Source organism: Marmota flaviventris, chromosome 5 (genome assembly GCF_047511675.1).
Source record: "Marmota flaviventris isolate mMarFla1 chromosome 5, mMarFla1.hap1, whole genome shotgun sequence".
NCBI lineage: Eukaryota > Metazoa > Chordata > Mammalia > Rodentia > Sciuridae > Marmota > Marmota flaviventris.
Genome location: NC_092502.1, coordinates 157,299,533 through 157,440,179, shown reverse-complemented (window position 1 = coordinate 157,440,179; position 140,647 = coordinate 157,299,533). Strand labels below are relative to the sequence as shown.

The 140,647-nt window shown below is 40.2% G+C and overlaps 2 protein-coding genes across 2 annotated transcripts; both read left to right on the top strand.

The window, feature by feature from the left end:
• The first annotated feature begins 31,972 nt into the window (after positions 1–31,972).
• Marchf6 (membrane associated ring-CH-type finger 6) lies at positions 31,973–108,114 on the top strand. Its single transcript, XM_027943885.2, has 26 exons — positions 31,973–32,205; positions 52,424–52,520; positions 53,322–53,395; positions 56,047–56,190; positions 61,951–62,023; positions 64,090–64,258; positions 66,436–66,625; positions 67,965–68,026; positions 68,766–68,798; positions 70,120–70,171; positions 72,794–72,852; positions 74,082–74,162; positions 74,395–74,463; positions 74,547–74,621; positions 75,836–75,970; positions 78,844–78,963; positions 79,754–79,854; positions 82,142–82,279; positions 82,981–83,185; positions 85,722–85,791; positions 89,429–89,610; positions 91,313–91,447; positions 97,465–97,554; positions 100,533–100,665; positions 102,943–103,078; positions 104,329–108,114. Exons 1-26 carry the CDS (start codon positions 32,187–32,189, stop codon positions 104,417–104,419), a joined length of 2,733 nt encoding a protein of 910 aa, XP_027799686.1. The 5' UTR covers positions 31,973–32,186; the 3' UTR covers positions 104,420–108,114.
• A 5,905-nt stretch (positions 108,115–114,019) lies between these two features.
• Ropn1l (rhophilin associated tail protein 1 like) lies at positions 114,020–132,000 on the top strand. Its single transcript, XM_071611892.1, has 6 exons — positions 114,020–114,082; positions 114,156–114,327; positions 119,762–119,885; positions 120,877–121,038; positions 129,977–130,152; positions 131,894–132,000. The coding sequence occupies exons 2-6, from the start codon at positions 114,197–114,199 to the stop codon at positions 131,955–131,957; spliced, it is 657 nt and encodes a 218-aa protein (XP_071467993.1). The 5' UTR covers positions 114,020–114,082; positions 114,156–114,196; the 3' UTR covers positions 131,958–132,000.
• The last annotated feature ends 8,647 nt before the right edge of the window (positions 132,001–140,647 follow it).

Sequence of the window (140,647 nt, the reverse complement as noted above, 5' to 3'; positions counted from 1 at the left end):
TCAGAAAGTTGAGTGATGCTGTTGCCTTCAGTCATGGGGAGAAGCAGACATACTGGGTGCTCCAGTGAGGTTTTGAGTCAGTGCTGCCAGTTTCCTCTAGTTGCTTCTAGTAAGATGCTAGAGGAGAGAGATCAATGAAAGTAAGGACTGTTAAAGAAAAAGGAACTAGGAGTGGATGCTTTTGAAAATTCTCAGCCTTTCCAGATGGCAAATTATGCACGATGAAGAAATGGTTTCCAAGCAAAGATGAGATGCAGAGTTCTGCCAGGAAAGCTGCCCTGCAGAGAGCCTCGGGAGTGAGGGTAACATATATTGTTTAAGATTTCAGGAAGATAAAAGGTGGTGCCTTAGAGTAGTGTCTGCCAGACAAAAGGCCCTCCATACAGATAAGGGTGCCCCTCACCAACCCTCCCCATAAAGGATGATGCTTCTAGGAAGTTCAAGAGCATTGTCCCTCAGCCATCTGCAGAACTCAAGGTCGAGAAGGAACCTCAGAGAGATTTGCGTTGTCTAATGGACCTGTTTTCATCACTGTGTTCGTCACTGTGATCCAAATACCTGAGGAGAACAACTTAGAGGTGGAAAAGTTTGTTTTGGCTCATGGTTTCAGAGGATTCAGTCCATGGTCCCCAGCTCCATTTCTCTGGGCCTGAATGAAGCAGAACATCATGGCACAGGATGTGGCAGAGGAAAGATGCTCAGCTATGACAGCTAGGAAGCAGAGAGAAAAAGAGAGGACGAGAGAGAAAGGAGCCAGGGACACGCCTTCAATGACACCAGTCCCCAAGGCCACGCCTTCAATGACACCAGTCATACCTGCCTGCCTATAATTACCACCCAGTCATCCATTCAAATTATTAATCCATAAAGTGGATTAATCCACTAATAAGGTTACAACCCCCCCATCCAATGATTGCCTAAAAGTCCCGCCTCTGATGCTTTGGGGACCATGCTTCTAAAACATGAGCTTTTGCAGGGACATTCCAGATCTAAGCCATAACAAAACCCCAATATGAGTCACAGAAAAATCCATGTTTAGAAACCATACCAGCCTGGACTGAAAAGGACAGAGATAGTACAACATGAAAAGAGGCCTTTGGTTCCCCCCAAATTCTGCACCAGGAAGCAGATTGAGGATACTGCTTAGTCACAAACACATTATCCGTTTTCCTCCCTGTCTGAATAGGAGTCTAGAGTGGATGTTCCACACATCTGCCACAGTCAGGGACAGGAGATGGGCCGATGACTTCATGCAGAATGGTACTGGGGAAACTGTATTTAAGGTAGGCACAGAGGACCTGAGTTAGATTCTGACAGCACATTGAGCAGATACTGCATTGTGAATGTGGGAAAGATATGAATTTTTGAGGACCAGAAGAGGGACTGTGGTATCCACAGGCTGGTCTATATTGATTCCCATCTCCTGGTCCACACCTCGTATGCCTCATTGTGCCACAGTTGGTCTGTGAGACCATCTGCACACAGCAGAAATAATGTCATGCCACTTATGATATTGCCTATTTTTGTAAAAATGTTTTTCATCTTGATGCTTTCCTCTCTCAGTCCCCACCACCACTAAGTCTATTTGCTTGCTCTAGAAGAGGTTAGCAGCCCTAGGAAGCAGCCCACGTGGTGAAGAACTGAGGCTGCTGGCCAAATCCTGTAATGAACCAGGGCCTCTCTTCAGCAGCCGCATGGTCGTCCATCTGAGACACAGATCATCTAGCACCAGTGAAGTTCCAGTGGTCTGCAGCTCTGGACAACATCTTGATGGGAAGTTCCTGGGAGACCCAGAGCCAGAACCGCTCAGCTAAGCCACCCTCAGCGTCTTGACCCCCAGAGACCACATGAACTACGAAATGCTTTTGTTTTGAGTCACTAAGTGAATTAACCACGTGTTCCTGATGCTTTGACAGCTGGGGCCTTGCTGGCCCTGAAGAGGCTGTGCCTCCCAGGGCTGGCCAGTAGAGAAAGTACATTCCTTTTATCTGCAACCATCCTGAGCCCAAGCCCATCCTCCTCCTTTATCAGCTCTCACTGGGCTCCCACACTGTGGGGCCCTCCACCTGCCCTAATCACTCCAGGGCCAGGTGCCAGACAACCAGAGGCAGCCTCCATGCCCAGAGTCCCCTGGAATTATTCAAACAAGCCTCCTAAACCTGCATACCCTGCCTAGCCCACTCCTTCTTTCAGAAGCCAATATAGGCTCTTTCTTGCCCACATTTCTCCTCTACCTCGACCTCCCGACAGACTCTGGCACTTCCCTGCGTGGCTGTCCATTCTGCCACATGCCTCTTGGGGTCTATGAATATAACCAACTCTCTTTACTGGCAGTCATCTCCCGACCCTTTGGCCTGGACATGCCTGAATAACAAACCTACTGAACACACTACGATTTAGGGTAATTGTCAAGCACATTACTAGAAAACTAGCATGCTTAAACACTTGTACTTTTTGCTTCATTACCACAAAGTCATGGTCACACCTGATAATATTAGCCATCATTCCTTCAAATCATCAAATGCTTTCATTTCATAAAGGTCCTGCCTCTCCCTAAAAATGTCTATATATGAGTTTATTGGAGAACAGAATCCAAATAAGGTCTGCACGTTGCATTGGATGTTATTATTTCAAGTTTCTTTTCAAAGTAGAATTTTTCAAAAAAGGCAAAATCTGAGTCTACAGTAGACATACAGCAACTAGGTACAAAATATTTAACCTATTCATGAGGGAAACAGCAGAATGGCAAGCTGGTTAAAAGAAACTGAGATATATGGTGCTGGGAAGTGATTGCTAAGTTAGATTTTTTAAAAACTGCTTAATAACCTCCAATAATAAATTGTTACCTATTTAGTTGTCTTGGCCACCAGACAGAAATCGAGTGCATCTGTACCTGATATCATATTTTTTACTAATGGAATCAAACAAGAACAATTCGGAGATTCAACTAATGAACCTGGACAAGGTTCATCTTGGCTGCCATCAGGCAGAAGTCACCAACGTCACTATCAGTTTGTCTGCGTTGTCATCTGCCCTCACAAAGTTGTGAAATATCAGGATTTATCTTTTTTTTTTTTTTGTACTGGGGTTAAACCCAGTCCTTTTTACTTTTTGTTTTGAGACAGGGTCTTGCAAAGTTGCCCAGGCAGGTCTGAAACTCGTGATCTTCCTGATTCAACCTCCCGAGCCTCTGGGATTATAGATGTGCACCACCATGCCCGGCTCGGGATTCATTTTAAGTATTCTGAGATGAATGTGCACACCGTAGGTGTGTTGGCAACAACGCGACGTGGCAGGACAGGAGTCCACATCACCTTTGTCCAATTGCAAGTTCATTTTGGTTGTTTTCCTTACCCTTCTTCTAGTCTAGAATAGTCCGCCATGCAGTTGTTATTCTTTTTTAATTGTATTTTATTTAATTTATTTTTTAAAAATAGATTTTTTATTTTTAATTGTTGATAGACATTTATTTCATGTATTTATATGCAGTGCTGAAAATCGAATCCAGTGCCTCACACATGCCAGGCAAGTGCACTACCACTGAGCCACAATCCCAACAATCCCTGGAGTTGTTATTCTTTAGAATAGAATGTACCACATTCTGGATTTATCTGTTCACTTCCCTCATGTATTTGAATCAAATGTGGTTTTTAAGTCAATAGTTGCTAAAAAAATAAAAATAAAAAATGCCGCAGGTTATTAGTGATGAGGTTTTTTGGTCAGATTCATTAAATCATTATAGGGTGTTGGAATAATGTTTTATTAACTTATTCATTTTAATCATTCACCTCAAATTATAATATTTAAGATTCCCATTGGGGTCTCTAAGGCAGAAGCTTTGTGCTTGGTTCCTAGCATGCAGTCTCCCCCCTCCTCCCAGGACCCTCAGGAGTCGGGTTCTTTGGGAATATTGGGTGGGAGGGGGATGGGAACTCTCTGTCCCCACCTACATACCCTCCCCACCCCCCTTCCTTCGCAGACTTTCTCTGAAGGTTTTGGAACTTGTACCTTTTCTAGGACACTAGCTTTTCTCTTTGACATGAATCTCTGATTTGTTCTGCTTCTCCATGTCCCAGTGTCTTCAGGGTGGCTCTTTGCCTGGTTGGGCAGGGGCAGCGCCACGTGGGCACCAGGTCCTTCTTCCGCTGCCTCCTGCAGGAAGAGCTTGCCTGGAGGTCCAACTGGTACCACTGACAGCAACTTAAAAGTTCTTCTCATTTTTCTTATGGGCAAACCAAGGATAGCAACTTGATTCCTCAGGCTTGAATTTGAGAACCCCACCCCAAATTTCAGCCCAAATTATATTAATCTAGTCTACTATGTTGAAAAATTCTAGAAGTATAAAAAAGTAGAAAGTTATTACAATAAACATCCATTTACTCTTCACCGACATTCAAGTGTTAGTATTTTGACTTCTTTGCTTTCTTTCTCCTTTTTTTTGACTTGTTCAAAAATAAATTGTAGGCGTGAATTTTACTCTGAATACTCTGTGTCCTCCAAAAACCAGGGCACTGTTCTTCCACCTCACCACAAGGCCCTAGCATAGCCATGAGAATCATCACTAATTCCCCAAGGTCATCTAATATTTACTACTTAGTCAGATTTCCCCAATTGTTCCAAAAAATGTTTTTTGGCTTTTTTTTTTCTAACCAAGATTGAATCAGGTTTCACTTATCCCTTTTGGTTGTTTTTATCCCCATAGCTGACCCCAGGGGTGATTTTAAAATATGCCCAGAAATGCTCCAGTTCAAAAGATGGACCTTCCTGATGGATGGACCATTCTATTCCTGTAGGATGAGGCAGAAGTGACAGCTTATGCTTTCTGAGTCTGGCTCATTAAAAGCTCGGTGGCTTTCTCTGGCTGTCCCTTGGAGAAAGGACATGATTTGCTGTTGTTTTACATTTTGGAGTGCAGATGCTCCACGCCCATGATGAGGGTACACCCTGGTAAACCTGGTAAGTCGGAAGTATGAAGTCGGAATACACCTGCCTGCAGAACACCAAGTGAGGCCTCGCAGTGCGCTGCAGAGAGCCTGCTGCTGCCCCTCCAATGGCAGGGCTGACTGGGAGCTGCAGCTCACAGCTGCTGTCCAGCATGGCCAGAGTATTGCATTGTGTGTCTCTAGCTTGGGGAGAGAGCTAAATTCAAAGTCCAGTTCCCAGTGCACACATGCTGCTTTAGCACCATTGCAGAGTCAAAAAATCAGATGTCGGTGGTGCCATCATCCATTGGAGACTGCCTGCAGCTTGTTACTCCACGACAGATAATTAACACAGCACCATTAGGTTGTTCCTCTACCACCCCTTCTCTTTACTGTGGACTAGAAGGTTAGTCTCCAGGCTTGCTTAAACCCATTCTGTTCCATTCTCCCATATATAGGACACCTAGAAAAGCTTAAATTGAATAATTTCATAGGTGTCCTATTTATAAGAGAATGGTACATAATGGAACTTTGGGTGAAGCATTTTTAGCCAGCGTTTTTATAGCTTGTTTTATGAACTTCTTGGTACATTATGTTAGATGCCCTACCATAGTGGTGTTAAGTTTGCTCGCTTGGTTCCATCACTAAAGATCTGACTCCACACAGTGGAGCGTTGCTCAGATACCCTCTCCCATCAACCCCATTCCCACAGGAGGAGTATTTTTCTCACACCACTGCTACTGGGTCCAACCATGAGACTCGCTTCGGCCAACTGATGTCAGTAGTGTGCTCGTGTGTTCACTCTTGCCTCCCTGTACTGCCACCGTCACCCAGAGAAGAGCTTCTCCCCAAGAGCTGCCCTCTCCTCCTGACCCTGAGCCTCAGCTGGAGTCATCCCTCAAAGCAGGGCCATGCACCAAGTCCTAGATCAGCTGGCCTGTAGGCCCATTAAGATTAATCATTGCTAGGGGCTGGGGATATAGCTCAGTTGGAGAGTGCTTGCCTTGCATGCACAAGGCCCTGGGTTCTATCCCCAGCACCGCCCAAAATAAATAAATAAATAAATACTATTTTTCCAACCCATTCTGGGTTGTTTTGTAGGCAGCATTTTTTGTGGGGACACTAACTGAATGACAGAGCCAAGCAAGATTGCTGCTACAGACATCACAAACAATCTTCTTTACTCAGAATTAGCCTCCCAACCCACAGGCATGGCCACCTGGCAGATTTAGGTTGTAAGATTCTGCCCCCAGGTTCCTGATGGACCAAACCAGGTTGGGTGCCTGCCCCAAGCTAGGCCTTTGGTTTGGGGGAGAGAGAAAACTAGCTACTTCGCCAGAATATGGCTGGGAAAGCAATGCATAGATGCAGGCCCTATGGGGTGGCCATATAGTGTGATAGAAGCAGGTCTGAGGTGAGAAACTGAAGCAGACACAAAGGCAAGAAGAGTGTCCCCCCTGTACCAGGGCCTGCCTTCACCCCTTTCTGAGACCCAGAATCTTTCCTGACCTTCAGTTCTAGAAAACTAGTATCCTTAAAACAAGTGCCTCTTTTGTGCTGAAGAAGGTGTCACTGGGTTTCCATATTGGCAACTCAAGAGTCTCCATGCCCCTACCTGGCCCTACCTCATTGGATGGCAGCACTGAACATACCTGTAGGAGCTTCCTGTGGCTTCCATAGCAAATTATCCCAACCTGGAAGCTGGAGGCAACAGAAATGTGTTCTCTCTCGGTTCTGAAGACCAAAAGTCTGGCAGGGTGTGCTCCCTCTGACAGTCCTAGGGGAGGACCCCTCCTTGCCTCTTCCAGTTTCCCAAGGCTGCAGCTTTCCGTGGCTTGTGGCAGCCGTGCTGCAGTGTCCGCCACCATCTCATTTCACCCTGCTCCTCTGTGCCGCCGACTCCCTGCTCTCTCTTATAGGTACCTTTGCTGGATTGAAGGCCCAACCAGAGAGATTTCATCTCAAGGTCCTTAATTTAATTGCATCCACAAAGCCCTTTTTCCAAATAAGGTCACATTCACAGATTCTAGGTATTAGGACATGGACCACATACTCACACAGGCTTCTGACCAGGCCTCTGCCTGTAGAATGCCTCCTATATTGGTGTCTGTGTGATACCCAGAATTAAACTGGATAGCAGTTTACACATCCTTAAAAGTTGCATGTTGTCTGAGAAAATAAAGCAAGATTCTGACAAGGTTACAATTCTTCCATGTTGAAAGGTATATGTACTTACATGTTTTAGGATCCCTGCTAAAGCAAAAGGAACTTGGATTAAGCGAGGTGTATAGCTGAAGTATAGGAATGTGAGCAAGCGACATGCCTTCTTGAGATCATGGTGGCCTCAAGAGTGTAGAAAGGACTCCCTGTGATTGTCAGGCAGGGAGAAAATCTATTCTGGATTTCTGCAGCATCAGGTCTCAGGTTTGCCCAAAGTCTCTGGCCCCAGTAACCTCAGTTACCTGGCATGGTAAATATCCTCTTCTCTGGGCAGGTATTTTTCAGTCAGGGTGGACTTATAATTAAGTACTGAGAACTTTATAAGAAATTTTAAACCACAGTGTTAATGTGAAATTTGTTTCATAGATTATATGCATGTTTAATATTTTATATTCTTGAAATAGTTAAGAAAATTGACCTATTACATGCCAAGATCAGGCATGTAATACCATTTAAAATGTGTAATTAAATAGTTGGTTGCACTTGTGATTTAAGGATGAAGTCTCACTATGTTTATTTAACATATGGAAACATTTAAAATAGGACTTGGGTTTTGCTTTCTTGGCCAATTCAACTTACTGGATCTCCTATAATTGTTTGGCATTCAGAAATGTTTTTTGTTGTTATTAATTCAGACAATGAAAATACTTTAAAAGGAAATCAGTTATATTAAATTTAGTATGTAGTTTAAAATATTTGAAGATGATTAATTAACTAAGTTAGTGAATGGAACCAAGTATGAACCCAAAACCCACTTAAATCTGATTCCTGATTTTTCTAGATGTATAAAAGGAATGAGATTTGTAAACCAAATTTTAATAAGCAGCGAAGGAACAAGCATTTAGAATTTATAAATTTCACACATTGGAAATTAATATGTGAAGCCAAAATAAATATCTGTGTCAATCTTTCTGTACCCAAAAAAACTACACTCAAGGATGCCAAAAGTCCTACAAATAACATGCTGTCTCTGTCCTGTCTGCCTGCCAACATACAGAAAACTTTCTAAGGTTCAATTAAACTACATCAAGTAAAAGTTGATTAAATTTCCATCTTCAGATCATCTATAAAATTGCCCTGTTCCAATCCACCATTTTACTTTATTGGTACCTATTGTGTGGACAGCCTCTCTTTGTCCTAAGTTGCTGGTTTGTGAAATCGTGTTGAGCCGTGGGAGGTAAGTGGCAGAACTCTTTGGAGCTGGACTGCCGGGTGCAAGCCATAGTTCCACCTCTGTGTTTAGCTCCCAGCCTCCCTGGCTTATCTGCAAGGGGTGTAAACCGTCCCTACCCCAGCTGCTTTTTCAAGGATTAGTCATGTGATATCAAGTGCTTAGAACTGTGCCTCATACCTGATAAACGCTTAGTAAATGAACAGTGTGTGCCTAGTAGTATGTGCAGTTTGTGAACTTCTCACCACCTCACAAACCACAAGCTCCTTGTGCGAACAGCTCAATCCTTCTGTGAGAGCTGGGGGTGTCGTCCTCTACAGCAAGGTGGCCAAGTTCAAAGAAATGGATTCTGGCCCCCAAGTTCATTCAGACAGTAACCTTGGTGGACCAGCCGGAACGACAGTGCCCTTCCTTATCAACTAATTTCCGTCTATGTGTGTGCAGCAAGGTGACAAAGGGCAGCAATGTGGGGCAAGCTCTTACTGCATTCCCAATGAGATCACTCCTAAAATCTGACAATCACTAAAATTCGGCAATCGGTGTCATGGTTGATTTTATGTCAGCTTAGGCTACAGTGCCTAGTGGTTTGTCCAAGCATTAGTCTAGATGTTGATGTGAGGTTGTGATAACATTTAAATCAGTTGCTTTTATTGGTTGATTAATTGCTTGACTGTTGAGCCAGAGTCCTGCTATATTGTCCAAGCTGGCCTTGAACTCCTGGGCTCAAGCAATCCTCCTGCCTCAGTTTCATAAATGGCTGGGACTGCAGAGATCACCACTGCATCAGCTTTACATAAGTTGACTTTAAATAAAGAAACTTCCCTTTCGGCTGGGGATATAGCTCAGTTGATAGAGTGCTTGCCTTGCAAGGCAACTGGGTTAAATCCCCATCACCACACACACACACAAAAAGGAACTTCCTCTGGATAATATGGGAGGCCCTAGTCTATCAGTTGAAGGTCTTTAGAGCAAAAACTGAAGTTCCTCAGAGATAAGCAATTCTCCCTCAAGAGAGTGACATAAAAATCCTGTCTGCTGAAGAGTGAAGCAGGTGGCATCACTATACTTAAACTATAGTTTATGGACCTTAAACTATACTACAGAACAATAGTAACAAAAACAGCATGGTATTGGCACCAAAAAAGACTGGTAGACCAGTGGTACAGAATAGAAGACACAGAGACTAATCCACAAAATTACAATTATCTTATATTAGACAAAGATGCCAAAAAACGTGCATTGGAGAAAAGATAGCCTCTTCAACAAATGGTTTTGGGAAAACTGGAAATTCATATGCCACAAAATGAAATTAAACACCTGTCTCTTACCATGCACGAAACTCAACTCAAAGTAGATCAAGGACCTAGGAATTAAACCAGAGACCCTGCATCTAACAGAAGAAAAAATAGGCCCTAATCTTCATCATGTGGGATTAGGCCCCAACTTCCTTAATAAGACTCCTTTGGTGCAAGAATTAAAATCAAGAATCAATAAATGGGATGGACTCAAACTAAAAAGTTTCTTCTCAGCAAAAGAAACAATCTGTGAGGTGAACAGAGAGCCTACATCTTGGGAGCAAATTTTTACCCCTCACACCTCAGATAGAGCACTAATCTCTAGGGTATATAAAGCACTCAAAAAGCTAAGCACCAAAAAAAAAAAAAAAAAACAAACAAACAACCCAATCAATAGGGCCAAGGACCTGAACAGACACTTCTCAGAAGATGATATACAATCAATCAACAAATATATGAAAAAAGTTCATCATCGCTAGCAATTAGAGAAATGCAAATCTAAGATTTCATCTCACTCCAGTCAGAATGGCAGCTATTATGAATACAAACAACAATAAGTGTTGGCGAGGATGTGGGGGAAAAGGTACACTCATACACTGCTTATGGGACTGCAAATTGGTGCAGCCAATATGGAAAGCAGTATGAAGATTTCTTGGAAAATTGGGAATGGAACCACTATTTAACTCAGCTATCCCTCTCCTCAGTCTATACCCAAAGGTCTTAAAAACAGTGTACTACAGGGACACAGCCACATCAATGTTTATAGCAGCACAATTCACAATAGCTAAACTGTGGAACCAACCTAGATGCCCTTCAATAGATAAATGGATAAAAAAAAATGTGGCATATATACACAATGGACTATTACTCAGCAATAAAAAAGATTAAAATTATGTCATTTGCAGGTAAATGGATGGAGTTAGAGAAGATAATGCTAAGTGAAGTTAGCCAATCCCAAAAAAAAAAACAAATGCTGAACATTTTCTCTGATATAAGGAGGCTGATTCATAGTGGGGTAGGGAGGGGGAACGTGGGAGGAATAGACAAACTCTAGATAGGACAGAGGGGTGGAAGGGGAAGGGGTGGATATGGGGTTAGAAATGATGGTGGAATGTGATGGATATTGTTATCCAAAGTACATGTATGAAGACATGAATTGGTGTGAATATACTTCATATACAACCAGAGATATGAAAAATTGTGCTCTATCTGTGTAACAAGATTTGTAATGCATTCTGTTGTCATATATAAATTTTTAAAAAATCCTGTCTGCATTTTTAGCCTGCTAGTCTGCATTACAGATTTCAACTTGCCAACCCCTGCAACTGCATGAACCAATTTGTTTAAACGAATCCCAATTTATCTATGTAAATACCTGTCTCAGTCTGCTGAGGCTGCCACAACTAGGTACCACAGACTGAACAACTTCAGCAATGGAAGTTCAAGATCAAGACACAGTCAGGGTTGGTGTCTGGTGAGGCCTCTCTTCCTGGCTTGCAGACAGCTGCCTCTCTGTCCTCATATGGACTTTCTTCTGTGAACCTGTGAAGAAAGAGACACACCCTCTTCCTCCTCTCCTAAAGACTGTAAGGTCAGGCAATGGTGGCAATCAAGATGAGACAGATTTAAAAGGGCCGCTGGACGAGGCTCTATTGAGACTCACCCCTGGGCAGAACTCTATCAGACCGACCGAGTGGATAGGAAGAGGGTCTGAGAAACCATGTGGGGGCTTGAGCAGACTAAAATTTTATGGGGCTTATGGCAGGAAGGGAAGGGCTTGGGACAGGAAAAGGGGTTTTTAGAGTCCCTTATCCCATGGGTGTGCCGCCCCCTCTATTCCGATTGCTGTAGTAGGTGACTAGCTCCGCAGACACCTCTGCCTTCAGCTCTATGGGATTCTAGATTAGCAAGTGTTGCTGCTGTTTAATTCAGTGACTTGATCTTTTAAATGTTCAAAATCTATTTTTTATTCATCTTTAACAAATGTGCTAAATGACTCTCCTTTTATTTTTTGGCCAAAGGCTTAGTTATAAACACATACTTATAATTTTTAAATCATACATACATTGGCCAGGAGACCCTGCTGATTGACAGGCGGTTCCATAGGTGCCTGATTGATGTTTCTTTCACGCATGGGCTGCTTGGTGCTTTGTCCCTAAGTCACCGACCTGACAAAGACCACAGTCTTATTGTATTAGGACCCCATCCTTATGTCCTCAGTAGCCTTCACTGCCTCCAGAAATGCCCTGCCTCCAGATACAGTCACACTGGGGGTTAGAACTTCAACATGTGCATTCATAGGGGACATGACCCAGTCCACAAATCTATCTACTGATCCACCTATCTTATTGATTCTGTTTTTCTGGAAAGCTCCTGATACAAAAAGAATGGAATTTGAAACTTTATCAGTCAACCCCAGTACTGAGCTTTACAATCCATCATTAACCTATAGATTGCTTAATTTAAGTGCTTATATCTAGATATAATGAAGAGGAAATGCTTATTTAATCCCCCCAATATAAATCTTATAGAGACACAGGTTTGTATCAAAGTTCCTTTTCTCCATGATAAGGTCTTTGCAAGGCCCTACCTTGTTAATGAGGTAGATGTTGCAACCCAGTTATCCATAGAGTTAAATTCATAGAGACAGAGTAGTAAAGTCAATCCTTGAAATAAAAATTAAAGCATGATAAGCCACTGTTTAATATTTCGGATCACAAAGTAGTTTCAAAATAAACACTACAGTTCTACAAATTAAATGAGAGAGGTTTATAACAGCTCTATTTACAATGGCCCCCAAACTGGAAACAACCTAAACATCTCATGAGAGGATAAATAAACGACAATACAGCTGCATAATGAACTACCACTTGAATATCAAAAGGAACTAATTATTCATACATCCTAAAGCGTGAATGAATGAGGGAAAGAAGTCAGTCTCAAATGGTTTTAACTGACCTGATTCCACTGACTGTGACATTCGGAAAAATAAAACTGTAGGAAGAGGGGCTGGGTGTCACTCAGCCCCAGAGCATCCGTCCAGCATGTGCAAGGCCCTAAGATTGACCCCAGCCTTGCAAAAACAAAAACAGCCACAGCTGTCGGAAGGGATAGACCTGTAGTTGTGAGGGACTAGAGACAGGGGAGGATGTAACAACAAAGGGAGACGACACAGGGGTTTTTTGGTGGGTGATAGAATTGTTCTGTGACTGTGGTGGTGGATACACATGTTAGATCCGTTAAAACTCACAAAAGAATATGCCAAAATCAAAAGCCAAATTCACAGTATAAAAAATAGTTTCAAATATAGAAAGGGACAATATCCAAAAGCATTACCAACAGTTCCTTAACCTTTTCTTTTCTTTTCTTTTCTAGGTATTTTTTACTTAAGAGTTTTGGAAAACAGGAATATGTTCTGCTTCCAAGGTTCTTAATTTCATGAGAATAGCATGAGAGTGCCGGCTCATCCTGTCTCTGCCAGCAGGGACCCCACCAGTACCCAGCCAGTTCAAAGGTGCATTTTAAAGGTCCCTGATGGGTCACGAGAACCCTCTTCCATTTTCAGAGTCCAGGCCTGATGGCCCTACACCCATCTTTTCCACCACAGCCAATAAAGCCTGTGGCTGGGCCCACCTCCTCAGGGGTACCCCTACGCAGGAGATCCACAGTATGGCTGGCAGGATGGGCTGTAGGAGCCCTCCTAGACCACAATGTATGTGGAGGAAAACCAAAGAGGAGATGACCTGGGCCCTTCCACCTGCCTCACAGCCTGCTGCGTTGCTCTCTGTTGCTGCTGCTTCTGGGACATGCTTACCCCATCAGCCCAGCCCTTCTGTCCAACACCTCCCATGGGTGTGCCGCTCTCTCTATTCTGATTGCTGTAGTAGGTGACACCTCTACCTTCAGCACTATGGGATTCTAGATTAGCAGGGTTGCTGCTGTTTAATTCAGTGACTTGATCTTTTAAATGTTCAAAATATATTTTTTATTCATCTTTAACAAATGTGCTAAATGACTCTCCTTTTATTTATTTATATATTTTTTTTTGGCCAAAGGCTTGGTTATAAATACATATTTATAATTTTTAAATCATACATGCAAGGTTGTGATGAGAGGCATTTAACATCACTGAATGATTTCTCTGCTAACACCCTGTATAGTTCAATAAATCTGTCCAAACCTTAAAGAAAAGGAGAAGAAGAAGAAGAAGAAGACCACCATAATGAAAGGAATATTGTTGCCAGATGCAGTAGCACATGCCTGTGATTCCAGTGGCTTGGGAGGCTGAGGCAGAAGGATGGCAAGTTCAAAGCCAGCCTCAGCAACTTAGTGAGCCCTAAACAACTCAGAGAGACCCATCTTTAAATTAAAAAAAAAAAAAAAAAAAAAAAAAAAAAAAAATATATATATATATATATATATATATATATATATATATAGTGGTTAAGGATGTGGTTCAGTGGTCAGGCATCCTTGAGTTCGATCCCTGGTACCAAAAATAAATAAATAAAAGGAGTATTATGCAATCATGTCTTTCTTTTCGAAGTGCAGAGGAGGGCAGAGTTAAACCCCTGTGAGTTGCAATTAGGTGAAGCAGTGTTAAGGGTAAAATGAGGCGCTGTCATGGAGTCCATTTCTCTTACTTTTGGTGATACAATTTAAGTGGCTACACATTATTATATTTTGGTGTTCCAATCTAAATTTAGAGGCTTTCTTGAACACCTTTCCCTTCTCAGTTCAAAGGTGGAAACTCTGCCCTATTGTTCTGGATAAATGGGAAACATCCTATTTCTTCTCAGAAATGAGGTCTATTTTTATGGGAAAAGGACTCCGTCCTGTCACTGCCTGAGACACTAACTGTATTAGGGATCTACTGCTTTAGTACAAATGCCCCCACAACTTAGTGGCCTAAAAGAGCAGTGCATGGTTTCTCCAGTTTCTGCTGCACTCCCCTGGGCTCAGGCTGCTGGGGATGGCTGAGGCTGGAGGTCTACATGGTCTTATTCCTATGTCTGGGGTCTTGGTTTGGCTGTTGGCCAAGCTTCTCTCTCCATGAAGTCCCTGCCTATTCCTGGAGATTGAAAATGGAATTTACAATGTCTCTTAAGACCTAGTCTCAGAGTCTGTATAATGTCACTTCTGCTGCATTTTATTTAAAGAAAGTCACAGGCCAGCCTATGATCAAGAAGTAGAGCAATAGGTCTCTTGATGTAGCAACTGAGTGAAGACACAGGAACACTACTCACGATGACCATGGCTGTAATCACCTACACACTATCATAATAACATTTGAAGTTTACATAAGAATTAATTAAGGGGCTGCAGTTGTGGCTCAGTGGTAGAGCACTTGCCTAGCATGTGTGAGGCACTGGGTTCAATTCTCAGCACCACATAAAAATAAATAAAATAAAGATGTTGTGTCCATCTACAACTAAAAAAAAAAAAATTTTTTTTAAAGAATTAAGTTAGCTCTTGGCTCTGAACCTGTGAACTTGCATGAAATTAGGCTAAAGATATATTTCGGATCAGAAGCTCACATTCAGTCCAGCTTTAATGGAGTTCGTCCTTTGTCAGGGACTAGAAGGAAATTCTCCTTCAAAGATTAGCCTGACAGCCCCCTGGGAGACATCCTGCCTGGGAGGCATCCTGCAGCCACCTATCTCCCTGGAACATCCTGCGGTTATCAGGATCATCAGACATCTTGCACCTGGCAGTTTTACCACCCACATCCAGCAATTGTTGATTAGACAGCTTCCCCATCCCCAGCATATAAATACCCCTGTGTGAACAATAAAAGTTTGCAGCTTGATCAGAACTTTTGTCTTGCTGTCACCTTTCGTGTCTCTTGTCCCTTCATTCCTCCCCATCTAGGTTCGCTGCCCACGTTGATGTGTCCTGCCGGACGGGACAGTCCTTATTTTCAAACTATTGGAAATCAGCTATAGATGAGCAAGAGAAATCTGATTCCCTAATCTTTTATAGGGTTTTAACCATCAATTAAGAGAAAAATACTGAAGAATCCACTCACTATTTTTAAATGCACTATTATTATCTAATTGTATGTCAACTCTCTTTGGTTTCCTAATGTTTAAACATTTCACAATATTGTAGAATTATGAAAGAATCCCGTTTCCAAGAGGACGTAGGCAAACTCTAACATAATTGTTCTCTGGAGCTTCATTAGCGTTAGGTCCCTGGGACAGAAGACATAAAGAAAGACCAGAATAATCTTTACACATGTAGCACAGACTTGACCCCTGTCACCACAGGCTGCCAAACTTGCTGTACTCTGGCAACAAGGAGCAATGTTTGGCTGTGGACCAGGCCCACACTGACATCTGATCACCTCCGCAGTCTGGGCTAATTCTAAGAAATCCCTGGGAAGAAAGTGGCATGCAGAACTATCAAGGCTGCGAAGCTGACGGCATACCTGCCCCAATTATTCACTTCGCCAAATTCTTCATGCTCTTTCCCACTTCACAGTCTTTGCACTGGCCATTCTCCTTGACCATGAATTTGACCTTTAGGTAAGTAATGAAACATAGGAACATAAGCAAGGGCTTTGGGGTCCTGAAAATACTCTGACCTGACACTCTGTAGCTTGCAGCTCGTAATTTCAGCTTCCTCTGAATCTTTAAATTAGAAGCCCTTTCTGTAATCCCCAACCTGCGCCTGAGCCCAGGGCCTTAAAGCTGGGGAGACAGAAGGCCACGCTGGGGAGAGTAGGTCCTGCATGGACACAGGGCAGTTGGAGGGTTCCAGGCACTTAGTCACAAACAGGGACAAGAAACACAGAAACTGAAATGAGGAAAGGAGGAGGAAAAAAGGATGTTTTCAGGAGACAAAGGTGTCCTTTTCTGCAGTCTGCCTATGCTGGGAAGGGCCTTCCATGGTCAGTGAGGAGCCTGAAGGGGAGTGCAAATGTGTTGCTGGGCATGGGCTTAGGACAGGGTGCACACCATGGAAGGCAGCCCTCCTGGGTATCCTGCAAGGCAAACAGCACAGCCTTTTGCGCAGAGCAAAAGAATCTGCAAATCTCCCTCCAACGCTCTGAGTTTTCTTCTGAAGGTGACTTCTTAGAAGTCAAGTAGATGAAGCAACTGTGCAGTCAAGGCAGCTAGGAGCTGCATGTACCCTGGCTGCTGTCAACATAGACAAGGCTATTCCTCCTCCCCAGAAAAAGCAATTGAAAGCTTTCTGGGTCAAGGTAGTGCTCTCCTCTCCTTTGCTACCCTCCAATGTTAATGCAATCTTCCTTCTCACCTCCCATCCTTGTTCCTAGGTCTACTCCCAGAATTCCTGGTCTTTCTCTCTTGACAGAAGCCTCTAGCTAGATCCTTATCCTCAAACCTCCCTCCTTCCCCACCTCCAAGACCTTGACTCCAGGATATGAGCTGACCATCCTGCCCTTCCCCAGGTCCTATAAATTCAAGTCCAAATGCCCTAGTGTGGAACTGACATCGTGCCTCAGTTTACCTTCCCAAGCCTCTCTCTTCTCCTGTCCTCCTCCCCTCACCACTGCAAAATCCATCAAGCACTTGCACAGGGCTGGGCTTTAACTCAAGCTGTTCTCTCTTCCCAGAAGACTCTTCCCTGACTCGCTGCCAAAACGCAGCCTCTTGGAGGTGGAGGCAAATATTATTTCAGCTGTAAAACTCCTCCCCACATCCTCAGCAGAGCCCCTACTCCAACAAGCCTCTGCTGGGTGCTCCTGTGGATTTGAGCAATGTTAAAACATCTGTAACCAGTTATAGCTGGGAGGTGGAGTGTCTGCCTCCCTCCCCACCAGGAGGAGAAGGTCCTCACAAGATTCAGCCTTTCCAAGCTCTGCCTTTGCTTCCATGTAGTAAGCAGGTCTCTGTGTACCAAGCAGTCTGAATGGAAGACTCTTTAAACACCCGGAGGAAATTTATTAGAGCTGTTTCAAATCTATGCAGTTGTCTTTTGAATTGAGCTGACCTTCCTCTTCTCAAAATATCTAAAATTAGGTCTTTAATTTAAAGACCTTAAATGTTAAGAGTCACCATATGACCCAACAATGCCATTCTAACATACATAACCAAAATGTTAGAGTCAGCCAAAAGAACTGAAAACACTCAGCCAACCAACAATTACACAGAAATGTCCACAGCCGAGGTATTCATAATAGCAAAAATGTTGAAACAACAAACCACATGTTCATTGACGGAGGAAGAGATAAATAAAGTGTAATATATCCATGTAATAAAATTTGGCAACAAAAAGGAATGAAGTATTGATCCATCCTCCAACACAGATGGACCTAGAAAACACACTTACTGAAAGAGGCCAAACAAAAGAGATCAGTATTATCTGATTTCATTTATATGCAGAAATAGTCCAATCTATATAGCAGATTAGCAGGTGTCACCGGCTGAGGGCAGAGGGAGAATGGAGAATCATCACTAGTAGGTATGTTTTTCTTTGTAGAGAGGAAATTGTTCTAACATGGATTGTGATCGGGTTGCACAACTTCGAGAATATGCTAAACCACTGAGCTGTACACTTGGGTGAATGGTGTAGTATATGAATGATAAATAATCAGGCCTTTGAGCACGGTCAGTGTTCTGGTCTTTAAAGGCTGTGCGTCCCTTCTGTTCTAAGCACAAGAATATCACCTGGGGAACAGCTCCAGGCTCTCCTCCCCACCCCCTTCTCTTCACCCACCTTTCCTCTTTTCTTGTCTTCTGCTCTGGAAAGAGGGGTGGCATGGGTGTTAGAGAGGCCAAAGGTTCCTGAAGAGCCTCTAGGCACACGCAGGAGGAAAGCTGGCCCTGAGGCTGCCCTGCAGGCCTTTGATGTTCTTTGGGAACAAAGCTCTGGAAGACCTAGTCTCAGGGAGACCTGCACCCCTCCCCAGTTCGCCAGGGGCTGGCCCCGCTACACTAAAGGGGCAGTTTTCGGCCTCCTTTGAGGGCTTGGCGCCCAGAAGTCCTGTAAGACCCTCAGCCATCGGACTGCCTGCACCTGGATTCTGTCCTTCCAGGGGCAGTTGCTGAGGTCCCGCTGCGGGAGGAGAAATGAAAGCGGCAGGAGCGACCCAGGGCCGGAAGGACGTGCAGCACCGCGTCCTTGGTGGGCACGACGCCTACGGAGGGAGATGGAAGGGGAGGAGGGACAGGGAAGGGGTCGCGGGAACTCGGGTGCTGACTCTGACCGAGCGGGGCGCTGGAGGTTTGGGAAAGGTAATATTTTCTCTGGGGAGAAAAGACTGTCAGGGAGACAGACGAGGAGGCTCGGGAGGCGCGGGACACGGGGAGAAGGCTGCACCAGCCGTGGATCCGGGCGGGAAGCGGGGCACGCGGGGACAAAGGGGACCCCCGCAGCCGTGAGCACGCTGCGCCGCCCGCGGGGCTGGGTTTTGCTCCTCCCCAGCAGTGCGCGGCAGGGATCGCGGGGCCGGGACCGAGCACGTGCGTCCCGGGAACCGGAGGTCGCAGGGACTCCGCCCTCTTCTCGGCCGCTCGCCTGGGCGGCGACCCCGGAGCTCGGCCTCGCTCGGGCTGCCTGGTCCCAGGTCGCTCCCTCTGCTGTCCCGCCGCCAGAGTGGCCCCAAGCTTCCCGAGCTGGGGGCGCGCGCCAGCAAGAGTGCGTTGTCCTTTTGGCTCTTCTTTCTTATCGCCGTTCTTGTCATCGTTAGACTGCCAAAGGAATCCGTTATCTAGTTTAAAAAATATAAAATATGTTGTGATGGGCAATGGTCTCCACCTAACGAATCCAGAAACCCTGAAAGTCTGTCATGTGGCTCGCGCTCACTCGCACACCCAAAAGGTGGGAATCTACAGATACAATTAAGTCGTTTTAGGCAGGAAGATCATCGTGTATTTTTCCATGGACACTTGTCGTCTCAGCCCAGGGAGTTTTATAAGAGGGAGGCAGGGAGCCGGGCGTGGTGGCACATACCTGTAATTCCAGCGACTCTGGAGGCTGAGACAGGAGGATCACAAGTCCAAAGCCAGCCTCAGCAATGGGGAGGCGTTAAACAACTCAGTGAGACCCTGCCTCTAAAGAAAATATAAAATAGGGCTGGGGCGTGGCTCAATGGTTGGTTTTTGGGATCCAACCCCAGTATCAAAAATTTAAAAATAAAAACTGATCTAAAAAAAGAACACACACACATGACCTCGATTGTCAAAAGAGAACAAACACCAAACAATAAAAAATGAGGGCTATTTTACAAAACAAGTGGCTTACACCTTATAAAAATGTACGTGTAATGAACAACAAGAACTAAGAAGCTCTTCCTTCTTGAAGGGGAATAAAGGGACTTGACAACTAAATGTGACATGGACTCTGGTCACTGAACAGGAAAAAATCAACATCAATGTTTTTTCCTTCCGTTATAAGTGATGTTAGTTGCACTGACATGAATGGACTCTGAGGACTGTCATGGTTTAGACATGAGGTGTCCATTGAAAGCTCATGTGTTAGACAATGCATGCACTTTGCAGGTGAAAGGTTTGGGTTTTGAGAGCCTTAACTGACCTAGTGGGTTAACTGAGTGGTAACTGTAGGCATGTAGGGTGCGGCTGGAGGAGGCAGATGGGGGTGTGAGTGTTTTATCTCTAGTAAGCAGCACTCTCTCTGCTTCCTGGTTCCATGTCCTGAGCTGCTTTCCTCTGCCATGCCTCCCAACGCCATGCTCAGCCTCCTCTTGGGCCCAGGACAATGGATTTGGCCATCTATGGACTGAGCCCCCTGAAACCGTGAGCCCCAAATAAACTTTTCCTCCTCACTAATTGTTCTTGTCAGGTCTTTTGATCACAGTGGCAAAAAAGTTGACCAAAACAAGGACATTAGGCAAATTGAAGTAATTGAGTCATGAAAGGGCAAATATTGGGTGATTCCACTTATCTGAGGTATCAAGAATACTCACATTTGGAGAGAAGGTGGGTGTAATGAGCGGGGAGGAGGGGAGATGGGCGTGATTGCTAAGGGGCACAGAGTTTCAGATTGGGATGAGGAGAAAGTGCAGGAGATGAAAGGGTGATGGTTGCATAGCATTGTGGGTGTATTTAACGCCATGAATTGTACACTTACAAGTGGCTAAGCCAGGCATGGTGGCGCATGTCTGCTAACCCAGCAGTTCCAGAGGCTGAGGCAGGAGGATGGAGAGTTTAAAGCCAGCCTCAGCAACAGCCAGGCGCTAAGCAGCTCATGAGACCTTGTCTCTAAATAAAATTCAAGTTAGGGCTGGGGATGTGGCTCAGTGGTTGAGTGCCTCTGAGTTATATCCCTGGTAACTCCCCCCACCAAAAAAGTGGCTAAAACTATGAATCTTGGACTGGGGTTGTAGCTCAGTGGTAGAGCATTTGCCTAGCATGTGTGAGGCATTGAATTCAATCCTCAGCACCACATACAAATAAATAAATAAAATAAAGGTATTGTGTCCAACTACAACATATATATATATATATATATATATATATATATATATATATATGTCTTATTATATTGCATATATTTTACCACTATAAAAATATTTTTTAAAAATTGAAACTTCAAAAAGTAGACATTTGTCAATGATTGACAAAATTGTCATAAGTTCTGTAAATTGTATAACAACAGTGTGCCAAGGCTAATTCTTTCATTTTGATGAATATGCTATGGTTTGCTGAGAGCCATAGCCAAGTAGGAATGACACATGGCATTTTTGGTTGAAAGGTGACGCCAGCAAGCCATTGAGATGATAATGATTATGTTAAGATGTGCATTCAATTGGAGATTAGACCCCTGCTGTCCGCCTCGGCCTGCTACTTTGGAGCTCTCCCTGGACTCCCGGAGAGTTCCCATTGGTTGGGGAGTGCGGAAGGAGGGAATTCCGGAGGAGGGATTTCCTGTTGGTGTAGTGTGTCCCTGGAGAACGCTGTGTGCGTGGTTCGTGGGAGAATTCCCGGGGAGCGTGTGTGGAGTGTGCTGGTGGAGTTCAGAAATAAAGTTTGTTCCTGCTTCAGTGGCTCGTGATTTGTGCCCAGCCAGACTGCAGCAATGGTTATATAAGAGAATTGCTTAAAAAACAAAAAAGAAATATACTGAAGTATTTAGGGGCAAGAAGACATCATATCTAGAATCCACTCTCAGATGGTTTAGAAAAATTAATTTATACAAATTATTTTTTAAAATATTTTTAGTTGTAGATGGACACAAAACCTTTTTTTTTTTGTTTATTTTTATGTAGTGCTGGGGATCGAACCTAGCACCACATGCTAGGCGAGGGCTCTACTATGGAACTATAACCCCAGCCATTAATTAATTAATCAATTAATTTTAAAATATCTTTATTTTATTTTTAAGTGGTGCTGAGGATCGAACCCAGGGCCTCTCATGTGCCAGGCGAGCTCTCTACTGCTGAGCCACAATCCCAGCCCTCCAGCCCCCAATTTATACAAATTCTATATGTAGGGAAAAGATGGTAATGAGAATGTAGCAGATTAATAACATTTAGGAACTGTGGTGAAATGTATATGGGAATTTTTACTATGGTGCAACTTTCCTATAAATTATTTCAAAGTAAGCAGTTAAAAAAAATCTAGAAGAGGGTCAAGGAACTGGAATGAGACCATTTCTGGAGGACACTCAATGCTAACGCCTGGAGGTCCCAGTGCAGGGAGCTGCCTGGGCCACCATGGCCCTGCCCTGAGACCTCCTAATGCAGGCTGGTTAGGGGAGTAGATTTGCCTTTCTCTAGCTGGTTCTAAATAGGAAGTAGCAGCAAAAAATTAGAGAAGCTGGTGGTTATTGATGAGATCCTGAGTGTGTTGGACAAGGGTCTCAACTACACTGAATAGTGGGGCAGAAAGAGGCTGGGAGCCCTTGGGAGGGATGTCTGGTGGTCCACTCCACTGCAGAAATGGGCCAGTTGGAGGAGGCAAGGTGAGCTTGGGTTTAGCTCAGCTGGGCCTTCATCTGAGGCGTTTCAGTGGAAAAAAGCGAAGCCGAGAAGCCAAGTGAATGTTGAAGTTCGGTCCGGTCAGTGTCACTGAGTCCTTCGGAACCATGGTCAGCAGCCTCCCTCCTCCTCCAACTGCACACACAGCACGGAGAATCTCAGTGACTCCTTCTATCTACGTGAAGTCCAGAAACAGGCAAGAGAAAAGGATGGTAATAAAAGATACCCATGGCCAGGAGGAAAGGGCATCGACTCGCAAGGACAGAGAAAACTACTAGGGGGCCTGGAAATGTTCTATATCTGGATCTGGGTGGTAGTTACAATTTATCAAGAGGTGCACATAAGCTTTGGGCACGTGTGTGTGTGAGTGTGTGTGTGTGTGTGTGTGTGTGTGAATTTTTCATTTGAAAAGGTTTAGGTGGCCCTACCCCCATCTTGGCACAGAGCACTGAGATGGCATCCACATAAATGAGGCATTCATGCAGATTCAATGGAGATTCGATTTACCTTGTTTGTTATTTCGTTGCTTAGCAACACAGTCTAAGCTGCACAACCCAGTGAAGCCAACCATTAACAAATGGGGGTGGGGAGGGAGGGGTGCTAAACCAAGGCTTTAAGGGTGATGGACATGAAGGATTCCCACTCCAGCCTGCTTCTGCTGTCCGAGGTGGAGGTGGGGGATGGGGGATTGAACAACACAGGCCCAGCAGGAGGCCTGACCCCTCCTGGAGTGGGCTGGCTGCTGTGAGCTGCTCTGCAGTGAGCCTGCCTGCTGCATCTATCACTATGGCAACTGCCTCCCTAGCACTGGGGCTAAAATGAGGCTGGTGGGTGTTGGGCAGTGATTGGAGTCTCCCCTGCCATAATGAGGAACTTGATGAGTCATTGCAGGGAAAGGCTGATTCTTGGGCACAGTCATTCCTGCTGACATGGGATTTGGGACATGAGACAGATTGGCCAGAGATTAGCGGTGGTTGTCTGAAGGCAGGACCACAACCATAAGACCTAAGGACCAGCTACTAAAATGAAGTGGAAATAAACAAAGACCACCCAAGTGAGAACAAGCAAAGGGTACTCAGAGCTTGCTATACAAAAGAATCAGCCACCATCATTTGTGTTTGGCAAAGACTCAAAGGCAGGCAGAGGAGGGGGAAAGCCCCATGGTGGAAAAAAGCCAGCCTCCAGGGGTGCCCTGATTCGAAGGAAGCTTTTGGTGTGAGATGCTGCAGATGGGGAGGCCCGTGTGTCTGGTTAGGGGAGTATATTTGCCTTTCTCTAGCTGGTTCTAAATGGGAAATAGCAGCAAAAAATTAGAGAAGCTGGTGGTTATTGATGAGGTCCTGAGTGTGTTGGGTTTATTCTGCAGAGGATGCAGTTTGGCACCCTGCACTGGTTGCAGCAGATTGTGGGATAGAGTTCCAATGCCAGACACAGTCTGGCCACTGTCTGTTCACGTATCCAGTTTCTCAGAGAAAACCTGAAAGTTGGGCAGGTCAGGAGAAGGGGCCCACGGTCTCCTTAACAAGGAAGTGGAACCTGTAGTAGTGTAGGGACACAGTTTGAGAGCTACCCTAGAAGTGGGACGTGGAGCCCAACAGGAAAGAAAGCAAAGGAGGAAATGAGGTTAAACACCTGGCTGAACTCAGAAATGCAGGAGGAGAGGGACACCTCTGTCAGTGATGACTAAGTTGCTGATGAGACCATATGCTCCTGGCACAGGCCCTGTGCCCACCAAGTGTGGGCATCTGGGCAGTATGGGCCTGGGTGCTCACTTCTCTGAGTGCTTTCTTCTTCTGTCCCTGTTACTGCTTGTGAAGTAGATAGAAGAAGTAATAACTAGGTATAAAGGAGACATAGAATAAAGACAAAGAAATATATTTTAATTTAAAGTTCTGCATACTTTATCAGGCCTGTCACACCCCCCCCCCGCCCCCCTCCCCCCGCCAGTCTCTCTCCCAGGCCTTTCACTCCCAAATTTCTAGAAAATCTGTAAATCTACCTTTTGCACTGTTAGTTAGCTCACCAACAAATAAAGTAAAAAAGAAAATGACATTTTAAGAAATTACAGGTTAGAGGACTTTCCAGTATTATCTGTTGTATATAGATAACACAAACCAAGTCAGCCTAAGCATCTTGAGAATGACCAGACCACCAAAAACCATTTTGAGATCACCGGACTGATGCGTCATCCCTACATACCTTCCCATACCCACTCCTCACCAGGAACATGTCCCCAAACTCCTCACCAAAAACACTTCTCTCAGTCTTGACATGGCCCAAATTTTCTCTTGAATGTGTATTTTTTTGCTTTCCTAAGTAAATCTCTGGGCCTCTTTTGACACATGCTGAAATTCTTTTCTGTCATGTATGCCAAGAACCCTCTGTACTTGAGTTGACCTCCCCATTTCTCTGGGACTTTCTTGGGACCCTATCCTGAAGATCTCTCTTTTCCTTAACAGTTGGACATTGTTGGTACTCAGTAAATGCTTGATAAGAATTGGATTTTCTTATCATTTTACAGCTTCTGAATAACTGGTTAGAAATTAAAATAAAAATATTGTTAGGATCAATGTCAAAATCTGTTGATGCAAGTGTGAGTTTAAAACTGGGCTCATGGTGGAATAGAGAGGGTGGTGGACAGGGAGAAGGTGCCAGGGATAGAAATGCCACTTCATGGGCACCAACGGGGTGTGCATTCTGTCAAGTTGAGACAATGCACCCTCCCCAGGGGAGAACAGGGTGGGTCTGTGGGGAGCCGGGCAGCTCCCTGTGGAACTCTGTTTCAAGTGAGGGAAGAGTAGTTCTCTAAAAGAAAGATGGATGTTATTGCTAGAGGGAAAGGGGAATTCACAGACAAAAACAATGCATATATGCACATGTACATTTTAACAATTTTGATCAAAGAAGACTTACACCTGATAGGGAATTTCTACTTAGAACCCAAAGTTATGTCTAAAAAAGTCAGAATGTTGATCATTACAGGGATTCCCCAAATTAAGTTGTAATAAAGATTCTTTCCCAGGAAAGCTAGGCAATAGCTTCTAATCCAACTGCAAACTTCTCTGAGGGCCCAAAGCAGAGCTTAGGCCTGCCTACCCTGCTTACTTTCAGGGGCTAATATAACATGTTGTGCAGAATAAGGACCCCAAAATCTTTGATAATAATTGTCCTCATTAGTTTTCAGACTGCTGTGACAGAACATTGCAGTCTGGCCCAAACAACAAGGATTTCTTTCTTACAGTTCTGAAGAAACATAGAATGTTCCAGCAAGGAGCCAGCAAGTCCAATGTCTGGTTCTGACCCTCTTACTGGTTTACAGATAGTCATCTTCTCACTGTGTCCTCATGTAGAAAAGAGGGAGAGAGAAGAGCAATCTCTCTTATGGGGACATTCCCCTCATGGAACTCATCTAAACCTAATTACCTCCTGAAGACCTCACTTCCAAATGCCATCCCATTGCAGATCAGAGGTTTAACACACAAATTTTTGGGGGACCCACTCAGTCCATAGGAATTATGACGACAACAAGAGAAACTCAGCTGCAGAATTTAGAGGTTGCCATGAGTGAAAGGGTGACAGATGCCACCTAACCTCTAAGGTTTCCTTAGGGTTCCATGCATCTAAGACAAAAGCTCTAAGGAAGAGTTTACTTGAGAGCAAAGCTAGATTCTCCTTGATTTACCATGGGGCCACATCCTGCAGCTCTGTGCAGCCCTAGAGACTGAAACTGGCTCAGAAAATTGGGTGGCCAAGCCAATGCTAGAGCCTGAACTGGCAATGAATCAGGTTGCTGCAAGAAAACTCTTCCTGACCCAATGCATTTGTTTCCTGTGGCTGCTGTAACAGGTTACCACAAACGAGGAGGCTTAAAACAGCAAAAAATCTATTCTCATAGAGTTTCCGAGTTGAGAAGTCCAAAATCAAGGCATCAGCAGGGCCACATAACCCATAAAGGTCTAAGGAGAACCCTCTGTGAATGTCAGATTGGGCTTGCCATTGCAGGACTGGGGTCAACTGCTAATAACTCTAATAACCCTGTCCCTGAGAGGCACTTGCTCACCTGCTGACATTGGCTGCACCTCAGGACTAAGCATGTTTATCTAGGAGTCACTGAACTGCTTGATGTCGCAGCAGGGAGACTGAGTCCTCAGTTGCTATCAGCTCTCCTATTCACTCCCCACATCCTGTCTCTTGTGGGTGAGCCTTTTCCTTTGCCTGGTTCCACTGAGTCATGGGATCAGCAAGGCAGATGCAACTGAACGTAGGTGAGGCTCAAGAAAGGGATTCCCTACTAGTGTTTTTCCACTTCTATCTCTTCAGAAGGAACTTCAAGGCATAGTGTGTCACCTGGGTAGATACTCTTGGTGCTGCCACTGGAAGACTTGTAGGAGCTAACCCTGATTTGTCTTTTTCTTCCCTCCAACTCCTCCTCTGACTTTTTTTTTTTTTTTTGCAAGGATTAGAAGATCAAGAGGGGTCGCTGGGCATGGTGGCACACACTTGTGATCCCAGCGGCTTGGGAGGCTGACACAGGGAGAATCAGGAGTTCAAAGCCAGCCTCAGCAAATGCAAGACACTAAAGAACTCACTGAGACCCTGTCTCTAAATAAAATACAAAATAGGGTTGGGGATGTGGCTCAGTGGTTAAGTACCCCTGAGTTCAATCCCCAGTATCAAAAAAAAAAAAAAAAGATAATGATCAAGGTTTTCTAAAATAAACTTATCTTTATGAATATTAACAACAGTGTTTTAAATGAAAACAAGCAATTTCAGATTTAATAAAAATCTTAAAATTTGACTGTCATGGAGCTAAGCATATAGCTTAGTGGTGGAGTGATTGCCTAGCATACATGGGGGAGGAGGGGCCAACAATGGAGAAGATAAATCTTTCCAAGACACTGTCTCAGTTACAGTTACCTACTTCCTCTAACTAGGTCCTCCACCCCACCCCAGTAGTCCATACAGTTATCAATGGATTAATTCATCAAGTGGATTAATCCATCGATGAGGTCAGTGTCCTCATTATTCAATCATTGCCTAAAAACCCCTCCTCTGAACCTTGCTGCACTGGGGGGACCATGCGTTCAACACATGAGCTTTTAGAGGTCAGTCCAGATCCAAACCATAACAATCATTTAGTCAAGAAGATGTTTTTTTTGGGGGGGGGGCTGGGGTAGAGTGTTCGCCTACCATGTGCGAGGATCCATCCTTAGTACCACATATAAATAAATAAATAAATAAATAAATAAGCAAACAAACCCCAATGGCATGCTGAAAGCCTGTTCCTCATCAGAACTTCAGACTTACTATCCATGGATAACTCCCATCTGAACCACTAAGATGATTGGCAAATGAGTTTCTATTTATATCATTCCTTCTGCATTGACTGGTTGGCACTGTAATGCAAATGAAGAGCTTTTCTTTTTCCCCATTTTTTTTTTTTTTTTATTGTTGGCTGTTCAAAACATTACATAGTTCTTGATATATCATATTTCACAATTTGATTCAAGTGGGTTATGAGCTCCCATTTTTACCCCATATACAGATTGCAGAATCACATCAGTTACACATCCATTGATTTACATATTGCCATACTAGTGTCTGTTTATGTCAGTATGAGCTTATGGATCACTACTTTATAGGTTACAATTTGTTACTACAAAAGCTTAGTTTTGTACTCAAAGCATCCCTAATTTGGTCATTGGGAGTCCCTTTGAGCTGGGTTCAGTGTCTATTTAACAAGTGAGTATCAGTCTGTGAGCACTTTCTCAATTTCTGGTGTAAGATATTCCAGATTCATTTTGTAGTTTTTCTGCTTCAGCCCAAAATGCTGCCATTTCTTCAAGTTGTTGTGGTTCCTTTTAATGGAGTACATAATGTTGGAAACCAAAATCTTAAGTTATTGAGCATTCTCATAGCCACTGGGGTATCATTGTTTATTGATCCTTTCAAAAGACAGTACTAGGAAATTGGTTATATAAATGTATGTGTGTGGGTATCTATATATATTCATATATTCTATATGTACAAATACACACATACATAGAGTCACATATGTTTGCATAGAAGTTTTCTTGTTACCAGGGATTGAATCCAGGTGCACTTAACCACTGAGCTACACCCACATCCCTTTTTATTAATTTTTTTTATTTTAATACAGGTTCTCACTAAGTTGCTTAGGGCCTTGCTTAGTTACTGAGGCTGGCCTCAAACATGTGATCCCCCTGCCTCAGCCTCCCAAGTCACTGGAATTGCAGGCATGAGCCACCGTGCCCAGCTGGCCATCATTATTCTTAATGAATTTACTTACTTGCTCAAAGCTGTCAATTATCTCCCCATACCAGTCTTACTCTGCCACCTGCCCTTCCTCTCTGCTCCCATGTTCTTGCCCACATCATTCCTGGCTATCACTTCAGGGAAGAGAAATGGAAAGGAAAGGTGGAAAGGGAGAAAAGACTGGAAGATAGGAAAAGGTAAGAGAAAATAGGAAGGGAAGAGATTAATATGAAGGTAATACCATAAATTGCCTTCGATACTTTGTTAATGTCAATGATATCAAGTTTATGGTAATACTTTGCTTAATTATCCCATATATATATTTTTTCAATAGCAATTCTTGACAATTGTCATAAGGTCCCAGGTTCTATAAAAACTTAAGCTCACAGTAAAAAAAAAATGTATAAAAAAGTTAATGGCCATGAGAGGCTACTAAAGTCAAACCAATGAGGCTTAAAATGTGGAGGCTCAGAGTTGGACAGACTGTGCCTGAATTCTGCTTCCTCTTCTGCTTTATGTATGGCCTAGATAGTTACTTATCATCTGAGAATCTGAAGGTTTATCTGTAAAAGGGTGTATTAACTTCAAGGGATTGCTGCACATAATACAGAGTTTGGTTAATTTCTGTTATTATTAGTTTCTTATTGTTATAGTTGGTACTTAAAAAATTATATGGTGTCCTCCTATAGTTCCCATCTAAATGAGTCAGTTTTTCATCACTGTAACAAAATATTTGACACACTACTTATAAAGAAAAAAGAGGCTTGTTAAGTTCACAGTTTTGAATTTCAAGGGCATAGCACCTGTCCTGGTGAGGACTTCATGAGGAATGGTGAATGGTGGAGTGTATGTAGGAGTAAGTGATTCCATCTCAACTCAGGAGCAGAGAGCTGGGTAGAGTCAAACCTAGGTTTTTATTATGACCTACTGGAACCACCAAGAAGTCCCGTAAGAACTATCTTCTGAGAACACACCCCCAATGACCTAAAGACCTCTTGCTAGGCCCCACCTCCCAAAGGTTCCACACTTGTCAATAGCACACCCATAGCACACCCAGGAATGGGAGGACCAAGCCTTAATCACAATGGGTCAGTAGACCAAACCATTTTCTAAGTATAACACCCTCTCTTTCAATTTATGGTTGAATGGAAAACCAGCAATAGTAGACTCTTGTATCCTTACAGAATAGTGAAAACACACACACTGGAGTTACAAGAATATGAATGTGTTCCTGTGCTTACAGATCCTAGCTCTTTAGCTCAGTCATTTGGCTCATGGATCAGAAAGTTGCTGGGTGGATTAACTGTCCTTTCCTGGGAATTTTTAATTGGAGATCAGAGGTCATCATCCTTAGCCTAATGGTGAGGCTGAAGTTATGAAACTGAGTAGCTGTCAGTGGCCTTGTTTCCAGTCATGTGGAGGAAACTGGTTGAATAGTATGAAGCCAATGTGCAGAGAGAAGCCAGCTAAGGGATGGTGGCAGATAGAGGGACTCTGATTCTAGTGGTCCTTGAGGCCCCCGACTCCTACCCTTCTCATAACATGTTCATATCAACAGTCCATTCCTCCCCCTTCCCTTATTCCTGTCAATGGCAACCAAGGTAAATCTGACTTACATAAGACCCATGGCTGGCACATAGTAAGGACTTAAATAATGTTGGCTAATTACTCTTCTATGTAACAGTCAAAATCTCAAGAGAAAAGGTAGGGGTAATTGCAGAGGTTATTATTATTTAGAAAGGAGAATTTCTTAAGAGTTTAACTTTCCTTTAAACATCACAAGGGAAAGCACCTAAACACAAAAGAAAGAAGCCTTCCAAACCCCCTACCCCTACTCCCACTATTCTTCATCTGTGGCCAGGAGGTTCACATAAATGCCTTTAGTACTACTAGTACTTTCTTTCTCAGAATCCTTCCCCCTTATGTTATGTATCTAGTGGGTCTTGATGGTATTTATCTGTGCCCCTGGGCTCAGCTAGCTAAAAGTGCTTGGGTAGATCTATTTTTGAGGGAAAGAGTTGCCATCAAATTTAGTCTCCTTAGAGGTAGTGTCAACATCTTTCTTTATAGGATAGTTGTCTGCTCAATTCTCAGGATAAGACCTTGAAATCAGTGGGTCTCCATTATTATATCAAAAGGAGTTTGAATTCTTTTCTTCCCTGAATAACATGAGTGACATTAGTCAAATTAGTGACGATAATCAAGGACTGCTTGCTTTTTGAAAGACTCCATTTCATTATTTTTATTTTAATCCTTATTCTGATTGATGATGATCAAGGGAGGGGGGCTTGCCAGTTCTTCCACTAACACAGATGAAAATGTTAGCATTCTTGAATCGATTTTCGCTAAGTCATCTGCATATTGTTTAAACAGTGAGGTTGGAAGACTTCTTTGCTTCTAATCAGACAACTTTAATGTGTGGCCCTTCTAATCTGTAATTTCTTAAGTGTTTCTTCATTTAGAGAAAAAGCTAAGGATTACTGCGAGGAAGGACATTGATTGCAGGCAGAGCTCAGCCTTTCATCATTCTTTCATCAGCAGTTTGGCTCTGGTCAGGTAGGCGCTCCAAACCCAGCCAATTTTCCCTTGGAAGCAGGTGGTTTTGACTTCTACTCGGCGCTTCAAAGAAGTGGCTTCTAGCGAAATGCAGCGGTCTCTCTGGGAGGAATTTCTGCGAAGTCAGTCTTTTTACATTTCAGTGATATTTTGTTACTTTATCAAAACGTGTAATAGATCTACCCAGGTGCTGAACAAAAATGCTTGCTCCCGGCACCAGAATTCCGGGCGAGGGCGGCAGAACCGTGTTTTCCAAGCGCCCGGGTCATTGTTAACAGTTCCCCGAAGGTGGGGCCTTTGTCCCACACGCGGGCCTGGGCGCGCGCAGGGCTCGCGGCCTCTCCACCAGGCGCTCGTTCGCGCCACTCTGATCCGCGGCGCCGCGCTTCCTTTGTCCCCGAGAACGCTGCCCCCCAGCTTGGCGTCCGCCCCACCATCCCGCACCGCCTGCACCACCAGGCCGCCCCCCGCCCCCGGCCCCCGCGTCCCTCCGCACTGAAGGGCGCGCGCGCGCGCGCGCGCGCGCGCGACCGCCGGAAGTGACGCCACCCGTCGTTGGCGCCCCGCCCCTTCCGCCGCGCGCCCCGCCCAGGCCTCGCCTCTCGGCCTCCCGCCCCTCCCCCTCCCCGTCGCTCGCTTTCTGTCAGCCTCTCTCCCTCTCCCTCTCCCCCTCTCTCCTGCCTCTGGCTTCCTCTCTCGCACCTGAGCACACGCACCTGCCGGGGCCCGGCTCCCTCTCCCTCCTCCCCTCCTTCCCCTCCCTCTTTTCCCGCCCGGCCGGAAGGCTCGGCCCGGCCGCGAGAGCCTCGCGGCTGCGTCACCGCGGTCCCCCAGACAAGATGGACACCGCCGAGGAAGGTAGGTCGGCGGCGCCGCGGCGCCCGCGCTTGCACCGGCGCCGGGGTTCGGGCTGGGCCCGCGCGGAGCCCGCGGCGCTCGAGGCGTGCGGCGGCGGCGGCGCTGGGCCGTTTGCCCGCCGGGCCGCGGTCCGGGGGCGGAGGGCGACCCCCTGCGCGCCCCCGCCGTTTCCCGCCCGCCGCGCGAGGGGGCGGGGGCCCGGGCTCGGGCGCTGCGGAGACCCCGGCCGCGGCCTCGGCTGCGGCGGCGGTCCAGCGCCCGCACCCCTCCCCCACCGCCGTCGCGGTCGCGCTGCGCCCCTGCTCTGCGGGCTCGGCCCCTCGCAACAGAACTTCTTTGTTGACTTTGAAACTTCGCGGAAAATTGGCCCGGCGACGGCCGAGCGGACCGCCTTGACCCCTGCTCGGAGACCGGGTCCTCCGCCGCCTGCCCGGGGGAACATGCGGTCCGGACCCGCCGCGGGCGCGGGGGCCGTGCCGCGCGCCGGGCTCCGGCGCTGTCTTTGTTTTGGTGTAGCTTAGGGCTCAGGTTGTGAATCCCCGACACCCCGAGAGCGTGGCTGGAGGCTCTCGTTCGTGAAGACGTGTTGGGGTCCGGCGGTGCTGGAGAGCTCACCCCTGTGAACCGAGTGCACGCGGTGTGACACCCACCCCGGGTGGACGCCGCACGCCCCGCTCACCCCCGGGTGGCAGGCCCCTCCACAGCAGTAGTGTGCTTCGTCTGCGGTAATGTAGTGAGTCTGCAGGGCCAATTATTGATCCTCCGGGTACAGTGCAGAGAGTTTTGTACTCTGAGTATTGTTTGTGGGAATAGCGGCTTTGAGTATTATGTATTGAGATTTTGGCGATTTTAAACGAAAATGGGTCATCGAGTGATGGAGTCCTATAATGAATGATAAAAGTTTGATATTGCCCATGTAATGAGTTGATAAAATGGTTTAACGTTTTCCAAAGTCTTTCTTAATAGCAACCTCACCTATAGACATGAGCAGTTTGACAGTTTACAAAGCGTACTCACGCACATTCGCATTTGATCCTTATGACAACCCTGTGGAGTGGGTAGGTGTTGATATCTTTTATATTAGATGGAAATTCAGGCTTAGTTATTTTAATAGCTTGTCCACGGTTCACCCAGGTAGTAAGAAGAGAAATTTAAATCTACGTATTCTGATTGAAAACAGCTTCCCTTTCATCATGCCACAGCTTGTTTATTATATGCAGTGAGTGAAGCTAATCGCCACTGGAGACTCTGGGAAAAAATAGTGAAGTGAAATTGCTGAAGATTAGGAGTCACGTTCTTGTTGATAGGTCGACCCTGTATGTGAATTTCCTTCTACATAGGTTTCACGTACTTTTAGACTCAAGTTTTAATGAATAAGCGTAGAAAGACATGTCTTTACCACTTGATGTGTACTGGTATATTAAATTAAACCCCCATTCTTTTGGCTGTGGCACTTAATTCTTGCATATGTTTATGGCATGACGGTAGTCATTGGTAATTCAGTAATTGAGAAACTTGGTGTCTGTGATATCATTTAAGAAACAATGTACTTCTAATGTTTTTCTCTTGAAAAATTATAATCAGGATAAGGTATAAATAATATTTTTTTTTTGACTTGAACACTGTTCCCTGTTAAACTGATATTTATTGAGGAGTCAATGTGTGGTAGTATTACATGACAGTAGAATGTATTTTGACATACATACATTGAATATAACTTCCCATTCTTATGGTTGTACATGATGTGGAGTTACACTGGTCGTGTATTCATATATGAACATCGGAAAGTTATGTCAGATTATTTCTGCTGTCTTTCCTATTCCCATTCCCTCTCCCTTCCCCATCCCATTTAATTCTGTCAGTATTTTTAGGTAGGCAATATCCCTACTTTTCAGGTGAGAGAACTGAAGTTTAGTATGATTTAGTAACTTGCTCTAGGTCACACACACAGTAAATGGCAGAGGCAAGATTCAAACTCATGTCTGCCACACTCCATCCTTAAGTTAGATATTTATAAGTGAATAACAAGTGTCTGATGTTGAAATAACTAATTTTTGTCACTCCCTTCATAGGATGAATCCTTAGAATCAGTGGATAAAGCATAACTTTGCAGTTGTTTTATAATACTATTAGTCATTGATTTTAATACTTTTCATACTTTTATAAAATTTATGAAGTCCTGAAATTTTCACAATTAATTTAAATTTAATCTGAATTAACACTGGGAGGAAAGGGAAAATTACAGTGGATTTCATGGTAAACAATTATAAAATGAAGATGCCAAAAGCTTATAAATAATTGTTCTGTTTGTTAAGTCAGTTATATTCCGACCAGGTCCTCACCTGCTGCCATCCCTCGTCCCCACCAGTGTGGGAGTGAACCATTGAACTCAGGAGCTCTTTACCATCGACCTACTTCCCCAAGTCTTTTTTTTTCATTTGAGACAGGTTTTTATTAACTTGCCAAGGCTGACCTCAAACTTGGATGGATTCCACCTGCCTCATCTCCCTGATAGCTGAGATTACAGGTGTGTGCCCCAGCATAACTGGTTTAGATTCTTCGTCGTCGTTGTCTTTTTTTTTTTTTTTTTTTAGTATTAGGGATTGAACCCAGGGGTGCCCAACCATTTGAGCCACATCCCCATCCCTTTTTCTGTTTTATTTTGAAACAGGATCTTGCTTAGGGCTTCCCTAAGTTGCTGAGGCTGGCTTTCAACTTACTTGAAGTTTCCTGCCTCAGCCTCTTGAGTTGCTGGGATTACAGGAGTGTGCCACAAGACCTGGCTAAATTATTTCTTAAATAATCTTAGGTTTTTATCTGATTTTAAACAGGTTGTTGTTTTTCCTTGTAGGAGATTTGAAAATATGTGGCTAAACAAAAGAATTAAATATTGTAAAATCTAGTTTTGTCTTCCGTTCTTGAAAACACTAATCATGTGGCTTACTTTTTCATTTAAAAAATGCTTTAATATTCTGAACAAAGAGATTAAGAATGTTTATTTAAATACCTGCCATGCACATAGAGGGTAACTCTTATAATAAAGGGGGTTAGATGACTTGTTATTTGAATGTAGTTTGTATGTGGGCAGATGTGTTATGTAAACTGCTATCATCAAATACTTAAACTTCAGAGTTGAAGAAGTCCTTAGATATGAAGTTTCATTTTATGGGTTAGAGTCTTATCCTGCAGTGCAACTGAGATTTTCCAGTTTCAAAAAACAATCTGTCTTTTGTCCAAGGGGGCACTTTTCTTTTTTTAAAGGCAAAACATTGCAGTTGGAATAGATGTTACAAACAAGTGTTGACATAGGAAGCCCTCAAAAAGATAATAAACATCTTGCCTTAGTAGAATGCTCACATTTCAGCCCAATGATACATAAAGCTGTTTTTTTTTTCATTTTGCTGAATTACTGCTTATACTGTCAGAAGATTACATAAAATCTTATCAGTAATTTTATGTGGGATTCCAAGGCAATTGTACTTTATGCTCTTTGGAAAGTATTTAAAAGATATTAAATTGAAGTGTATTGCAGTTGGTCATGTTCTTTATCCACTATGATAAAAGCTTGAATTAATTTAAATTTGGAAGAAATGAGTTAAAAGGATAGTCAGATGTCAGATTCAGTAGCTAGTCTACTTCATTCTTCTTAAAGAACCACAGATCAGCTTTTACTGCCTTGGTGTGCTTGTGACCAAGCAATATTTATGTATTTGATATGTTTATTGAACACCTGTTCAGAGCTAGGGATTATTCTATGTGCTTGGGTTAGGGAGAGAAGAAAATAGAGAAAAACCCTTTCATAGAGCTTACTATATTCCAATTAGCTTGGTAGGGGAGGAAGGGAAGACAGAAAGTAAATCTATATCAAATTGTATGATTTAACCAGAGGTTATTATATAAATGCTGTTGAAAACAGCAAATTAAAAGGGAATAAGGAGTGCTGGGATATGAGGACAGGAGTCGCAGTTTTAAATATGACAGTTCACTAAGTCTTCACTGAGAAAAGGTAGAATGGGATGAATTAGTCTTGCAGAGGCTTTGTGGGTACAGCTTTCTAGGCAGAAGAAATAGCCATACCTAGAATGTTCAAGAAATCACCAGGAGAGCAGTGTAGCTGCAATAGATTGAATGACTTGAAGAGAATAAGTATAATACCAGGTCAGAGAGATCACAGAACCAGAGAGGTGTTTGGAGTGGGTGTGAACACATAGGACTTTGACTTTTACGTCAGTGAAATAGGGAGCAATGGAATGGTTTTCAGCAGAGGTGAGAAATTGTCTTGCTGCTTTCTCAGTGGCTACTTGTTTGTTATCAGTTGTTAAACCCACATTTCTGGGAGCTGCAATCTGATTGCCCATCTTAATCCAAGAAGCTGGGGGGCAGTGGGAGAGGTAACATAATAATAAAAATCATGACTATGTCCCTTCTTGAGCTGGGCAAACATCCCAAAAGTTGCCTTCTTCTTTGTTGAACTAGAGTACTGCTTAGGATGTTAGGGTTTAACAATTGATAACAAACAAATGACCAGTGACAGATGGGCAAGACAATTTATTTCTTACCTCTGCTCAAAACCATCCCAGAGCTCCTAAGTGATTGATACTAGGCTAACTGAATATTCTTATCCAGATACCGACTTCCCCTTTCTTCCAGGCTGGGCTTATTTTAGTGGGTTGTATTTCTCTTCTCTAAAGAAATTAAGATCATTTATTCACTTACATTTAGTATAATATAGGGAAAATGGCAAGAGTTCTTTTTTTAAAAAAATATTTATTTTTTTAGTTGTAGTTGGACACAATAGCTTTATTTATTTTTATGTGGTGCTGAGGATCGAACCCAGGGCCTCGCACATGCTAGGTGAATGCTCTACCACTGAGCCACATCCTCAGACCAGCAAGAGTTCTTAAGAAGGGAATAGGAAGTAAGACAATAAGGGAAAACATTAATCCATTGTATTTTAGATGGTTGTTGTAAGCTAGGCAAGGTATTATAGAAGTTTAAGGCAGTGGAAATGAAAAGAATGTGAATGAAGAAACAAACTAGGATAGGATTAATAGAACATAGTAATTGATTAGATGGTGTAAAGAGGAGTAGTTAAAAATGATCCGTATCTGGAGTAATTTCATCAACCAGGAATGGGAAAAGTTCGGTTTTGAACATTGCTTTAGTTTTTAAGGACTGCCATGACAAAGTACCATAGGCTGGGTGCTTAAATGAGAGAAATTTGTTTTCTCTTTGTTCTGGAGGCTAGAAGTTTGAGATCAAGCCTTTCTCTTTGACTTCCGAATGTTTGCCTCTCCCTGTGTCTTTGCACTGTCTTTCCTCTGTGTATTTTTACTAGTCTTATAAGGAAATCATGTTGGATTAGGGCCTACACTTAAAACAAAAACAAAAAACATTTTAACTTAATCACCCCTCCAAATACAGTCACATTCTGAGGTACTGTTGGTTAGGGCTGTAGTGTAGAGTTTTTTTTTGGTGGGTGAGCAGGGGCATGCACATTTCAGCCTATAGCAGGCATAAGTTCTTGAAGGCTTGGAAGGCACTGAAGCATTTCCTTTACCCTTATTTCTTATAACTTCATTATAATATTCTTTTGACTTTTCTGTCTCTTTCCCTGCTCCTGCCTAATGGCATATTATGTGAAAATGGGACCAGATTAATAAGGTATAATATATATGCAATAAAGTTATTATTCTTTTAATGTGCAGGTGTATTGTAACACTTTTGACATAAAAATTTTGGAGATTCCATGTCTTTTTTGTTTTTTCATTAACTAAATATTGAATACCTATTCTGTACCTAGGACCTTTGTTAGCAATGTTTCCTGCATAAATTTTGTTTTCCCTCTTCCTCAGACATAGCAAAGTTCCTAGAGGCACTTGAATTGAATGTAGTGGTCAGAAGCACCCTTGATATAGAATAGTCATTCTCAGAGATTGGATCTCAGGGCTCCTTTACATACTTAAAATTGAGGACCCAGAGGACTTTTTTGTTTACGGGGGCTATATTTACCACATTAGAAGTAAAAAATGAACTTTATTTATTTATTTATTTTTGGTATTAGGGATTGCACCCAGGGGTACTTAACCACATCCCCATCCCTTTTTGTTTTTTTATTTAGAGACAGAGTCTTAACTGAGTTGCTTAAGGCCTTGCTAAAATGCTGAGGCTGGTTTGAACTTGCAATTCTCCTGTCTCAGCGTTCCAAGCCACTGGGATTAGAGTCGAGCGTCACTGTACCTGGCGAAAAATGAACTTTAAAAATTATTTAGACTATTTAAAAGTAACAGAATCAACACTGTTAATAAAAAATCATACATGTTCACAAAAATAACTATTAACTATAATGAGTAAGTGTGTTTTCCAAGGGATTTTCAGTGACAGTGCTAGCTTTGTTTTAGTTTAATTTTAATTTTGTGGTGCTGGGGATTGAACCTAGGGCCTTGTGCATGCGAGGCAAGCTCTTTACCAACTAGCTATATCTTCAGCCCCTTAATTTTATTTTTTTGAAATGAGAGATTGAACCCAGGAGTGCTTTACTACTGAGGTACATCCCCAGTCCTTTTTTTTTTTTTTCAAAACAATACCTTTATTTCACTTATTCATTCCTATGTGGTACTGAGGATCGAACCCAGGGTCTTACACGTGCGAGGCGAGCGCTCCATCTCTGAGCCACAGCCTCAGCCCCTTTTTCTTAGTTTTTGACTACTTAAATTTTTTGTTTTTTTTTTTTGGTGGTGTTAGGGATTAAACCCTGGGCCTTGTGCATGATAGGCAGGCACTCTACCAACTGAGCCACATCCCTAGCCTACTTATTTTTTATTTTAAGACAGGATCTCACTTTGTGGTTGGAGCTGGCCTTGAACTTATGGTCCTCCTGACTCAGCCTCCTGAGTCACTAGGATTACAGGTGTGTACCACTTCACTGGCTGGCTCTGTGTTATCAATCTCTTATGTCTAGATTATCAGGAGATAATTGGATTCTCATTCTGCCTAGTCTTATAAGGACATAGTCATATTGGATTAGGGTCTACACTGAAAGCTAAAACTAAAAATATGTATGTAATCAAGGATTTAGAGTGTACCCCCCCCAAAAAAAAAAAATGAAAATTCCATAATAAGAAAGCAACCCATCTTAAAAAATGGCCCAAAGATCTGGAAAGAAACTTCACAAAAAAATATGCATATGAGTGTTGAGCACCTAGCATCATTAGTCAATAGGTAAATGGAAGTGAAAACCATGCAGAAGTATCACTTTACACCCTCTAGGATGTCAGTAATCAAAAGAGACAGTAATAAGTTTGTGAACAGATTGTGGAAAAATTAGAACTTTCATTCCTTGTTGGTGTGAATATAAAAAGGTTCAAATGATTTTGGTAGTTCTCAAAAAATTAAACTGAAAAATTATGTGACCCAAGCAATTTCATTTCTAGGTGTGTACTCAAGAGATTACAAAATATGCATTCATACAAAAATCTGTACATAAGGACTGGGAATATAGCTCAGTTGGTAGAGTGCTTGCACAAGGCCCTGAGTTCAGTCCCCAGCACCACAAAACAAGCAAACAAAAACCTGTACATGAATGTTCATAGCATTATTTATGATAGCCATATAGTGGGAACAATCCTGTGCCCATCAGTTATTGGGTAAATGTGGTCTATATAGAGTGGAGTTCAGCAGTACAGAGGAATGAAATACTGCTAATATGCTACAACTTGGATGAATCTCATAAATATTGTATTGAGTAAAAGAAGCCAGTCACAGAAGACCATATTTATGTGATCTAAATTGTGTGAAATGTCCAGACTAGGCAAATCTACATATAGAGAAAGTAAATTAGTGTTTACCTGGGACTGTAGAGGGCAGATATAACTACTGTTAGTTACAAGGTCCCTTTGTGGGATGATGATTATTTTAGAAGTGGAGTATTAGTGATTATGGTGTATGATTCTGTAAATATAGTAAAAACTGTTGAGTTGCACACTGTTAGTTAATTTGTGGTATATAAAGTATATCTCAAAGGTGTTAAACTGCGATGAACTATCACTATACACCTAATAGAGTGGGTAAAGTGATAATATAAAGACTAACCATACCAAATATTGGTGAGGATGTGGAGCAACTGGAAATTTTGTGTATTGCTGGTAAGAATGTAAAGTGGTGAACTTTTTCTAGGGAGCAGAAAGCAACCCTCCAGGGTGGAGCCCCAAATTTTATGGGTAGGCACAAAGAGGGACTTGGGATACTTGTACAAGGCTTGAAGGGTTGTAGATCCTCATCAATAGTTCTGTGGGAAGGTGGTCATTACAACAAGCCTACTGATGGGACAACAGAAGAAACTGCCTCCTTCTTGGATGTCTCTCTAGCACCCTCTACTGATAAAATGTAACTGCAAAAAACAAAAATAAAAAGTTTAGTGCCTTCTTACTGAAGAGGGAATGTGAAACTGAGATGAGATATACTGATCTGGCTTCCTCTGACTGAAACTATTGGAGCCGTTTCCTGTGCTGCTGAAGTCATCTACTGCTGCTGACAGAATTGCCACCATCACTTCTGTAGCCACTTTAGGATTGCTAGTACCTGCAATTAACTGCTACTGCTTGTTTTTAGATGTAGAAGATAGTTTTGCCACTTCTCTCCTTCATCTGATCTCCTTCTTCCTGTCCTGACAGAGTAACACAAGGCTAATTAGCAAGGAGACCAGAACATGTAGTTTTCAGACTTTCAGGAGCAACGGAAAAAATGACTTGTTAATTTAGTAATGATAGTAATCTGGAGAGAGAAAGAGAACAACTAAATTCCACTATACAAAGAATTGGGATTTTTAAACTTTGCAAGGCCTAATCTCAAAATCCACCTTTTAAAAAAATAGATACATTTTCACAGTCAAAAGGAATTTTTTTCCTATGAAATTTGAGTAGTTAAAATTTTTTTAATTTATTATTGGAAAAGTAGAAATGAAACATAATACTTTTGGAAAAGAGGTGAAACATCATCCATGTTCTTATCTAGCTATTTTTTGCATTTTCTCATTTAAGCTATTGTGTTTTTACCTAGTTGGAACTAGAATGTAGTTTTATTTTAAACATTTTTTTAGTTGTAGATGGACACATATCTTTATTGATTTGTTTATTTAATTTTTTTTAATGTGGTGCTGAGGATCGAACCCAGTGCCTCATGCATGTGAGGCAAGCACTCTGCCACTGAGTCACAACCCCAGTCCGAGAGTATAGTTTTTAATGTCATTTTTTATGCTTTTATTTATTTATCTATCTATTTATGTATTTATTTATATGCAGTGCTGAGGATTGAACCCAGTGCCTCATACATGCCAAGCAAGTGCTCTGCCACTGAGCTACGATCCCATCCCCTAGAGTGTATTTTTTAAAAGGTCTTCTTTGTTTACTTAACATTATGCATTTTCTCATTGTCATATAGTTATTAAATTTGTTATTTTAAAGGGACTGTATATATTTCAGGTAGTGAATATATAAATTTATATATGTTTTTGTTATGTCAGTTAACCATAGATATCTTGAGTAATATTTTTTCAATAATATATTTTAATACTTGTCTGATTGTAGCTAGTAATTGTCAAAAATTTGTTTATAATTGAATAGTAAAAATGTTTACTTAATCTAAATGAAATAAGGTCAAACTTTGATAAATCATGTTTATTTGATGAAAATGGCAGTGTGCCAATGTGAATTCCCACCCAAAAAAAAAAAAATCCCATATCCCCAAGCTAATGAATCAGTCACTTTCCAAAATAGGGAAGTTCAATTAATATACCCAATCAGAACTCTTTAAACAGTGAAGGTCATCAAAACCGAGGAAAATCTGAGAGAACATCAGAATCCAGAGAAGGCCAAGGAGACATGATAGCTAATTTTATGTGGCTCGTGGAACAGAAAAGGGATACTAACAGGTAAAGGAATTCTGAATATACTGTGGACTTTAATGATAATATATCAATATTGGTTCATTAAGTGTTAAGTCCAGCAAATCCTACTAAGATGTTAATAATAGGGGATGTGTGCTGGGTTTTTGGGAACTCTGCATCTTTTCATATTTTCCATAACTCTTAAGTCGGTTCTAAAAAATAAAGTCTCATAGTAACTAAAAAAAAAACCCAAAGAGGCTTTGTTAAATTCTTTCCAGTTTACCACCAGAAGGATCATGGCGAGATTTTGGATTTTTTGGTACTGGGATTGAACCCAGAGGTGCTCTACCACTGAGCTACATCTCCAGCCCTTTTTATTTTTCCTTTTGAGACAGGGTCTCACTAAGTTGCTTAGGGCCTTGCTCATTTGCTGAGGCTGTCCTGGAATTTGTGATCTTCCTGCCTCAACCTCCCGAGTTGCTGGATTATAGACCTGTGCCACCATGCCCAGTTGAGGTCTGAGTACAAATTTCCAAGATAGATAAAGGCTTAAGAGTAATAACATGTACCTACAGCTTTTAGAGTTTCCCTTTTCTTCATAGTAGGCACTTAAAATACATTGTTGAATAGGGTTATTGGCTAGAAAAACTAATGGGATGGGCCAATAAATAAGCGGGCAAGTGAAATAAACAGCTGTTTCTTAAAAGAAGAAATATAAATGGCTAACAAATACATGAAAAAAAATGTTCAACATCCTTAGCAGTCAGGAAAATACAGATCAAAACTACACTGAGATTTCACTCCCCTTAGAATGACAATTAGCAAGAATATGAATAGTAGATACCAGATGCCCTGGGGCACATATATAATCCTAGCATTTGGGGAGGCTGAAGCAGGATAATGGCAAGTTCTCCATGTCAGCCTTGGCAATTGAGACCCTTTCTCAAAAGAAAAAGAGGCCTTGGAATGTAGCTCAGTTATAAAGCATCCCTGGGTTCAATCTCCTGTACAAATAAAACCCAAACCAATAATGTTATGGCTTAGATGTGGTGTTCCTCAAAATCTCATGTGTTAAGACAATGCAAGAAGGTTCAGAGGAGAAATGATTGGGTTGTAAGAGTCTTAACCCAATCAGTGATTTTATCCCAATAGGGATTAACTGAGTGGTAACTAAAGTGGTGGGGTGTGGCTAGAGGAGGTGGGAATTGCAGCCTGGCTTTGGGTATATATTTGTCCTTCTCTCTGCTGCCTGATCACCTTGTGAGCTGCTCTGCTCTGTCCTCCTCTCCCTCAGCCTCACCTGCCCTGGAGGAATGGAGCAGGCCTTCTATAGACTAAAGATCTCTGAAACTGTGAGCCCTCAAATAAACTTTTCCTACTTTAAAATTGTTCTGGTCAGATCTTTTTTAGTCACAGCAGTGAAAAAGGTGACTAAAATAATTAACTGAAGAGGAAAAAGGAACAATTAAACTTTGTCAATAAGGAGGGAAAAGGGAAATACTGGGAAATTAATACAATCACTATGAAAATCAGAATGGACATTTCTCAAGAGACTAGGAATGGATCTACCATATGAGCCAGCTATTTTAGTCATTGGCATTTATAAAAAAATTTAAAAGTCAGCATTACTGTAACAATATATGCATACCAGTATTCATAGCCGTGCAGTTCATAATAGCCAAGTTATAGAAGTAGCTTGCTCTCCATCAGCAGATGAATGGATAAAGGAAATATGGTGTGTATATACAATGGAGTTCTATTTGTAAAGATGAATGAAATTATGTCATTTGCTGGTAAATGGATGAAACTGAAGAAAAAACACCATGCTAAGTGAAATAAATGTTTTCTCTCATATTGGAAACCAGAGAGAAGAAAAAAGTAAAAAAGGGACTTCAGGGAAAAAAGAAGGGAGAACAGTAAATAAAAGGAGAGAGAAAGGAGAACAATAGGATGGGGGGTGGGGAGAGGAAAGGAAAGGCAGGTACTACAGAATGAAGTTGATCAAATTGTGCCATGTTCATATGCAAATATATTGCTACTAATCCTACTTTTAGGTATAATTATAAAACAGCAATTAAAAAGAAGCAAGACTAGCAGAGCAGAGGAATAGGATGAAGGGGGAAAAGAAAGTACTAGGGAATGAAATTTATCAAATTATGTATTATGCATGTACCAAATATATCCTAATCCCACTATTAGGCATAATTGTAGTACATGAATAAAAACATATATTTAAAAAAGGTACACTTAGATGAAACAATTTACCTAGCCCATCCAGCAGAACTGGACCATCGTCAGGGAAACAAAATCTAGAAAGGAAAAAACTCTTTACACTTATTGATTTGAATGAGTTCCCACACTTGAGAAGTTGTAAAGGTTAAAGCAAGGGCTAGAATTCATTTGGATAATACATTACATCATATTCTAAAAAGGAAAAAAAAAAAGTAGGTGCTGATTTCCATGACAGGTCCCAATTTGATAATCCCCATTCACTGGTGGTGTTTTTCTGCTCTCTCCATACTAGACCATCTCCATACTTACTTACTAAGGATTTGAAGTTTTTCACTTAAAAAAGTAGTATGTTAGGGACTTTAAAAGATACTTGTATTCTAAGCCGTGCGTGTGGGTGTACAGTTGTAATCCCAGAGGCTTGGGAGGCTGAGGAAGGAGGATTCAAAACCAGTCTGAGAAACCTAGTGAGATCCTGTCTCTAAATAAAATATAAAAGGGCTTGAGATGTGGCTCAGTGATTAAGTGTCCCTGAGTTCAATTCCTGGTATCAGAAAAATAAAAGATGCTTGTTTTCTGACATTAGGTATTGAAATAAAATAACAAAATTCCCATAGGATAAAATATAAGAATATTGCCTTTGAAAACCAGGAAGAGAAAAGAAAATCATTGAGCATGATTTGTGGTTTTATTACACATATATAATCTGATGAGAACTTTAATCTGCCACAGAATGTACTTCATGATTTAGATTTTAATAAGAGACCTCAGGATGAACCTTTTGTTGATTTTACTCTTCTTGAAGCCTCATCTTGTTACTCTGTTGAGGTTTTGGGTGGTGGGATTGGTCCTTGTATAAAAACAGGTTATCTTTCTTGGCTTTCTATGTTGGTAGTATTTATATTTGCTTCATGTTTTCCCAGAAATACCAAAATCCTGTAAAAGAAAGGAGAAGCTAAGTTACATTGTTTAGGGGGTAGTTACAAGCTTCCTCTAAACCTCAGCAGTTTAAAGCAGCAGCAGGTTAGTTTCTCATTGACACATATTTCATGCTTTTGCTAACTGTAGTCACCTGGAGAAATGGCTTGATCCCTTACCAAATGCTTCCATAGCCATTGAGGCAGGAAAGTACAAAAGAACAGTATGATGAATTGTATTCATTGCCTCCACTTATACACATCACTGTAGTTCATGTTTTATGGACCAAAGCAAATCAGTTTTTATGCCTGATTTCAGAGGTGGCAGTGAAGTGCATTTCCACCATATACCCAGAGAGGAAAAACCCCAGAAATACTGGGGGAACAATGCTTTTGATATTCATGGTATCTGACAAAATAATTCTTACCAGGTGGATAAATGTGCTCATTGGGTACATTTTAATCCACAGCTTCACTGGACCACATTTTAGAGAGGGAATGGTAATTCATTTCATTCTCTCTTATTATTTGCTCTTTTTTCCCACAAGTCTATTTAGACACTACTGTAGAAAGTCTTTTCATTTTAAAAATTAAAAGCTTAAATACAGTAAAATTTACCTTTATTTAATGTCTCTGTAGACAAATGCATGCAGTCCTGTGTCCAGCACAATCAAGGATAAAGTAGTTCCATCACTTCCCCTCACCAAATATTCTTGTATCCTTTTACGCTATTCCCACCCCTCACTCCCAGTTGCTGACAGCCACTAATATGTTTATTATTATTTTTTTAGTTGTAGATAGGCAAATACCTTTATTTGTTTATTTATGTGGTGCTTAGAATCGAACCCAGTGCCTCACACGTGCTAGGCAAGTGCTCTTAACACTAAGCTACAACCCCAGCCCCCACTTAATCTGTTTTTGTTCCTAAGAATCCTTATTGTGGATGTTCCTAAGAATCCTTATTGTGGATGTTTCCAGAATGTCATGAATGGAATCATACAACATGTACCCTTTTGAATCTGGCTTCTTTCACTTAATACAGTGCATTTGGTATTTATCAACATTGTTGCATACTCTCAGTAGTTCATGCCTTCTTGTTGCTTAGTATTGTGTTGTTGGGATGACCCCTGTTTATTCAGTACAGTTGTGTAATTCACAGTTGTGGTTGGTTGTTCCAGTTTTAGGGACTGGATTCATTATACATATACACATAGTTTTTGTGTGAACATGAGTTTTTATTTTACTGGATTAAATCTTTAGGAATAGGATTGCTAGGTAGTGTGGTAAGAGGTTTTTGGTGTTTTTTTTTTTTTTGCCATTTTAATAGTATGCAGTGATAATTTACTGTTATTTTTTTAAAGAGTTTTTATGGCTAAAATATAAATAAGAAAATTTGATATTTTTTTAAATGTAAAATTCATTGATATTAAGTATACATTGTTGTGCAGCCATCACCATATCGTGATTAAAATTTGCATTTTCATAATGACTTTTGAACTTTTTTCCCATCTGTGCCTCCTTTGAAGAAATATGTGTTCAAATTCTTTGCTAATTCAAAATAAAAATTTTTCTTATTAAGAGCCCCCTAGACTGGGTGCAGCGGCTCATAGCTATTATCTTAGTGACTCGGAGGCTGAGGGAGGATTATCGTTTAGTCATAAGCTTGAGGCCAGCTTTAAGCTTGGAGATTTTGTTTCAAGAAAAAAAAAATAATAATAAGACTGGGGATGTGGCTCAGTGGTTGAGTGCCTATGGGTTCTAGCCCCAGTAGCAAAAGAAAGAAAAACTCCAATTAGTAAAGTGGACAGAAAATTTGGACAAATAATTTGCAAAGAAAGAGAACTTGGTAAATGTTTGGAAATGTTCAACTTGACTAGTGACAAAACTTCTTTTTAAATAGCTGCTGTACTGCCTAGTTATTTTTTAATACTTATTTCAATAATATATGTTTTACTATAGGGAGCAGTCTGCTGTGCAGATGGGAAAATATTTAATAAAGCTGAAAGAGTCTGAAGTAAACATAGAATGTTGGTATTGTAAAAAAAAGATTCAGTAATATAACTTGATTGCATGATGATTGATAATTGGGGAGGAAGTGTATTAAAGTCAAAGGGAGTGCTTTTTAAAATTGGGACTCTATTTTAATCCTTATTTCTTCACTTAGTTAATAATTTACTTAGGTTTCAACTGAATAGAGTTAGTTAAAATAAGGTTTCCAGCCAGTTTTCTGATAGTATGACAGTCTTGTAATATGCCATATCTCTTGCATACTGTTTTCTACTTAGTCCGATGTGCCTTGGATGCATTACCTTACCCTACTATATTTACCCTCAGTTTCCCAAACTATAAGATTGGTATTATGAGGATTAAAGGAAATAATGCATTCTCATTGCTCAGAAGTCTGTCTGAACATGGTAAGAATTAAATACCATGATGAAGCAGAAAATTTTCTTTTATTTTTTCATTTTCTCCTGGGAGCTAATTGAGAGAGGAAAAACCCAACAATAACTTAAAGATATTTATTCATGTCTGTGTAATATTTTAATATTTTGATGGAAATAATGCTTTGTGAAATAACTGGACATTTTAATATTTTGACAGGATATATACATATGTTTTTAAAAAAAATATTTCTTAATTGTCAGTGGACCTTTATTTTATTTATTTATATGCGGTGCTGAGAATAGAACCCAGTGCCTCACATATGCTAGGCAAGTGCTTTACAACTGAGCCACAACCCCAGCTCCTTGACAGGATATATTTTGACAGTATATTCTGTAAAGTATTTACACTGTTTAAAGTATTTCCATGTATTATAATTTGAGGAAAAGCTTATTGATATGTTTATTCTTTCCATTCTTGTCCACATAGTACATGGGTAAGTTACAGAGTCAGCAGTAATTCCTAGATTGAATAGAATTTAAGGAATAAGTATTTCCTTGTGATTTTTTTTTTTTTTAATGTTCATGGAGAATGATCATTAAACTGTCATTAGGATTTTTTGTACTTCATTATAATTTACTACTGATGAACATAGATAAACGGATGATTTTAGGAGTTATTAATTACTGCTTGGAAATAGTTATATGATAGAATTCCACTAGGGGTGATTTTTTTTCCCCAATTGAGACCAAGTTGTCGTTATTGTCATGTAATGAGACTACATAAAATAACAGATGGATTGATGCACTTGTTTTTCCTCTTGCAGAACTCCTGGCCCAGAATATGAATCATCCTTTTGTTCAGTGTATCTTAGCTGTATGCTCTACCCACATGTTAGTCATTTAGAAGCAGTCTTGGTTATTAGTTTGATTCTCATGGTATCGCAATGCTTATGTTTGAGTATCCCTTACTTAAGATGACCCCAAAATATGAGAGTAGTGACGTTGGTAATCTCATTACAGTGTATTACTAAAATTGTTCTATTTTATTACAAATTATTGTTATTTTTTACTTTGCCTAATTATGAAGTAAACTTTATCACAGGTATATATGTATAGGAAAAATAGGGTTTGGTACTATCCTCAGTTTCAGATATCTCCTGGATTTCTTGGATTGTATTATCCTGTGGATAAGGAGAGAGTACTGGATTTCTTTGAATACTTTGTTTAGCTCTACTTTTTTTTCTTTTCTGACTGACATAAATGTTAGATTATAGTTATAGAGGTCTCCAAGGATGTGTTTTTTTTAAAAAATATTTTTCATTGTATGGACACAATACCTTTATTTTATTTATTTATTCTTATGTGGTGCTGAGGATTGAACTCAGTGCCTCACTCATACTAGGCAAGTGCTCTACCACTGAGTTACAGCCCTAGCCCTATTTTTTAAATATATTTTCTTTCTGTTGTTCGATTATTTTCTTCTGTTGCATTTTCAAATTCACTGATTCTTTCCTCTTACCTTTTTGTTCGGCTCTTAAGTCTATTTATTTATATTTTACTTATTGTACTTTTGAGTTCTAAAATTTCTGCTTGGTTCTTTTTTATATCTCATTTCTTTGCTGAAGCATTCAGTTTCATTTCTTTCAAAATGTGTTTGTAATTGCTCATTAAAATATTTTTATGATGGATGCTTTAAAATACTTGTCAGATAATCCTAACATTTCAGTGTTGACAATTGTTGTTTGCCTTCTCTCATTTAGGTTGAGATTTTACTAGGAAACTAGCTTTGACCTTGCGGTCTGATTAAGAAGCTCCACTTCCAGGGATCCAAGTTCTTATTCTAGACCAGCGTTAAACAGAGCTTGAGGCTTGATTTTAGATTTGTTGTGTTTGCTTAGTATTATGTTTGTTATTTTGTCATTCAAAAGGATGGGGGTCTTTTAAAAGTTAATGTCCTAATTTTTGGGTCTTCCTAATTGGATATTCTGTCACCCCATCCCTGTCCTCACCCAGTGGGTATTCCCTTGGAGTGAACAGTGTCTCTGTAGATGAGCACCCTTGGAGCTTGCCACTTCCTTGATTCTACCACAACTTTACATTAGGACATGCAGGACTGAGGCACCTTGTTGGGATTCATATTGTGTAATGTAATGAGCCTACCACATAATCAATCCTATGTGTATATTATTATCCTGTTGTTTTTGCCCTTTTTTGGTGGCAGTTTGCCAACAAGGTCTATGCTTGCCTTTCCCTAGTCCATATTAGGTAGCCAATCAGTTACCCTGTCCCCAGTGGCAGTCTTCATCCATGTTACCCCTGGCTGTGTCCCCACTGCCTTCCTCTACACTATATCCCATGAGACATGCCTGAGGCCTGGCTGGGGGGATGGCATCCCATATCTGGTGTTGCCCACAAGTACTTGTTCTTGCACTCACCCTGCCTAGTTAGTTGATCCTTGCTCAAACACATGCCTGTATCAAAAATTAGTCTGGAGGTATCTAAGTACTTAATATGGTGATATGTTGGCATTCAGCTCCTACCTGGATAACTGGTAATTTTTTAGTTAATTTACATCTGTGGTGCCATTGGCTCTGGTGATTGTAGATAACATAGATCAGTTGCACAACCCCATCACCCTGTCACATTTAGGTGGTGTTGCAGTGCCTTCTGTGGCCATGGAATGTGACTTGGAATATAATTCATTCTGCAGAGGGAGCCTAATAAACTAATAACTCTATCCAAGGAAGGTAAAGTGGAGTGAAATTCTCTACTCTCAACCCTAGAAGGCAGTGACAAAGATAACACAGGACTCTGGAGATCTTGGAATAGATACTTTTTTTGAGGAGTTCCAGGAATTGAATTGAGGCGCTTTACCACTGAGGTACATCTCAGCCCTTTTTATGTTTTATTTTGAGACAGAGTCTTCTAAGTTGCTTAGGGCCTTGCTAAATTGCGAAGGTTGTCTTTGAATTTGCAGTCCTCCTGCCTTAGCCTCCCGAGCCACTGGGATTACAGGTCTGCACTACTGTACCAGGCAGGGTACTCTAAATCTTTTAAGGAGGGTAATGTAATGAGCCTATCACATAATCATTGAGCCAATGATTACAGGGTAAGTCTGGTGCTGACAGCCAGTTTCAGTGCCCTACATTGAATTTACTGTAGTTAAACGGCTTGTAATTGATCCTGGCACAGGGAAGGGTTTGTTGTGAGAGAGCTCCTGTCTGTCTCTTGGGGCCCTCTTTGTTTTCAGCTGTTTCATTGGGGCTGAAGTATACATATGGAGAAATTGTAGCATCCAGAGCAGCTATAGGCTGCCTGGATACCGTTGCTAGGAACTGTGGAATGGGAATGTGGTTCTGTTTTCTTTTGGAACTTGGTGGAGAATGATTAAGGATAAGGTGGAGGTATTAGTGTTGCACCTCTAGAGCTCTTAAACCAGTGTAAATCTTAAACCAGTGTAAGACCAACTGAAGTGAAAACTTTTGCCAAGGATGTTTTCATTACTCAAGGATGAAGGTGAAATGGGGAGGTTTAAAAAGGGTTAGGTCCCATGTAGTTTTGACCATAAAGGTTGGAAATGTCTTCTATAGGCTCTGCCTGCACTTAATTTGAATCAATACTGGCAACTTCACCAGACTGTGCTATGGATGGAGTTGACTTACTGATAGCTTTCTTTGGATGGGATGTGTGACTTTTCTCTTTTGGTGGAGAGATTTGTCTGGTTAATTGATTAATAGCATGATAACCAGTTAACTGATCCTTAGCACTTGGTATCTCTCCGCTTTATCATGTGGCATCTGTCACCAAAGATTTAAGCAGCCCAAGTCTCTGACTCTTGTGCACATGGTCCTAGGTATCAGCATTTGGCCCTGAGGGATAACTGAGGAGGTCTACATAAAAGTAATAACCAGATTTCAATATGTGGACCTGTGGAGGAGCTTTCCGAAGCAGGCTAGCGAGTGAGCGCGTGCCAAGGATCAGTTGTGGTTTTCTTCTGAGTTGTGTTGTTGGCCACCTCAGGCTAAAGAGCAGACAAATGTTTTTCTAAAGCTGCTTGGTGTGGGTGGTGGGGAAAACTGTCATTCTTTACATAGCTATAGATCCTGGATTCCCACGGCTTCTGCTTATGGTGGCCTCTGGTTTACCTCTTTCTGACGTGGCATCTTTGTGGTCTAGTTCTCTCAACTCTAAATATGTGTAATTTTTTTTTTAAGATGTTGATGGACCTTTATTTATTCATATATGGTGCTGAGAATTGAACCCAATGCCTCACACATGCTAGGCAAGCTAGGCAAGCGCTGTACCACTGACCCATAACCCCGGCGCCTAATTTTCTTGTTCTTGTGGAAGAGGTTAGGATAGGGATTTCTATTCTTTGTTGCCACCTGCCCTCCGCTGTTATTGATTTGAGTCCTCAGGTGTATTTTTGTGGAGCTTAAATTGTTAGGACTGTTTAAATTGCTAAACTATCAGGATTAGAGTTTAAAGTTGTTAGAGTACTAATGGTGATTTGTTTTTGCATATATTTTTTCAATACTTATAGGAGAGTTTAGTTTTAAAGAAAATCAACAGTTTCTGTTATTTTCAACTTTATTTATGGAGCCAAGGAACAACTACCTTTGAATCCATTTTCAGAAAACTTAGTTTCAGATACACATTTGCATATCATCTTAATCATGATTGTCAGTTCTCCATGCTATTTTGCCAAGTGACAGATTATTGTTTTGACAAAAAATATTTTTGTATTGGTGGTCTTTAAAAAAATATATAACCAAGAGTAATTCTATTTTTCTTTTTGTTAACAGACATATGTAGAGTGTGTCGGTCAGAAGGAACACCTGAAAAACCTCTTTATCATCCTTGTGTATGTACTGGCAGTATTAAGTTTATCCATCAAGAATGGTAAGTCATAATTTTAGAAAATTGTATAACTCTGAATTTCAGTTTTGTCATCTACACAAGAAGAATGATCATTTCAGTGAACTTGCTCTATAATTATTTTTAAAATTTTTGTTGTAAAAATTTGAAAAATTGGAAAAGAAATTCCCATAGTTCTTTAAGCCATGCTTGTTATTTTGGTATAATTGTGAGTACCCTCTTGTTTATTTCTAGCATAGAGAAGTTATTTTGTCTTTGGGAAATATTTTCTTTTTTAAGTTTTCAGTGGCATAATAATAGCTTACATGTATGAAATACTTTGTGTCAAGAACTATTTTCATGCTTTACACATCCTAACTAATCTTTACATGAGAATTGTGAGGTAGAGTATTATTGTTATATAGACAAAGAAATGAAAGTATAGACAGGTTAAATAACTTTTCTTAGGCCATGTAGTCAGCCAATTAGTGACAGAACTAGGATTCAGACCTAGTTACTAGGTACTAGTATTATCAACCAGTATTAAAACTGATGATGATGCTTGGGATTTTCTTATTCATTTAACTCTGAAGAGATTTTAATTTAGGTTGAATGAACCTTTTTAAGAGAAATAATATATGTATATATATTTTTTTGTCTTTAGCAGTTGTAAATTCTGTAATCTTAGAAGGCAGATAAAGGTTTAAGAATGTTATAAATTTGAAATTGTCAAAATTGTTAAAAGCTCTATAATATGTTAAGTTTTAATAAAAACAGAACATTAGTTTTCAGTGAAACTTCAGTTTGTTGTAAATATTGTATTTATGAATGTATTTGTAATTACAGCTTAGTTCAGTGGCTGAAACACAGTCGAAAAGAATACTGTGAATTATGCAAACACAGATTTGCTTTTACACCAAGTAAGTTCTTTAGATGTTTTCACATTTGATTATTACTGGCAGCAAAAGGTGTTTTAAATAATTGTAAAGCATCAATTTTTAATTTCATTGTCTTTGATAGTAATAGGAAAAAATGCTTTTTCATTTAGGAAAATATTTTTTAAAATGGTCATCTAACACACATGTTTTATAGGACTCTTTCCTTTTAATTATAGACAAGTTCAAGCATATACAAAGGTATAATGAATTCACATGATGTACCCATCACTCGGTGTCACCTGCATCTCAACCCATGGCCTATTTTACTTTGTCTATGCTTCTTTATCTCCCCATCTTTTTTATTTATTATTTTTATCTGACCTTTTAAAAATAATCCTATCGTTTATATTTTCATTTGTAAATTTTTTTCAGAATGTGGCTCTAAAAATGTAAGGATTCTGTTTTAAAAAATACATATTACCATTATCCACTTAGAAAAGATAATGATGCCTTGAGTTCATCAAATATTAAGTTTGGACAATCTTTTGAGCTAACATTATGTGTATATTAGAATAATAGTAATAAAGACAAAGTTTTAACTCTCCTTTTTTTCCTTGAGCCTGGATTTTTTTGGGGGGTGTTGGGTGGGAGGTGATTTGAACCCAAGGGCACTTAACCACTGAGCCATATTTGTACACCATTTTGTTTTTATTTAGAGTTAGCATTTTGCTAAGTTGCTCACAGCCTCACTATGTGCTGAGGCTGGTTTCGAAAGTGCTATCCTCTTGCCTCAGCCTCCTGAGCTGCTTGGATTACAAGAATATGTCACCATGCCCAGCATAAGACTGACTTTTTAAGCTCATATTTTGTAAGCCTTTTGTAAATATTCTGCAGATTTAAAAACTTTTAAGTAATTCCTATGCCTATTGATAAAAATCTAATATTACTCATCTTAAATGGAAGACTATACTGACAAATAATTAAAATTTGAAGTATAATTTTTCATTTTGGAATCTCAGTGTGTTGCCCTTTTCTCCCAAACATCTCTTATGTTATTTTTTTTTTTAAAAAGCCTTTTGTGCTGCTCAGTATAGATACTGTAAATTCATGTTAGTTTTACTTTGTATTTGACAAGTATAAATAATTAAAAATCCACATTTTCACTCTTGGAGCTTTATATTCATTGCCATCAAAAATGTCAACTATTTTGTGGTCTTTTATTTTTTTGTAGTGTATACTAGTTCTATAACTTTAAGATTTTTAGCAAACTAGTTGAATGTATTCATGAAGTTTAATAGGAAAATCTTTGGTGGGCTTCTTTTGAGTCCAAGAAATGCTGCTTTTGTATATTTTAGTTTTTATTTGATCTTTTTATGAGGTTTCCTTTATCTTTCACAAAACTCTATTATTACTGGCTGAGTGACTTGCTCTTTTATACCAAATATCCTGTTGAAGTCAGTGATTAATGTTTGTATATTGTAAAAAGTTAATTACCAGAAATTGAACCCGGGCCCACTGGACCAGTGAGCCACATCCCCAGCCCATTTTTTGTATTTTATTTAGAGACAGGGTCTCACTAAGTTTCTTATGACTTCGCTAAGTTGCTGAGGCTGGTTTTGAACTCAGGATCCTCTTGCCTCAGCCTCCTAAGCTGCTGGGATTACAGGTGTGCATCACTATGCCTGGACAAAATTTACCATTTATTTTTTTTTCCTTGAATGTTTGTGCTGCTGGGATTACAGGTGTGCACCACTGTGCCTGCCAAAATTTACCATTTATTTATTTTTTTTCCTGAATATTTGTTTGTACTGTCTGTTTTTCTGAGTTACCTGTAGTGGAACTTTTGAATAAGCAGTTGTTTTTATTGGAAACATTTAAAAATGCTATTTTTCTAAAATCTGACAATTTTCTTTTTCCGAGTATGTTGAACCACATTTTGCAGAGAAGGGGGAAGATATGAATTTATCATTTAAAATTTTAAGTACTATGTTGAAATTAGGGGAAGGGTTGGCTTAATATAAGACTGTGGCTACCACATGAAATGGCTTCACTACAGTTGTGCTTTTTGAGTTCTGTGTCCTCATGCTTGTGTTTGGGGGAAGTTCTTTCATGATAACATGATATCAACTTCCCTTTTGTTCTTTCTTTTACCTGATATATCTATATCTCTATCCATCCATCCATCCATCCATCCATCTATCTATATTGGTGGTATTGGGGATTACACCAGCTCTTGGATTACATATTCTAGGCAAATACTCTACCACTGAGCTACATCCCCAGCTCTTTGTATTTTATTTTGAGACAGGTTCTCACCAAGTTTCCCAGGCTGGCTTTAACTTCCTGAGTAACTGGGATTATAGGTGTGCCATTATACTGGGCTCTTGACCTGATATTTTATGGCTTAGGAAACCAGATAATTATATTGTTTGAATGCTTAATCTTTTCTTCCTGGTTAGGCATTTTTTTCTTGTTGATTTCCATATTTTACATGTGATTTGTCTCCTAAGCAGCTTCTTGGGTAAATGTAGTATTGTTGTAACTATTTGATTAACTTTATTTTCATTGGAAAAATATTTAAACACAGTACGTATATTGAACATTAAGATATTACAGTGTTTATTTTCTGTGTGTATGAATTAAGCCATTTTAAAATCCTCATGAAATCCTGTGTATGTTTTTCCCTCTTAAAGTTTATTCTCCAGATATGCCTTCGCGGCTTCCAATCCAGGACATATTTGCTGGACTGGTTACAAGTATTGGCACTGCAATACGATATTGGTTTCATTATACACTTGTGGCCTTTGCATGGTTGGGAGTTGTTCCTCTTACAGCATGTGAGTATTCCTGCCTATGTCAAAGTTACTTAAACATTGTATAACTACTTAATATTATAAGAAATGTTGCCCCAGGCTATTGTTTGAATGACGTTTAATTAGTTGGTATTTAATGTCATATTGATTAGGAAGTCTTGTTTAGGAAATATTCATCTGAACTCAGCATGAGTTTGATTTTCATTTGGTCCTGGGGATTGAACCCAGGACCTTGTCTCAGCTAAACATGTTCTAGCATTGAGATACAACCAAGAATGAATTTTTAAACAGGTCTGTTTCTTAAATGAATGTGAGAAAGAAGAATACAGTATACAGAGGTTAATAATGAAAGTTCATGAAAGAATTTAGAAAGTAAAAATGAAACCATAATTAAAAGAAACTCAAATTTTATTCCTTGACTTATACAGGAGCTTTTAAGGTCTCTAGTAGGTGGATTCTTTTGGGGTCTCCCCACCTCCTTTTAAAGATATAAGATCTAATGGTCCTGAGTAATTGGGAAGCTTATCTTTCAGATATAAGAAGCTCTCTGGATCTTGTATACTAACCAGTCCTCTTAGGTGATTATTGTTCTTCTTCCTTAAAGACATTGAAAATAGTATATGAATGGCAGAATATATAGATATGATTTCTTGGAATTAAAAATAAGCAAGATTTTTAAACAAGTATGTAATTAATATTCTTATGTCTGCTAAAATAAAATTAACGCGATTTTCTGTGGAAATGAAAATATTGAAAGATATACCAAATAGCAAAATAGGTTTGTTGAATAGTGGATTAGTGAGACAGAAGACTTAGTCAAGGAGTTCTCTTAGGTTGCAATTAAAGAGACAAATGTTCCAGGTATGAGAAAAACATATTGAGAGATGAAGGCTAGATCTAGTTGTTTCAGCAACTGCTAGTAAATAGTTCTATTAAGGCAAAAGAGATAATGGAGGTGAGAAAATGGTATCTTTTTTTTTTTTTTTTGGCAAGAAAATGACAATAAATGAAAAAGGAAAAAGTCTCATTCCTGAACAATCTCAAATTTTCTAGAGCTAGGGAGTATGGTAAAGGTATAGCAATGATGTGCTTCCACTTCTGGATTGTCCTACAAAGTAGAGAAAATCAGACTGCCATCAGACTTAAAATCATGTGTAATGCTAAAGGAAAGTCCACTTAAAAACTTAAAATTTGGCAATATTTTTGAACTTAAAATTTCTCACCTGAAAAGACAACATAGAGAAACATTTCATTAGATGTCAGGGTTTGGGAAGTTTACCGTTTCAAACTTTTTAATGAAAAAAAATAGTTTTAGAATATACTTTAAATGAGCAAGGAATCAGAAAGATGTGAGACTCAAACAGGGGTGGGCTGGGGCTGTAGCTCAGTGGTAAAGTGCTTGCCTCACATGTGTGAGGCACTGGATTTAATCCTTAGCACCACATAAAAATAGAGATACTGTGTGTTTATCTACAACTAAAAAATTAAAATAAAAAAGAAGTTCTTCTTATAATTAAGCTCATTTATTGCTAATCTGTGATAATTAATAGTTCTTAATAGCTTGGTACTAAAATTCCAGGTAACCTTAACATGGAAGCAGTTGTAGGGAGAGCTTTTTAAAGTTGCTTGACTTATTTGTGAGATTATAAATTCTCTACATATAGATAGAAAGATGATGAATAACTGTGAATTAAGATGTAGGGGTATGCTGGGTGTGATGGTTCACATCTGTGATCCCAGAGGCTCAGGATGCTCTGGCAGAAGAATTACAAATTCAAGGCTAGCCTCAGCAACTTAGTGAGACTCTGTCTTAAAATAAAAAAAAAAAAATTATAAGGGCTGGGGATGTGACTCAGTGGTTATGCACCTTTTGATTCACTACACTGTATCCAAATGTAAGAGTAACCAAACAATCCGTAACTAGACCCACACCTACACTGTGTCCTGATTAACCACAAAAGCATCCCAGTTCAGTGAAGGAAAGATGATTTTTTCAGTAAACAGGATAGCATCAACCGGATCGCTCTATGGGAAACACGAAACGTATCATTACCTCAGTATGGCACAAAAATTAATTTGAGATCAATTAAAAGGCTGAGTTTGAATGTTAAAAAACAAAAAAAATCGGGCTGGGGATGTGGCTCAAGCGGTAGCGCGCTCGCCTGGCATGCGTGAGGCCCGGGTTCGATCCTCAGCACCACATACCAACAAAGATGTTGTGTCCACCAAAAACTAAAAAATAAATATTAAAATTTAAAAAAAAAAAATCTTAGAAAATGTAGACTACCCATAAAAGAAAATATTGATAAAGTCAACTTAGAATTAAGAACTTCACCTTCAGATGCCTTTAAGAGTAAAAAAGAAGCTACAGAGTAAGCGAAGATGTTTGCAATACATATATTCAACAGAGGACTTATATTATGAGTATATATAAAGAGTCGTAAATACGCCAGAAAGAAAAAGGCTAGATAACCCAATTAAAAAGCTGAACAGGTGTTTCTGGAAAGAAGATATCTAAGTAGACAGTAAACACATGAAAAAGTGCTCACCATCATTAGTCATCAGGGAAATGCTCAAGAAGATAGTCACTAGAAAAGCTAAAATTCAAATGATTGACAGTCTTAAGTTGCTGCTTAGGAAGGTGGGACAACTGAAATATGTGTACATTGATGGGGGCAGTGTATACGTTATAACTGCTTTGGAAAACTGACAGTATCTACTAATGTTGGCTATTACAAATACCTTATGATGTAGTAGTTTCATTCCTGGGACTATAGATAATAGAAAAAAAAAATAAGAGCCTTGTGTCCACTAAAGTATATACAAATAAATACAAGTACAACAGCTTTGCTAATAAATTGGTACCAGTCAAATCCTTTGAACAGTACAAATACATTGTGATATATCCATACACAGAATATTACATAGCAGTGTAAAAGAGCTAACTGTTGTGACTGGAATAACATGAATGGATTTTGCTTCTTTGAGAAAAAGAAGCCTGACACACTAAAGAGTATGGATTATATGATTGCATGTACATGAAATTTAAAAATAGGTCAATTTCATATATGGTGATATTATATGATTGCATGTACATGAAATTTAAAAATAGGTCAATTTCATATATGGTGATAAAAATCAGAATAGTATTACCTTTTGCAGGTACTGTTGACTGGAAAAGGGCTTAAGGGAACCTTCTGGGGAGCTAGAAATGTTGAACACCTTGCTTTGGATGGTATTTACCTGGATACATACATATGTAAGAATTCACGCAGCTGTTCACTTAAGATTTATGTAAAAATGTGTATCAGTTAAAAAGTAGCAAAACTGTATATAGAGTAACTGCTATAAGAATAGAAACAGGATTATCAGTTAGGGAAACAGCAAATGAAAATTGGATAGATCAGCCAAAGGTAGAAAAGAAAGGAAGAGAAAAACAGAAAGGGAAGTAGAAGAATAACAGATAAATTTAAATGTCTGTAATCATAAGGGTTTACACTTTTTTTTTAATAATAAAGAGTGTCAGTTTGTGTACATATTATACTGCTCTACAAGAAGGAAATATAAGGTTAATGATGTAGAAAAATAATTTTGTTAACAAATACTAACGAATAGCAGGAACCATGTTAGCTGGCCAGATATTATTCAAGATTAAAAGTATAATATCATTAAGTGGGACAAAGCATCATATTTTATATTAATAAAAGATGTAGTCCACTAAGAAAATAAAATTAAAGAACTTTTAAATACTAGAAAACAGAACTGTGATATATGTAAAGCATTTACAGTCATGATGGAAGACCAGCATACCTCTCTGAAATCTGTAGATCAAATAGTAAGAACAAATAAGTCCTTAGAGGATTCTGGTAACATTTAACATGTTTGATTTCTATCTAACTTGTTTATATACACACTATGTAAAATTTAAATTACATCACACAGTATACTTATTCTATAACTTTTAAACTTAGTGATGTACCTTGGCTCTCTTTCCATGTAGTACATGATCTGCTGCCTTATGGTTTTTCTTTTTGTTTGTTTGTTTTGGTACTGGAGATTTAACCCAGGGGCGCTTTACCACTGAGCTACATTCCTAGCCCTGTGTATTTTTTATTTTGAGACAGGGTCTCACTAAGTTGCTTAGGGCCTCACTAAGTTGCTGAGTCTGTTCTTGAATTTTCGATCCTCCTGCCTCGCTACCTTATGTTTTTAAGGGATCCACAGCACTCTGTAGTAAAGAATCCTGTTATATATGAACTCATTTTCCTTTCTATTGACATTTGGTGTGTTGTCAGTTTTACTTTGTTACAAGCATATCTGCTTTGGATATCTTATATACATATTAAGTAATTCCTATAATAGAAACTTTTCCTAACCTTCCATTTTGACTTTTTTTTTAAATATTTATTTTTTAGGTTTAGGTGGACACAATATCTTTATTTTACATTTATGTGGTGCTGAGGATCTAACCCAGTGCTTTGTGCATGCTAGGCAAGCATTCTACCACCGAGCCACGACCCCAGCCCTTGACTTGTTTTTTAAAAGTCACCATTGATGTCACTAAAAATTTCTTGTGTAAGACTGGGGGTGGGGGGGGCAAAAACAAAAAGACTCTAGGGAATTTTTAAACTAATATGCAAGTACTGGTTTGAAAGATAATCTGAGTATGGCAATATGTAAATCAATGGATGTGTAACTGATGTGATTCTGCAATCTGTATATGGGGTAAAAATGGGAGTTCATAACCCACTTGAATCAAAGTGTGAAATATGATATATCAAGAAATATGTAATGTTTTGAACAACCAACAATAAAAAATTAAAAAAAAAAATAAAGAAAGATAATCTCAGCATTTTCCTTAAGCCCATTTCCAAAGCTGTAGTCACTCATTATGTCTAACATTCTACCTTTCTGAATAAAGACATTCTTTCTTTTCTGACTAAGAGGATAAAGGGATGATAAAGCATTCACTCAGACTTCATCTTTTCCCTTCATGGGCTGGATTTAGTATATTCTCTATTTAAGGACACATGAATCTGTGCTTTTAAAAATTTGGCTGCCAGTTTGCTGTTTGTAGCATTGGAGCATGTATTGTAGTGAAGTATCTTCTTAATTCAAAGATGTGTAATTCTAAGGCTGAAATATTTTATTCTTATGAATAGACTTAATACACTTTGGAATTCTAGATTTTAAAAAATTCTCCACATTATAACTTTGAAAACATTTATTTTTAATTTTTTAGTTGTAGATGGACACAATACCTTTATTTTATTTATTTTTATGTGGTGCTGAGGATCAACCCCAGTGCCTCACATATGCCTCAGCTCTACCACTGAGCTACATACAGCCTTAGCCCTCCATATTATAATTTTAAAGATCTTTAATTTAGACTCCCCCCCTTTTCAAGCATCTAAGCTCATTCAATAAAGACAGTTTAGAGAGAATCTAAACACTGAAAAATATTGTATAGCATTTATTTTTTTTTAAATATTTATTAGTAGATGGACCTTTATTTTATTCATATGTGGTACTGAGAATGGAACCCAGTGCCTCACACATGTGAGGCAAGCTCTACCATTGAGCCACGATCCCAGCCCATAACATATTCTTTAGTCACTATTTTTATGCTTGCATGACCATCTTTTTTTTTTAAAAATGTAGGATTTTGAGACTCACACAAAACTATTTCAGTGCCTTTCACAGTGTTCCATTGTAACTCTTGATCTACTGTGATGAGTTTGTGATGCCGGTTGTGACTGTATGCCATCATGCCCTTTTTTGTAGGCCGCATCTACAAGTGCTTGTTTACTGGCTCCGTGAGCTCACTACTGACACTGCCGCTAGACATGCTCTCAACGTGAGTATTAAATCCGTGTGACAATGAAAGTTGTGCAAAATAACTTGTACTGTTTTTTTTTTTTCTTAATTTTTATTAGTAATTTGAAAATAATTGTTTTTGAAAGTAATTTATTCTTTTGTTCCAAGGACAGTTATTCATACTTCTTATGCTAACAGTTATAACTGCGGAAGTAGCTAAAATATATAAATGATTCTTTTAAAACATAACCCCTTTTATATTTTAATGGCTCTCACACAGTTTGAGGTATTTACTATTTTTATAGGTTGAGAATAATTTAAATATGTTCTTGAGATTATTAGAATATACATGCTAAAAACTTGTCATTATGGCTGTCTCATTGTATCATAATTTGGTATTAAGCATTGTTGCTTGCCTTATGTTGGCAGGCTCCATATTTTCCCTGTCCTGATAGGCTTGTGTGCATCTCAGTGCACCTTTGTTACACCACTGAATGCTAGAGGCCTGGTGGGGATGGACAAAAGAAATTGTTATCACAGCTTTTTTTCTGTACCCCGAATAGTGCTTTTTTTTTCTTCTTTATAGAGTATAGAGTAGATCTATTTTTCCTGAAAATTTACTTTAAATTTCCTTAATATCTTAGCGGTTGCTGTGTATTCCATAACTCAGTTCTTGGGGCTATCTCAAGGCATACCATTTCAGTTTTCTTTTACGGAAGAACAAACTCTCTGAAACTTGGTGGTTTCAAAGAACCACCATTTTATTTGCTCAGAGGTCTCAGAAATTGGGTTTGGCTCATCCAAGTTTACCTGTGGAGCTTGCCTGAGCTGTTCATGTATTTTATTGGGGCTTGATTATCTAAGATGGTCCTGGCTGAGATGACTTGGTTCTCCTTTACATGACTTCTCATCTTCCAGAAGGCTGGTTGGGGGGAGTCTTTACACAGTGGGCTCAGGACAGCATTAAAAGGGTGAATGAAAGTAGACTCCCAAGCTGCCTTCTTGGTTCTAGAACTTGGGCAACATCCAGGCAATAAACAAAACCAGTCTAGATTTGTTAGTTTGTTATCATTTAAAACCTGCAGGAGCCATTCATATTCTCATTGCTGATGGCAAAGAAGAAGTAGAAGATATTTTGGTCTCAACACATTAGAATTTTAATGGTCTACAAAGTTCCTTAGCAATAAGTGATTAAGATTCCCCCTTTTGATTTATGAGCTATTGCAGACAATAACCCTTAGGAGACACACCAGTGCAATTATAGTTTGGAGCTACTAGGTCATGCTCCCAGGTTGACCCTTGTTCAGATTTTCAATGGAGGAAAAAATCATTTATTCCATTAAAATAGTGGATTTTCTAAAGACTGCCAAGATAATTTTGAGTTATCTTTATTTTGAAATTATGGGTGTAGGTAAGGAAGGATAAGCTCTTCAGAGAGGAGAACCAAGGAACCAGAACCAAGGGATCTTCAGTATTATATAGCATTTCATGTATTTTTATGTATTAAACTAAAAATACTTTGCCTATTTGGACTTATTGAGGAACTAATATACTTTGTTATATTTGCAGTTAGTATCAAATCTTGATTTGTTTTCTAAGTGAAAATTTTCTATAAAGTGTATCATAGACTTCTTTTGTCTTATACATGGCATACAGGAAACCTGTCTGGAGAAGCTTCATTCTTTTTCTGATTTCATGATTCTGTTAGTTTGTATGGATTTAGGTAAATGCTAGGTTTTTGAAGTTATAAGTAAAAGAAGAACAAGGAAATTCTTTGTAAGGGTTTGAGAAGGTTGTTCACTTTTGGTAAATTCAGTGCTTAACCTTTGTCAAGTGTTTGCTGTTTACTTTCTGTCTTCTGTTTCTTGACCAAGTTAAAGGATAGGCTGTGAATAGTTAATTGCTATGTAGTTCTGATGTTATGTCTACTATGTTACAAAAATAGATACAATATAAATATATATTAGCTTTTAAAATAGGTTGAATTTCACCATCATTTCAAATAATTCTTTTGGAGAAACTGCTTTTCACCCCCCAAAGTTAGATTTTTCTGACTGTTTTTACAAGTATTCTTTGGAGTAATTATATATAATTTTTTTTAAATAGGGAAAATTTGTTGGCGGATTGTTTGCAGGGTTGTTTTGTGGTGACGTGCACATTGTGTGCGTTCATCAGCCTGGTGTGGTTGCGAGAGCAGATAGTCCACGGGGGAGCCCCGATTTGGTTGGAACATGCTGCTCCACCCTTCAATGCTGCTGGACACCACCAAAATGAGGTAACCTCCCATCCCTGAACTTGACTTCACTTGAGTAGGACATGAAAATTATGGTTGCCCGTAAGATTCAAACCCTTGACTCCCATGTGCCTCATAAATGTTCTTTTGCCATTTCAAAGGAGTATATCAGAAAGGTTTGGAAGAAGATTAAGAGAAATAAGAAAAACCAATAGAATGCTTTCATGATTTTTGCCTCTTAATTTTCTTGCTAGATTGGCCAAAAAAAAAAAAAAAAATGGATGTCACACTAAAATGTTCTTCCTCTTTTTTTAAAAACCAGGGATTGAACCCAGGGGCGCTTAAACACTGAGACACATCCCCAGCCCTTTTTTATGTTTTATTTTGAGACAGCCTTGGCTGTGTTACTTACGGCTTTGCTAAGTGGCTGAGGCTGGCTTTGATCTTGGGATCCTCCTGCCTCAGCCTCCCGAGCTGCTGGGCTAACAGACATGCGCCACTGTACCTGGCTGTTGTTCCATTTTCTTTCCTTGGGTGAATTGTTCAATTCACGCCTAGAAGTTAAGATACGACTTACTGGATATGTTTCTTACATGCTGTGTAACATTAAGGAGGCCTCCCCACTTCTTCGCTTATATGTTCTTCATATGAAAAATGCCTTGCCTTTCCTGTCTTGTAGAAACATTATCAAAAGTAGAAAAATTGGAATATTGTTGATAATCTAGTGCAGTTACATTTTTTTCTTTATGGGTTATGACATGCTTAGATACAAGAGTGTTTGTTAGTGGTATTAAGAAGAGGGCAAAGCCAAGTTCATTGGCATGAACCTATAGTTCTAACTGCTCAGGAGGCAGAGGTAGGAGGATTTTCTGTTTGAGGCCACTGTGGACAGCATAGACTCTTATCTTTTTTTTTTTTTTTTTTTTTAAAGGAAGATGTAAAAAATAATTTTTAGTGTCTTGCTTGCTGAGAAATTATGGGTCTGAAAATGTTATATAGATTAGCTGTTTGCTTGGAAAGGGAATAATTTATACTTTATAAAATTTTATTATGAAAAAGCTATATAGTAAATTAATAGCTTAATGTTTGCTTTTAGGACCTGCTTTTTTCAGTGTGTAGATTGATTTCATCAAAGTCTACCGTTTCGTTTTTCTTTTTAAAGTGTAACTTTGAAAAGCATAACAGAAAATAAGACTATAAACTCACGCTGTTCTTATGTAAGATTAACATGTTTATATTGGACCTCTTTAAAAAAAAATTTTTGTGTGTGTGTGGTTGTAGATGAACAGAATGGCTTTATTTGCTTTTATGTGGTGCTAAAGATTGAACCCAGTGCCTCACACATGCTAGGCAAGCTCTCTGCTACTGAGCTACAACCCCAGCCCTGTACCTTACATATTGAAGCATTTTATACTGCTTAGTTTTAGGATCCTCATTAAATCATGGGAGTTGTGGGGGTTTTCTTGTTTGTTTTGTTTTTTGCATTACTGAAGACTGAACCCAGTGCCTCACATAAGCTAGGCAAGTATACCAGTGCTGAGTTAAATCTTCAAATTGCCTCAGCTTCCTGAGTAGCTAGAAATATAGGTGTGCATTATCACACCTGGCTGGGAGTTGTATTTTAACTTAACTGTCATTAGCTACACTTATATCTTCACATTTGATAAGTACCAGAACTTAAAAAGAGTCAGAGAAGGATGTATTTAGTAAAAGTCCATATGTGCATTCTTACCCTTACTGACTGAGAAGAAATTAGAAACCATTTCCTTTAGTTTTTAAAGTGAAAATGGAATTAAGTTTTACATATGTATGTGTAAATTTTTAAAAAAGGTGTTTTCGTCTCTGAGAAATAGTAAAAACAGGAGATAGATAGATGTCTTATAAAAAAGGATTACAGAATGTGTTCGAGATACCCAGATTTGTAAACTTACTTTCTATAATGCTTTGTGAAATGTTAATCCTTAAGTTAAACTAAGTGAATATGTGTACTGTAAAGTGAGTTTTTTAAAAATATATATACCAAGTTGATCCAAAATCAGATACATTTAGAAAAGGTGACTCTGAAGGAAAAAAAATTAAAAGGTGACTCTGAAGGTTTTTATTTTTTAATGTTAGTTGGGTTTGTGTTTGCTAATTTTGTTTTTTTAAGGGAGAACACAATTTGGAAATGAAGCCAACTGATGAGTTAGCTAAACTTCTGGGCTCTTCTGTCACTTTAGGCTCCAGCAGGAGGAAATGGTGCAGAAAATGTTGCTCCTGAGCAACCTGCTAACCCACCAGCTGAGAATGCAGTGGTGGGAGAAAACCCTGATGCGCAGGATGATCAGGCGGAAGAGGAAGAGGAAGACAACGAGGAGGAAGATGATGCAGGCGTGGAAGATGCAGCCGATGCTAATAATGGAGCCCAGGGTAATGGTGCTTTTGCGCCCTTACTCTTTCTTCAAGACCATATATCCATTGGGTTGAAGAGAAAAGGACTAGAGTTTTCAAATTTTAATATCATAAAGTTATCTTTCTAACCTATTTTTACTCTGACAGACCGTCACTTATGGCTACGCATATGCATAAATATGTTTTTTTTCCTATGCAGTACGGAACATTTTGTGTTTTATATACTTATACAGAATTTTTTTTTTTAAAAGAATATGATACATGTTTACCTCATTTCTCTTTCCATTTCCATTGATTTAGTACAGCTTGTAAAATTGGAAAAGATCTTGAAGTTTATGTTGCAGGCCAGGTGCCATCATTTTTACCTATTTTTAATTTTCTAGCAGATTAAATTCTGGAATGTAAAAAGTAAGATCCAAGACTGGATCTGCCAATCATCTGTTAGTGGCTCACTGTCTCTTCTCTCTTCTACTGCAGAGTTTTCCTGTTAAGCACTCTATTGTCTCTGGATCCACTTGACATGGTGGATATTTGAGTGTTTCTGTGTGACAGACACTCTTTGAGATACCACGTACATAGTTGTGAACAGAACATTAGGTCACTGTCCTCAGGGAGTTTCTGGTTTAGGGAAGAGGTACACATTGGGATAAGTGTCATGCAGGTTGCTATATTATCTAAGGTTTCCTTGGAAATTCAGAGTAAATTACTTTTGACCTAAGATCTGAAGAGTGAGAAGAAGCAGGTTGTATAGTGGGAACAGTGGGCCTTTGCAGGGAAAGATCAGAGGCTCTGAGAATACAACCTTTTCTTACTCCTAGTACCTTGTCATCATCTCTCTTGGTCTGCTGCATTAACTGATAAGTAGTCTTCCTCTTTGCATGTGTGCACCACATGGTTCCTATTACTCTCCTGCCTATTTCAGTGCTTTTCCCACTGTACTAAAGAATAAAATGAAATCCAGATTCTACATTTCTTTTATGTGATCCCTGTCCACTTTTCATACTTATATCTTCCACTACTCTGTTCATCACTGAGAAAGTTAGAATCCTCTGGCTTCCTTCCTTTCCTTAGATCTACCATATTTATTCCTGATTCAGAGTTGCTGAAGTCCTCTTTTTCACATAACTCTATTTCTTTTCTAGCACTTATCACAGTCTAGTATCACCTTATCTTATATGTACTGCTTACTTTAAGGTATGTATTTTTAGGTAGCATTTACTGTGTAACAAGCAAATAGTGTGGAAAAATTTTAAATGTTATTTAGCTTCTCAATATGATCTTATACCTAAAAGAATGCATTTTATTATTTATAGTTCAATTTCCACCCCTAATCTTTAATCTGCAATTATGTTTCCAGATGACATGAACTGGAATGCTTTAGAATGGGACCGAGCTGCAGAAGAACTCACATGGGAAAGAGTAAGATAAGATCTCTTCCTGTCACAATTCTGGCATTTAATCCTAAAGTATATTTTTAAATTGGGCATATTTAGATGTGTGCACTAATTTTGTAGAAAATAATTACCAGATTTTTTTTTTTTTTTTGTATAGAACATTGTACTATTTGTGGTAAAAATAAAGAAACTGATGATTTTCTATTTTTTGGTCTTTATTATAAAGCTTGCTTCATAGTTTCACCTGAAAGTGTGACTTAAAAAAAATTTTTTTTTTTTTTTTAGTTGTATTTTATAAACACAATACCTTTATTTATTTTTATGTGGTACTGAGAATTGAACCCACTGCCTCACACTGGCTAGGCGAGCGCTGTACCACTGAACCATAACCCCATCCTGAAAGTGTGAACTTTTGAAAAACTAAGAAGCAACTTAAATTTAAGTAGTAAATTTAAATTTTCACACTTCATTTGACAAAATAATGTATTTTTATCATGAAATCTTGACTGGCTTTCTGTCCAATGGAAGAATTAAACTCATGGTGGAATTTTTTTAGATGTTATATGCAAATGACTTGAAATAAAAGGACACCCAAAATATAAAACTCCGGTAGTCAGAGTTTTTTTACATTCCAAAAATGACAGGCTGTATTGGAAAGTAGTGGATGAAGGCTATATTTAAAGATACTAAAAGAAAACCTATTTTATAAGAGTAGAAATCTTGTTGCATCTTGAACTAATGCACACTATTATTATGTATTTTAGATGCTAGGACTTGATGGATCACTAGTTTTTCTGGTAAGTAAAACTATATTTAATAAAAGAACGGTGAATTACTTGTCTTAGTGATTCAATAACTTCAGATATATAGTATGTGCTCCTTTTTTATACTAAAGGTCAAAATGCCCTTTGGTTTTTGATTACTTCATGTTTGAAGACTATATTATATATATGTGTGTGTGTGTGTGTATTAAATTTTTTTAGTTGTCAGTGGACCTTTATTTTATTTATCAATATGCGGTGTTGAGAATTGAACCCAGTTTTCATTCATGCTCTACCACTGAGCCACAATTGCAGCCCCTAAAGACTATATTTTATGTGTTAAGTATTGGAGAGGCATAAAGGTATTATTATTTATAAAGGAAGTTATTTAATATTTGACTTTTAAAGAACTTATTTTTTAGTTGTAGTTTGATAAAGTATCTTTATTTTATTTACTTATTTTTATATGGTACTGAGGATCAAACCCAGGGCCTCGCACAAAAGCTAGGCAAGCGCTCTACTGCTGAGCCACAATCCCAGCCATTTGATTTTGTTTAAAAAAGAAAATGGAGTCTAAAATTAATGGTGTTAATAGAATTTGAATTCTTGGGCTGGGATTGTGGCCAAACAAACTTGAATTCTTCTAAAGTTCAGTCTTGTACTTAATGCCTGTACCAGTGAAAGCAAAACAACTTTATATTCTTTTATAGTAAGAACCATAGTCTGACCTTAGGTTTCTACTGTTTACTCAGCCCCACCCGTCTTTACCTAGGAACTGACTAAAGGGTGGGTGATGTGGCTGGACGAATAGATGGATCAGCAGTCATTGTGGACGTGATCATATGGCCATGAGAGAATATGTCTCTGAGATAGGAACAAAGAAAGCCAGGGCATCAGGAGGAGAGGAGGGATCAGAGCAGGTCATGCTAGTGTTTTTCCAAGGGGAGGGAGCCGAACAACAGTGACCTTGCTGAAGTTATGAAAACAGAACGGACACTGAAAGAAGCGCTCTGCAGTTTACATTAGCGCATTGTTTGGAATATGATTTTCAGATTTTGCTTCACTTGAAATTTTTCAGTTTTTGTCTTAAATCTCAGTTTTTGTGAAAATCTATGGTTTATAAATTAATTTGTTCTTTTATGTGTAAAACTATGAACTTTGAATTTTACTAGTCTTAGTTTTATGAGCTATCAGAAAAATGAAAAGTTGTACAGTTTCTAGATGGAAATTTCAAAATTATGGAGCAAAATTTCAGTCTTAGTTATTTTCAGTATTTGATAGCTGATTAATGGAGTAGTTCAGTCAAATATGTCATACTAAACATGAACTCACTGTGCTTTGTTAACATTCATTTTAGGAACACGTCTTCTGGGTTGTGTCTTTAAATACACTGTTCATTCTTGTTTTTGGTAAGTTGTGTTTATGCTTTTACTTTTTATGATCTAATGGGAGGAGTTTGGTTTTCTAGGTGTCTTTTTACAGGTTTTCATTTCATTAGTAATTTAGGAATATTAAGAAATACACAGTGCAGGTTTAGCAGCCAGATCCCTAGTAGGTTCGCTTTTTTTTCTTAATGATTGAGGCAACCCCTTTTTTAAGAATCTACCATGCTGCTTATTTTTGTTATAAAGAAAAGATAATTAAATTTTAGAAGAGCAAAGTAAAATTTGGCAAAAAGGGTTTGAAAAAGAACATAAAAGTTCATACCATGAACATTTTAAGGATTTTTTTTAACTATAGTGCCATTTCACATTTTTCAAAATTATTATTATTCATTTAATATTTCCTAATCATCTTTAAAATTCACAAGTTCCCTTAAATGTATTATTATTATTATTGTTGTTGTTATTATTATTATTTGGTATCGGAGATTCACTAATTCACTCAACCACTGAGCCACACCTCCAGCCTTGTTTTGTATTTTGTTTAGAGACAAGGTCACACTGAATTGCTTAGTGCCTTGCCATTGCTGAGACTTGCTTTGAACTCACGATCCTCTTATCTCAGCTTCCTGAGCTGCTGGGATTACAGGCGTGCACCACCACTCCTGGCTTTAATGCCATATTATAATTGATTTGTTTGAGGATCCAAATATGGTTCACACATTACTTTTAAGACTTAAATTCCTTTTAATCGAGAGTATGCTTCTCTTTGCCCCAACTCACCCTATCCCATTTGCCATTGTTTTGTTGATGAGATTAGGTTAGCTGTACTTTACATTTACAGTGACATATTCTGTATGATATATTCACATAATCACATGCAACTGCTTCCTGGATGTCCTCTGCCCTCATCCTTTGACTCACATGTTTTCCATAACTTGGAAGTCAGATTTAAAGGCAAGATTAGATACCAGGATTAGTGAATTTATGACAGTTTCTTCACTGCTCACATTAATACTACGTTTGAGGAGATACATAGTGTTTATTTTTCCATTTTTATTAGTGGACTCAGGAGATACCAATCTAAACTCCCCCCACCCCGGGTTTTTGGTACAGGATTGAACCCAGAGCCACTTAACCACTGAGCCACCCACCCACAGCCCTTTTTTATATTTTATTTTGAGGCAGGGTCTTGCTAAGTTCCTGATGTTGGCTTTGAACTCATTAACTTTTTGCCTCAGCCTCCTGAGCTGCTGGGATTATAGGCATGTGCCTCGTGCACTGCTGAACCTCTATTCTGAAATCCCAGTTTTCTCTTTACCTGATAAGATTATGTATGAGATGACATTTTAGTATCATGAAAGTAGAAGGTTTCATCTTCCTTTTAACTAATGATTTTATTAACTCTTAATTCTACCCTTGGTCTTAGACATAAGGCTGAGAACCAACTCTTGATGATCCTTGCCTGAATCATTTATTAGGTGTTACAAAATACTGATTTTTCAAATTGTTGTTTTATTTTTTTTAAAGAGAGAGGCGAGAGAGAGAGAGAATTTTTAATGTTTATTTATTTTTTTTAGTTTTTTTTTTTTGGCAGACACAACATCTTTTGTTTGTATGTGGTGCTGAGGATTGATCCCAGGCCACACGCATGCCAGACGAGCACACTACCGCTTGAGCCACATCCCCAGCCCAAATTGTTATTTTTAAAAAATTTTTATTGGCAGATTTTTCTATAAAGATTTCATTCTTGCCAGGTGCGGTGGCACACACCTGTCATCCCAGTGGCTTGGGAGGGTGAGACAGGAGGATCACGAGTTCAAAGCCAGCCTCAGCAATGGCGAGGCACTAACCTAAGACCCTGTGTCTAAATAAAATACAAAATAGGGCTGGGGATATGGCTCAGTGGTCAAGTGCCCCTGAGTTCAATCCCTTGGACCCCCACCCCCCACACCAACAAAAATTTATTCTAATCAACTGGTCCAGTTCTGTATCTTCCATTTCTCAAAGAAGCCCTGGTTCCTTTTAGTGGGGGATTATACTAGGGGTGCTCATTGTTTTGATGTTGTAGTTTTCCTGTTTTTTTCCCCTCCTTTTTAGCATTTTGCCCTTACCACAGTTAACATGAACTTTGTTGCTTAGGAGAAGCCAGGTAGATGCTCAGTTTTTTCCCTTTATTTATCAGTTTTCAGACTAAGCAGTATATGCATAACTACTACCTTTGTGTGCTAACTACTTCCAAAAAATTAAAACATTTTCTGTGATGTTGCTGTTTTTTCTTTTATGGATGTTATTTTGGGCTTTCCCTATTTTTGAGTATCATGAACTTCTAGGTATGTATGTTTGGTGTGCGTCTATAAATTTTGGTCATTAGATTTTTTTTGTTGTTGTTTGTTTTAATCATCCTTTCTTAAAGAGACCCATAATACCCTCTTCACGGTGTTTCCTGTGTCCTTTTGACATGGTCTTATTAGACCTTGATAACTTTATTATTCTCTGGTTATAATGTCCTAGGTGCAATACATTTTTGGTCCAGGTCTGAATCTTCCATTTCTCAAAGAAGCTGGTTCCCTTTAGTGGGGGACTATACTAGGGGTGTTCATTGTTTTGATGTTGTAGTTTTCATATATTTTTCCCCCTCCTTTTTAGCATTTTGCCCTTACCACATTGGTCATTTCTCCCTTGTTGGTTTGGGATTTGAAGAACATGTGAGTATAATACTTCTACAAACTTACTTTTGTTAATTACTCCCAAATTTGATATTTTCTGAGTAAGTAATAATTTTCAAAAGAGTTACTTCATGTTTTAGTCTGCCTTCTACAAAGGAATGGCTTGCCAACACAGTCTTATCCATTTCTTTTAGAGCTATAACAGTTGATCAGTAGATGGTAGGATATATGATGCCAGCTAACAAAGATATGCTTTGAAATGTCTGGTCTTTCTGTTGCACAGGCCTAAGGCACTACTGTGGGAGAGTTTTCCACATGCTGACGTTCTAGCCACTTTATGAACTAGAATGTTCCTTTCTCTTCCTAGATGACCCATAGGGAATTTAGAAAATTAATAATATATCAATCAGTTGTTAAAAAAGGGAATATGTCCATTTTAGAATGATGGGCTATAGTGTTTTTTGAAGAATCTACTTGAATTTGGACATTTTATCATTATTTTCCAGAGATAGATATTTGAATGGTTTACTACTCCTTTTGGGGGGACCTCAGAAGGACTTAGTCTTTGAAGAAGAACTGGCTGGGATCTTCTGTTCAATTTTTCATATATGAGATCTGATAGATCACTTTTGGAAGCATTTCAATTTTTAATACAGTTCCCAGTTCTTACTAGTTGCATACAAGAACTTGAAAGGTTCAGATAAATGTTTTGATAAGTTTTTGTTGCCATTTGCTGTTTAAAACTTGGGAACCAAAAGATATAGATGGGCAGCATTTGTCATTCTCCAAATTCCTATTCCCTGTAAGTCAACAGAACGCATTTAGAGAGCAAGGAAAGCTTAAACAATGTTTCTAATGGTAGAGAATGAGATGGTTAGGATGTTGTCAGGTAGGTGGGTGATAGGCTGCTTGGACAATAGACTGCTGCTTTGGTGTTCAGTCTTCAGCAGATCCACCTGGTAGCCAGCCTAGAGGCAAACTGTTGTATTACAGTGGTCTAATTTTTGTCAAATTTCACTCACTCTGTTATTTTGGCACCTTGGGTAAAATATTATTCTTTAGTTCTTCTTCATCTTTGAATAATATATAGTATTCTGGGAAAGTTACCTTGCAAATATATTATCCCAAAGGATTTTACAGTCATTTTCCAGTTATATATTGCCTAGGTGTTTCACTTTTGATCATCTGAATTGCTAATACAGTGATAAAACTGGGGTATAGGCTATGTGATAAAGTTAAATTTTTATTTATTTCTGTTTTATTTCCAGGTCCAAGCATCTCATTTTGAAGGCCTAATCACAACCATAGTTGGGTATATACTTTTAGCAATAACACTGATAATTTGTCATGTATCCTTTAATGAATCAAATTGAATGGGCAGTATAAAGAGTTGTTTTTATTAGTAATAGAACTGTTTTCCTTCCCCTTGTCATCTTAGTAAATGTTGTAATATTTGTAGTAAGAGTGAGGGTGAACAAAATGTGAAATGATATTTGTCAGAAAATATTGAGTATAATCTAAATAGTTTCCTGTTTTATTGTACCCTTCAGTGTTCAGTTTTTCCTTGACTAAATGCTTCAGGGCTTGGCAACTCTTGTTAAATTTCATAGGTCTCGTCGCTTACTAGGAGTCTGCTATATTGTTGTTAAGGTAACTCCTTTTTGTAAGTTAAAACTGGAAGTGGTTTCTTCTACATTTGGGTGATATGATAACATTTATTTTTTACTTCAAAGGTCTCTTTGTTAGTGGTGGTAGAAATTGGAGTGTTCCCTCTCATTTGTGGCTGGTGGCTGGATATCTGTTCCCTGGTAAGTGGAGTATTCTTTATCATATAATCTCATAATTTCAAGGTTTCAAAAAAGAAAGTCTTCAAGATAGTTTTCTTTAAAAAAAAATTATATATATATTTGGCATTAGGGATTTAACCTAGGGATGCTCTACCACTTCCTAGGCCTATTTATTTTTTATTTTGAGACAGAAGTTATTTAGAGCCTCACTAAATTGCTGAGATTGACTTCAAACTAGTGATCCTCCTGCTCAGTCTTCTAAGTCACTGGAATTACAGGCGTGTGCCACCATGCAGGGCTTAAAATAGATTCCTTTTATAGGAAGCAAATATTTGAAAATTTACTTATTCTCATTGAAAATGTATCACTATAGAATCTTAATATTGATTGCTCTAAGCTATTATCAGTGGTGTTTTTTTTTTTGAAGCTCTGTATTTTCAGTGTCATGGTATTTTGATTGGGATGTTCTTAATAGCCAGTGGAGATTTTTATTTATTCCTTCTAAATTTTATGATAATGCCAGTCATTTCTTTTAACTAAGATGCTCAGTCATTATCTCTATTGGCTGTTAGTGATAATCAGTTTTTTTAATTTTTCAAAAAAATTTTATGTGTAGAAAAGCTGCTTTTGGTTCTGAGGTAAACATTTAACCCTCTTCATTACTATTAAAAATTCTTGTGAATGCAGACCCATAACCAAGATAGGAAGCCTTACATTAATTAAAAATGGTTCTTTTACAGTTACACCATTAGTAAAGCTCTTACCTACTAATTGGTTTGTCATTTTTTTTTTTAATGTTTGGAAGTTTGAAAGTGTATATGCATCTTTTGAAGTAATACCCAGTTGTATGTCACGAATATACTGTGAAATGGCATAAAGAGAACTGCAGCAGGGTGCGGTGCGGTGGCGCACTCCTGTGATCTCAGCGGCTCTAGAAGCTGACGGGATTGTGAGTTCAAAGCCTGCCTCAGCAAGTTAGTGAGGTCCTAAACAACTCAGTGAGACTATCTCTAAGTAAAATTTAAGAAAGGGCTGGGTATTATGTGGCTCAGTGTTTAAGCACTGCTGGGATCAATTCATGGTACCAACAAAAGAAAAAAAAAAAAAAAGAACTGCAGCTCTAGAACATCATACCTTATGTATATAGTGATTTATTTACTTATTAGAAGGTGGAGATGTTAATTTGACAAATATAGGTGGTACATATCTCTTTTACCTGTTCTATTTTGACTTAGGAAATGTTTGATGCTACTCTGAAAGATCGAGAACTGAGTTTTCAGTCGGCTCCAGGTACTACCATGTTTCTACATTGGCTAGTAGGAATGGTGTATGTGTTCTACTTTGCCTCCTTCATTCTGTTACTGAGAGAGGTAAGTTCTACAGGGAAATGCTGATGCTGTACAACCAGTTATGCTTCAAAGGCTGTGATAATTTCCTAACTAAACTATATTCTCTATTATTTTAGGAGGGAATAACTCATAGGGAATTATTGACTTGATTGCTCTAAGCTATTTTCAGTGGCTTCTGTCAAAAATTGACAGATTAACAATTTTCCAATATGATTATACTGAGGAAAACAAGCTTGTTTTACTTTGTAGAGATCAGTACCCATCCTTTTAATCTAAAGTCTTTGAGTTGGTGTGATACAAGTCTGTCTCAGATTTCATTCAAGAAAATGTAATACTGGGAATAACTCCAAAAGATAAAGTTTTGTAGAATTGAATATGTAAGTTTTGAAGCAGGCACCTTAAGTATATAGAATTACAGTAAAGGTCCTTTTATGATTCCAATTTATGATTGCAGTTCCCTTGCCAGATTGGTCCATCTACTGATCCTAGTTTCAGAACTGGCCCTTACTGTTTGGAAGAGAAGGAGAGCAGATTAGTATTTATTTATTTTTTAAATGATTTTTTTTAGTTGTAGATGGACATAATACCTTTCATTTTATTTTTATGTGGTACTGAGGATCAAACCCAATGCCTCACACACATGCAAGGCAAGTGCTCTATCACTGAGCTAGAACCACAGCCCAGCAGATTAGTATTTAATTAGTATACATTTCAAGCCAATTGCCAGATTCTGTTCTGTATGCCGAGGTTATAGAAATAAAGGCAGGATTCCTGTTCTCTATTCCTAGGATTGGATATAGCTATTCAACAAAGTCAGTTTACTGAGAGCAATGAGGGAGATGTGCAGGGCTAGGAGAACAGACCAGAAATACAAAAATTATGAAGTCTGAATGCTGTTCATGATATACTTTGCTCTTTGAAATATTCGAGGAGGGAAGCAGGTGGGGCTAAATTCTTCTGAATCATGTAGTGACTCAAACAAGTGATTGAGACTAAAGAAAGTACAGTAATGTTTTTAAAAACAAATTATATGTGAATACTAAATTTCACTGTTAACATGATAAAATTTTTTGTTTTTGTTTTCAATTTATAGTTTATTGAGTCCATGTATGAAAACGTCACAGATATGCAGGCTTTGTTAAAATTAAATGCTTTTTGAATCTGAAAAAAAAAAATAGAAGTAACATATTATAAACTTTGGATGGCAGCTATCTGTATGATTTTCCTTGATGATTTAGATTGATTCCTGTATCAGATGCTTTCAGTTAATTTATTTCTTCGTCTTTTATTTTCTAAACCAACTTCAGTTTAGGTGTTCAGAACTCAATGCCCAAGACAAACACACCTACTTGAATACTGTTATTTCTCAATACCCAATCAGTGTGTTGTCATCTATATTTATATAATATACTGAACACAGATGTAGCTATAGTTACGTGCTCATCCAAAATATCCTGAGTTACACATCAATTAGAAACTATTAATGACCTGAAATATTAATATACATTTAAGTTAGCATATAAATCTAGTTCCAGAGGTACTCATTCATAAACCAGATTTCTATTCCTAACTAAATAATAGCATAATGAATGTGTGTATAGTATGTATATCATACACATTGTATGGCATAATTAGAAAATTAACTTTCTTGGAATAAAAAAATAAATCTATAACCAGTAATACATCATTATAAAACTAAAACTTTAAACAACTGGGATAAGAATAAAGTTTCATGAAAATATAGACAATAAGTAATGTAGAAACAAGGAAATGTGATTCCCAGCATGGTGGGCCTCAGCATCATGAAACATGGCCCTGGTCCTAGTCTGGCCTGTCCAATAACTCAGAAATCCTTTTGGATAAAATATTTTATAATTAAGTTTTTTATTTTATTAATGTGGACTTTTGTTGGCACATAACCCTAATGTCAGGGAGTTAGAAACTCATGTATTTTTTAAAAAGTGTATTTTTAGCTGTAGGTGAACACAATATCTTTATTTATTTATTTATTTTTATGTGGTGCTGAGGATCGAACCCAGTGCCTCATATGCTCCAGGCAAACACTCTACCACTGCGCCACAATACCAGCCCAAGATCATATATTGTTACTACCTCAATTGGTAGATGGGAGAAATATAGGCTTAGACAGAATAGATGCTTTACATAGGGTAATTTTTGGAGTTTGAACCCTGAAGGCATAGTACCCAGCCTCATATATTTCCTCAGAGCCTTTTGTGTGATGATTTCCATTCAGAAGGGGAAAAAAAAAGATAATAAAATGAAGATACTAAGAAGTTATAGGATTTTTTTTTCCTTTCTTTTTCTTTGGTATTGGGGATTGAACTCAGGGGTGTTTTACCACTCGTCAACATCCCTTTTCTTTCTTATTATTTTATTTTGAGCAAGAGTCTTGCTAAGTTGTTGAGGCTGGCTTTGAATCTGCAGTCTTTACCTTAGCCTCCCAGGTCATTGGGATTATAGGCATGTGTCCCTGTGCCCAACAGAATTTAATTAAGATAACTCCTCTGGGGAACTGTAAAACTGAAATCACATCTACTCTTTGGACACTAAGTTGTAACATAATCCTTTTCCTAGGTGATAACAAGTTAGTTCTGATTGTGTTTAATTTTCTATTTAAATTTCTTAACAAATTGAATTCTGAATTTTTTCCCCCTAGTGAAATGATTAAAACCATCACAGGTTGTCAAACCACAGGTCTGTTTTCATAAATACTAAAGTTTAGGAACTTTTTCCCATGAAAATCATATGAATTTTATGGAACCTATTTTAAATACCAGAATGATTTCAGGAGCATATTTTTCAGTAATGTTTTAACTCATTACAGAACCTATAGACTTTGGAGGTTATTTATAACACTTAAAATATATTTACAGGTACTTCGACCTGGTGTCTTATGGTTTCTAAGAAATTTGAATGATCCAGATTTTAATCCAGTACAGGAAATGATCCACTTGCCCATTTATAGGCATCTCCGAAGATTTATTTTGTCAGTGGTGAGCAGACTTTTCCATTTTTCTTTTTGAATAAAGTGTGCTATTCTTCAGTTTCATTTAATGGGGTTTTTGTTGTTGATTTTGGTTCAGGAGGGCTGATAGAGTGTTGATAGATTACACTTATCTAAGCCTGTGGAACTCATTTGTCAAATAGCTGTTTTACTTCTTTGTTAAAAATAAATAAAATGAAGTTTACTAAAATAAATATGCCTTCTAGTTATGTAGTAGCATGACTACCAATTATGGGTGTTTGAATTATATTTAATTTGCATCCAAGTAATGAAAATTTGTTACTGCCTTCTAAAGTATAATCTTAATAGAAGCATCTGAAAGTTTCTTACATCTGTAAGAAATAATTACCTTGGTAAATCTTACATATTTCCAAAACAAAATTCTAAAAGTAATATTGTGCTTTTTGGAATCTTTTATGGCCATTAATAGGGGTCATGTCTTAGATGATTACAGATATTTATTTAGTTGAAGTTGTAGGCAGTTCTTCATCATAAGATTCTAGCTCTCTTCTGGTAAGTCCTGCAATGATGATTCTTTGTGGCTCCTGTTTCAGCTCTTGTGACCTGGAGAAAGGGGTCAATCCTTTCAATGAGGGGAACAGCCATCCTAGAAATGTAATTTATATGGAGTGACCCAACGATAGTATACAGAGTGAAACCACCTGGGCTCTGAGTAGATACAGGCGTGGGCTGAGAGTTAATTGTGTTTAGAAATCTACCTGCATTGCATAAAAATGGTGGACTCTCACAGTGCTGTCGTGTCCTCTTTCTTACTGCAGATTGTCTTTGGCTCCATTGTCCTCCTGATGCTTTGGCTTCCTATACGTATAATTAAGAGTCTACTGCCTAATTTTCTTCCCTACAATGTCATGCTGTACAGGTAAGTTGCTAAAATTTAAAATAGCTGTAATAATTTACCACTGTTAGGGATTTGATGGTCAGATTACATTAAACTTTTAAAACATTAATTTCTCATAGATACTAAGAAATTTTTATCTCAGGTCTAGATCAAGGTTTTATTATCCCTTACCAAAATAAATCATTATTCTGTCCTTTAAAGTTGTCTTTGTCTTTGTTTCATTACTTAATTCTTTCTGTAATCTCTGTTAAATTACTTTATAAATATTTGCTCTTTTATCCAAGAGAGCAGTAGTAATTCCTTTTTTTTTTTTGTATCAGGAATTGTACCCAGGGCGCTTAATCACTGAGCCATAACCTCAGCCCTTTATAATATTTTATTTAGAGACAGGGTCTTGCTGAGTTGTTTAGGGCCTCACCGAGTTAATGAGGCTAGCTTTAAACTTGGTAATCCTTCTGCCTCAGCTTCATGAGCCACTGGGATTACAGGCATGCACCAACACACTTGACTTATTTGGGTCTTAATGCCTTTATAGGAAATCTCAGATTTGTATCCACTAAATTAAAACTGACAAATATTTATATGTTGATTTTTTTCTTAAGTGGCAGAAAAAATGCTGATAATTAATTTAAAATACAAAATTCAGTTTTTGCTTTTTAAATTGTTACTCTTTTGCAGTAAGACTTTATTTTTCTACATGTAGGACTTTTGTAGATTTGTAGGACAATTCTGTAATTCTTACCTTTCATTCATGTATAGTGTGTGTTTGGGTTCAGTTGTGATGAGAACCAGAAAACAGGTCTGGCTTTATATATTGTTGGAATAAAATCATTTGGTAATCAGTTGTATCTATAAGTTTAACAACATTTTTGTGCTATATATTAGTATGTGGTTCATTCTTCCCTTCAACTTAGGGTTCACCATATGGCAGGCACTTTTCTATATCCTAGGGGTATAACTGAACATAACAGAATCAAGAAAAATCTTTGTTCTATGAAGCTTACATTTGGGGATAGGGAGACAGACTTCAGAATAGGTAGAATATATAGTATGCCAAATGGTTATAGTGCAGAAAAATGAAGTAGGGAAAGAGAATACAGAGAATAGCCAGGTTGGGGTTGCTATTTAGAAAGAGTGACCAATAAAGAGCTGAGAAGGTGTCAGCTGAAAAGAGCCCTGAAGAAGGCAGTGAAAGGGTAAACCATGTGTCCTTGCAAGAGGTCAGGCAAGGGCAGTAGCACCCAGGTCTGTTTGAGGAGCAGCAGGAGGCCAGCTTGGCTTTAGGGGGGAAGTGTGTTGTGTTGTGGGTCCAAGCAGTTGGCTATGAAGTCAGAGAGGTCACAGAGAGCTTTGTAGGCTGCTCTAAGTATTTGGCTTTTCCCTGAATAAGTTGAAGAGCTTTTGGGGAAACTAAGGAGATCATTCTGCCTGCTGTGAAGAGAAGTTACTGAGAGTACTCAGGTTGGAAGTAGGAAGCCAGCAGGAGAGTGATGCAGTAATCCTGCTGAGAAGTGGGGGTGGCTGGGATAAAGGAGGTAGCAAGGGAGGCCAAGAAGCATTTAGAATTTAGGATATTGTTAAGAGAGAGCCAATAGGATTCAGTAACTGTTGGAATGTGCAATGTAAAGAAGGGAGTCAGCAGGATCATAGTTTTTGTCTTGAGCACCTGGCAGGACAGAGTTGCCATTTACTGAGATTTAGGGTGACTGTGGAAGTAGCAGGATTAAAAGGGAAGATTGGGAATTTGATACTGAAGATAACCAATTGAAGTTGTCTAATATATGTCATTGTGAAATGTTGAACTGGCATTTTGGATATGTAAGTTGGGAGTTAGAGTAGATGTCTCAGTATTAGGTCGAAGTAATGAAAGGTGATATTTTAGCCCATATGACCAGATGAAGGTCACATTTACCTAGAGAGCTAGCATATATGAAAGAAGAAGACAGCCTGGGGCCCTTTGGTTCTTCTAGGTTGATCTTAGCCATTCAGGGAGAAAATGTTGTAAGAAGGAAAGGGTGAACATTTGTAAATCATATTACTCACATAACAAGGTGAGAGCCAAGGACTGACCTTTGACTTAATACCATGAAGGCCATTGGTGACCCTTACCAGAAATAAGTTTGGTAGAATTTGGGAGGGAAACTTCACTGAGTTAGAGAGAGAGAGACGGGGAGAGAGGAGAGGTAATAAAGACAGTGAGTTTATTTGACTCACTGGATTTTGTTTTAATTTTATTCAATATTTAATATATAGTTACAATGGAAAATAGAATTCACATTATACATCATGGTTCTTTATATTGTCTTAGTGATGCTCCAGTAAGCGAACTGTCCCTTGAGCTGCTTCTGCTTCAGGTTGTCTTGCCAGCATTACTCGAACAAGGACATACGAGACAGTGGTTGAAGGGGCTTGTGCGAGCATGGACTGTCACTGCGGGATACTTGCTGTGAGTATATTTTTATCAGTCCACCCTTTTCTGGAGAATGTACACAATTTTTATCCTGTTATGGAGGTTTGATTCTTGTCTAGGTTCTTTCATGCTGTTATACAGGCCAAGAATTTATTTAATTTTTAGTACATTATAAACAAATTAGCTTTCCTTTATTTTTAGAGACTCTAAATTGATAAACTCTTCTCAGATTTGAATTCTCAATTGCTTAGTAACCATATTTCATTAATTTATTGTGATTTAAAACTTTCACAGAAAATGTTGGGCATTCTGTAGATATCATAACATGAAATATTATAGATTTGGTTATATGTAATTGAACATTTATCTTTAGCCGCTTCTCCCCAGTCTCTTTTTTTTTTTGGCTTAAGTGATATGCAGCTAGGAGAATTTAGTTAAGCTACATATCACAGTAGGTATGATTGTCATCTGGAGAGAAGAAAATTATTTCCCCCATCCTGAAGATCTTCACATGGAATGTCTTGTATGTTGTCTTTTTTTTTTTTTCTTCTTTTTTTTTTAATTTCCTGATTTCTTTTCAGATATTGGCAAAAACCAAAATAGATTAAGTGTGTGGTGTATAGATTCTACATATACATTTTCTACTCTTAGTAAATATTAAGAAAGCAACTCTCATGGCTACCATTTTATTCTGACCTGAAATGAGATTTTTTTTCACTGATGTAATTTTCACACAGGGATCTTCATTCCTATCTGTTGGGAGACCAGGAAGAAAGTGAGAATAGTGCAAATCAACAAGTCAACAATAACCAGCATGCTCGAAATAACAACGCTATTCCTGTGGTGGGAGAAGGTCTGCATGCAGCCCACCAAGCCATACTCCAGCAGGGAGGTCCTGTCGGCTTTCAGCCTTACCGCCGGCCTTTAAATTTTCCACTCAGGGTAAGTACTATACAGACTTAACTAGAAATGCTTTTTATCCCAAATTTCTATTGAGAGTTGTGCTGTTAGCATTGGTGTTATATGGTTATGCCTTAAACTTTCCTGATAAGAACCCATGTTTTATTATCGTCATTATGCAACGTAAGTAAGGGATCAAATAAGTTTATCAAATTTTAGAGATGGGCCATAGAATTAGGATTTCATGGGGTTTTGCTCTTTCCTGTTTGAGAAGGAGAAAAGACTATACAGAGTAAGAAAGAAACTAACATTGGTACATTTCAACTGTGTGTCAGGAACTGGAATAAGTATTTTAATGTTTTTCCCTCACTTAATCCCCACTCAAATATGGTGAGGTGTGGGTGGTAATCTCACCTTAATAGCTGATGAAACTAAAAGTCAGATTGGTTAAGTAAGTGTCCAATTTCATCATCTTAAACTACCAAATAATTCGTTTATGATTCACAATTTTGTCAAAAATGTAAGCTGATGACTACTGTATTATTACAATGAACTCATCCTTCAATTATATCCAGTCAGTTATATTTTAAATGCCCTTTAATAATGATATGAGCTTATGAGTCAGATCATTTTGAAACTTGGGTAGGTTATTTACCTTTCAGCCTTGGTTCTTTTTTTCTAAAAATAGTTGTAATAATGCCTTTCTGGACTACTTGTGGATCAGATGTCTTCATTGAGTCTTGCAGATGTGTTTTCCACACCTCACCACTTCTGATGCCCATGAAGGATATAGAGAACATGCATAGTCTTTGCCCTGAAAGAGCTTACTATCTACTTGGGGAGATAGGAAAATAAGCAGTGGCAGATTTGGGTTCTTAAGGTAGATTATGGACAGAGGGTGCTATGATGGCTTCATTGAGAAGCCACTGGTGCATAGTATAAGCCCAAAGGAATCCCCATGAAGGGCATGATGCCTGAACTGTATTAATAAAGTAGAGAGATCAGGCAGAGAAAAAACTGGAAAGTGAGAAGAGCATTCCACAATATGCCAGGAAAGAGTACTTTAGCCATGGTGGACTTGGAACTGCAGATAATTGAATATATTTGAAAGGTGGGCATGTATGCAGGAGAGAGGTGAGGCAGAAGGGGAGCAGTGAGAGATGGGGTTTTTGGATGTGCAGGAACCAGTTAGGGGAACATTGAACATCGTTTGTGCCATAGTCATTAGTGCACTGTTGTTCTTCCTACTCCCTTAAGGGACAAACCACTGTTCTAATTCTAAAGGACTTTGCTTTATAACTGGAGGAAACACGAAGGTCATCTTTTCCTTTGCCTCTTACTCTTAAAAGCAGGCGTCAAGGTGGGGAAAAAGGTATATTTATACATTGCTGGGGGGACTGTAAATTGGTGCAACTACTAAGGAAAGCAGTATGGAGATTTCCTCAGAAGACTTGGAATGGAATCACCATTTGACCTACTTATCCCACTCCTTGGTTTATACCCAAATGACTTAAAATCAGGATACTGCAGTGACACAGCCACATCAATGTTTATAGCAATTCAGTTCATAAACTATGGAACCAACCTAGGTGCCCTTCAACAGATGAGTGGATAAAGAAAAAGTGTTATATAGACACAATGGAATATTACTCAGCCTTAAAGAAAAATGAAATTATGGTATTTGCTGGTAAATGGATGGAGCTGGAGAATATCATGCTAAGGGAAATAAGCTAATCCCAAAGAACCAAAGGCTGAATGTTTTCTCTGGTATGTGGATGCCAATTCACATTGTGGGGTGGTGGCTAGGGAAGAATAGAGGTACTTGGGATTAGACAGGGGAGTGAAGGGAGGGAGGGGATATGGTGGTAGGAAGAATAATAGAATGAATCAGATATTATTACTTTGTTTACATATATGATTACATATATGAACCCAATCTGCCACTGCTTGTTTTCCTATCTCCCCAATCATTATTATATGTGATTCTACACCATGTACAACCAGAAAAATGAGAAATTACACTCTGCTTATGTACGACGTGTCAAATGCATTATATTGTCATGTATAACTAATTAGAATTAAAAAAATAAAAAAGCAGACCTGATAGGGAGTTTCTTTTTTCTCTTTCCATGGTCTTTACCCAGCCTTCTTGGCTCTCCATGAACAAAAAAAAGGCCTTAAGCAAAAGGTACTTTCTGACTAGATGAGAAATAGAATCACTAAGGGTTCCTCCCACCTCCCCAAAAGTTGAACCCAGAGGTGCTTTACCAATGAGCTACATCCCCAGTCGTGTGGGTGTGGGTGAGGGTGTATATGTATACACTGGGGATTAAGCCCCAGGAGTGCTTAACCACTAAGCCACAACCCAGCACTTGTTGTTTTTTATTTTGAGACAGGGTCTCACTAAGTGCTCAGGTTGGTCTTGAACTTGTGATCCTCCTGCCTCAGCCCCTTGAGTTGTTTGGCACCATTCCCCCAGTTAGGCAGTTTCTTTTCAATGAGAAAATCGTGTGGTTTCTTTGAGGTATGTTGTAAAATACATGTGAAAACTCTATGCCTTCTTTGTTCTGCTTTGCAGATATTTCTGTTGATTGTCTTCATGTGTATCACATTACTGATTGCCAGCCTCATCTGCCTTACTCTACCAGGTATGAGTTTATTCTACTTTTCAGCTATTAATATCATTATTTTTTTAAAGGTCGTATCTTGCAGAAATGTGATTTTTTTTCCTCAGATATGAAATTATCCTAATTTTTAATTCAGTATAGAATTTTGATCTATTTAGGAGTCCTCATTTTATTGGACTCATTCCTTAGAGCATTGGGGACAAAAATCAAAATTAATTTATGAATGGATTTTTGGGGCTGGGGATATAGCTTATTCAGATACAGCTCATTGCATGCACAAGGCCCTGGGTTCAATCCCCAGCACTACCAAAAAAAAAAAAAAAAGGATTTTTGGCGTAAAGTACTATGATCGCTCAGTTTTTATGGATATATTACAGGGTGGATTTTCTAAAAGTAATTTGTATGATGTATCAGTTTTTCAAGCTAGTGTTTTAATATGAATTATGTTTGTTTTCATTATATAATTATCTTTCCCATCTATTGTATACTGTTCCTAGAGAGCATTATGAAGCCAGACTTTATTCTCTTTATCATCTGGTATTCACAAGTACTAATCTTCTCTGGCATTAAGATTTGTTGGATATTTTAATAGATAATGTTTCTTCATTTAAAAAGTATATACTGCGGTTTAATATAATTTTCTCCAGAGGTCGGAAGTGAATGGGATAGAATCCAAAACCAGTGACAGAGTTGCAGAATAACTTAGTCCTCCTCATTTATATCCAGCAAGAAAATTCTAAATCATATTGACCATGATAACCACTTAAGTACCACTTAAGTAATCATTAAATAGAAGGTATAGAAATATTAGATTTTTCAACACTAAGAAAAATACTTAAAGCTACTTTCAACTCTTATCAGACATTAATGTATTGTTCTCTTGATTATAACACCAGTTCAATATAATTTTATATAAATAAAATTTATATTAAACGTTTATTCCCATAAATCTTTAGGCTGGGCAAGAGAAACTAGGAAAATTAATTTCAAGTGATGTTTCTAAAAAAAAAATTGCCCCTGTAAGTTGAAGAAATTATTATTAAATCTCCCAATTGGTAAAAAAATAAATAAATAAGAATTTCAGCTGGGCATGGTGGTGCACATCTGTAATCCCAGCAGTTTGGGAGACTGAGGCAGGAGGATTGCAAGTTCAAAGCCAACCTCAACAATTTAGCAAGGCCCTGTCTCAAAGAATTAAAAAAGGGGCCGAGTATGTGATTCAGTTTTTAAGCATCCCTGGGTTCAATCCCTAGTACCTCCCCAAATTATTATTATTGTAATAAAATTTCATTTTTTTAGTTTCTAAAGCATAATGATTTTTGGCCTTGAAGATTTTGTGTGTGGTGGTGCATACTTGTAATCCACGACTTGGAAGGCCTCAGCAACTTAGTGAGGCCTTAAGCAAATCAGAGACCCTGTCTTTAAACAATATATTAGAAAAGGGCTGGGGATGTGACTCAGTGGTTAAGTGCCCTTGGGTTCAATCACTGGTACCAAAAACACTAAAAGGTTTTGCTCTGAAGTTTACTCCAACTTATATCACAGGTATTAAAATAACAAAGCTTAGTTAACTTGAAGGCAAGGTAGTACTAAACATGTTGCTAAAAAACATTTATAGTTTTTAATGTTTCATTTTCATGTTTTTAACCATAAATATTTTTAAAAAATTAACAAAAGGAAACTATTTTTATACTTGAATAATTTAGTTTTTCCCAGTTCTGTTGCTCATGCTTGTAATCTGAGTGATATGGGAGGCTGAGTGAAGCAGGATTGCCATGTTCAAGTCCAGCCTCAGCAACTTAACAAGACCTTGTCTCAAAATAAAAAGGACTGGGGTATATAGTTCAGTGGTAAAGCAACCCTGAGTTCAATCCCCAGGAACTTAGTTTCATTAAACATTTTTTTTTTAAGTAAATGTTTCCCTTTAATCAGGTTCTACCATATAATGGAAAGTAATTTTAGTCATAGGAATACTGAGATATAGTTAGAGGGTATACAGATGCTTTTTGACCTCAATAAGTTACTTTTCATTAGTTACATATTAACTGATAACGTTGTTACAAACTAAAAACTAACCCTCAACACTTTTTTGATGAGAAATATAGAATAGAAGGTGGTCACTAAATGTAAAACTAACACCAAAACAAAAAAAAAACTCTAGAGTAGAAATATATGTAGAAAGTAGACATTTCTATGGAATTATTGATGATTTTGATATTTTCAAATTAACATGCACATGCTTATTTTATATCATATGCCACATACCCAGCTCAGATCACATTCTCATGTAACATTTACAGATATTTGCCCCCCACACACACCCCAGGTTTCAAACCAGGGCCTTTCTTATTCATGCTGGGCAAAGTGCTCTCTCACTGAGCTATAACTCAACCCTGTGTTTGTCTTTTAAAAAAGGGTTATTTTCACACCCACACTTATTTTGTGACTTGTAAGAAGTCTGTGGTCATCCTCACAATGACTTGTAAGACTTTACATTTGACTGTTGAGCTAGTTTAGTTTAATTTGGAATCAGTGTAATCAGTGGTCAAGATGAAGACATGAATTTAAATTCAGCTCCATTTTGTATAACTTTGGGCAAGGTTCTATTGCTGAGCCTGGTTCCTTCCTTCCTCCTGTCCCTCCTTTTCCTTCTTTCTTGTAATAGGGATTGAACCTGGGATCTTGCATATGCTAGGCAAGTGCTTTACCACTGAGTTACACTTCAGCCTTTTTATTTTTTAAATTTTGAAATGGGGGTCTCACTAGGTTGCCTGGGCTGGCTTCAAGCTTTCTGTCTTCCTGCTTTAGCCCACCAGGTAGCTGGAATTAAAGATGGTAGGTATATCTCCACACCTGACTTGAGTCTAGTTTCCTTAACTTTAAAATGAAGATTGTGTCTATAGTGGGTGTGGGCGTTGTTGTAGGATGAATGAGGTAATATATGGAAAACTAGTCCAACTACCAGCTCCTTTTTAGGTGTTCAAAAATAACACTACCATATTAGGAAGGCAATCTATAGGGTAAACATTCACTAGATATTTTGAGTCTTGTTAACTCTAGTCTTACTGAGAAGTCATCATGTAAATAAAGTTACAAATTATGTAAATGATCTTATCTTTGAGATTGTCTGGATACACTGTAGAATTGATTTCTCTCAACTCTTAGATAGCTCTCAATTCTGTCTTACCTTTAAGTATATTTAGGCGGTCTTAATTGCTTCTAGTATGGTATTCTTTTACTATTGTGCTTTAAAATGTTATTGTGCCTACCTTTTATTAAAATTAGCTTTTGGTGAATGAGCTATTTGGAAGAAAGTTACTCTAAATCATAATGTTGCTAAATTTTAAAAAGTGTTGACAAAACAAATAACAGAATAAAGGTAGAAACTTTTTCTGCTCTGTGCATAATGATTTCAGTTGGTTAAAGACAGTGAAAATAATTCTGTCAGGCTGGGAAGAACATGTAATTGGCATGGAAAATCAGAGTGCATTATCTTGGAGAGAATTCATCCCCTCTGACTTATGTTTTGCTTTTGCTTTAATCAAATAATTTTGTGCTCTAAAAGGCTCCCCCCCAATGTGAAAATACTAATAAAACATCAGAATGCAGTTCTCTTTACCTAGCCACTTGTCTCATTTGTCAGCCTTTTTATTTTCAGTATTTGCTGGCCGTTGGTTAATGTCCTTTTGGACTGGAACTGCCAAAATCCATGAGCTCTACACAGCTGCTTGTGGTCTGTATGTTTGCTGGCTAACCATAAGGGCGGTGACTGTGTTGGTGGCATGGATGCCTCAGGGACGAAGAGTGATCTTCCAAAAAGTTAAAGAATGGTCCCTTATGGTAAGTTTTTGTAATTAAAGATTCGTCTTTCTTATAGGTGTAATGAATATTTTTCTAGTCATTTCTTTAATTCTCCCATTCCTACTTTCATTCATTATAGTGGTAGTTTTGGTTTTTTTTTTTTAATTTGGAGGAAAAAACTCTTTTAAGATAGTAGTTTCTGCTTCATTCCAAGAATTACAGTCCTATACTCAAATGTATTTGAGGGTTAAAAGAAAAACTAAGTGACCTGGTAAAGACCCTTGAAAACAAGATAATTTAAAATTAGGAAAACTTATTTGTAGAGATGAATTGCATTTTTAAGAGCGGAGATACTCAATTGAAAACCAAATTTAAGTAGAATTTTATTTTATTAGTATTTTTTCCAAAATATTATTTTAAAAATATGTTTGAATATGTAAAGTCTTAACTTCAGGATCTAGGCATTTTTTTTTTTTTCATATTAATTGGATTCCTTTAACTATATAGGAAAGTCTTGGCTAATGTGAAAGTATAATAAGTAATGGAAATTGTTTCTCTCAAACTTGTTGATCACAATTGTAGGGTAAAAAAAATATAAGATGATTTTTCAAATATGGTGATAATGTCTGGATTTATGTAATGTTGGCTATGACTTGTAAATATGTGTAAGTCACTGCTCATGACTTTTCATTTGTGTAATCAACTGTAATTTTGCATCCAAATTTGTAGTTTGATGTTACTTGACGTTTGTCCATTTAATATTACTATTGAAAGAAAAACACAGTTATGTTTATAGCTTGTTATTTTGACATTAACTGTACAAATCGCCATGTATAATATATGTATACTGAATATAATGATCAAATCAGTGTATTTGACATTTTCACCTATGTACAGTTATTATGTGTTCATAATACATTGCCCTATAAAGAAGCAAGTACTTTGTCTTCCATGTATAGTATCACATTTGGTCTGTTATTGAAACAGAAATAGTCACTGAGGCTACGTTAAAAAGAGGTCTCCAAAAACTGATTTCATTGTCAGAATTTCATAGTTGTTCTTTCCATAATGTCATTTTTTCTTTTTTTTCTCTACATTTTTTAATTGGTGTATTGGAGTGTATCATTATTGTATTTGTTGTTACATATTTATACATGCACATAATATAACAAATTGGCATTAATACACTAACCATGTGACTAAATGGGCAGATATGGACCATTGCTGCCACCTAGTACTTTTGGATCAGGGCATTCTAAAGGGAGCCAATTTGATCGTCTTGATAATTACTTTAACTAGGATTATGCAGAACCCTTTCCCTATACCAGTCTACTTCAAGGGTCATGGATCAGCCTATGGAAGGGACTGTTGGACCAGGGTTCTCAGCCAGTCAGTAGTGTTTTCTTAGACAAACAGAAGTCTAGACCTGAGAATGGAATTTTGAGAGAAAAAGCACATAGTTACCAGGTTATTATTAATTTATAATAAAATGAATTTTCTGTAATCCCTTTTCTAGCTATAATGAATACTAGTTTTGAAGTTTTCATTATAATTTGAGTTCTCATAGTGATGGAACCAGGAAATTTCATTTGAACTTGTAACATAAAAATGTGCATGAGTATTTTAAAATGGTCTAGGCATTAGGTCAAGGAGAAAAAAATAAACCTCCAAATGGAATAAAGAGTTTGTCTAAAAGTCAGGAAGATCATCTTACTGACCATGGTCTCTTGCTTCCTAATAGATAATGAAGACCTTGATAGTTGCTGTGCTGCTGGCTGGGGTTGTCCCACTCCTTCTGGGGCTCCTGTTTGAGCTGGTTATTGTTGCTCCCTTGAGGGTTCCTTTGGATCAGACTCCTCTTTTTTATCCATGGCAGGTAAATACTTGTCTTTTGCTGATCATAGTTTAAGTAGTTGGGATCAGAAAGAATACTTTTAAGTGAATGATTAAGAATAATTTTAAGTGATTTTTGATTTGTAACCAGTTGGTTTAGAAAGGCTCCTTGTTTTCTAAAATTATATAAATAATTTCCATTAATCTTTTGCTTTCAGAAATTTTAGGTCATATAATTTCTTTAAAAGAACTTACTTTTTAGGTTAAAATACCCCTGTTCATCCAGGCTTCTCCAATATTTAAAGATACAAACTAATGTGTTGACCTTTTTTCTCTCTCTTTCTCTCTCTCTTTCTTTCTTTCTGTCTTTCTTTCTTTCTCTCTCTCTTTCTCTCTCTCTCCCTCCCTCCCTCCCTCCCTCCCTTCCTTCCTTCCTTCCTTCCTTTCTTTCCCTCCCTCCCTCCCTCCCTCCCCAAGGCACTTAACCACTGAGCCACATCCCCATCTCTATTTATTTTTTATTTTTTATTTTCTATTTAGGGTCTTGCTAAGTTGCTGAGGTTAGCTTTGAACTTGGAATACTCCTCCCTCAGCCTCAGCAGGAGGCTGTAATCCCTCCTGCTGGGATTATAGCCACTGCATGTGGCTGATCTTTTCATTTTTGAGCTAATGTAAATTTTTTTGCTCTTTTTGACTTTAATACTTTAATAAATGACATCATATTTCCCCAAATGTCTCAGGTTCATTAAAAAGGAGTAGCCTGATGGAACCCATATATCAAAGCAAAAATCTTAAAGCTCAAACAGAAAGCACTTTAATGTGTGCCCAGACTCTGAACTGTGTAACCCAGCTCAAAATGAGGCCACTGCAGGAACCTGAGGAACTTATATTTTGGTAGGAAAGCTAGACAGGTGCCTAGGTAGTTTGTATGATAAGCATGGGAGCTATAGCATCATGTAGAAGAGTATTTAGCCTAGGTGTGCCAGTTTCAGATGTGATTTTTTTATAGGAGATAATAACTAAGCCAATATAATTAGTACAATATTGAAGATGGGTAAGAAAGGAAGGAGTATATTCCAGGTAGGAGCTAATGGGCAGATCTGGAAATAAGACAGAGAATACATAATCTAATCCAGTCTGACTCATAGTCTAGAATTAGTAAGATAAATGAGTACTAAAGAGAAATAAGCCTATGTTATTTCTTTCTGTAAATGTTGCATTACAGAGCAGATAGAATCAGTAATTGAAGAAAATGGAGTTTTTTAGTTTTTAAATAGAGAATAATGCCAGCTAATAAAAGGTAGAAGGATTAACAGAATTAGAAAACCACTCTTTTGTAATACCTAAAAAAAGAATAATCCTAGCTCGGCACAGTGGTGCGCATCTATAATCCCAGCAGTTTGGGAGGCTGAGGCAGGAGAATTGCAAGTTCAAAGCTAGCCTCAGCAATTTAGTGAGGATCTAAGCAACTCAGTGAGATGCTATCTCAAAAAATTAAAAGGGCTGGGGTTGTGGCTCAATGGTTAAATGCCCCTGAGTTCAGTCCCCAGACTGCCCCCCACCACACACACACAAAATTTAAATTCCAAGGCTTGTCAATGGATATTGAATTAATGAGGCTATAAGTTTTATGGATATTCAGTTACCTATTGCTATATAACAAGTTACCCCCATAACTTAATGGCTTAGAACACCCAGAGTCTATGGGTCAGAAATTCAGAGAGGGGCTTATCTGTTTTGTTTCTGATACATGTGTGGCCTTACCTGGGAAGTCCAATGACTAGAGACAATTTAAGAGTGGTGGTATGACCTCTTTGGACATGCCATCACTTACTGTTAGGGTTGATGCTGGTTGGTTGTTGGCACCCATCTGGGGTTACTGTCTGAGGGCTCTTAGATGTACCTGGGCTTTTTCACAACTCTGTAACCCAAGGTTATTGGGCTTCTAAGATAGCATTTCGGGGAAATCAGTGTCCCTATAAACAGTAGATGCTGCATCACAAGTCTACAGCATTGCTTTTTACCACATCCTGCTGGATACAGGCAGGTTTCAAAGTGTAACCCCTTGCTACTTTCTTAGAGATTTTTCATGCATGTTTTGACATCCATACAATGGAGAAGTGATTATTTACATGCTGTTCAAGTATCACTTTGTAGATGAGTAGTCTCAAAGGAAAATACAACTTTGCATTGGAGGGGGTCAGGAAAATGTTACCCTCACGTTGTCAGTGATCATATCACAATAAATGAGGCAAACAAATATTATACGCTTCCTAATGTTATGTAGTGTGCAGCATTGAAAAGGGGAATAGCCCCCCTGACATGGAGGAGCTAATCTGCCACCATCAGCCAGACCATGAAATTCTGTTGAACATAAACATTGTTTCACAGAATGTCAACATCATACAAAGTCACTGTGTGACCAGGATAGAGCAGGACAAGCAAGACTATCTCTGCAGTCTTATCTGAACTCATATTGAACATGAGCATTGTGCAGACCACAGAATGATCAGACATCCCCCATTTCCTGCTAACATGATTGCTGCTTCTTTACCAGTTATAGGTTTTGGCCTCAGGCTGTCCTTTTTTTGTAGATAAGGTTTATTAAGATAGCCAATCACAACTTATTCTGCTTTTTAGTAGCATCTGATACAGAGCAAAGCCACACCTTTTTAAATCCTTACCCAGATTTCTAACACAAGCTGAAATCCTGTAATAATTCTTACCCTCTCTAGGTGGCCCCAAGTTCCCTGTATTGTGTGTGCTTCCTTTTTAGCATGGAATAATAAGCACAATTTGTTCAGTTACATGTGTGTTCTTAGTAGTCTGACCTAGGAAGTCGTCATCATGTTGGAGAATTCTTTTACATGATTACATTTTTTAAAATGCTAAAATATTATGACTCAGCAGTACGACTTTTTATAATCTACTGTACAGTGACATCTGTGTGTGTGCAGGAAACACAAGGCTGCTTCTGCTCATACATCATTTTTTATAATGACAAAAAAAAAAAAGGAACTTAAAATGCCTGTCAGTAGAGAATGGCTAAATAAGATGGGGTACATCTGCTGTTTGAAATTCTGTCCACAGATAGGGGATGTAGCTCAGTTGTAGAGCACTTGCTTGGCATGTGTGAGCCCTGGGTTCAGTCCCTGGCACTGAAGGAGGAAAAATAAATAACTAAAGGAAATTAAGTTCATCAGTTCTTTTACATTAGTTAAAAAGAATTAAATGAACTTGTTTTAGTGCGGATGGTTCTCAGGCATGTTCATATGTAGAGGAAAAAACACAAGCTGTAAATGTATATGTGTAGCATGTTATTGAGGGTCTGTATTAAACTCCTAAGTATTAGAAAGAACAGTGTCTTCTCCATCCCTGACTCTTACGCTGCTTAACTCTCCTGTGGCATGTGGCTACAGGTCTGTGGGATATTGGGATCATTTGGAATTCTAGCAGAACTAGTGAGGCTGATCCTGTTCTTGGGATAAGAACTGCAGAGCAGTTGGCCTGAAAAAGCTTAAACTTCAGCAATCTGGGAACCTGGGTGGTGGGCCTTAATCTTACCTGGCCTTCTGGACTCCCAAAAGGCAAAAAACAAAAACAAAAAAAAACAACTGAATTGGTGAGTTTAATCTTCCTAGCTTGTGAGCCTTAATGGATATGAAGAAGAGAGGCTTTCTCCATGTTCCTCAGTAGAGGACTGTTGGCTTCCTGGAATTCCAAAGGTCTGCAGGAATGAAATACTGAATGTTCTCAGTGAGACCTGGGTTAGACAAGTGCTTTTACTAAAAAAAAAAAAAAAAAAAGCTCAGCAGCCATAGAAAGGCTAGGCAGGGCAATCAGAACACATGCAAGTGACAACTGCTTACAAAGGTGAGAGCTGCCAGAGAGAAGAAAACACACAGGAGATGGAGTGCAGTATCTACACACTCACGTGAAAACAGCAGAACACAATGGTTGTGGAGCTTTGTAGCATGGATTTTGAAGAAATTCAGCAGATTAATATAGCAGTCACCACAGGGGCTCAGTTTGGGGACCTTAAAGGTCAGCAAAGCACAGAACAAAATCAAAGAATGAAGAATTGAGGGGAATGGTAGAGTGCTTGCCCAGCAGGCACAAGACCCTGGGTTCAGTCCCCAGCACCACAAAAAAAAAAAAGAATTGAGGGGAAAGATAAATATCTTCTAGGAGTAAAAACACAAAGATAACAGGGCTTCTGGAAGGGAAACATGTAAGCAACATTGAAACAAATGTAGAAAATTTTAATTATATTGAAGAAGGTTGAAATGTTTTGATCACATTTGATGATATTAAAATCAACAAGACAAGATGGAAGAGAAAAATATATATCGGTATATTTTGGCAAAAATCTAAGAATAAGGAGAAATCTTGAAAGCTTCAAAAAAATTATACTGCTCTTGGACCATTTTTTCTTTACCCTGAAAGCCATAAGATAGAATTAAAGAGAATTAAGAGAAAGGGGACAAAAACCAAACTTCTTGCACCCAAACAAAATACCACTTGTTTCACCTGGCAGGATGAGCATTGATGTTTGAGGACATGCAAGAATTCAGTATGTGTTTCAACTTCTCACTTCTTTTAGGAAGACACATATTACTATTCAATCAAACCAGTAAATTGGAGCGTTGACCTCAAGATGGTGGACAGTGAAGAGACTAGGCAGGATGAGCAAAATCTACTCAAAATGACACACGTGTTTTCAGTTGGACATATAGCTGCAGATAAATGCATGAGGGAAAGCACAGAGAGTATATACTCAATACCAATAGTAGTTACTGCTGGAGAGAGATTGAGGTAGCAGTAACAGAATACTCCAGCCTTCTTTGTAACGTCTTCACTTTTATATAATAGATCTCAGTGTTATGTGTTACATTTTTAATGTATGTATATTTTTAAGATAGACCAGGTTATGAAGGGCTATATGTGCCATGTTAAGGATTTCAGAGTTATAAGCATGAAATCTATCTACTTCTAGGATCTGATGTACATTTTAAGAAACAACTTGGTGAGGGGAAGGAATGGTAAGCACTTTGGCTAGCTGGTGGAGAGATGAGGTTGGCAGGTCAGCCAGTGGTACCATGAGGAACTTGATGTGCAGTAACACTGGGAATGAAAAATACAGTTCAGCAAGAAAACTGCAAATGCTCCAAGCTCAAAGCTGTGAGGCTTTGGAGTAGTTTCTTTAGGCCATTCTTGTTTCCATAGTCTTATTTTGATATATATTAGCTCAGTCAAACCAGTAAAGCAGCGTAAGGATGTTTTTTTTTTGTGGTTTTTTTTTTTTTTTGATTTTTTTTTTTAAGAGAGAGAGAATTTTTAATATTTATTTTTTTAGTGTTTGGTGGACACAATATCTTTGTTTGTATGTGGTGCTGAGGATGGAACCCAGGCCGCACGCATGCCAGGCGAGCGCGCTACTGCTTGAGCCACATCCCTAGCCCCGGATTTTTTTTTTTTAACCTTTATTTTACTTATTTATTTTTATGTGGTGCTGAGGATCGAACCCAGGGTCTTGCACATGTGAGGCGAGCGCTCTACTACTGAGCCACAACCCCAGCCCAGGATGGTTTGATTACATAAAATCATAGTAGGCTGATGTTATGGCTCAGTAGTAGAGTGCCACTTAGCATGCATGAGGCACTGGGTTTGATCCTGAGCACCACATAAAAAATAAAGACATTGTGTCCACCTAAAACTAAAAAAAAATGTATGTATATTTTTAAATAAAAATAATTATATCATTTTTTATTTGATTACTGAGATCGCCATTAATGTTTAGACTTAGTTTCTATTTTTCTTGGAAGAATGATATAGATCAAAGGATTCAAGGATGATTTTTCTTAGGAACACTAAACTTGGGCTTTTGGAGAAAACTTCCCTGGATTTTGCAGTATATGTTAATCTTTCGGCCAAATTGTTACCAATTCTGTAGAATTTCTTTTTTGAAGTGTGAAATAAGAGAAAATTGTATTGCCTTTCTGCCAGGTTTACTGTTAAAATAACAACAAAAAATGTGTTAAATGGTTTTTATTATCCTAGGACTGGGCACTTGGAGTCCTGCATGCCAAAATCATTGCAGCTATAACGTTGATGGGTCCTCAGTGGTGGTTGAAAACTGTAATTGAACAGGTAAGCAAGATCAGTTTTGAGAAAGATATATTGAAATGGATTTGTGATTATGTTTGTTTAATTAAGCTATTTATGTGTCCACTTTCTATTTTCTTTTAACCCGTTGTTTTCCAAGTTTCAATTCTGTGGATATTTAAAAAAAATATTGACACAGATGTATTAATATAGGTTGGAAATTGTAATCTAGGCTTATTATAGTCTTTATTACCATTAAATATAAGAATACAGATTGTTCTATGAATAGGACACTGGAAATATATATGTATTTTTTTTGTGTGTGTGTGTTGTGTACACACACTGTTCTTGAAATTAAATGACAAGCTGGTACTAGAAAATACTTTCATGAATGCATTCCATATATTACATATGTATGTAATGTTCTGTTCAGTTGGATTCAGTAAAAAGTAACTTGTAGTAAAAAGAGTGGAACTCTAAAAACATAACACTGCAAAGGTACCGTAAATGGTGTATGTATTGCTCAATTTTAAGTTTTTATAGGTGATCCACATCTGGGAAGATGGGACAGAATGGGTTAATGAGCACATATAACTTTTTAAAGAGGATAGTTTTATTATTAGGAGAGAAAAAATAATTTATGCCCTGGGAAATATGTAATTCTTAAACAGCTTTGAATTCTGGAATTTTCAACAAAGAATATTAAATTTTTAAAGAAGGAAAAGGTCAAAGGGAAAGATTTTGAGATCTAAGAGTGATGTATTGGAGTAAGGCAAATAAAAAACTAGTTTAGTAAAACTTGTTACTGTAGTTTCCTCTGGTATGCCAGACTACAAGGGTCTTTAGTAGTTAACCTTTGTTGTTCTCAGTGAGGGAGACGAGTAGGCTACCTTTCGTCTTTGTGTTCGCTTTTAGGAAAATAGAGTACTTTCTGCCTGTGCTGCTCAGTTGCCTTCAGCTCTCCTTATACCAAAGAAGTGTAGGTGTTTAGGGGTGGCATATTTTGGTCTTACATACTACCATGAATTTTCAATAGCCACTTTTAAGCCTCAGCTTAAAAGGTTAACCAGTAACATAAAATGCCTAGAATATGTGTCCAAAAATAGAGGCCAATATGTCATACATGCCTTTTCCAGAGCAGGGGTTCTAATGAAGCTTAGTATTATTCATGTTACTAAACCTATAGTAGAGAGAGGAAAGGAAGCCATTACTTGAGGCAATAAGTAAAAGAAAAGACCAGGAAAAAATAGACTAAAAAGGCAAAATGGTTGAATATTCTAGTTACATAACACCTGAGATTATTACTGAATTAGAAACTGTGAAATAATTTGGTCGTTGGTGTGATCGCCTTGAAAAAAGTAGATTGTGCTCTGATAATCAGATTAGTGAGTATAGTAATTCATTTAAAAAGATGTCTATCTAGAATAGCCAATGTGTGATAAGCTTATTTCTTTAAGCTTTAGTTGTCTAGAAAATGTCCTCAAGGTTAATTCTTCAATCTTTAGCTCAGTGCCAAATAAATAAGGTCTTACAAATGTGCTGCAGTGAAAGTTTGCCTCCCTTTTGATGTATGGGAAGTAAAGGCAGGAGTTCTCAGCTCACTGTTCACAAGAAAATTGGGGAAAACTACCTGTACCTTGAAATTTTGATTCTTAGGAGCAGAGGTTGGGGGAGCAAGGGAATTACTGTGTGTTCACATGTGTCTCCAGAGTACAAACTAATTTAGAAGTCCATTAGGCATGTGAGGGATTGGGCGCCCATGGCAGCATATCTATTCAGGATAGGAGTGTGAGCCAGTCCACTCTATAGTCTCTGGCTGAGACTCTGGCCCTTGCAGAGTTTAGAGATAATAAGGGTTTAATGGAGGCTGTGAAACATCATTGATTTTTTTTTTTTTTTGGGTAATATTTCACTTTAAAATGCATTATTTTCTTATGGCATGATTGTACATTTGTATGAAAATTGAATGGTTGGGCTTGATGGAGAAATATTGGGATACCCTCTTTTTTAATTATAATGCATTTGCGTGAACTAGGTTTCTTTGGGGGTGAAAGTAAAACTTTGAAGGATTAAGCCTGCTTGTTCTTCAAATCCCTGGTATGGGGTTTGAGAAACACTACATCCTGATTTGTGAGGGACATAATTGCTGTGGATTAGGGCAAGAAGGGAAAAAACAGCATTCTGCACTTCATTAGTATTTTCCATTTATTTTCAGGGTTTTCCCACTTCCATCTATTCTTTCCTTTGCAGTCTTTTTCAGTAGAATTTTCTTGAGAAGGTGAAGGAAATATGTTAGAAATTCTTGGATTTTTAAATAAATTAACTGTAGAATTCTTTTCTGCTTTTTTTTTTTTTTAACATAAAATACCTTTTGTTTCTTAAAATTTGATTTATTCAGTTTTTTGGAAACATTTCCTGTTTACGTTATTTTCTTGTCACATTTAGATAAAATGAATTTTTTTTTTTTTTGGGGGGGGTACTGGGGATTGACCTCGGGGGCAAGTAACCACTGAACCACAGACCCAGCCCTTTTTATTTTGTGTTTTGAAACAAGGTCAGTTGCTCAGGGCTTTGCTAAGTTGCTGAGGCTGGCTTTGAATTGATAATCCTCTCGTCTTGGCCTCCCATGCTACTGGGATTATAGGTGTGTGCCACTGGGCCTCTTAAATAGTTTTGAATAATAACACAGATCACTCTTACATAAGATTTGTGAAAAAATACTTCAAGTTCTGTAGTATTCAATTGTGTAATTACTGAATGTTATTTGGTACTGTTTTAGTGCAAGGATAGTAAAAATTGTGATTATATTAGTGTTGTCGTATTTCACAATTTGTGGCTAACTGTACAGTGTTAGTAAGTAAATATACTCCTTTTAAAAACTTTCCAGAGCAAGGTTTATGTTTATGCTCCACAATTTGCCTTGACTGTAGGAAAAAATAACCAGTTTGAGTCCTTTTGAGTTGACAAATAGCATGGAAGAATTTGTTAAGTATTTTTGTTCTGATTTTTTCTTATTGTTTTAGGTTTATGCAAATGGCATCCGGAACATTGACCTTCACTACATCATTCGTAAATTGGCAGCTCCAGTGATCTCTGTGCTCTTGCTTTCCCTGTGTGTACCTTATGTCATAGCTTCTGGCGTTGTTCCCTTATTAGGTGGGTAATGCTGGCTATGGAGCTTTAGAGAGCACTTTATTAACTTTGATGTTCTTATGACAAAGGCTATCTGATTTCAAATGCTTTGTTGGTAAACGAATAATCATTTAGCTGGGCTTAAATAATAGATGAAGGGGTTGTGGTTGTGGCTCAGAGGTGTAGAGCACTCGCCTAGCATGCCTGAGGCACTGGGTTCAATCCTCAGCACCACATAAAAATCAAGTAAAGGTATTGTGCCCACCTATAACTAAAATAAATAAATAAATAAATAAATAAATAAATAATTTTAAAACCTAATAATAATAGGTGAAGCTGGGTACAGTGGAACATGCCTGTAATCCCAGCAACACGGGAGGCTAAGGCAGGAGGATTGTGATTTCAAAGCTAGCCTTAGCAATTTAGCAAGACCCTGAGCAACTTTGTGAGATCCTGTCTCTAAATAAAGTATAAAAGGGGGTGGGGATGTGGCTCATTAAGCTCCCCTGGGTTCAATCCCTAGTACCATAAAAAGAAAAAAAAATTATTTAGAATCTTTAGAATAATATTTTTAATAAAAGTAGATAATTTTATTTTCTAGTTTACTGTTTTAGCTATTGTAGGAATGTCATTGTCTTAATATTATTTTCTGATTAATATGTATTATGTCCTGTCCACTGATAGTATATAGATTAAGGATTACTATTACTATTACTTAAGGATTACTATTTGGTTTTCTAAACCTAAATCTTTTTATATTTCCACTATTAGAATTTTTTATTGTTGTTTTGGTTTGTTTTTTATTTTTGCAGTATTGGGGATTGAACCTAGGGACACTCTTAATACTGAACTGTATCCCCAGCTCTTTTTTATTCTTAGAGAAAGGATCTTGTTAAATTGCTGAGGCTGACCTCAAATTGGGGCTGATCCTCCTGTCTCAGCCTCCTGAGTCACAGCATTTCAGATGTGCTCCACGGTAACCAACTTTGCTCTATTAGAAGTTTCATTGTGAACCCCATTGGAAAGACTTTATAGAAGAGGGAAATATTAGTAAATGATTTTTTTTTTTTTTTAGCACTTTTTGGCTCTCTCTAGGTGCTTTACAGAATTGTTACTTATTCTTAGAAGAGCTTTTGAAACTGAGTTTATAGAACTGAGTCTTGATGAAGTTATACTTTAAAGAGTATGTGGACAGTTCAAACTCCAAGCTCAGCTGCAGAGCCCATGCTCTTTCCACTGCAGCAGACTCTTGCGGGGTTTGGAATAGTCCAGTTGGGATATTAATTTTCTGATGTCCTTTGAAATATTTCATCTGATTTTAAAGCTGTCCTCCCAAGAAAGAGTTAAAACTCATGAATTAAAGTTGAAAAATATTTGAGTGTTCTAAAAGTTTAAGGAACAGATCTTTTATTAAACATAGTTTTATTTTGTTTATCTTACTTTATTTATATTTTTGGCACCAGGGATTGAACCTAAGGTTGCTTAGCCACTGAGCCACATCTGTAGCCCTTATAATATTTTATTTAGAGATAGGCTCTCTCTAAGTTGCTGATCTCTGTTTTTGATCTTCCAATCCTCCTGCCTCAGCCTCCTGAGCTGTTGAGATTACAGGTGTGTACCACTGCACCCAGCTGTTTTTATTTTTTTAAAGTATAGCTTAAATGTGTAAATGACACCAGCTATTTGTGGAGTCCAAATGTTTAAACTGGAAAGAACTTGAGCAGTCATTTAATCTAGCTCACTTAGGTTGTAGAAAGCTGACAGATCTTGGACTTAGAAAGTTTATCTTGAATACTTGCTGTAGTCCACCCTAGGCCCATCCTCTTCCTAGGGGAAGAATGTCTTTCATTTTTATTGTTATTCTACTTATTCATTAGTTTATTTTCTGTTGCTAAAACAAAATACTTGAAAGTGGGTACTTTATAAAGAAAAGAGGTTTATTTAGCTTATAGTTTTGAAGACTGAAAGTCTAGGATTGAGTGGCCCCATTCATTTGGTCTCTGTTGAGAGCCTCATGGTAGATGGTATCACATATGTGGCAGCACATCTGGAAGAGATCACCTGATGAGACAGGAAGCCAAAGAGATTCAGGGGTCAAGTTCATCCTTGTATAACAGCCCATTTTCAGGAACTAACTCCATGAGATCAGCTTCCAAGGCCAGAACTCCTAATGACCTAATTACTTCCTACTAGGTCCTACCCCTCAGTACTGTCCACCCATAAATCACTGGGGAGCACCTTCAAGCCATATCCAAATTATAGCAACATACCACTTACAAGTTTCTTCTTTTGGTTTTACAGGTGTTACTGCAGAAATGCAAAACTTAGTCCACCGGCGGATTTATCCATTTTTACTGATGGTTGTGGTATTGATGGGAATCTTGTCCTTCCAGGTTCGCCAGTTTAAGCGCCTTTATGAACATATAAAAAATGACAAGTAAGTCTAGAATTCCATTATTCTGACCACTCTTGTGAAGGTGTTGTCATTTCTTAACTTTTGTGTTTTATATGATAAATCTCAAGAAGGGAAAGAATTCATATTCTGGATATATTTTGTGGTAGGATGTGCTAAGATTGGGTGTAGGACATGAAGGGAGAGTACAGTCAGGTAGAGCCACAGGGAATCTGCAGTTGTCATTTATGGAGCTGGAGAAGTTGGAGAAACTGGTGGTTTGGGGAGGAAGGATTTATTTACTTTTCATACCAAATAATTTTTCAGTCTGTTTTCAAATGTTCTGTTTTGACAATAAATTAAATAGTTTTAGATTAAAACAGAACAGAACAGACCACCTCCATTAGACACTCCTCCAGGAGTCAGCATCCAGCCCATCCACTGACTCTTAGCGAGCCCTTCCTGTCAGGGAAAGGGTCTACCTGTGGAGGCTCTGCAGCCTTGCCATTCCAGCCTCAGTAACTCCTGCCTATTGCCATTACATCCTCTCCTCTGTCACATCACATCAGTTTGGAGCACTCAGTATTCTATTCACAGACCATTGCCTCCTGTTACTCCATGTACACTCGGTGCCTTGCCATCTCCCGCTTGGCCTCACTGAAATCTGCCCTTCGGTTTCTCCTTTTCTCTAGAACCAGACCTTTTCACCTCCTACTTTTTTCTTACCCTGCTTTCTGGTGATCATATTTCTAGTCCATTTCCTCAGACCTTGATTTTAAGCTGCTTTTATAAAATGTCAGCCCATACAAATAAATTTTCTGCTTTCATTTATTGTACTTGCCTCTGGCCTCTTGAGTGCCTGAGTTTGAGAACTGCACGTGTGTCACTGCACAGCATCAGAGACCTTCTAATCTTTGTCGTACTTCCTACACATCCCTATGTGGCTCTATGGCACCTGTCTTTCTGTCTTTTGCAGCTGTTCATTCTAGACTCTCCTTTGGTCTACCTACCTATTGAAAGGCTTTAGGGAGGAATAAATTGACCTGATTTACATTAAAAATGTATCCCTTGCTGTTCTTAGAAGAATTTTTTTAAAATTAGTTACACATGACAGTACAATGATCTTGACATATCATACATTTGAATCAGATGGGGTATAATTTCTCATTTTTCTGAGTATACAGGTGGCAGAATCACATTGGTTATGCAGTCACATATATACATACAGCAATTAGAAGAATGTTTTATTTGTAAGATTTTTATCAGAGAGTAACCACCCTATGTTAACCACCTAGGTACCTTGTGGGTCAACGCCTGGTGAACTATGAGAGGAAATCTGGCAAACAAGGAACATCTGTGCCACCTCCACAGTCGTCCCAAGAATAAAGTGGTTGTCTCAACTCCTTGACCTTCCCCTTGCCTTTACGTGTCCTTTTTGTGGACTTCTCGCTTTGGAGATTCTACCCCGTGATCTCTCAGCGTTGTTTTTAAGTTAAATGTACTTGACTTGTGTCCTCAGCATCCAGAGAGTAGCGTGTAAGGCTCTGCTGCTCTTCCCTGCATCTGCCGACATCACTGCTGTCTGAGATCTGTATATGTGTAAATAGAAGTTCCTTGATTTCCCTAAAACCTTGGATTAAACAGAATGTGCATTGTACATCTTTAAACAAAATGTATATTAATTTATTAAATCTAGTTGTCACTTTATTTTGGACCTGCTGTGATCTCGACAGGAAACGTGCCACAGAGCAGTAGTACACAGGCAAGACCTTTCAGTGACGTCTTGTGGAACGCAGTTCTTTGGTTTTCCTAGCAATTCTCACTAAGCAGACTGTACATCCTGTCTTTCTTGGCTCTTCACACCTTTCCAGGAACCTAAAAGGAAACCAGTAGAAAGCAGTAGTGAAGTGTCTGTGGTAAGAAAACAGCAATTTTGAGCTTCACTGTCAGTTGTTTTGGGAAGTTATTTTGTATAACACCAAAGCTGTTGTACATTTTCTACTGCCTGATTTTTTTTTCATGTGTCTGTGTTTGTAATATTGTATAGTATGTTGTGCTAGGTGAGGAGATTTTTTTTAATTTTGATAATTTAATATTCCTAGTGATCAGCATTGGGAGTTGGGTTTTGTGCTTGTTAGGGGCATGTCTGTACTTAGGGAAAAAAACCATACAAATGAAGATTTTCATTAGTTCCTTGTCCCCCCTTCCACACAACTTTTTGACAGCAGTGGCCCAAAGTGTCGTGCAAGATCATAAATCTCTCACAGAATAACATCACCAACAATATTACATCTTATTGGACTTAGAACATTCTGAGATGCTTTTAAGTATAGATGTGGTCATGGTCTTGGTTTGACAGTGTTAGAGAAAGCTGGTTAGAACACCTAGTCCTTCTGGTGAGTGCATCATCGGGTGAGGAGTAGTGAGTACATTTCTCCTGTGTTTTCATCAGTAAATCCCAAAGTTTCCAAAGCTTTTTTGTTTACAGAATAAAACTGCGAATAAAACCAACTCTATTTGTCCAGAAAGAAGCTGGCTTGAGCTGGCCTTTTAACATAGGAATGTATTTCATTGGAAATGTGCTGTTAACTGTATACTTAACAGACTTGGTTTTCCCTTATAACCAAAGTTTCAAGTTCAGAGTTTGGAGGAATAGAATGGTTGAGCACATAATCCAAGTATTTAATGGTATTGGTTTATTGTAAGGGTAGTGTTTGCATTTGAGTGACAACTTAGAAGTTCTCATAGAAAATGGACAGTGTAGATTTTCAGAAAGTATAAAAAATTTTCTATATAGTATTAAAACTCATAAGTTAAAATCGGATATTTTTTTTTTTAACAATATGAAAATCAGCCAAAAATAAGCTACCAAAATCAAGAGCAACAAGTTCTGGTGGTTTCATTTTTCAACACAATTCTTCCTTAAATTGTAAGGAAATACTTCAAAATATATTTTAAAACATCAGTATCAAGGAAGAATATTGCTTGACATAGGATTCAGTGTTAACACTATTTGGCACTTTGAGATAGCCTTTTCTCTTGTGTTTGAAACAAGTCCTTTGCTAGCTCTACCTTTACTCGGAAATTTAGTCTTACTATAAAAAGTTGGGAGCATTTTAAATGTAATGCCACCTATCATTTTGACTATATAAGTTGTTCTCTTGGGGAAAAACAATATTGATTTGGGCATATAACTTGATTATATTAATTTAAGTTTCTTATAATTTTTAAGTAATTTGTAGATCTTGATATAAACTCATTGGAACACATTTTAACAGATCATCACAAATGGCTAAAAGTGGTTCATCCTTCACAATTTTAAATCAGTCTTATTAGATGCTTTGTTTAAAAAAAAAACACATCAGAGTAACTAAAAAAATCACCCTCATGTCACTGGAAAATAACTTTATATTGTCTTATTGAGGAATTCCTCCTAGTTTTGTTGTCATGGTGCTGGGGACAGAACCCAGGGTCTGGCACATGCTAGGCAAATGCTGTGTCACTGAGCTATATCACCAGCCCTCCAGGTTCTTCAGTTGTTTTTTTTTTTTTTTGTTGTTTTTTTTTTGTCCTGTTCTCTTCCATAAGATAAATCCTATCATAAGGAAGGTATTTTCTGGCTAATATTTACTTGGGTAGCATCCAGATTTTATTATTAACCAATAGTCATAAATATTTAAAACCCATAATTCAGAAGGTGCCAGTATTAGTATTGCTGCCCTTCTTCATGTAGACTTTAAAAAAATACTTTCAGTGTAGTTTTGCTTCCTTTTACATTGGGCTGAAACCGTCTTCAGGGAAGTTTTACTGGGAAAGAAGCCTTTTTGCTTTATTTTTACTATTTATAAATTGAAGACAAATCATCAGCTGGGGTTAGTTTTACATGACTAGTTATCAAAAGTCATGGTACATATTGTACATTTCTTCATTATTAGCAAATTATGTTTGAGTTTTAGATTAAAGTACTAATAGTTGATAAAAACTGAAGAAAAATGCCAATGTGAAATTTGCATATAGCTAGCCTTAAAAAAGCTCCATGTTTTTAAGTTTTAATTTTTTTTTTTTTCCTGTTCTCCGGAGAAACGAAGGAGATGGGATACCTCAATTCCACATGTAAGCAAGTAATTTTTATTTTAACATTTAATATAATTGTTATAAATGTGAAATCTTGTGTTCTTTCTCTCATACAAGTAATAGAGAATAACTTTCCATCAAATGATTTGATCCTCAGTATGTCATCTCTGTATTGGCAAAATGCTACTATTAAAGTGTAATTCTTGAATTTAGGTTGAATTGATGACTTTTTAAACAAAGAAACACTGGACATTTCTACACTGTATTGTGTTTGCAAGCACACACATAAGACTGTAGTGCCATCACATAAGAACACTGGCACTTATAAATACTTCACAAGTTAGCTATTTATTTTCATTTTCAGAATTGAGAATATTAAGCTATTTACTATGATGCTTTTTTTACATTGTAAAATTCCATGATTATGTTTAAAATATTCCTTTAGAATGTTAATTTTTCAGTCATCAAGAAAAGTCAAAACTAAAATGTCTTACCACTAAAGTATTATTAAAAGGCTTATTCGTGGAGATTCTCTAACTTTTTTGATTAAGCTGTTTTGTATCCACCTATCTAATTTGCCCAATCAGATATTTTCTTGTCAGCTTAGTCCTGCTGTGTGTCATCAATTTTGTAAACAACTTTCATGAGTAAGGGCTCCTTTCAATTAATCCCCAGTGATATTTTTGGCATTAATATAACAAAGATGAGACAGTACCTACATGTTTTCATTCTTGTCTGTTCTGTATGAGTGCCTCATTTTGTAGTCATGAAAGTAATATAGTACCTTATATAAATAAATGTAATGACTAAGGCCTAGGAATGACTGTTGTAGAAGCTAAATAGAATACATAGTTGTTTGGGATGTCAGTTTTTTATTAAAGTGAACACCTTAGGTACCCATACCAATTTTATGTGTATATATTAAAAAATGCTCCCTTTTCTATGTGATCCATTTGTTGCCTTCTGAGTTGAGAGAACAAAATTGAATAAAGTGAATGTTAGTTGTAGCCTAGTTTTTTTTTTTTTTTTTGCTTTGTTGGAAGAACGTTTTAAAATTATAGAAATGTGAAGCTGGTGCGGTGGTCCATGCCTCTAGTTCCATCTACTGGAGAGGCTGAGACAGGAAGATTGCTTTGAGTCCAGGAGTTCACAATCAGCCTGGACAACACAGTGAGACCCTATCTCAAACATACATATAAAATACAGAAATGTACATTATTAGCCAGCATACATAGATAATCCATATATTTTTAATATTTGTGTAAGAAAAAATAGCTCAATTTTCATGTGATATGACCTTCCCCTTCTATTTAAACCCAGGTTTAAAAGCATAGTTGGAGAAACTGTAGCCACCTCTCCCCAGTACTTGAAAGGTAGCCATCTTCACTGGACATGGTAAAACCCCATCTTGTCCACTGCTTACTCCTCCACAAGACCAAAGTCCAGGCTTGTCTCTCTTTCAGGTGGAGACTTTGACATGGTAAAACTAATCAAAAAACATTTTATGTAGTTGACCATATGTCCCCCAAAAAAGGGAAGGACTTACCCAGGTTCTGTTTATGCCTGAGTGTTCAGAATGAAGAGAATGTTTTGCTTTAGAGACCTTACTAATTTTTCCCATTTCTAGGTTTCAAATGATTTTCAAAAACCTGCATGTTTTTTTCTATTAGTACCCTTCCCCCACCCAGTCAAGTGCATTTTCACTCTTTTTTTTAAACGCAGGACCATCTTTAATCTGTGAAGTTGAATTTCCATCAGAGGCGCTTGTGTGGCGTTGCTCAGAAGCTGACCATAATTTCCCCTTGCACTCCAGCTTGGTGCCACTCCTGAGCACAGTGATGAGGTTTTGTTGGTGGTTTTCTGTGTTCATTTGTTTCTAGCACTGCACTTAGTGCTCTACTTAAATGAAGCATTAGGTCTGCTGCTAAGGAGCTGAGAATGAAAAAGAACACAATAGGTAGGACTAAGATGCCTTGGGGAACACGGAGAAGAAAGGACTGAGACTGGGAGCCTGCAGTGATCTCCCTGCTTCCTCAGTTTCCTACATGTAGGGACCCCTCCTCTCCCACACACCATCTCCTATCAGCCTCCTGCAGCCTACTTCATGCAGTGCCATACTCTCGCTAAAGCCATCCAAATGTACACAGGCAAGAGCCTCAGTAGAGGCTCCTTTTTGTTCCACTTTGCATTGTTTAATTATCTTTTTGAATTTTCTTCCTTGACATATGTAACAGTGCCTGAGTTTTTTCACTTCTCCATATTTGTTCAGTAACTTCTTTAGGTCAGACCTAAAGAAGCGAAGCTTCTTCCCAGGAACCCTATTCATCACTTACCTGTTCTTTGTTCAGTTGGAGCAGGACTTTCTGCTGGCTGACTATTGTCCGTGGGCCTGAGGGAGCACAATAGAGTCCAGAAATAGACCCACGTGCATAGTGACTGCAGTAGAGTTCTGTCAAAAATGCAACAGTCTTGAAAAATGATGGAATAATTGGACATAAGATGCAAAATTAAAAACAATCCGTACCATAGTAAGAATTAAAATGAGTTATAATCCTAAATATAAACTAACTTGTAGAAGAAAATGAAAGAAAAAAATGTTTAACCTTGTGTTAGGCATAGTTTTTAGATACAACAAGTACACTTCATTTAAGAAAAAGAATGATAAATCATACTTGATCAAGTTGAAAACCTCTTAAGATGCCAAGTGAATAAAAAGACCATAGAGTGGCAGGAAATATTTGCATTTCTGATGAAGTACATGCATCTAGAATACAGCAGTCTCAAAACAATAGTAAGTATACCATTTGGGCAAATTATTTAAACAGACACTTCACTAAAGGTTATATACTGGGCTGGGGATGTAGCTCGTTGGTAGAGCACTTAACTAGTTTGCAATGCCCTGGATTCAATTCCCAGGGGCGGGGAGGATGTGGCAAGCATATGAAATATGCTTGGTTCTTCAATAAATAACCAATGAAATATTTAACATAATTAGTCTCTAGGAAAATGCAAATTAAAACTAAAGTAGGCTGCACCACATACTATTAGAATGCCTAAAAATAAAAACCTACCACATATTGGTGAGGATGCAGAAGAGCTAGAACTTATGCTCGGCTGAAGGTAATGAGAAATGGCACAGTTACTTTGGAAGACAGTTGTAGCTCATGTACATTTAACGTTCCTAATTATTTGTCAAAAGAAAAAGTATATTTCCCTATGAATACTTGTACCTTCATAGTAACTTTATAATAACCCAAAGCTAGAAGCTACCCACATTTATCAACAAGTAAATACAGAAATTGTGATTATTTACATAATGGAATAGTGCTCAACTTGAATTCACTGTTGATACATGCAACATGGACACATCTCAAAAGTACTGTTATAAAATGCATACACTAGAAAATGTGGAGTCATCTACAAAAGTGTATAGAAAGAGCGGTGGGGTTAGGAGTTGGAGGGAGGACTTGTAGAGATTTCAAAGGGGCATGAAGAAATGGGGGTGATGGATGTCTTGTGGTTCTGGTTTAACATGTAATACATATGTCAAAACTTAACAAATTGAACTTATTGTAAGTTAATGTCTTGATGCCCTTTCTAAGTAACCATTTGAGTCCTTCTCTTTCCTCAAAGCACCACATCCTCCTTTCTCCTCACTTTGATGTGATGATGATGATGGCCTTCAATACCAGGCAGGTATTTCTTTCCCGTTCTCCGAGAAGGAGGAAGCAGTCCAAAGAGAACGTTCACAAGGTCACACAATCACATCTACCCCTGATCTGCCCCTGTGTCCATGTGCTCACCAGTTAATTGAGCTCCCAGAGTGACACTGCTTTGCCTGCCCTTTAATGCAGACTGCAGTGAGAGAGGTGCCTCAGGCCAGATGGGCTCCACTGAAGAGCCCCATTCACCTTCCACTGCTTTGAGGGATAAGTGTGCCCTGCCTACTGGAGGGCTCTGGGCTGCAATCCTGCCCTCCCATGCGTCTTTTCTGTTGGGCTATTCCCATCATTACTTCCCACTGCTGCTGTGATTCTTCCACTAAAAATACCTTGACCCTGCCACTCTGTTTCCTTCTCAGCAAATGCCTTCAAAGAGTTATCCATACTCATGTTAACTTCCAACTCCATTCCCATTGGATATTCATTCCCATTTTTTCCCTGGAATTGCTCTTGTAATTGCTGCTAAATTTTATGATTAATTCTCAGGTCTTATGTTTCTTGTCTCATCCAGTACTGTTGATTTCCTCTCTTCTGTTGAAACCACTTTATTAGTTTGTCCAAACACTGCAGTCTTCTAATTTTCTTCCTGTCCAGACTCTTCTTTTTAAACTTATTTGCTGGCTCTGTCTTGTCTTCCAGTCGTTACAAGCCCCAGGGCTCAATCTGGGACTGTGTTCTCCCTTCACTCGGGTTATGCTAACTTAGTGATGTTCCACACCATTCAGTCCCACAGCTGTAAAGACCAGTATGCTGATTACTCTCAGGTATGTGTGTGTGAGTGCACTCAAGACATTTTGCCTGCCTTTTCCTAAATGCCAGAATGTATGTGCATCTCATGCTCCTTTATCCAGGCTGACAGCAAATCTTTACCTTCTTAATAAATCCATAATCTGGCAACACTCTTGCCACCATGGTGCACATGACCATCCTCCTCCTCCTGCCTATGGTAATGCTGTTTTCCTGGGCTTTCTGACTCTGTTCTTGCCTTATTCTTTTTCTCCACTGAATCTATACTATTTCTGTTGATTGGAGTCAAATCAGTTTCACGCAAACTGGCAAGTGGATCACCATCACAAAATTGAAGTCCATGATGGCCTTCAATACCAGGCAGCACATGTTGGAACTCTTTTCCTCCCTCTGAAATATCACCCCTGTGCTCACTCTGCCTCAGGGCCTTTTCACTGACTATTTGCTGTGTCTGAATGTTTAGGTTCCTCAATCTCATTTCTTTACTGAGCTGTGGTTCCCAGTGAGGCTGGTCTCCCTGCTGTATATCTCATACTACTTAGCACACTCTATAGTTGACTTTTTTCTTATGTTTACATGTTTTCCACTTGAATGTAAGCTCCAGAGATTATATTTTTTAATCTGAATTACTGCTGTATTATTAATCTCAGTTTGTGGCACAAACCAGGTACTTGTAAGCATTTCTGAGTGAGCAAATAAACGATGAATTTGGAATCAAAATAATTTGTATGTGGCTAAAAGAAATCCTGAAATTTCTTTCCCGTTCTCCAAAGGTAACTGTTGTTAGTAGTTTAGCATGTGTTTCCAGAGTGTCAGGCCTAAACACACTTATAGAATCTTTGATCACAGTGAAGGTGTCATGCTACACAAATTGTTCTATGGGGTGCCTTTTTTCCCACTTTGTTTTATGAACATCTTTTTGTGTCAGTATGTAAGTAGCAATCTAATTTTTTTGTTTCATTGTATGTTTTGAGATGGTGGTCTCACTGTGTTGCTCATTCTTGTCTCCAACTCTTGGACTCAAGTGATCTTCCCACAACCTCTCAAGAAGCTGGGTGGGACTAGAGCTGTACTCTACCATCCCTAGTGTTAGCTACCTTGTTTTTCTGACAGCTTTATAGCATTATTTGGAGAGACCATGATTTAGGTTTTCTGAAAGCCACTTTGTATGTTATAGTAAATTTTTTTGTCTATATTAACATTTTATACTTAAGGTAGTTATTTCTGTAGGATAAATTTTTAGAAGATTAATTCATCAAAAATTTTTTTTGCAGTGTCAGATTGCCCCCTTAGAATCAATAAGGTATGAGAGTGTTTTCCTGTACCATCAACAACTTGACTATGTTGTTTTTTTCCACTGTTACTTGAAATATGTATATCCAACTGGTGGATATGTGGACCAAAAGGAAAAGACTGCAGTGGGACAAATTCCCTATTCTAAGGGAGCCCCTCTTGGAAATAGCTCGCTTGTGGTTCTCCCTCTTCCAGTCTGGAGGTGAGCAAGAGATGGGTGTCAGGGCCTCCTGCACGCAGTACGGAAGTTAAGGACAACTGCAGGAGTCACCGGGGCTGTCCTGAAACCAAGCTTCTCTGCTCCAGTGTCTCCCTGGTCAGTACCCAGTAGGACTGAAAAGTTAATTTTATCAGAAGAGGGGGAATTATTGCCTTCTAGGCCCAGTCTGGTTGGCTCAGTCATCTACCTTAGGAAAACAAATAGTATCCTGTAGTATCTTGTTTGATAGGAAACTGCCCACTGCAATTACTACAGCGGTTTTTGGACTGAGGATAGAAGAATGAGTTCAGTAAGAAGGAAGAGTTAGGCAATGGGAAGGGCATGTGCGGAAGCGCCAAGGCCAGAGCTGGTCTGGGAGGAGCTGCCCAGCCCTCACTGCAACGACTTTCTAACGAGGACTTGGTCCCCTGCTCTCGAGAGTCACGGAACCAGAACCCTCAGGGGAAGGTTCTCTGTCAATTCTGCTCCCGCTGGGCTGTGGGTAGTTGATCAAAAGGCCCTTTTCGCCGGGCACAATGGCCCATGCCGGTAATCCCATCCACTTGGGAGGCTGAGGCAGCCGGGTCGCAAGTTGGTGGCTAGCCTGGACAAAATTAGATCCTGTCTCAAAATTAAAAGGGAGATGTAGGTCAATGGTAATGCCCTTGCCTAGCATGCGCGAGGACATGGGTTCAAGCCCCTACACAGAAAAGACGGGAACCTCCTTTTAAGTGAGAACTTCGGCTCACAGGCTGCACAGGTAAGCTGCAAAAGCGGCAGGAACAGACTGCGCAAGCGCAGTGCTCTTGGACACCCCTTCAGCGCCGGGCCTAGGTGCCAGGCATGTGCGCCTGCGCGGCACCAGGGCGCGCGCGAAGGGGTGGGGGGAGCGTCTCGGTTGCTTGGATACTGAGACGCAACAGTAGCTTTGGCCCTGCTCGTGAGCAGCCGGCTGTGCTGAGTCGCTGGAGGGGCGGCGGTTGGCTCATTTCCCAAGAGCCGCAGGAGGAGCCGGTAAGACCTCGCTTCTGCAGGGAGGGCGAGCGCTGACTGGGCCCACTGACAGCCGCTCTCGCCCTCCCCGCAGCGTACCTACGTTCTCCCAGGCTGTAGCGGTCTGCCGCAGCGATGCCACTTCCCGACACCATGTTCTGCGCGCAGCAGATCCACATTCCCCCGGAATTGCCTGACATCCTGAAGCAGTTCACCAAGGCTGCCATCCGCACCCAGCCCACCGACGTGCTGCAGTGGTCCGCGGGGTAAGCGCCCTTGGGCGCCCAGCCAGAGGCGGGCAGACCGTGTGCCCAGCGAACCCCCTGCCCAGGCCAAGCTTCCCCTTAGCTTGGTGACATCGGTTCCAGTGTGACGGTCTAGGAACCATTGCCATCTTTTGTTCATGAGATCAGAAATTATTGCAAAAATGCACATTTATCTAGAAAATGATGGTAGTTCAGTTGTGGAGATAGACTAACGCTTACAAAGCCATCGCATTGAACAAAAAGTTTCCGCACTGTTTTAAAATCACAGGATCACAGCCACTTTTACTTATGAAATGATTTTTACAAGGAAGAATCTGTTAGCTCTGATCCTTATCTGCAAAGAATCCTCCCAGAGTAGTTAAGTTTGTCAGCACTTTACTCCCGAGGTCATCCTGAGGTTTTCAAGACGAGCCTGCTAGTAGGTAAACTGCCTGGTGAGCTTCACAGCCAATGAATCTTAACAGTTCCTTGCAGCAAACACTCTTAGGAGCACTCATAACTTTAAATTAGTTACAAGTCAACAGATCTTAGAACCATTAAAATCCTTTTTTATTTTTCAGAAATATTCTTTGCTCCCTCTTATAAACAGACTTAGATACTCACTTTTTTGATGAGTCAACATAAGTGTAAATTTAATTTTTTTCTTTAGTAACTGACAACAGATTTTGATGACTTTCTCTAACCTGTATAAACAAGGCAAGTTAATTTCTTTTGGCTGTTGTAACAAATTATCACGAAATTTGACTTAACAAGCACTTATCTTTACAGTTCTGGAGACCAAAAGTCCAAAATTAGCTTTATGAGGCTAAAAGCAAAGTGGTGGCAGGGCTTTGCCCTTTCTGATGACTATGGGGAGAATCCATTCCATTTCTTTACTATTCCAATTTCAAGAACTGTATCCCTTGTATAGCTTGGGCCTTGATCTCTTCATCTTTGTAACCAGCATTTTCATTCTTTCTCTACCTTCTTCTTCTAAGGATACTTGTGACTATATTTAGGAACCCATACTGATAATCCAAGGTAGTTTCACCATCTAAAACCCTTAATCAATCTGCAGAGACATGTTACCATGTAAAGTAGCAATCATAGGTTCCAGGGATTGAGACTTAGATATCTTTGAGCAGTTATTTAATCATACTAACAGAGTCACGTTCTTGAATTCTTTGAAACACTTCTGTCAATTGTTTCTGAACCTCTCAATCTTCTTGCTAAAACATTATTACCTCAAGCTTTTACCATTCTTCAAGCCTAAGTAAAAGATAGGATTTATTAACACTGTACAAAAAAAAAAAATCAAGATTTCACTCTCCCCCCCCCCCCTTGGAACACTAAATTATATTTGGCAACACTTCAGGGACAATTATTTTAAGCTTTATTTTAATTTGAAAGGCCTAATCATGACCTTTCTGAATGCACCATGCTGCTAATTCAAGAAGGAGTTTAGAGTTTAGGAGAAGAGCTAGGCATTATTCATCAGGCTATGTGTGTGCCTCACGCGAGGCACCCAGAAGTGTGCTAGCACTGTCAGGACAAAACCTGTTAGAGAGATGTTCATAAACAACTGGAATTGGTGGAGAACTTGGTAAGTGTGAAATGAGGCTCCTGAAGGTTGAGCAGAGTGACCTGGTCTTGGGAGGATTGTGTAGGCAGAGGTTGAGGCTAAAGCAAAGCAGAGGGTGTGGAAGAGGAAGAAGTGCAGGAACAAAGGCAGTGACAGGAAGGAAAACAGGATGCCTGTGACAGTCATGCTGCCATAGGACATGCGGTAGGCATTCCTGTGTCAGGTAAGGGTTCTTTTCAAAGGAGGTCTTCAGATGGCCAAGGGTCATCTTTCTCCCAAGCCTGTCTACTCTACTGTGCTGGACAATCAGTTGTCCCTCATCATTTCACCATGCACAGCTAACTGAAGAATTGGCCGAGTGACAAAAAGCTGCCTTGGTGTCCCCCGGGGACTGGTGGCATGTACCTTGCCAGCAGGCTTTCCCAGCCCTGCAGTTGGTGGTGGCCGTGCAGCGGTAGTGTAGGATGTTAGCCTCCAGGCCTGTACCCACTAGATGGCAGTATTACCATCCACACTTTGCCCTGACAACCTAAATTGTTTCCACAATTGGTCCCCCTTGAGGACGCTTGCTGCAGAGGCTGTATGGAACTTGGTGACTGCTCTGATTAATTGTGGGAGTAATTCCATGAAATAGGTGAAAAATCTCCCTGGGACAGCAAAGCATGGCACCCTCCTTCAGCGGGGCTCTTTAGGTCCTAGGCTCCATATATGTCTGGTTCAGGGCTGTCCGCATTTTGACTTTTCCTTAAATCATTAACAAAACTACAAAGCAGAGCAGAAATTGGCTTACATGTACAGAAGCAAATTCGAATTTGAGGATTTGAGATAAAGCCTTTCTTTTAGTCTACCCAATATATATATATTGATCCACAGGCATGTATGCTATATCTTAGAAGGTTTCTAGGTACTTGTACCTTTTACATTACCTGTGGCCTGGTGCATGCTTAGTGTGTGCTTGCCTGGCCATGCTGTCCCTTTGTTGTGTTAAAGTGAGCTCACAGGAGACGCTGCCTGATTTCCACTCCCAACACCAACCAGAGTCCAGGTGTGGGTCCCTTAACTTACTGCCCTACACTGTTTCTGTGCCTGTCTTGTGCCCAATGTAAGTAAGGGGCATTATCAATATCCCAGACAGGAACAGTTACCAGGAAACCCAAGGCAAGACAGTCTGGGCCTACTCAAGAGTGGAATACACAGCTGTTTAACATCAAATACCTTAAAAAGCAGCAAGGCCATGAAAAGGGAAGGCTAAAACCAAACTTTCAGAAGTGGAGAACTGGACTGGACCATGACACTGGACTCGGGTCTGTCCAGGGTCTGGAATCTTCTACTTCCTTTGGCCACATTTGAGGCTCAGAGCATGTGCTTGATGAGAATAGTGTATGTCCCGGGAACTCCTTCTGATGCTGACCACTAAGCCTTCCCCACTCAGTGCTTCCAGAACTCAGACAAGACAGGGCCTCCTTGTGCCCATTTGTAGACAGAGAAACCGAGGCATGTACAGAAGTTTAAGTCAGAAAGCCAAGTGGAGGAAGGAGAACTTAAGCCCTAGCCGTTGGTTTTCCTCAGTGGTTTTCCTGGGGCATCTAAGGCACCACATGACATAGGGTGCTGCCTGTGTGCTGGGAGCCATTAGCCAAGTAGGTATGACAATTTCCTTTGAGTATTAATTGTCCTACAGCCTCAGGATACCTAGTAAGAATAGTGTTAGGAGAATAAGATAAATGTATCCACAATAATGGACCTTCTTGCCAAAATACTCCTGTAGGAATATTTTTTGTTGGTAGTACAATAAATAATAAAGGCAAACTTATATCAATTCTATCCAAATGTATATTTTCCATATATGTTTCAATAATTTTTAATGCCTTTCTTGCTTTAGGAGTTAACATGCGGGGTGAATTTGGATCTGATGGACCTTTTAGAATATTAAATAGAGGTCCCAACTCTCCTGTTGGTATACCTAGATAAGGCCTTATCCAATTTATGTCTCCCAATAACTTTTGAAAGTCGTTAAGTGATTTGAGTTGATCTACTCGTATTTGAATTTTTGGTGGACGGACCATGGTTGAGGATAATAGAACTCCTAAATAATTAATTGGAAAATTTAATTGTACTTTATCTATTGCTATCTCTAGATTATAATTTTTTAATAAGTTTGTAAGTGTGGCATAACATTCTAGCAATGTGTTTTTATCTTTATGTGCCAATAATACATCATCCATATAGTGAAATATTTGTAGTTCAGGATTTTGATTTCTAAGTGGCTGGATTGCTTTGTTAACATATATTTGACACATAGTTGGACTGTTAGCCATCCCTTGAGGGAGTACTTTCCATTCATATATCTGATCAGGACCTTCATGATTTAATGCAGGGATAGTAAATGCAAAACGTGGACTATCCTCAGGATGAATTGGAATTGAAAAAAAACAATCTTTAATATCTATAGCTAAAACATGCCAGGTTTTTGGCAAAGCAGACAATTGAGGAATCCCTGATTGAGCAGGTCCCATAATAACCATCTCATTATTAATGGCTCTTAAATCTTGCAATAATCTCCATTTACCAGATTTCTTTTTGATGACAAAAATGGGAGTATTATGGGGAGATATGGAAGGTTGTATATGTCCTTCCGCTAATTGTTGTTTGACCAGATCATGGGCTACTTGTATCTTTTCTTTAGTCAGGGGCCACTGAGGAACCCACACTGGTCTTTCTGATTTCCAAGTAATTTTGATTGTCTCAGTGGCCCTTTCTGAAAATCCAACCCATGTCTGTCTGTTCCTTGATCTATTTGTATTGGTGCTGCTATACCTTGCCCTTGTTTTCCTAATCTTTTTTCTTTCCTAAAGCCTTGTCTAGCCCTAGTAGTGGGCGCATTAAGATTGATGTTATTTGTTAACGTCAAACCTAATTGATCTAGGACATCTCGTCCCCATAAATTTATAGGAAGATGATCCAATACATATGGCTGTATAGTTCCTTCACATCCTTCAGGATCCTTCCAATCTAATATCATAGAACTTCTATGGGGATTAGTCGCCACTCCTAGGCCTCGAAGCGTTTGAGTGGCTTGTTGTAATGGCCATTAACCTCACTCCCCCACTGGCACCAAGGCCAAATTTGGGGGCCAACAGAGGTGAGGCAAAGAACCTCACCCCCCCACTGGTGCATAGACCTATCCACAAGTATGGCTGTATGCTGGACCGGTAGTCAGTGACGGGTATGATCCAATTGCAGTGGTATCAACCTAAGACAGGAGGCTGACGCCTAAAGGTCAGTTTTTCCCATGACGGGTAAGAACCATATGTTGAATTGGACAACCTACCAGGCACGGTCCTTAAGCCACATTGCTTGTTGTTTAATTAATCAGAAGGGGGGAGATGCTGGGAGCCATTAGCCAAGTAGGTATGACAATTTCCTTGCCAGCATACCCCATGTTGCTTAGTGGAAGGACTCGTGGAAATAGGACATTTTGCAGTGACATTGCATGTAGGTGACCTTGCTCAAGGACCAGGGCGGATTAGGGTGTTCCCGGTTTAGGATAATTGGGTTTAGGGTGTTCCAGTTTAGGGCGTTCCAGGTTTAAGATTATTCCTGCTGGGAATAGGGCATATCCTGCTGCCTGAGTTCCCCTTGAGTTCTCACGGGATTCAGACAGTATTTTTTGGGAGACAGAAGCCCAGTGGGAGTGGATTTGGGTAGAGAACGTGGATTTCCCCAGAACGTGATTGTAGACGGCTGGTGTGAGTTCGGGAATAAAGAGTTGCTGTTTGAATCTACAAGCTGTGTGGTGGCTCGTGATTGTGTGCCCAGCCAGGCTGCGGCACCTGTGTGTTGATAAGCTTCAGACATGTCTGTTTTTCCCAGGTATTTTTCAGCTCTGTCAAGAGGAGATCCACTTCCTGTAAAGGATAGAGTCGAGATGCCTGTGGCAACCCAGAAAGTAGACACAGGCATGACCCAGGGACTGCTGAAAGTCCTGCACAAGCAGGTAGGCAGGGTCTAGCTGGCTTGTGTGTCTCCCAACCGCGGCATCTCTCAGAACCGTGGAGCAGAACCCCATCAGGACCATGGCTGGACCATGTGTTCCCTGTCCTTTCTTCAAGGTTTCCTCTACAAAGGAATGTATACATTCGGTAGACTTAACCCAAAATAGCTACTTAAGAGTAGATTCTATTTGATTTTCCTTTTTTGAGGAGGCTGGTCCTGGACTTGTGATCCTCTTGCTTGAGCCTCCTGAGTAGCTGGGATTGTAGGTGTGCTCCAACACCTGGCATAGCCTTTTTTTTTTTCTCCATGGCACTGGGGATGGAACTCAGGACCTTGAGCATGCCAGGCAACCTCACTACCACTGAGCTACACCCCCCAGGCCCATAAATTTTATTTTTAAAGTGCTTTGTTGCCATTATACACAGGGAAGTACTATGCTTCTGTGCAGGGCCCACTGGTTTCCAAAGATAGGATCTTCCCCGGACTCTATATCTTAAGGAAAATATTCCCACTGAATTGTGTACCTTGGGGAAACAAATCCTCATTGCTCAGATTTTTCTACGCAAAATTCTACTAGCAGATTGAAGAAGTTGTCAGTGTTCATAGTGTGTTTAAAATCGTGGAAGCGATTTATTTTCAGATTTTTTTCCTAATTATTACTGTATTTAGGGGACTGGATTTTCAAATGCTTTTATTCAGTAATTTTTTTTTTTTTTTTTACTGTGAAGTATTTCAGACAAACAGTGGAGATTCACACACCCAATATCTGCTCATTTTATGAGGTTGTAACACTACGTCATATACTCTTCTCTTTTGGGATATAGAGCCTAGCGCCTGCACCCTCCCTGGGGCTGACACAGTTACTGTCAAACAGGAGAGTCCATCTCCTCAGCACTAGGCCGGTGGCTGGTGTCTTAAGTCTTTGCAGGACTGCACCATCTTATAGGTTTTCCAAACTTACATAGATGGTGTCATACTGTGTTTTTAAACAGTGTCGCCACAAGAAGTATGTGGAATTAGCAGAACTTGAGAAGAAGTGGAGAAATCTGTGCCTGCCAATGGAGAGACTGAGAGCTCTCCTAGTACTGGATCATTGTGAAACGGAAATCGAGTGGATAAAATTTTTAGCATTGGGATGCAGTTCACTTGGTGGGGTACGTACACATAAATAGCATCTTAATAATTCTGTGTAATAAAATGCCTGGCTTAAAAACAAGTTTAGGTTTCAATTGACTAAAGGAAATACTTCATTATTTCAGTAGCTTTGTCTTAGAAAAATTTTTTTTCCTCAGGCAACTATGATATTTTTAGACTTATAGTTCTTTTTAAGTTAAATACTTTTGAACACCTCAATTTAAAAGATTTAATGCTTATGAGCACCTTGATTTAGATATTAACAGTAAATAAAATACGTGGATTCTCTTAAAATGTACTTAGGTTTTAGAAGAGAATGCAGCAATGACTTTTTATTAAAGCACATCATTTTGTAAACTGATAATGTCTCTTCTCCCCTTCTGTGGAAAGAGGCATAAAATTATTTTATACTTGAGTTACAATCCATTATTAAAGCTAACAGATACTGTGCAACTTTGCTGATGCTCAAGTTTTGCCCTAACAAGCTTAGCAATAAGACATGGGCGATCCTCGATTTGGGAAACGTGGAGTTGGTGAACCCAGGAGGTGAGGAAGAGGTGTGGAGGCTGGGTGCTGGGGATGTGGGCAGAGCCTCCTGTGCACAATGGAGTCTGCTCAGCTGCAGTGTGGGAGTCAGGTTTCAGCAGGGAGAGTTAGTTAGCATGCTCAGCTTGGTAAGAACGGCTGGGAAAGAGAACAGGCCTGCTTCCCGCCACAGAGGAGCAATGTTGTTTTACTGCTTGCCTTCGATCTTTGTAGCCCAGGGTACATCAGTGATTAATGACTAATCCCTGCTTCACAGCCCACACTCATCCTTGATCCATGGGTAAGCCTCTTCCATTTAATTCTAATTAAAAAGAAATCACTCCATATAATAAGCACCCAGGAACCTGCTCAGCAGGGTCATTGACACACCGACACTAGCTCCAAAGACCTGTGCTTCCTCCTGCCCTGTGCCCCGGCCTGCCTGCCCAAGGCAATGACCATCCTGACCTCACACTTCCTGCTCTTTTGCCTTTAAAGAGATACTTTTATAAAAGTGCCCCCAAAATATACTAAATAATGTTTGTTTTTGTTGTTGTTAATATTGTGCTGGGGATTGAACCGTGCTGGGGATTGAACCCAGGGCCTTGTGTATGCCAGGCAAGCACTCTACCAACTGAGCTATATTCCCAATCCTAAATAATATATTTCTTGAATTAGTTTTAAGTTTATAAAAAGATAAATATGCTGTTAGTTACCTTCTGGAACTTCTTTTCATCCCAAATGACACTGCTGCAGGGATTGGTCTGCCAGGCCACAGAACCATGTTGCTTCTTTGCCAACTGTTTGGGAAGTGAATATATCACAATTCGCTGGTTATATCACTGGCTCAGTGAGAAGCCTGGTCATCTCAGTGAAGTCAGATGGAGCCTGGGGGCTTCAGGTTGAGCAACAGTTTTGAGGTATGGGTGTTTCTGATCAGCCCTGGGCTAATTTTGCCAACGCCTGGACCTTGGTAGGCCTGGCACCCTCCAGCAGCAAAGACAGGCTCAGAAGTCCCCAGGGGACATCTCCATGGGGGATTATTGGGAATGACAAAGACAATTTCATTATTGAAGAAATTAAAAAAAAAAGATTTTTAGTTGTAGATGGACACAATACCTTTATTTTACTTATTTATTTTATGTGCTACTGAGGATCGAACCCAGTGCCTCACATGTGTGAGGCAAGCACTCTACCACTGAGCCACAACCCCAGGAGAAATTTTTATGTCTCTTTGTTCATTTGGAACTTGGTGAAACCAAGATTTTAATAATACAGAATTAATATCTGATGTTTGAATTAATGTTTACAGTTTTTGCCTCTAACTTAATTGTGAAGTTTTGATTTTTAACAATGGTGAGAATAGTAGAAAAATTCATATTTTGAATTCATCTTCATAATTTCTACCTCCCGAATCATGAAAATTAAGCACTCAGTTGATTTCAAGCAAAACCAAGTCTGTTACGGCAAGTGAGGTCCCTTGTTCATGTGTATTGGTGACACTAGAGGGAGACATTTCATCAAGGATAGAGCTTTGCTGTCTAAGAACTCAGGAAAAACATTAAAAATGACAAGCATTCCTTTGCTTTCTTCCTATAACGCCTTACTCTGTCCTTAGGGAATCAATTTATACCAAAAGGCCCACGTGTGGTCATTGTGTATTTCCTCCTGTCCCCAAACCTAAGCCACCTTTGGCAGCAGGGCTTTCCACTCACTTTGCTTCCTCTCAGGCCCAGGGTTCCTTCCTGGCTGTGAAAGCCATGGCCACGCCTGCCAGGTGAGGTGTGAAGGTGATCCTTTGGTCCCCAGGAGCCCCTGTGGGAGTGCCCGCACTGGCCTCTCCCCACCCCACACCTGCCATGTGAGCGGGTGGGCAGTCTTGTGCTGTGGGTGCCGGGGTGCCCCCGTTGGCTGGGAAAGCTTGGAGGTGCTCTGAGAACAGCTGACAGGAATGAAAGAACCTTAAACCCTGCTCTCAGGAATCACTGTCGTCAGATTAACCCAGCTTAAGCTCTCTATAGGCTAGAAACCTCTGCCTGAATTTCTGAGTCGTGTGTATCATTCATTTGTTCCTTCGTTTCTTCACTCCCCAGTTTTTGCTGAGCACTGTTTGTATGCAGCCTTGCTGGATGAGGTCTGAGTGTCCCCGAGTGTCTGTGTGACCAAGGCTTCTACTCTAGGGTGGTGGTACTGGGAGTGGTAGGACCTTTAAGCACCGGGGCCTGGTTGGGTGTCTTTGGTCATTGGGCTGGCCCTTGAAAGGGGATCAATGTGATTCTTGAGTGAGCCTTTGACAGTTTTGGCAAAAGGAGTGAGCCTGCCCCTCCCTCTGGCTTCCTGTGTGAGATGAACTGGCAGTCCCACCACCTTGAGCCACTGTCATCACCAGAAGTGAACCAATGCCCCCACCTCAGCCTGACCTCAGCCTTGGGACCTCCACAACTGTGAGCTAAACAGACTCTTCTCTTCATGGGTAGCTGTGGGTATTTCATCATAGTGAGGAAAAGCTGACCAACTCAGGGCCTGTTCTAAGTGCTGGAGATTCTGGAGTGCACTTTCTGGGCTTGTGTCCTCAGACTCTTGCAGTTGATGTTCTGCGATACCCTTGGATCCCTGGACACAGCTCCAGGTATCCTATTGAAAGCTATGAATTCGCGTTAAGGGACATTGAGAGGTGCTCAGTCAGTCAGCCAGGTGGACGAGGATGTGAACTTGCTGTCTGAGGCTGTCGTGAGATAGTCTTTCCCAGGGTCCTGATATGCATGTCTGGTGACATCATCACATTTACACATTGGGACTTATCTTCGCATTCCTGCAGCACCATAGATGGTCCTAAGCCTTAAAGCAGTGGATCAAAATGTCTTGTTTGTAGCCTGGGGATCTTTTTTTTAAAGCATAAGAAAATTGTGAACTGAGCCTTTTATCTTCAGACACTCTCTAAATCTATAATGAAAAAACAGCCAGACAATGAACAAGGAATATTATTTATTAGCCACAGAAGCAGCCCTCTTTGGTTGTAATAGGAAGAAGGTGTGGGTGTAATGTGGTTCCATCTGAACTATTATTGCCTACAACAGTGGGCATGGTCTCTAGGGTTCTTAGCTCGGGCTAGAACGTGCAGGACCCTTCGTATGTTTTGGATCCAATCCTCCCAACGGCTTTGGAGGAGAGACTGCTGAACGTTAGGCTGGTGAGCTGTGGTGGAGACGGGCTAAGAACCTGAGGTCAGGTAACTGGGAAGTGAGGGGTGCAGGGGTCCCTGCCAGTGACTCTGTAGTGACCCAGGAAGGTTAGGGCCACTTCAGGAGAGTTCATGCTTGGGAATTCCTATTTCAGAGAATGAGAACTCCCTAGGGTTACAGTAATATCATTTTATATCCTAAAATTATTCAGGAGTGTTCAGTGCCAGCCTGACAGCATGTACCCTGGAGTGTGTAGAGCACTGTCCTCATATGCTGGCCCTGGGTGACAGCCACCTGTCCCAGCAATGGTGCTGCATTCTGGCTTACTGTTCCCTGCCACTTGCCCTTCAGGCTTCTCCCAAAAGGACACAAAGACCGTTCTGAAGTGTCCCAAGAAAGGCCAGCAGAATTCTTAACCCACCACCCACCATGAGGGTGAGCCTCAGGCCATGAGTAGGTGGAGCACACTGTCCCCACAGCGGAAGGAGCTGCCCTTGGGTTCCTGGGATTGGTGGGCCTAGCTCTGCCACGTGGGAGGGGGGCGTGCACTCCCTGGAGTTGTCACTGTGTCCACTTCAGCTTCTTGGGCGATGAGTTGTGCTGAGACCACAGCCCAGCCACCTGTGGAACACTCGTAATTCTGGGCCTCCCACCAAAGCCCCCAGAACAACAAAAAAGAGAACCTATGAGGATAATAAAATGGGATGGGAAGAGCCTTGGGCTTTTAATGGAGCTCTGGTTCTAAGGACACCATCACCTGGCCTCCACCCTGCCCCAGCTGCCCTCCTGTAAAGGGTTCGTATTCTTATTTGCAACCTGGCTCAAAGGTACCCCCTGGAGGTGTGAGATGACAGTTCTTCAGAGGCTTTGTGTGTTATCATGGGAGCAGCTGTGACCTTGAAGCTGTGAGGAATCCGACAGAATTGGCGCATGGAGAATGCGTATGATGTGAGGAACCTCCCTCTGGGGTTTCTCCCACATCTCCACTTTAATTTCAGATTATGGATGAGGCAGAAATACTTGGTTTAAAGTGTAGCTGGGCGGGGTGGTGCATGCTTATAATCCCAGTGGCTGGGGAGGCTAAGGCTGGAGGATCTCAAGTTCAAGGCCAGCATCAGCAAGCTTAATGAGGCCCTAAGTGAGACCCTGTCTCAAAATTAAAAAAAAAATTAAAAAGAGACAGGAATGTGGCTCAGCAGTAAAAGCTCCTCTGGGTTCAATTCCCAGTATTTAAAAAAAAAAAAAAAAAGGCAGCTTTCCAGCCCCCTGGCCCCAGGATATCTCATGCCCTTAAGAATAATGGTGGGAGGTTAAGAGGGGTCCTTTGGCTGGCGATGAAGTGGCTGTACTTCCTACAGCCCTTTGGAGTTGAGAGTTGTGTTTATCAGAAACTTAACTCTCAGTAAGATCAAGCGAGTTGCTTTATGATAAGATATGCAGCAACTTTTATATCCAAAAGGACTTTTTGGATATAAAAGTTGCTGCATATCTTATTGTCAGGACTGTCGGCACCAGCCGCGTCATTACGCCTTTGCAGAGCTGCGATGCTGGAGTGTTTTGATGTATTTTTCCTTAAATACCTCCTCTTCCGAAGCCTCGAAGCCTCATGGCGGCAGGTCTCATCTGCCTGATCCATGATGCCAACTGCTTCCTTCCCCTGACTCACAGCGCCAGCCTGCGAGTCCCCCTCTCCTGATGTCTTGCTTCCGTTTGTGTCGGATATGAAAGCACATTCCAGCATACCAGCGCGTCTTTGAAAAGTTTCAAGTCAGGAACAGGGATTATAAAACAGCTTTATTTTTAGCAGCTCCTCCCTCGAGGCCAGTCTTTTAAAGGAATGGTGTGTGTGGAGGTGTCCGCCTCTCTGCGGAGTGAAGACACCTTTTTTTCTAATGAGTGTCACTTGGCCCTTCCATGCTAGGCTGACTGATAGCTATTCTGGACCCTTGTGTCACATTCCTGCCAGGGCCAAGGCACCAGAGATTGGCTCTGCTCAGGGGTCCTCTCCTCCGCCCAGGTTCTGGATCCAGGAATGTGGGGTGTCTCTGTCTCTGCCTCTCACCCCCCCCCCCCGAGCCAGTGCAGTGGACCCTAAGGTGGCCCACTTTCTGCCTTGGGCTGGGTGACCTTGGACAATGACTGAGCCTCTCTGGTCCCCACCATTCCTTTGTGAACTGAGGATAATGACATCCTCACTGCTCTCAGGGACTGAAGAGTGGACAGGGCACCAGAATCAAGCTCTTGGATGGTGCTAATCTCTGCTGGTTACTGGTGACCACATGCCGCCTTGTCCAAGGGCCTCATCTCCGTCCTGCAAACTTGTGCGCACTGAGGACAGCAGGTTACTCCCCATGACAGTCCATACTGAGGCCAGTGTGTGACCTGCGGCTGCACCTGTCCTACGTCTGCAACTTCCGTGTGGGACTGTCTCTGCTCCTCCCACCTCTGGTGCTCTGTGCTCATGCAGCACATCTTTTCCTGCTTTCCCTTTTTTGCTAAGAGTCATTTCTGGGCTTGCTGCAAATGCCATCTTCATATTCCTTAGCATTCTCGTGATGTTTTCATATTCTGCTGTTTAGGGGCAAGAGAGCCCTGATTTGTGATGTCTTCCAGTCCATGTGGTGTAAATTCCCCGGCCCCAGTTCGATTCCAGCTACCAATGGGAGGTGTCTAGCTGACAGAACTCCTGGAGGGGTCAGTGGCTCGGGGGCCCCTGGAGTACACCACTGCCACCTGTACCCCCAGTGTCCAGCTTTGGCTCTGCCACTCCTCCCAAGTGCTCCTGTGAAGCCCTCTGGTGGAAATGCAGTCCTCCCCTCCTCCCTCCCCGACCTTGGACAGCCAAGCACTCTGTCCACCTTCAAGCACTTTCCTCTACTCACGGTTGGTCCCACCTCCCGTACCCCTCCTCCTGTCTCCAGCTGCCCCCTTGGTGATCTCTCATCTCCCCGGCTCTTGGCGGATTGCACGCCATTTTCTGTCTACCCTCCTTCGGCTCTAAGTGATACCTTGTCCACTTGGGCAGACTCTCTCAAATAGGGTGACCCCACCTGAGCCACCGGCTGAGCTCCAGGCCTGAATACCCACTTTGGCCAGTGTTTGCACAGGGATGCCTAACATACATGCCAACCGACACTGCCCAGAAGTGAGCCCCTTTTCTGTGCTCAGGACTCCCCATCTCCCCTCCTGTCACTGGTGAATCAGCCTTCCAGCTGTGCAGGCCTAGTAGAACCTTGGGGGTCACCGCTCACGGTTCTGCCTCTCACACCACCGTGCGCAAGCTCTGTTAGCCCAGAGTCCTGCCTGGCTCCCAGCGTGGCCTCTGCTCCATTGTCCCAGTGGCCTCCTTGTTGGGTGCCTGGCTTCCACACATCAGCTAAGAGGGTCTCTCCATACTGCTCATCTCCGTTTCAATTCTTTAACCCCTTCCCATAGTACACGGGAGAAGCCAAGGCTCCCTTGCCCTGCGAGAACTCCCAAGATTGGCATCCACCCACCTTCTGACTTGCTCTAGCTACTCAGAAGTGAGCCCAGAAGTGAGCTCAGGCTGTTCCCGGAGCACCCACGCTTCCCTGGAATTCTGCAGCATCCCCTGGCTGGCCTCTTCCTCTCTGAGGCTTTACTTAATGTCCCTGCTCAGCTGGACCCTCCTGGACCCTCCGCCCCAGTGCCTCCTGCCTGTGCTCAGACACATCCCCTTCTTGAGGGAGCTGGGGCCCAGGTGTTCTGCCCTCAAACCACACTCTGACCTACAGGAGAGCAGGTGTTAGGCGTCCGGCGGCAGCCTCCCTCCCTGGGGGCCACAGTGGGCACAGGGCGAGTATGGAGTGCACCGAGGAGAGCTCTGTGCTGGTGTTGGCCAGGGCTGTTAGGTGCGGCCTCTCTCGGAGTTTGCCTTCAAGCATCCTCATCCTCAGCACAGCAGTCAGGCAGGGGGCGGGGGTGGCTCTGGCAAGGAAGGGCTCTGGAGAACCCACCCAGGGTGGAGATGGAGTGCTGGCCCCCAGGCCACCTGCAGGATTGGAACGTCAGTTCCTCAGTGCATCTGGAAGAGCGTTGAAGTCTGCAGGGTATTTGTCCTGATGTAAAAGAAAACAAGGAGACCAGGGCTATGTATTTGGTTTAGTAAAAGATAGCATTCTATTGTTGTGGATTTTTTTATCATCTTTAGGAAAAAAACAAAAACTTTTTTCCAGCAAGGATTAGTTGAAAGGAGTCGGAGATGAGAGCCCTGGTGCAGTGGTGCGCACTCGGGAACCTCTGGTCTCCTGAGGAAGTCTGTGGCCCATCAGCTGGGCCTGCTGGGGCTTCTAGAGAGGCAGGTGCTCTGGAGACCTGTGCCTTGTGGGGGTGGAAGGCAGGAGGAGGATGGGGTGCAGGCCAGGATGGGGCCCGTGTCTCGGGGAACCAGACAGTGGGACTCCATGAGTGAGATACATCGAGGATAGGGGAGAAGAAAGGCCTGGGGTTCTCCTCAGCCAACACAGACATGGAGCCTCTGTGTGAGCAAGGACAGAGCCTGGGCAGCAGGGCCCTCCTTGAGGACGTGCAGGCTGCCCACCCTGTCAGCCCTGCCCGCAACAGGCAGCACCTCTGGACAGTAACAGATTGCTTCGTTCCTTGGCACCACCCTGAGTATGTCTCTGGGCCTGACGGGACACCATAGTTCTGCACTGTCATACAAAGTTCATCACAGAGGGGCTGGGAGTGTGGCTGGTGGTTGGGGTGTGGCTGGGGTGTGGCTGGGGGTGTGGCTCTGTGGCTGGGGGTGTGGCTGGGTGGCAGAGCACTTGCCCCACAGCCCTGGGCTTCCCTCTGGGCACCACAGCACAAAAAAAGTTTATCACTGAAGACATTAGTGTCTGTGACAGTTGTTCTCATCAATATAAGATGAAAATCTGTGAATTAACACTTTTTCTAGTCACTTGCATCTTGACCAAACATTTTTTTTAATATTTATATTTTAGTTGTAGGTGGACACACAATATCTATTTCATTTTTATGTGGTGCTGAGGATCGAACACAGTGCTTCACGCGTGCTAGGTGAGCACTCTGCCACTGAGCCCCAGCCCCAGCCCCCAACATTTCCTTTCTATTTTTCACCATGGAAGTTGCATATATATCTAGCTTTTAATTCAGAGGGAGATCATACTTTCCAGAATTTCTAAAGAATGTGCTTGAGGGTTTCTTTGGCTGGTATCTGCTTTACATCTCAGCAACTCAGAGTAATCCCCTCCCCGTGGTGTTTTAGTCGCTGAACACGGCCATGAAGCACGTCTGCGAGATCCTCACCCAGGACCCTGAGGGTGGGCCTGCACGGATCCCATTCGAGACTTTTTCCTTTGTCTACCGTTACTTGGCTGGGTTGGATCCAGACATCATGGAGATGGATGTGGAATCCTATCTTATGGGTTTAAAGGAAAGCGTGTAAGTATAGCACTGTTGGATCCAGGTATGTTGACTGTGGAGAATTTTATTTCTCCACTTTTCTGTCTTCTGAAAGTCATTCCAACCAAGCCCGCCCTTGACATATACACAGCCCAAGACGTGTCTAAGTGGAACTACAAGCCAGACGCCATCAGTGAAAGCAGCCAGCCATCCAGCCTTGGTCACAGCCTTATCAGTGTGGGACTTAGGTTCTGTTTTATTAGACGTCAGAAGGAGAAATTGTGTCCAGTCACCAGAAATGGTCTGTCCTGAGCTTATCCTGGCTCTAATGTACAGTATGTCAGTGGTTTCAACTGTAGCCCGTTGACAGTGAGATGGGTCAAATTCACCTCATCACAGAGCAGCACAGAGGTTGGCCTCACTGTGGGACTGGAGTGCTAGGACCCAGGGCTGCCTGCATACACCTGAGACGTCACTGTCGTCACACAGTTCCTGTTTGGAGGAACATGTTACTTGGCGCTGTTACACTGCATTTTCTTACTGTGTTAGTACTGGACATGAGTGAAGGATCGCAGATGCTTTTGACCACTTCTCAAAATTATCCTTGGGCTTGTGTCTTCTTTTTCCAGTAAGTGGCCTCCCACATCTGAGGTGTGGCTACTCCCACATCTGAGCTCTGTTGAGCAGTGAGATGCTCCGTGATTCTCCAGGTCCAGAAGCGGTGGAGCATCCCTTTTAGGGGGTTCCCAGAAATCTGATGATCTCTCCAGATTACTTTTGGGAGAGAGTGGCACCATGAAAGTGGTGTGGGTATGTGGAGGGGACAGAGGTGGCCAGCGACTGCCACAGGCACAGGGAGATAAGCCAGACTGCAGCAGTGATGGTGGGGAGGAGGTGGGAGAATGCACTGTGGCCTGCCCTGCAGGGCTGGGAGGGGGAGCACCTGGCAAGGGGTAAGGGCTGAAGATGAGCAGGACATTAAGTGGCTCCTACCAGGAGCCTCATGTACCCCACACCATGAAACCCCCACCCCCAAAGCCCAAGAAAAATCGTGAATGGACCTGGGGGCTGAAGAGACCATGCCTGGCCAGACACAGCCCTGAGTGGGATTCGTGCAGATCCTGGAGCTTTCCCTCCTTCAAATGAGAGGAAATAGCAAAGCAGCAAACTCTGGAATGTGCAGGTCACTGGAGCCAGGCTGCCCACCACCCCTCTCCACTCCTCTGCCTAGTCAGCAGCTCATCTGTTCATCCCAGGACTCACCGATCCATCCACTTACCTGCTCCTTGCTTGGTTCCAAGTGTTCTGGAGCCCCAGTATCTCCCAGGAGGAAGATGCAGGACATTGCAGGACATTGCATGCAACGATGGGCTGTGTGGGCTTGACTGTCCTGAAACCTGTGGCCTCAGGTGCAAGAAAGAAACAGGCTGGGCCAGGTTGGCCTGGGCAGCCAGGAGCGCTGGCTCAGGAAACAACTGGAGGTGGGTTGCTTGGGCCCCTGGACAGTCTCTGACTCCTCCCTTCCCGTGGCCAGAGGGCTCCAGTCATTGGGTACTGCCCAAGGGTAAAGAACAACACGTAGCGTTCATCTTTGCACCTGGAAGAAGGGCCCATTATCATACAAGGAAATAGAAGGCTTGATTTTGGGTGGTAGAAATGACTGCTGAGAGGCCCTAAGTAGCCAGTTTTTAAGATGTTTTAAATTGTAAAGCATTTGATCAAAATTATGTTGTGTGTAGTGAGAAAGTGCTGATGGTGTCTTCCTCTGTTTCCCATCCAGAGACTCGAGAAAGAATGGCTTGATAGGACTTTCGGATTTCTACGTTCCAAAGAAGATAATTTAGAAAACCTTGAAGAGAAAGCTCTGAAGACACAGGCTGTTAATACAGAGAAGAACACATTTTCATTTCAAAATAGTGCTTTTGGAAAACTTGGCTCAAATACAACTTGTCATTAACCACTTACATCTAGCATGAGTTATTCTCTTTTAAGGGAGATTCAGTGTGGCAGATGCTTCACAGAGCCGCCACCTTCACGACTGCCCTTCACCATGTCTTGTTACAAGGACCTTAAATATGACAGTCATAGCAGTAAGCAGTGTGTTTCAGTAAAATAATCTATTGGGGTTCTGCAGGGTAGGAGGGGAGGGTGATGGGCAGTTTCTCTTGACCCAGACTGCAAGCAGGAATGCACCTAGACTTGCTTTTGCTCCCTGGTAGCCACCTCTGAGGCTCTGCAGGAGGCCTGCTGTCTCCTGTGACAGGGGTGCTGAAGGCTGGGACGCCTGCCAGACAGGTGGCATGAACCAGAGCTCAGGCCCTTGAGCAGAAACAAGGACCCCAGGACCTTCTATTCACTTTCCTTCTCTAAAGTGTTCAAAATGATGATACCAGTGAACGTGTTTTAGATGATTTTTCTGAGAACCTGGAAATGGCTGGGCTTGCTGGTTCTCTGCAGATTGGCCACCATGCTGATTAATATTACCGGTATCCAAAGAATGGGAAAACGTCAGAGTTCTCTAAAAAAGTGTTTCATTCCTTGAATTAAGAAGTGTGAAGTATATATATATATTTTAATCTAGACACTAAACTACCTTATTTGATCATTTGCCTGAACTTTCAGTCCTTTCCAGAGACTAGACACTATAGGTTATTTATAAAATAACAGGTAACGTTAATTAGAGTTGGAGTTTTTAAAAACTTATGGTTTTTAAAATTGATTTAAAACTGCTCAAAATTTTACTTTGCCAAAAAATTTACATATTTCTCCCCTAAGATAAAATGCTTCAATGCATGCGGATAAGAAGAAATAATGTCGGGTGCAGTGGCGCACACCTGTAATCCCAGCAGTCTGGGAGGCTGAGGCAGGAGGATCTCAGTTCAAAGCCAGCCTCAGCAAAGGTGAGGTGCTAAGCAACTCAGTGAGACCCTGTCTCTAAATAAAATGCAAAATGGGGCTGGGGATGGGGCTCAGTGGTCGAGTGCCCCTGAGTTTAATCCTTGGTACCCACCCTCCACCCCCCCCCCAAAAAAAAAAAGAAGAAACGAGGTTTGTAGTGGTGAAGGGGGTCTGGAGAGCAAGGTGCTGGGAGGCAGCTGCACACGGGTGTTCTTAGGGACACACAGGATGAACTGTCCCCTTGCTAGAAAGTTCTATCCAGGACTGGGGAACAGGGATGTGGTCCTCCACGGAAAGCTGATGAATAATATATATATATGTATTTATACTGGAGAAAACAGATGGAATCAGTGAGCTAAGGGTCCATTTAAGAAGTTTAAAAATGAGCAACAGAAAAAAGAGAATGGACACACGGAAACCAAGCGAAGAACCATAGAGATGGCCCTGCAACCTGGAATGGGCTCTCGGGCACCTAATAGATCAGCAAGCCACAAACAGAGTAGAAACGGCACACAAATATGAAAATAGAGATATAGAGATAACAGTTATAAATCCACAATTCTGGGAACTTGGATGAAATGCCCACTGGCTTCAAGAAACAACTGAGAACTGTTGGATGATCTTACCACCAATTAAAAGAACATCGAATGTTAAAGCAGAGAAACCGCAGGGCCATGGTTATAAAGCAAGCCTTGTCAAATTGTCAGGCTTTAAAGGAACAGACCTTTTTCTTAAGTTCTTAAGTATAATAGAGTCATTCCTATTCATTCTCCAAGATGAGCATATCTTTGCTATCAAAACCAGACAAAGACTTTGGGATAGGAAAATTACAGATCTATTTCACTTGGGGAGTACAGGGACAAAACTCTTAAAAGTTATTAGCAAAAAAAAAAAAAAAAATAAATAAATAAAAGAAGCTTAAATGTAAGACAAAAAGATCAGGGCTGGAAGATGATCTACTGGCTTCACAGAATGAGTTTGGAAGGATTCCCTTTTCTATTTCATGGAATAATTTGAGGAGGATTGGTATTAGTTCCTTTTCTTGTTTCCATTTTTAGAGGAATGCTTTCAGTTTTTCTCCATTCAGTATAACATTGGCCTTGGGTTTGTCATATATGGTCTTCACTATGTTGAGGTAGTTTCCTTCTATCCCTAGTTTCTCCTGTGTTTTAAACATGAATGGGTGCTAGAATTTTTTTTTTTTTTTTTTTTGGATGATGCTGGAGATTGAACCCAGGGCCTTGTGCATGCAAGGCAAGCTCTCTACCAACTGAGCTACATCCCCAGCCCAGGGTTCTGTAGTTTGTCAAATGCTTCTTCTGTATCTATTGAGATAATCATGTGATTCTTGTCCTTAAGTCTATTGATGTGGTGATTTACATTTATTGATTTCCATAGGTTGAATCAAACTTGCATCTCTGGGATCACAGTTGTAAGCAGTGGGTTTCAGTAAAATAATCTACTGGGGTTCTGCAGGGTAGGAGGGGAGGGGTGATGGGCACTTGATTATGAGGCACTATCTTTTTAATGTTTTTTGACTGTGGTTTGCCATATTAAGAATTTTTGCATCATCTATGTTCATCAAGGATATTGGTCTGAAGTTTTCTTTCCTTGATGTGTCTTTGGTTTTGGTATCAGGGTGGTGCTGGCTTCATAGAATGAGTTTGGAAGGATTCCCTTCTTTTCTATTTCATGGAATAATTTGAGGAGGATTGGTAGTAGTTCTTCTTTAAAAGTCTGGTAGAACTTGACTGAGAATTCATCCAGTCCTGGGTTTTTCTTTGTTGGAAGGATTTTGGTAGCTGCTTCAATTTCATTACTTGCTATTGATCTGTTTAAGTTTTCTAATATCCTTATGGTTCAATTTGGGTAGGTCAGATTTCTAGGAATTTGTCAATATCTTCAAGATTTTCTAGCTCATTGGAATATAAATTTCCAAAATAGTTTCTGATGATCCTTTGGATATTAGTAGTGTCTGTGGCAATATTTCCCATTTTTTCTGGAATTTTGTCAATTTGAGTTTCTTGGGGACCCTCCCTTGGTGTCTGGCCTACTCTGATCCTTCCCCGCCCACCACCTGCTGACACCTCCTGCTCTCTGTGGCTGTCCCCCGCTCCCCGAGGTGGGCCCTCCTCTCTCAGAGCCCCAGCCTGGGTAGTAAGCGAGAAGCACACACCTGGGCCTGCTGTGTGCTGGGGTCCACTCCAGAGCAGGCCCTGGGCCTTTTGTGACCGGGAGTTGCCTTCCTCATCTGGGCTCTGCGTCTCCAGGTGACCTCATGACCTGATGTTCTGCCCCTCTGGCTGCCCTCCTAGCCCTGGGCCTTCTCCTGAGCCACGGTGGCAGAGTAGCTTCCCACCCACTGGGCCACCTGCCAGAGGCGGCCTTGGCTGCTTGGTCTGTTCTTGTGCACACCCGGTGCTGCTGCCCTGTGCTGCTCACTGGGAGGTGCTGCTGTTCGCCTCACAGGCAGGGCAAGGACAGGGATCCAGGCCTTCGTGCACTGGCACAGGGCCAGTCCTGGTCCTCAGGGCTCCTTGGACAGGAGCTGAAAAATGCCTTGCCATTGGGGCTGGCTGTCCTGGTTACTCCATCTTCTCCATTCCCCTGAAAAATGGGCTCTGCAGAACTGACTCTGTGAAGCACTCTGCTTCAGGGACTGTGTTAAAAAATGTTCCTGGGCTCGGGAGGCTGAGGCTGGAGGATGGCAAGTTGAGGCCAGCCTCAGCAACTTAGTGAGACCCTGTCTCAAAATAGATAATAAAAAAGGGCTGGGGATGTGGTTTGGTGGTAGAGTACTCCTGGGTTCAACCTCCAGTATGGCAACCATAACAACACAGAAGGGTAGCTGGGATTAGTTTTAATTGGGATGGGCAGACAGCAAAGGAAATGAGCATTGTAAAGGAAGAAGTTTATGGAAACAGGAGGTGCAGCCCCTTTGTAGGCCACATGACACAAGACCAGGGACCATCAGGAAGCAGAAGAGGGCCAGGAGTCTTGGACTGGAGTGTCTTGGGAGGGATGGACAGGGCAGGGTCAGGACAGTAGGGGAGCCCAGAGTGAGAGTTTGAATGCTCTGGGACCCAGGGAGGCCCTAGGTGTGTGGACCCCACTGGGTTGATCTAAAGCAGTGGGTATGGACTGTGCGTGCCTCTCAGGAAGCACGCCGCGGGGGTGTGGGCTCCAGTTTGTGTATCAAGGTTTCCTCACAGAGTAATGAGCTGGCCCTGGGAGGGGCTGTGCTCTCCAGGATCAAAGCCTCAGGTGCCAGGGCATCAAGAAGACAGAAAATAAAAGAATCATCGCAGGGAGGAGAGGGCCCCCCAGTGTGACAGCTCCCCTGGGGCCTGTGGCTTCCTGGGAGACTCTGCTCTCTGGCCAGCTGGGTGCTGGCTGGTGCTCTGGCCATCAGTTTCACAGCAAGGTAACTGTCATGGGGTGGAGGACCAAATGGGTCCCTCCTGAACTTGGAGGGACAGCTTTTGTGGTGTCACTGGGCCTGCCTGCAAGGTACCTGTCAGTATAAATGGGAATGAGACTCGCTGTCATTCTATCTCATAGGGAGCCGATGGGGACAGGAAGTAGAACCCCCCACCTCCTCTAGTCACCCAAAGACACTGCTGACCCGCCCAGCTGGCCGAAGTCACTCACAGCACAGCTCCCGGCCCATGGAGATGGGTGTGGGTAGGAGCTTTGAAAGACTTGGTGGAAGCTGACTGCTGTCGGTGACCTCTGGTGTGGAATTGTGAACTCATAAAAGATGAACCAGGGCACATTATGTGAAAAGTCATGAGGTGTTTCAGGAATGGAAAGAATGAGGCACTGTGACAGGGGTGGCTAAGCCAGCCCTGCTGGGGAGCAGGCTCTGGGTTCTGTGCCTTGAAAAAGCCTTTGTCCCCAAGGCAAGCTGTTCCTAGGGCCGCGTTCTCACAGGCCTGGGAAGAGCATTCTGGAGTTTGGTTGGTGCCAGCGCTCTGGCCTGGGGCTCAGAGCAGACGTTTGTTTCCTGGCAGTTCTGGGCTGAAGTCCCAGGTCAAGGTGTGGGCAGGTTGGTTCTTCCAGAGGAGTGTGGATGCTGCTTCTCCCCTGTGTGGCATGGCTGCCCCTCTGTGTGCCCATGTCACACTCCACTCCCATGTGAGACGATGCAAGGTTCAGAGGAGAAATGACTGGGTTGTGAGAGCCTTAACCCAGTCCGTGAATTAATCAGGGGATAGGGAGTAACCGAGTGGGAACTGAAGTGGTGGGTGTGGCTGGAGGAGGGGGGAATCGCAGCCTGGCTTTGGGTATATATTTGTCCTTCTCTCTGCTGCCTGATCACCTGTGAGCTGCTCCCTCTGTCCTCCCCTCCCTCAGCCTCACTTTGAGCCCTGAGGAACGGAGCCAGACTTCTGTGGACTAAGACCTCTGAAACTGTGAGCCCTCAAACTTTTCCTCCTCTACAGTTGTTCTGGTTCGGTCCTTTTGTGTCAGTGGCAAAACTGGATTTAGGCCCACCCTAGTGACCTCATTTTAACTCAGTTGCCTTTTAAAGATCTTATCTCCAGATGCAGCTGAGGTCCTGGGGTAGGACTTCGACATGCGAATGCGGGGCACACCTCTGAGCTCACTAGCATTCCTGGTGTTCACTTCCCACAATTGTTTTGGCCCAGCTTAGCAATGGAGGACCGTCAAGTTCAAACAAAAGGAACTCACAGAAACATGAGCTAGTTGAAACCATCTGAACACATGTCACCTCAGAGTGGTGACCAACATTTGAGTCACCTCAGCAGCCAAATGTAAGCTAGTTTTCCAGAATGTTCTTTACAGTGGGCACGGGCTCTGAAGCGGAGTTGGGGTGAATGTTGGCTCCAGTCCTGTCCTCTTCATGGGAGTGCACAGCCATCCCAGCAAGGAGGAGGGACGCACAGCCCTCAGATCTGACCGCACGCCAGGTTCTCCTCGGTGCCGTCGCCCCTCCCTCGACACAGTGTGGCCAAGGGGGAGGGAGAACGGACTCCATGATGAGCAATGTGTAAAGGCAGGACGCTCGTCCACCTCTCGGTGGTCAAGGTGTTCCAGGTATCTTGCTGCTGAACCTAATCAGGACCCTGTGCCTGTGTGAGCCAAAACCAGTGGCTTGTTTGCTTCTCATAAAACTCATTCCCCATCTGAGTCTTCATTGGACAGAGTTCATGCCATCTCTTTAAGAGAACACTTCCTATTCTCATGCTAATTTTAAAATTCTAATTTATATATATGACAGCAGCATGCAATACAATTCATATTACACATATGGAGCTCAATTTTTCATATCTCTGGTTATATACAAAGTAGAGTCACACCATTCGTGTCTTCTCTTCATACATGTACTTAAGGTAATGATGTCCATCTCATTCCATCTTTCTACCCCCTGCCCCCTCCCTTTCCCTCCCTCCCCTCTGCCCTATCTAGAATTCATCTATTCCTCCCATGCTCCCCCTCCCTACCCCACTATGAGTCAGCCTCCTTATATCAGAGAAAACATTCGACATTTGTTTTTTGGGATTGGCTGACTTCACTTAGCATTATCTTCTCCAACTCCATCCATTTACCTGCAAATGCCATGATTCTATTCTCTTTTAATGCTGAATAATATTCCACTGTGTATCTATGCCACTTTTTCTTTATCCATTCATCTACTGAAGGGCATCTAGGTTGGTTCCACAGTTTAGCTATTGTGGATTGAGCTGCTATAAACATTGATGTGGCTGTGTCCCTGCAGTACGCTGTTTTTAAGTCCTTTGGGTATAGACTGAGGAGAGGGATAGCTGGGTCAAATGGTGTTCCATTCAGTTTTCCAAGGAATCTCCATACTGCTTTCCAAATTGGCCGCACCAATTTGCAGTCCCACCAGCAATGTATTTCATGCTAGTTTGGACACACCTGTTACAAAGCTGTGTCACACATATTCTCCTTTTTAAGCCCTGCAGTTATTTCTTGTTGTTAAAATAGCCATAGGAAGTTGGGCTTTCAATGAGATTATTGTCTTTGGGGACAACTCAGTTTAATTAATAACTACCTACCTGCAACGGCCTAACTGATCCAACAGTTTGGAAAAAGCTAATGGTGTTCAAGCGACTGGTACCTCTGAACAAAGGAGCTCTGGAAGCAGGCTGGCAGAGACTGGCCTTTGCTACATGGGACCCATGAGGAGCCTAATGGGGTCATTAGGGGCCCTCATATGAGGAGCCAGCATCTGCTTGCACAGGAAGAGGAGGCAGATGGCCCCATCTGGATTTAGCACCTTCACAGAAGATTTTTCCCACTAAAGTCACTTAAAACATAGACTCTGACAATGATGAGCCTATGAATTATAATTTTTTTAAAAAAAATCCTGGTACTTGTAAGGTGTGGTGCTATGGCTTGGATATGGTCTGAGTTGGTTCCCCGAGTGTTCATGGGTCAGAAGCTTGGTCCTCAGTGTTGTGATGTCGGGAGGTAACAGACCTTTAAGAGGTAGAACTCAGAGGGAGGTCATTGGGTCACTGGGGACACTACTTTTGGACTGGATTCAGGTAGTTCTTGTGAGACTCTGGGTTAGTTCTCGTGAGAGAAAGGTGTAATAAGACATGCCTGACCCTGGACGTCTCTCTGGTTTCCTGTCTGGCAATGTGTTCCCACTGTGGGATCCACCAGAGCCAAGCTCCTGCCAGTACCATGTCCTTGGACTTCCAAAATGATGAGTTAAATAAATCTCTTTTCTTTATAATGTTATCCAGCCTTAGGTATTTTGTTATAGTAACCAAACCTGATCTAATACATGTGGCTTTGAAAAATATCTGCTTAATATCCCTAAATTGCAAGGAAATTAGTGAGAGTAAGGGCTGGAAAAGGCCGAAGGTGTAAATCAGCCATAAGAGAGTTTGGCCTTCCAACTTAGAGAATGATCTGTCTCACTGAGTATCCCAGTGGTGGCAACCAGTGAATGACTTGGTTTCAGTGTAACTCTGTTGATCTCTGTATACTTCATCTTTAAAGAAACTGGAATGCTTTCCCCTCCTGGTGTCTATGGCATGTGAGAAAAAGAGGCCCGGATGACTCCAGAAAGATGTAACACCCTGATACAGTGAGGCGCTGAGACAGTGGGCTGGGCCGGAGAGTTTGCTCTTAAAATGATTCATCGTCAGGTCATTCGTTCCACTTCTGATTAGCTGCTCTTTCTTAGCAATCACTAGCATACTTGTGAATTCTTGTAACGTGAGAAAATCTAACTTACAAATGGTTTTCCAACATAGTAGGATTTTTATGTACACTCAGTTTAAGAAAGAATTGAAGAATGACTAAATATAAATCATTTATTGAGTCTGATTTTGCTTCTTTGTAAATTGAAGCCAGTGACTTTTTAAGTCTCAAACATTTCCAGAGATCTCTGAAATACCCGTAGCCCTGCGGCTCCCTGCCTTGCATCTAAGAAATGATGAGTTTCGACACCCCTCTTCTGGGAGAACCCAGCTTTATTGGGTTGCTCTGTAGAGTGAGTTCTCCTTGGTTACAGAGGCGGATCATCCTGTGGGCAGAAGCAGAACTAGCCCCTCTCTACAGAGCATGCCAGGCACATCCCCAGGGTTCAAGCCCACCCCAACCCTCACCCATCTATCCCTCCCCACTCTCGTCA

Excerpts from the sequence above, each read along its gene's own strand:
- Marchf6 (XM_027943885.2), top strand. Across the intron at positions 72,853-74,081 it reads GTTTGGGATTTGAAGAACAT|GTCCAAGCATCTCATTTTGA; the intron begins GTGAGTATAATA and ends TTTTATTTCCAG. Across the intron at positions 74,163-74,394 it reads TAACACTGATAATTTGTCAT|GGCTTGGCAACTCTTGTTAA; the intron begins GTATCCTTTAAT and ends TAAATGCTTCAG.
- Ropn1l (XM_071611892.1), top strand. The coding sequence starts at position 114,197 with ATGCCACTTCCCGACACCATGTTCTGCGCGCAGCAGATCCACATTCCC. Across the intron at positions 114,328-119,761 it reads GTGCTGCAGTGGTCCGCGGG|GTATTTTTCAGCTCTGTCAA; the intron begins GTAAGCGCCCTT and ends TGTTTTTCCCAG. Across the intron at positions 130,153-131,893 it reads ATGGGTTTAAAGGAAAGCGT|AGACTCGAGAAAGAATGGCT; the intron begins GTAAGTATAGCA and ends TTTCCCATCCAG.